Raw genomic sequence first — 115,780 nt, 5'->3', positions numbered from 1 at the left:
GATCAACATAGGAAAAACCTGGGTGCTGATGTGATGTGGACTTTTCTGACTACTATTTCTTCATGAGTTTGCCTGCCCATTCAGTCTTAATAGTTAATGGTAAATGAACTTGGCTTGCTGTCCTCCCCAAGTGAAAAGAAAATGTACACTTCCATAATGTATATACTAAAAATTCTTCTTTAGTATCTAAGTGTACTCAACTGTGTACTTTGTGGACTACAAGTGGTAACTAAATACATTTTTTAAAAACAGAGATAGTATGTTAAAACCACATTTTAGTTCATATTCATGGTGTCACAAAATAGCACAGTTGAATACTCTTAGATGTTCTTAGAGATGGGGAAGAGGAGGGATGCCAGAAGAATTGATGCTGGCACAGTGCAATAACTGCTGCTTATCTTGTAATGATGATTGACAGGAATGAATGATTAAGCTTCTCCAAAACCTACATCTGGAACTTCATCGAATGATTTGTTGGGTAACACTTCATAAGTGTTATTAAAGGTGCAGTAAGCAATTTCTGAGAAACACTATTTTGATATTTAAAAATCAACTCAAACAAACACCCCTTCCTTCATTGCTCTTCCCCCAAATGCTGAAGCGAAGCAAAATAATGCTTCTTGAAAAATAAAGCGAAGATGAAGAACAAACGTCAAGGAAGAAGAAAAAATGAACATACAATACACAAGAGTATACAAGCACGAGTTTGTTGTTATAGCAGCACACCAGCTCTAGACAATGACACTCAAAACTTTTAAGTCCTTTTAGTATAGCTAACATTACAACAACAGCATATTTTGGCAACCTCCCACTTAGGTCTCTCCAGCGCTGGAAAGCTTTTCTAATATTAACGCAGGTCCTAAAGCTCTTGCCTAATCATAACCCTTTTTTCCCAGTGATCTTCTCTCAAAAAAATGAACTTTCACTGTTGTTAGTTTCACTCAAACCACTCTTGTTCACATTACTTAAAAAACTCATGTAACTACATGAACTTAATTTAACTGCGTTGTTTCTACTAAAATTGAGTATTGTCAGCTTTACTTAGTGTTTGTTCAGTCAATTTAACATTGCTGTGTGAAATGCACACATTATTGTTGACATAACTAACTGTGCAGTGGATCCGTAGTTCCCAGCATGCTTTGCAAGGGACTGCATTAGGAGAGTAAATTTAGGGATTAAAGTGTTATTTTATGTGTTTTTCAGTAAAGGGAAAGATGTTGTTAGTTTATGTTAGTGTTTAATGTTCAATTATGTTGGACATTTAGAGTAGTTTCTGTAATGTTTTTGAATTTCATGCAGAAGAGTGTCGCATGTGTTGCGCACTCATATACGCATGTTTATAGGATGAAATTCCTGCTCTCAGTTCAATTGAGTTTGTTCAATTAGTTATTTTTTGAGTGCATTTTGGGGTGAGGGGCTGCATTCTGATATGTTGTATCCTTTTTATTTAAATGACTATTCAAAAAAAAATGTGTTCACCTTATGTAATCAACATAACATTAAGTAAACTGCACATATAAATATTATGTAACAGTGACATTCAAATGATTTGTATTTACTCAAAGAAATTTTGTCAGCGTTACTTAAATTTCTTTTGTTCATTCAACTAAATATTTTTTTTGTACAAATTACTCAATATTGTTACGTGGAACCACTTGACACTTATTTTTTAAGTAAATCCAACAATTCATTTTTTTGAGTGTTCCTCTGACCTTTTCTCCTTTGTAATGTCTCTCAGCCATCACTTTCTACAGTCTTTCTTCAAATCTCACTCTTGCTCACTGTCTCTTCTCCCGCATCATGTGTGTTTACACCCTTTACTGCTGATTGATTACAAGTGTGTTGTGGCGGTCCGATCGTCAAGGTCCCAACCTGTGTTCCCCTGTCTTGTAATGGACTCTGTTTTTCTGTTCCTATTGTTTCTATGTTCAGTTCCTTCTTGCCTTGTTACACTAGCTGCATCTCATTTTGAAGGCTGCGTACATTGTCGAGGTGGATTCATTTAAGAAAAGTAACTGTTAGATTGCAAAGTAAGAAAGAAATTATACTATTTTACACCTCACAAGGAATAACAGTCAATTTTATTGCGGTTACTTTTCTTAAATAAGATATCCTTTATGACGTATACAGCCTTCAAATGCAACCTCCGGAGGACGCAGCCTCCGAAATGAGACTCAGCTCCTGGGTGCTTCTCATTTCTTATTTGTGCATCCTTATTTGCTTTCCTCGTTTCCTTTCCTTGTGTCTTAGCTCCAACCCCTTAGGATATGAGGGAAGGATATACCTATTTATCCTCGCTCATGACTCCCCAGGAAGCTTCCTCGTTTCTCATTTCTTGCCCCCTCGTGGTGCAGTTAGAGATTGAGATGTCCTTCAAGATGGCTTGTGTATAAAGACAGGTGTATAAACCATAGGTGACAGTCAACCTGTATAGGGTTTGTTTTGTGATAGTGATTGGTTGACAGTGCATTATCCCTTATATTGAAAATATTTGATTTATTGTGATCAAAAGTCACTCCTAAATACCATTTATACTTGTTCATTTGAAACATCATTCTTATTCACATACAGACTTAAATATGAGGTGCCTGTTTTTGTGTGATTAGGAATAATGGCCTTATGGTAAATCTATTGCACACCAAATTGCCGAAATTTGTAGCTTAGTTGTGCTGTTGATAAAACTCAACTGTCATCAGTCTCTTGAATGTGAGATCGATGTTGTGAGTAATTATTGGCTGGCTCAGTTGAAAGAATTTATTTATTTATTTATTTATTTATTTTTCTTGAAGCTAGCCTCTGACACCATATTTTCTAGAAGATAGATTGTTTTAAAACTATCATAAACACCATCCAAATTTAAGAACTATACGTATAGTTATGAAAAATATGCCTTGTGATTTCAGTTTGCTGTTATTCTGTGCACAGTAGGCTTATCATATTCTCTAAACTCAAAGGGGCATTTTCCCGGCCAAAGATTAAGCCTAGTCCTAGAATAAAATGGCCCTTTAAACCAGATTAACAGAAATCTGCTTTCTCTGACATGGTTTAAAATAGTCCTAGACTTAGTCTAGTCCAGAGTTTAATAAGATGATTTCCTGGAGGAAGACTAGAGCTACTCCAGGACTAAACTGAGGCTTAAATTAAACCTACCATGAGGCAGGTTTAACTTCAGATTAACACTGTGTTTCAAAGAAGACACATGTATGACTTGGATATATATCAATATTGGTATACACTGTGTGTATGTGTAATGTGTATATATATATATATATATATATATATATATATATATATTTTTTTTTTTGTAAACAATTTATTTTGATTTAACACCATTGTTTCTTGTTCAAATGTGATTGCTTCATGTTAAATTGACTTGAAATGGTTACTAGAACTCACTTGATTTCATTTTGAAATAACATGTTTCTGTCAAGTACCCAATCAAATAGGACTTTCACTTCCCATCATGCTTTGCACCGGGCTGAAGTGGAGAGTAAATTATATATAAGTAAATTATATATCTATTATATATATAGAAGCAACCACTGTAATAGTGCTTTGATCAAACCAGCCCATTTCTACCAAATCAATTTCTATCAAACCAAGCCATTTCTAGACGGCCAACACCGATTATCACATGTGTAAATAGTTAGGTTTAGTTTGTTGCTATGTAAATGACAAAACAAAAGCATTAATAATAGGATTATTATATATCTGTTTAAAAAGAATTGATTACAAACAGATTTCCAGGCATTTCTCTTTTTTCCCCACCAGTTGATATATTTTGCTTGCTTTAAAAGAACTGTCTCTTGTTTAGTAAAGTTTTTTTATTATTATTGCAGTCTTCTTTTGCTGCCATTGTTTTCCTTGGATTTGCTTCTCAGTTCCATGCAATTTTAAACTTTTCTTGGTTCATTCCATGTTTTATAGGCAACTTCTCTCATGCTAATTCAGATTAGCACAGTTGGTTTTAAATTAATCTAGTTTATTTTAATTCAGGACTCCATAGTTTTAGTAATCTTTACTTAATCTGTGTTTCAGAAAGCCATTTTTTAAGCAACGATTAACTATTCTGGATTAAGGCCTATTCTGGCTTAATCACAAGTCCTATTCTCCATTTCTGTCTACATTCTATATAGAACCCTGCTCTTACTATATAGAACCCTACTCTTTTAAGCCAAAAAGGTTCTAAAGAAATGGTTGCATAATACTTTCATGTTTAATGTGTTTTTCCAAGTATGTTCACGAACCATTTAATTAATACAATCTAATTAAAATTAAAATTGAGTTAAAATTCATTCATTCAACTAAATTCATAAAATCATCCCATGATGGGAACCCATAAAAGGTTCTATATTGTATGAACAGAACCTTTTAAGGTATAGAACCTTTTACCAATTTACAATTTAATCCCAAACAGTATTAAAATAGTACACTTACAAGTTTACTACTACATTGATACTAGTATACTTACTACATAAAGTATACTTAAAAAAATGATTTGAGTGTTTAGAAAAAAAACTTATGAGACAGTTGTTGTCAGATTTCATTGGTGATTACAAATATGAAATTTAATCGAAAGCTTGGCAAACAGCTTTGGAGAATTTGATGTTCCCCCATTCAAAGAGATAGGAGCTGCACTTGCATGCCTGAGAGGCGTTTCAAAGATGGCCGCTGAGTGAAATTACTTAAGATCTAAGACTTTTTCTATGTACATAAAAGGCCTATTTCTCTCAAATATTGTTCATAAATCTGTCTAAATCTGTGTTAGTGAGCACTTCTCCTTTGCCGAGATAATCCATCCAAAACAGGTGTGGCATATCAAGATGCTGATTAGACAGCATGATTATTGCACAGGTGTGCCTTAGGCTGGCCACAATAAAATGTCACTCTAAAATGTGCAGTTTTATCACATAGCACAATGCCACAGATGTCGCAAGTTTTGAGGGACCGTGCAATTGGCATGCTGACTGCAGGAATGTCCACCAGAGCTGTTGCCCATGAACTGAATCTTCATTTCTCTACCATAAGCCGTCTCCAAAGGGGTTTCAGAGAATTTGGCAGTACATCCAACCGGCCTCACAAGCGCAGACCACGTGCAACCACACCAGCCAAGGACCTCCACATCCAGCATCTTCACCTCCAAGATCGTCTGAGACCAGCCACCCGGACAGCTGCTGCAACAATCAGTTTGCATAACCAAAGAATTTCTGCACAGACTGTCAGAAACCATCTCAGGGAAGCTCATCTGCATGCTCGTCATCTTCATCGGGGTCTCGACCTGACTGCAGTTCATCGGCAAAAACAAAAGTGTTGCGTACTGGGCCTAATTAATATAGCAAAAAGAAAAGTTTAAGAATCTAAAAGGATATTAAGAGATCTTTAGTACTTTCTTGAGTTACAGGCATATGATACAACAAAAATTGCTTAAGTGAGCAAAATTTTAATAATAGACCTACACAGTAAAATCCCCAGAGTTAAATCAACTCTGCTCAGAGTACATATGGTCCCTCTCTAAATAGTGTTAAAATAACACTAAAGTAGAGTAAAAGTTAATGAGATAATTAAGCAATTAATAAGGCTGTGACTGAAGTCAGTTGTAGTTCTTGTGTTTCTCTTTTCTTCGGTGATTCTGCTTGTTAACAGCAGGTGTTCATCACTAATGCACAATCATTACTTAATTAATTGCTTAATTATCTCATTAACTTTAACTCTGCTTCAGTGTGATTTTAACACTATTTAGAGAGGGACCATATGTACTCTGAACAGAGTTGATTTAACTGGAGATTTTGCTGTATACCAATCTCTGTGTAAAAATACAATAATGATGCAGCCATCTTTCTAAAGTCATTTTACCCCCTTGTAATGTGGCTCCACATGAAAATTGTCATTCTGACCCCCCTCTTCAAAATAGAATTACTCAATAAATATACATCCATGACTTTTAATATTTTGGCTTTATTTGTCATTTATTTCTTTCAACACAAATACATACAAATCAAAATCAAATTTTTTAGCCAGGGACCTCTGGTTAGAAAGGAATCTTTTCTTATTTGCACTTTATATATTAGAATAGCCACCAAATTGAATTTTAAGTTGGTTTTTCAGCTGTCATAACAAAATTTAAAGAAACTAAGCAAGATGGAAAAAAAATAAATCTGCATCTTATTTACAGTACTTAAAAGTAACAACTCTAAATGACAACAAGTAGTCACGCAAAGTGATTGCTCAACATCTGCAACAGTCATTGGCATGAAGATGGCAAGAAGTCTACATCTTCTGCAGCCTCTGATGATTATAGGAAAAATGTATTACAAGCAGTGTACCAAAGTAATTACACTTTGATTTAAAAATCACGGCAAAAACATTCACTTTAGGCTTAAAGGTGGGGTAAGCCATATTTCAAAAACACTGCGTGGAAGTTAGTCAGACTGACACCAACAAACATGTAGCCAATCAGCATTAGGGGGCTTATGATGGTCAAGGAGACAGAACAAGCTAGAGGGACCAGCGTTAATATTAGAAAAGATTTCCACTGGAGAGAGCTAAGCGGGAAAACCTGAAAACAGACGCGGAGGCTGCTTTGATTCCTCTCCACACGTGAGTAACACTGGGTTTGAATGTCAGTGATTGTCTGGGGCTGCTGTGTTGTTGGCAACTAACAACAAACTCGTTTGTTTGTATTTTCTCTTGTGTACTGTACGTTCATTTCTTGTGCTTCCTTGTCGTTCATTCATCATCTGAGCTTTATTTGTCGTGAAACATTATTTTGTTGCACATCAGCTGTGATAAACAGACATTCACTCTCGCATTACGTGTGTAACAGTGGCAGCTAGTGAGAGTTGTGTCGGTAAACAACTGCGCAATGATGACCGCTAGAGAATGCGGTGTTTAGTGTTATTGTTAGTGCATTTGCCTCGCCTGCCAGCAGTGATTTGGGTTGGAGACCAACTCGGAGCAGGGTGGTGTCAGGGTTCTGTCACTTCGGTCTAGTTTATTTCTTGGTTTTGTGACAGAGCTCTGACACTGCCGTTCTTGTCGTGTTTTTGTGTGAGCGTACAGTTTCGAGTGTTCTCGGGGCCGTGCGCTCTCTTGTCTGCGTGCCTTGTTTCATGTTGGGAGCGTGGCGTTCGGATCCCGGCACTCGTGTCTAGTTTGGTTTCGGTTTCGTGTCGGGATTCGGACACTCGCGCTCCCAGTCCTGTCTTTATTGTGAGCGCACGGGTTGTGTGTACTTTCACTTGCCGTGCGCTCTTGTCTCATGTTTTGTGTAGCACGAGGTTAATCCACCTGCCACATGCTTTCATGTTGTGTTTTTGTCTTGTGTTGTGTCTCTCATGTTGTCTTGTTTTGTGTGAACACGTGGCCTATGAGTTTTCATAGTCACGTGTTCATGTCTCATCTTGTGTAAGCACATGGCTTGTGTCTTTGGCTACGTTCACACTGCAGGGCTTAATGCTCAATTCCGATTTTTTGAAAAAATTCGATTTTTTTGCAAGGCCGTTCACATTTTCAATTAAATGCGACCTTTTGTGATCTCCTGTGTGAACGTGAAATGACCCAAAAGTGATGCGCAGAAGAGTACGCAATGGGCAACGACGTCACTCGTTGTTTGCGGAAGTAGACGGCCACCTCGTTTGTTCCAGGCTTTAACCTCCTGTATTTGGCTCGGAGGCTTTTTATTTTTCGCTGGCATTGGAGCCAGGATCGTCTGTAACCACGCTCGGCCATTTTGCTGGAAATGTTTTCGTAAACCGCCCGGTTCCGATAAGAGCCCTCGAGTTTGGCCTGAGTAGAGCTGTCACCCCAAATATTAATTAAATCTGTGACCTCACTTCCCTTCCATTGACTGGTCTCAGCAGCATCGTCCGCCATGGTTGTTGTTTATCTTCTCGTTCCCGCCTACTTCAACGCACAATTATGACATTTGTAGCGTATCAATGACGTACGGGTCGGATACATGTGGTCTGGCCGTTCAGACGGAGGTCGCATTTCAAAAGATCGGATACGTATCGGATTCAGGACCACATACCCAAGTGGCCTGGGTCACATTTGAAAAGATCGGATCTGTGTCGTTCAGACTGTCATGAAAAGATCAGATACAGGTCGCATAGGGGCAAAAAAATCGGAATTGGGTCGTTTCAGCCTGCAGTTAGAACGTAGCCTTTGTTTTGTTTGGTGTGAGCACATGGCTTGTCACGTGTTTCTTGTGCCATGTGCTCTCATGTCTATTGTCTTGACCCCGCCCACCTTGTTACCTCATTATTGGTTGATTTGCCCCCCCTGTCCTCCCTCATTACCTGCCTTGTTTGCTCTCCTATTTATTCTCCTTGTGTTTGCAGTCCTGTGCTGGTTCGTTGTCACTGAATGTCGTATTTCTCCTTGTGTGTCGTCAAGTCTAGTCACGTCACGTCAAGTCAGTCAAGTTTAAGTTCTAGTCTGTTTGCCCCCTCGGGGTTGTTTTTGTTGTGTTTTTGTTTTATTTCATTATTAATAAAAGCCCTCTTTCTTCCTGCAATTGAGTCCTCGCTCCTTCCACCACCCACCCAACCTGACAGGTGGTTAGCATTGGAAGGTGAGTTTTGGAGGCAGAGCAATGAAGAGAGGGGTGCGTTTATTTGTGTTGATTTCAAATACAATGTCCAACAGCGTTTTTAAAATATCGCTTACCAAACCTTTAAGAGATATAGGAAAGGATCATGACTAGCTGAAGACATTACTGTAGCTATACCAATTAATAGACTACTACTTTGAAAACCAAATTTCCGCAGAGCGCTACAACAACCACAATGAAATGACTCCGTAACACTTTACAATAAGGTTTCATTAGTTAAAGGTGCTAAAGAGGATGTTTTGTTTTATACATTTTTGCAATATTACTTAAAACTGTCTTTACTAACTGATAAAAGACTATTTATTAGGTGCACTGAAAGGAATAATATCATCTGTAGGGCCTTAAAAACATCAGCCAATCGTTTACGCGATCATCGCGTAAATGATTGGCCCGCTGGCTTGTCAATCACTGCCGTGACGTTCCTTGTGAGAGACGTGCGCGACTGCGTGCTCCAGTAACTTTCCACACTCCACAGGCGCCGCATGCAATGTTTTTGTCCAGAGACAGGAGTAACAACTGCAGATTATGAGTTACCTGCGGTGAGTCCGACATAATGAATCCACGAACACAACACAGCGAATGCCGGTGGTAAACACTCGTGTTCCAATACGAGTGTTTACGAGTTTTGGGAGGCGTTCCTTCGAAGTAGGGGGGCTGTTCTTACGCATGCGCTCATTTCAAAAACTCAGTAACAGTCTTTGGTTTCTCAGTCGACGAAAAGATCCTCTCTATCACCTTTAACATTAACTAAGAATGAACAATACTTCTACAGCATTTACTAATATTTGTTAAATTTGTCAACATTTATTATTATATTATTAAAATCAAAAGTTGCATTTGTTATTAGTTAATGCACTGTGAACATGAACAAATGAACAGCTGGATTTTTATTAACTAACATTAACAAAGATTAACAAATACTGTAACAAATGTATTGCTCATAGTTAGATCATGTTAGTTAATACAAACAAATTAAGCCTTATTGTATAAAGGCACACTGCCCAAATAAACAATTCTAAACATTTTTTTTTAGACACTTTAGACAGTGCTATAAATTAAAACCACATTAACCCAAAAGTCTGATGAGGTTAAGAAAGCTTTTCTGCAGATTTCTCTATGATGCACCTGAAGGCACCTGAAGACACTTGAATGCCAAACTGATGACTACTTAAAGAGCAAAGAGAGCGAGAGCAAGTGTGCTGCTAAGAAATGTTGAATGGTGATAATTACACACCCCCATACATGCACACACAAACATGACTTGATTTATTACGCCAACAACAGTCTACTGGGACCAACGCTGCTGTTGCCGTGGTTTCAAAGCTATTTAGTGAATAAAGCTGTAGGTGCTTGGTGTTGCCTACTGGAAAGCTGCGATACACACTTAGATAGTTGTATGACTACATACAGTGTGTGTATGTGTAATTGCATGCGTGTTTAACAGCCTTTATTTTGTGTGCAGATTTATTCACCTGCTAACACTCATCATGCTTGAAACAATCATGCTTGCTATATCGATCATCTGTAGGTCTAGGAGGGCAGCTAGATTGACTTTTGATAGAGCCTGTTGTGACCGAGTGATTGAGTTACTTGTTCTCTCAGACAGCCACATAATGATGAGTCTCAATAGAGAAAGGATCATTAAGGTTGTTGAAATGACCTAGTATTAACACAGAGTGGCACGCCTCTGGATCTAGTGCACATATGTCCCAAGGATAATGTGAAAAAGTCTCAGCATGACACACTACCATATCAAGTTTAGTTTCAGAACAAAAAGCTTGAGCTTTTCAGAGCAAAACCTGTTTTGCAGGCATCATCGTGATCACACAGAGGCTTTTTCGAATTTAACACACACAGGGTTTCGAAATTTAACAAAACCTGTTTTGCAGGCATCATCGTGATCACACAGAGGCTTTTTCGAATTTAACACACACAGGGTTTCGAAATTTAACATTGCAGTTCCTGCGCCATAGTTAGACTACAATTTCAAATGAAATGATAGAGAATTCCGCACTTGATGTGTTGCAGAGAATGTAAGGAATAACCTTGAATGAATTCTGTATTAATCCCTTGGGAAATATTTTTTAGACTTTCTGCTTTTACCCCTTTATGTGCCTTAGTAAATAAAGCTGAAGCCCTGCTATAAGATATTATAGAAAATTACACTTGGAATAACACATCTTTTATTCGTGAATATTTCAATATTAAAAACAGATTTTGTATGACACGTAATGCAGTGCAGGCCTATTCATTACTTCATGAAAGCCTATATATCTTTGCTGGACTGATATTTCTTTGTATTTTTAACCAGACTACTTCTTTTCCACTTCACTTCAAATTAAAAATAGCAATGGTGAGGTTTAACAGTTTCATTCATTCTATATTGAAGAAAAAAATGCTGTAGATTTCAACACTGTTTTTGTTTTGTCATGTGTCTTGAGGGTTTTGACCTTGAACTGTCAGTTTGATTCAACCACATGGACACATTGATTAAATGTTGAAAAGCCCTTATGATCAAGCAACCCCTACATCCAGTTTTGCTGTAACACTTCCAGCAGTGTAATATGTTAAAATTACATGTGGAACAATTTTCTCACAGTGTGTATTTAGATAATAACAACTCTACTGGCCAATTGGCTATGCTTGCTCCATTGAATGCAGACACCCCCTCAAAGTTTCAATAATAGCATGCATTATCCTGAAAGTGTAGGAGGCAAACTTGAATTGAAAGCCAATCAGTTCAGGTGCAAGAATTGATAAAGCGGTTTCTCAATTAGTAGAACATAGACTTCAATGCAACACATGCACACAAAACCCGGTTTCCAGGTGAAAGGTATACAAAATGGACCCTTTTGATGACACATCTGTGGCTAAGTTAACATCTTAAATCCAGAATTTTACTGACTAGCCAACTAGCCAGCACTGCTGCAACTGCTTCGAGAGTGACTATCATCTCTTACTGTTCTTTTCTTCCTCTTTTTGAAAATGCAAGAGGTTTTTATTTTTTATTTTGTTGGAGCAAATGGAAAGGCAAAAATATCTAAAGGCTCCTCAAAAGACATTTATTCTGCTCTTACTTCTGTATTACAAAACTAGAACTGTGAATAGGTCTATATGTAATAAAGCGCACATGCAATGTGGTGGTGGTGGTGCACCTGTAACAGAACCGAGCAAGTGATCGCAAAAAAACATAGCTGACTAGTAGATCACCATTTCAAGTTATTTAAAGTGCACTTACATTTGAATGTAAGTGTTGAAGTCAGATTGGGTGAGTTGTTTACTTTGTTTTTAGTCTGTCCATTTGTCCTGTTCATTGTGATTGTGGATTAATTGGACTTTGGATTTTTTTCCCAAACTAGTTGCACACAAACCCTGCTCTGCAGAAGATTCTAAAGATTTAATTGGTCATTTAATTCATCATGTCAATCACAGTGCTGATTGTCAAATCCTAACCCCTATAGGGTTGATCGCACACTCTGATAGATAGCATTACTTTTTGTTATGATTGAATCCAACCATAATTTCCCTAAACTCTGAACTTAATAGGCAGCCATTATTCAATTGACAGGATATCAGCCATTCAGCGCTCAGAGGCAACACCTACTTTTACATGACTTCACCTGAATTTTGCCTTATATGAACTGAGTGTAATGACTTTAAAGGGTTAGTTCACCCATAAATGAAAATTCTCTCATATTTTTCATACCCTCATGCCGTTCCACACCCGTAAGACCTTCGTTAATCTTCAGAACACAAATTAAGATATTTTAGTTGAAATCCAATGGCTCAGAGAGGCTTCCATAGCCAGACATTTCCTCTCTCAAGATCCATTAATGTACTAAAAACATATTTAAATCAGTTCATGTGAGTACAGTGGTTCAATATTAATATTGTAAAGTGACAAAAATATTTTTGGTGTGCCAAAAAAACCCAATAACGACTTATTTAGTGATGGATGATTTCAAAACACTGCTTCAGGAAGATTCGGAGCATTATGAATCAGCGTATTGAATCATGATTTGGATCATGTCAAATAGCCAAACTGCTGAAATCAAGTGACTTTGGCGCTCCGAACCGCTGATTTGACACGCTGATTCATAGTGCTCCGATGCTTCCTTAAGCAGTGTTTTGAAATCGACCATCACTATATAAGTCGTTATTTTGTTTTTGGAGCACCAAAAATATTCTTGTCGCTTTATAATATTAATATTGAACCACTGTACTCACATGAACTGATTTAAATATGTCTTTAGTACCTTTTATAGATCTTGAGAGAGGAAATGTCATTGCTCCCTATGCAGGCCTCACGGAGCCATCGGATTTCAACTAAAATATCTTAATTTGTGTTCCGAAGATTAACGAAGGTCTTATGGGTGTGGAACAGCTTGAGGTAAGTAATAAATTACAGAATTTTCATTTTTGGGTGAACTAACCCTTTAAGGAAAGATAAGAGCTCACAAATCTTTTTCCGTTGTTGTGGGTATTTTTAGGTAAAAGAGTGCTTTTATGTCTTTTTTTTTAATTCTCAATGAAAATGCACTAGCTCACCTTTGGATAAGGCACCCCTACTTGCATGCTCTCACTGGATCATTGTTCTAGGACCTACAAATTTAAAAGCCTTGGAAAAAATGTGATGGTTATTTTAATAAAGCCATTTCAATTGAACTAAATGGAACTGAGGTGGGGATGGAATTAAGGGAGGAGAGATGGGGTGGAAGATACTGATAAAAAGAAACAAATTTTCCTCTAAATTTCTGATCTACACCCTGATGAAAAGACAGAGACAGCTGAATGATTGGAATTTTGATGAGGCTTTTGAGGAGAGCAGACCCAGATGACTAAAAGCCCCTCAGCTAATTTAAGCTTTCTCCTCAACCCCTCGCTTCCCCTTTTTTACATCTCAATAACATAACCCATACTGTATCTGGCCTGAATTGCTATCTTGAACTCAACAGAACTTTTATGAGGTTAGATATATTGGACTGTCTAATATCAAAGTGTTGAAAATGTTCTTTTGTAACTGATTATATTACATCATCCATTAATGAAAATAAAATTGGTTTTTACTCTTTTGATCAATTGTTCAGTTCAAAATTTGACTGAAATGCTCTCTGCATTACAAAAATATTTTAGAAATGGGATTTTCACCTCCTCAAAGAAGTATGTATTGTTATTGAATTTTTTTCTAGAATAAAATATTCATAGTATAAGCACTTGTTTTCAAAGATATGAAAGAGATAGTTTCAAAAAAAGCTAAATGTTGTTTATACATTAGATTAATAAGTTCCTTCTAACTATAAGGTTAAATGAGTTTGCTGTTTCTTACAACATGTTACTAAATGGTGCAAAAACTGTACTGCCTTTAATGCTAAAATTACTAATCCTGCACTTTAAAATGTTCTGTCAGGTAAACCAAAAATGTGCATCACAAAGAAACATCTAAATTATACGATTTCATTATATTCAACATTATTATTTAACATGAATTTAAATGAGGTTGCCCCACCAAAAGTCAGAATTCAACTGCAATTTTTACAGTGTACAAATAATGTTGTTACTACTAAAATACACATTTTCTTTCATTGTAATAATATATTGAAGAAACAGTGTTAATGTAATAAAACACTACAACCATTATTGCATTTCCATCAGTTGTTTGTCATAAAATAACTTTGCATATTTGTGCTTGCCATCTGTTCATCGCTGTGCTCAGTCCAATGCAGTTTAGAATTTTATTCACAAATATTTGTTTATATACAGGGGTTGGACAATGAAACTGAAACACTTGCCAATATACATAGTGTTGGAGCATTCACGCTTATATATGCGCAGCCTGGTGGTCAATCTTCACTGATTTTACGCTCCATCAGTAAGAGCAGAGTGTGAAGTTTGAATTAGCAGAGCAATAGCACAGCTGTACATAAAATATTGCAATCCACACAACATAATGGAAGAAAGATCTGAGTTCAGAAGAGGACAATATGTTGGTGCATGTCTCACTGGCACATCTTTTACAGAACAGCAAGTCATTGTGGTGTATCTAGAGCTATGCTATCAAGGGTAATGTCGGCATACCACCATGTAGGACAAACCACATCCAACAGGAGTAACTGTCCATGCAAGAGGAAGCTGTCTGAAAGGGACTGATGTCCAGTACTAACCCTGATTGTATCCAAAAACCATTAAAACCACATCTGCCCAACTCACTGCAGAATTAATTGGGCACCTCAACTCTACTTTTTCCATCAAAATTGTTTGTTAAGAGCTCCACAGAATCAATATACATGGTTGGCCTGCTATTTCCAAACCTTTGGTTATTCGTGCCACTGCCAAATGTCGATGTCATTGGTGCCAACAGTGCAAATCCTGGGCTGTGGACAATGTGAAGCATTGTTCTGATGAGTCCACCTTCACTGTCTTTCCCACATTTGTGGGAGTTACCATGTGGAGAATCCCCAAAGGGGCTTAAAGGGTTAGGTCACCTAAAAATGAAAATTCTGTCATTAATTACACACCCTCATGTCGTTCCACACCCGTAAGACCTTTTTTCATCTTCGGAACACACATTAAAGGGATAGTTCACCCAAAAATGAAAATTTGATGTTTATCTGCTTACCCCCGGCACATCCAAGATGTAGGTGACTTTGTTTCTTCAGTAGAACACAAATGATGATTTTTAACTCCAACCGTTGCCGTCTGTCAGTCAAATAATGCTATTGGATGGGAACTTCTTCTATAAGAGTAAATAAAACTTGCATAGACAAGTCCAAATTAAACCGTGCGGCTTGTGATGACACATTGATGTCCTAAGACACGAAACAATCGGTTTGTGCGAGAAACCGAACAGTGTTTATATCATTTTTTACCTCTAATACACCACTATGTCCAACTGCATTCATCACTCGATTCGTTTGGTCTGAAAGCGGCAGTGATGTCTCGCTCTTATTGAAGTATATGCGCGAGACATCACTGCCGCTGTCAGAGCGCGATCAGACCAAACGAATCGTGTGATGAACGCGGTTGGACATAGTGGTGTATTAGAGTTAAAAAATGATATAAATACTGTTTGGTTTATCGCACAAACTGATCGTTTCGTGTCTTAGGACATCAATGTGTCATCACAAGCCGCAGGGTTTAATTTGGATTTGTCTAAGCAAGTTTTATTTACTCTTATAGAAGAAGTTCCCATCCACTAGCATTATTTGACTGACAGACGGCAACGGTTGGAGTTAAAAATCATCATTTGTGTTCTACTGAAGAAACAAAGTCACCTACATCTTGGATGCGCTGGGGATAAGCAGATAAACATCAAATTTTCATTTTTGGTTGAACTATCCCTTTAATATATTTTTGATAGAATCCAATGACTCTGTGAGGCCTGCATAAAAAGCAAGTTAATTTACACTTTCAAATGCCCAGAAAGCTACTAAAGACGTATTTAAAACAGTGACTACATGTGACTACAGTGGTTCAACCTTAAAGGTGCCCTAGAATCAAAAATTGAATTTACCTCAGCATAGTTGAATAACAAGAGTTCAGTACATGGAAATGACATACAGTGAGTCTCAAACTCCATTGTTTCCTCCTTCTTATATAAATCTCATTTGTTTAAAAGACCTCCGAAGAACAGGCGAATCTCAACATAACACCGACTGTTACGTAACATTCGGGGTGTACACCCCAATATTTGCATATGCCAGTCCATGTTCAAGGCATTAGACAAGGGTAGCCAGTATTAACGTCTGGATCTGTGCACAGCTGAATCATCAGACTAGGTAAGCAAGCAAGAACAACAGTGAAAAATGGCAGATGGAGCAATAATAACTGACATGATCCATGATAACATGATATTTTTAGTGATATTTGTAAATTGTCTTTCTAAATGTTTTGTTAGCATGTTGCTAATGTACTGTTAAATGTGGTTAAAGTTACCATCGTTTCTTACTGTATTCACGGAGAGAGCTGTCGCTTTTTTCATTTTTAAACATTTGCAGTCTGTATAATTCATAAACACAACTTCATTCTTTATAAATCTCTCCAACAGTGTGTAATGTTAGCTTTAGCCACGGAGCACAGCCTCAAACTCATTCAGAATCAAATGTAAACATCCAAATAAATACAATACTCACATGATCCAACGCATGCATGCAGTATGCATGACGAACATCTTGTAAAGATCCATTTGAGGGTTATATTAGCTGTGTGAACTTTGTAAATGCACTGTATTATAGTAAAAAGGGGTATAAAGGGGCCGCGCAGCCTGAATCGGTGCATAGTTAATGATGCCCCAAAATGGGCAGTTAAAAAAATGAATTATAAAAAATCTATGGGGTATTTTGAGCTGAAACTTCACAGACACATTCAGGGGACACCTTAGACTTATATTACATCTTTTAAAAACTGGTTCTAGGGCACCTTTAATGTTATGAAGTGACGAGAATACTTTTTGTGTGCCAAAAAAACAAAATAATGACTTTTCAACAATATCTAGTGATGGGCGATTTCAAAACACTGCTTTATGGAGCTTTGAAGCTTTACAAATCTTCGAATCAGTGGTTTGGAGCACATATCAAACTGCCAAAGACATGTGAACCACTGAAATTTCAAACCACTGATTCAAAAAAAAAAAAAAAAAGATTTGTAAAGCTTCGAAGCTACATGAAGCAGTGTCTTGAAATCGCCCATCTCTAGATCTTGTTCATTAAAGTCGTTATTTAGTTTTTTTGGCGCACAAAAAAGTATACTTGTTGCTTCATAACATTAAGGTTGAACCACTGTAGTCACATGAACTGTTTTAAATATAACTTTAGTACCTATATGGGCATTGAAAGTGTAAATTAACTCACTGAGCCATTGGATTTTATGAAAAATATCTTAATTTGTGTTCCGAAGATGAATGGTTTTACGGGTGTGGAATGATTGAATTTTCATTTTTGGATGAACTAACCCTTTAACACCCTGACTGTTGCTGCCCAGAGTGGATCAGTGATGGTTTTGGCTGCAATATCATTGCATTCCCAAGGCCTACCGAACCATTCCTTAGGACCATTAGGTGGTTCAAACATTGTACCCAGAAAGAGGTGCCATGTCAGCATGATAATGCACCAATACACACATGTAGCAAGACTTGTGACAGAATGGTTTGATTAACATGATTGATGAAGTTGAACATCTCCCATGGCCTGCACAGTCACCATATCTGAATATTTTGAGCCACTTTGGGGTATTTTGGTGGAAAATACCCCAAAAGTCAGAAAACATTTTCCTCCACCTGACCATTGTTCTGGATTGGCTCAAAATCCCTCTGGCCACTGTGAAGGACTTGTATCTGTCATTCCCAAGATGAATTGGTGCTGTGTTGGCTGCAAAAGGAGGCCCTACACCATACTAATAAATTATTGTGGTCTAAAACCAGGTGTTTCCGTTTCATTGTCCAACCACTGTAGTTTCCATTTTAGAGAAATCATTTGCTACAGTGAATGAGATTTCTTTCTTCACTGTTTCAAAGGCACTTTTAACATGTTACTCTCTGTGAGAATGAATACAATTTTGTGCAGAACCTAAAGCACTCTGACCCTATGCAGACATTCTGCGCATTTCACGCCTCCAAAAACTACAGATGCATTGTTTGTATCCTCAACAAACACTGCAGAATTCATAGACAATGAACCAGGAATGTGTCTCTTTTTGACAACTTGATTAAAAAATGCCTTGAGACAATAGCATGTGGTTTTACTTTGCTCAATCATACATAAGCTCTCTGGGAAAAGGTGGTTTAAGAGAGATGTTTGTTCATGCGCACTGCATTTCGAGTTAAATAAACAGCAAGGCTGTGTGTCTTTATCATAGGGAAAAGGTCAGCTTTTATTTAACACATGGAGCAGGAATATTGCTGTTTTGTTTCAGAATGATGATTACAATAAAAAGTGGATTATTTCAATGTTTGTTTCTTTTTTCAAGAATCTCTCTCATTTAATTCTCTGTTTGTCCTAATGATCTGCAGCAGATGCTGTGTAGTGGCCTCTTGCAGAGAAACTGACTGAAATGGGGCATGATATTGACTTTTAAATCAAACTCTTCTATTTGCAGCAAAACACAGTGGGTGGTTTGACTATCTGTGCCACTCATCTTTCATTCATAAAGTCACATCCAGTTTTAATAACAAAGGTGAAATCCTTTTCCACCTTTGTGTTGGTCTAAATCGATTTCAGAACATTTCAGGTCAATAAGGCACGACTCAAGTCTGTGGGTGAGTGTTTGAAGTATTTCAACATGACTTCACTGGCTGCATAAATACATTTATATTTTATAGGTCAGTGGTATCAGGTTATGTTTTAGTGACCCTGGATTTCCCCTTTACAACGACTCCCTCAGAGCAACCCTTGTCATTCATCTTTTATTTTTATAGATTGCCTAAGGTCGTTCAAATATTGATATGTGACATTATTTCTCTCAAGAATTGACAAAAGCTGTTTGAAATATTGACTCTACAGTACATAAGAATCCTTGGTGAGTGGGGCTGTCGTCTTTAGGCAGATTTCTTTTCTGTCTCCATTTTAAGAAGAGTCTCTCACATGGAATTGCTAGTACAGATTCTGCCTCTTTCCTCTTTTTCTTGATTTGAAAGCACATCTTCATTGGTAATGAGTGTCTTGGGACCACAGCTGCAGAAAGAAATCACATTGCCACTATATCTTTATTTTTGTGGCATTCATTATATTTATTTTCATGTTTTGTGAAGAAACGTGACAAGCAAATCACATTTAATGAAAGTATATTAGGATTCTGTCTCTATCTCTTGCACTATATTTCCTTTCTCTGGCCTGCGAACTCTATTTTCATAGCCTGTCTATGATTCATGTGGCATTTTAGCTTCTAATTATTCAACTGTCTCCTCTCTTTTCTTTCCTTATTCATTTCATCTGTTGCTCCTGCATGTCCGAGCACTCTGTGCATGAGAGCTGGAAATTGTACAAGCTAATTAGAAACTACAGTGTACTGTAATGACAGATCAGAACTGAAATATCATCTTTGTTTCAGTAAGATCATAACATTTTCATAAAATCTTTCTTAGAACAGGTGTTCGTTTCTTTGCATCAAAGCAGATGTTTGCCAGTCCTTAGATGGATGTCGGATGTCACGAGGAGCGTTTTCAGTAAAGTCAAAAAATAGGTCGAATGTCAATTCTGTCAGGACCACTATCGTCAAATATGATAGATAAAGCAAAGAGTTTGTATTGGCGGTATGGTTCTGTTCTGGGCAAGAACTCCCTGCGCATCCATGCACGGAGAGCAGCAATAACCCCCCTAGGGTAAACAGAACAGGACCAACATATGCAGATATCATTAAATGTCATAATTTAACGAACAAATATTTCGAGAATTAGTCTGATTAGGAGAATAATATAAGGCCAATCCTGACTGAAGAGAGGAGGAGCTGGGGATGGAGGAGGGTCTAGCTAGCCTCTGTTTTGTTTGACAACACTTCGAACGTCAACAGGCTGTTACTCCGCCCAGGATCGCTTAGAGCACCTTTAAATGGTCAGATATGGAGTTTGAGCTCGCCCAAACAAAATCTTACTGAAAGCTCATTTTTTAAATATTTCAACCTAAAATTTGAAATGTTGACATTTTTGGCTTTTATTTTATTGCAGTTTAAGAGTAAAAAATGCTTTTTTAACATATTATTATAGAATATAAACAATTATATTTTTACATTTTCATAAATTTAAACTTCTATAACTTTTTTTTTTATTTCACTTTCATAATTTATTTCACTTCTACAATAATCTGACTAGTTTCTTGTTTAAAACAAGACCAACCTTAGGTCTATATTCCAAAGAATTGAATTACAACCATTTATGTTTGGATAGTGCATTTACATGTCTGTGTGAAAAAAGGGGCAGACAGTTATTTAAACCTGTTTTTCTCAGAATTCTGTTCCTGAAAATCAGAGCAATCAGCCAACTTCAGATAACCATAACTTTTGTTACAGACAAGCTATGAAAGAAGTAAACAGAAACAGATTTGGAAAGGGCTCGAATCCAGCTTTCATATCTGTGATAGGTAAAATTTCACCATGTGATGGGTTTTCTCAGATCACATCACATTTATCTATAGGGACATTCCATAGATTTGCTATTATATACGGCTAAATATAAATACTATGACCTAACCTTGATGCATCTTTCTGCATTTTTATAATGGTAACCTAATTTGCTTAATTTTTGTATTTTCAAATGCAGACAAATTTGGGATGTTTTGTCTGATTTAGCTTACTTCTGGGTACAAATTTGGTATGGTTACACACACATAGTCACATACAGTACACACACAAAAGGGATTTAATTAATAAAAAAATATATGTATAAATATAGCTGCAAGCAGCAATTACGGGGCCAAGCACAAAAACAGCACAAGAAGCAAGCCAACACGACTGGGAGCATCAGGCTAACTGCAGCAGTGAGCAATTAAAGACCTATTAAGATCATTTTAGGTAAAAGAGCTGAAAAATAATCAAAAATGAGGATTTACCGGTTCATCACTTTCGACCAATAGGTGGCGCTGTGTCAAAATTGTTGTGGTATGGTCAGAGTGAGGTGACAATGACACTTGCAAAGTTTGGTGTCAATATATCAAAGCATTGCAGAGATATAGCTTCAAGAGTGTGTTTTGCATCATGCCTCAAATTCATTGTTCCGGTATACGAAAACGGTTTGACTTATCAACTTGAAATCCATAACTTTTTGTCGGCATGGTCTGAAGATGATATGGTTAAATTTTGGTGAAAATCAGAGCAACAGTCTAGGAGGAGTTCAAAAAAGTAGGTTTTTGAAGTAAAACAATATGGCGGACAGGAAGTTCAGCCTACTATGGCAAATTTGATATCTATGTTCTCAGCATGACCCAAGGAATCTACTGAGACCAGTTTCATTACAATCGGTTAATATACTCAAAGGTTATTAGCATTTTTGTAAATTTTGTTATAACTTTTGACCACAAGGTGGCGCTGTGCCGAAACTTCTCAGGCTCCTTCAGGGCATTGTCCTGATGACCCATACCGAGTTTGGGTATTTGCATTGTCCTGATGACAACTAATGCGTCATCAGGACAATGCATTGTCCTGATGACAACTAATGCGTTCGTAAAATACAGCATTTTAGCACAAAATTCAAAATGGCCGACGGCCTAAATGGCCAATATGGGAAAATTGGATATCAATCGACTCGACATGATGCCCCGAAGACCAACTTTATGATTTTTGGACAAACCCATCAGAAGTTATAAGCAAAAATGACCATTTTTCATATCTCTGCACCAGTAGGTGCTGCTGCGCCGAAACACTGCATGGTACCTCAGGTCATGCTTGTGATGCCATGTACCAAGTTTGGACTGAATACGATAAAGCAGTGCAGAGATACAGCTTCAAAAGTGTGTTTTGCATCATGCCTCAAATTTGTTACTCCGCTATATCAAAACGATTTGACATATCGACTTGAAATCCATAAATTTTTGTCGGCATGGTCTGAAGATGATACATTTCGATTTTGGTGAAAATTGGAGCAACGGTCTAGGAGGAGTTCGAAAAAGTAAGTTTTTAAAGAAAAACAATACGGTGGACAGGAAGTTCGGCCGACTATGGCAAATTTGATATCTGTGTTCTCAGCATGACCCAAGGAATCTACTGACACCAGTTTCATTACAATTGGTTAATATAGTCAAAAGTTATTAGCATTTTAGTACATTTTGTTATAACTTTTGACCACAAGGTGGCGCTTTGACACAACTTTTTGAGTATTGTAAGGGCATGGTGCCAAAGACCCATACCAAGTTTCGTAACAATCCGTTCATGCGTTCTTAAAATACAGCATTTTAGCACAAAATTCAAAATGGCCGACAGTCAAAATGGCCGATATGGTAAAATTGGATATCAGTCGACTCAGCATGATGCCCCGAATATAACAAGTCCAAATTGAATGCCCCGAAAATGTTTCAAATTGAAACATGATGCCCCGAAGACCAACTTAATGATTTTTGGACAAACCCATCGGAAATTATAATCAAAAACAGCAATTTTTCATATTTCCAGACCAGTATGTGGCGCTGCGTCATGCTTGTGATGACATGTTCGAAGTATGGTCTGAATACAATAAAGCGTTGCAGATATACAGCCTCATGTCTATTTTTGCAAGCACTAAGTACAATTCGTTCGCGTGTTTTATGAAAACGGTTTGAGGAATCAACTTGAATTCCATAACTCTTAGTCGGCATGGTGATGATTTGTTTAAATTTTCATGAAAATCGGAGCAACAGCCTAGGAGGAGTTCGAAAAAGTAGTTTTTTCAGAAAATTCTAAATGGCGGAAAAATTTTCATGACGGAAAATGACGTCATATGGTGCATTCGAATCGGCTTGTCCCAAGAAATCAGAGGAAAAAAGAATTTCGTTTCTATCCCTTACGGTTCAAAAGTTATTAGCATAAACATAAGTGCAACTTTGGACAGCTGGTGGCGCTAGAGGGATTGAATTAAAGACTCCAAATTTGCTATGGACAAAGGTCAGACTGTCCTCTAACTGCGTGCCAAATTTCACAACTTTCCCGCAAGCGGTTCTATGGGCTGCCATAGACTTCAAGAGCGGAAGAAGAAGAGGAAGAAGAAGAAGAATCGAAAATAAAAAGAACACCAACAGATACAATACCTTCGGTGCTTGGCCCCTAATTACTATAATAATAATTAATAATCCTCAGTAACTATACTTTTTAAATCAGTTGGTTTACTGAATCCAACATGTCTTATTTACTATTTAGCCAATAAATTCTTATCAATCCAACTTTAAAGACTTTTTTTGCAGAAAGTTATCAGTTAGTAACACTAAAAATGTTCATTTTCTATCTTTTCACTTAAAGGATTAGTTCACTTTCAAATATAATTTTCCTGATAACTTACTCACTCCCATGTCATCCAAGATGTTCATTTCTTTCTTTCTTCAGTCGAAAAGAAATTAAGGTTTTTGATGAAAACATTCCAGAATTATTCTCCTTATACTGGACTTCAATGGCCTCCAAACGGTTGAAGGTCAAAATTACAGTTTCAGTGCAGCTTCAAAGTGCTTTAAACGATACCAGACGAGGAATAAGGGTCTTATCTAGCGAAACGATCGGTCATTTTTGAAAAAAATTTAAATGTATATGCTTTATATAAACAAATGATCGCCTTGCACGTGCTTCCACCAAAAAAAGTAGAATAGGGAAGGCTTAGGACATACAGCGTAAGCTTTTTGAAGAATATGGAAAGTGCTGTTTCAGCAGAAGCACGTGCAAAGCGATCATTTTTTTATATAAAGTATATACAGTTATATTTTTTTCGAAAATGACCGATCGCTTCACTATAAGACCCTTATTCCTCATCTGGTATTGTTTAAAGCCCTTTGAAGCTGCACTGAAACTATAATTTTGACCTTCACCCGTTTGGAGGCCATTGAAGTCCACTATATGGAGAATAATCCTGGAATGTTTTCATCATAAACCTTAATTTCTTTTCGACTGAAGAAAGAAGGACATGGACATCTTGGATGCCATGGGGATGAGTAAATTATCAGGAAAATTTTATTTGAAAGTGAACTAATTGTTTAAGCATAGGCATCGATTTTGGTTTCTGAAAAAAAAAAAAAAAAGTCATTAAAGAGTCAAAAATGATTAAAGTCAGCAAAACAATCCTATAGCGTTAATGGAACAATTTATTCATGCATGCATGCTGGGAACTTGCTTTGCTTAACAAATCAGCAACATTCAATACGAACAGTTCACTCAGAAAACTCTGGCTAGTCTATTGTTGGTCTGACGTTTTAATGAAGATTCACAGATTCTTTTATAGTGCCTGTGAGAAGCAAGCTATATGCTGGATAAATTGTAATTGCTGTCTGTCATGTCTACTCACAGCTGTGTGTTCTGGCCAGTTGGTAGGGCCATTGGAGTTTTTAGGGGTCTCAGTGGGTCAGCCCAGATTGAGGTTGCAGTGTGAGTCAAAGGCTTTGTTGTGAGAAGATGAAACACTTCCTAAGCCAGGTGAGGCTCAGAGCACTATCTTTTTATCAATATTTTCTTTCTCTTTTCAGTTTGTTTTGAAGAGCTTTTGAATACTCTCACAAGACTGAAGAATTTTTGAGAGAAAGCAGGATAACAGTGAAAATGAGTCTGCTATCTTCCATCAGTTCTCTTCATGTGATTCTTGAGATTTAATTTTCTATAATAAAACATGTTATTGACTGTACTGATAATTAAGAGAGAGAGAGACAGTGGGCCAAATAAATATTCATCATTATAGATTTTATGATTTATTGATATGCTGATGTTGTTTGTTCATTTTTTATTTAATTTCTGAGCTGTCGTACATTTCATGATCATGTCTGTGCTGAATAGACCAACTCTGCAAAAACTATAAACTTAATAACCCCATGCAAATGTTTATACAACATGATCAGATTTACAGAACATGATCTAAGGATGAGATTTCCACCGCTACTGTCTTAATACCCATTCCTGTTTGTGGTAATGTGCATTTTACCATGAGAAACCCCATGCCTATTCATCACCATAATGCAATCTGGCATGAAGTAGGTTAAAAACAGGGAGGAGTTGACACATTAATCACTCTACCTCTGGAAGGAATGACCTGGTTGTCCTGTTAACAATCACATTCAACCAGTAAAAAATATCTTATTACATGACCTCAAAATATATCACTTCTAAATGTACTTAATGGATGCAAATGATTGCAAGTGATTCAAATGATATTTAAGGAAAAAATTGTCAGTTCAGAAAAGTATTGTAGGAATTTCAGATTAATATTTCCAAGATCTAAAGATCTCTGTGTGATCATTAACCCTAGAATAGGATTAGACATTTGACCAAATTAATGTTCCTGCTTTCTAATGCTTGAGATAATTCTGTAGATACAATTATGGACTGGTGACTGGGGAAGGAAAAGCAAAACAAAAAGTTTCCAGCATGGATCTCAATTTAGTAGGCTATTAAAAGCATTCCAGGTGGCACCTCATCAGTTAGCCAAGAGAATGGCAATAGAGTTCCAGAGCTGTGATGGAGGCTATGACAAATCTAGAATAGGCTATAAGAGACTTGTGTAAAAAGCAGTGGAGGGAAACGTGAAAATGTGCTCATCCCTTCTGCGACGATTATAGCTACATAATCGGCATAAGTTGGCAGCAAATTGCAATTTCTCACAATAAAACACATGTATTACGTAACATAAACATACAACTGGTTATACTGAAATTCATATTTTATATATACATGGCAAGAGAACAAAAAACATTTGTGCGTAATCAGATTACTAAATTACGCTTATGAAACAGGATCTGTATTTTCTTTTAAGAAAGCCACCGTGAGTTTATCATTCCACCAGCGTCAATAGATAGATAGATTTTATTCATCCGCTAGGGAAATTCAAGTTTCCAGTAGCAACAAGAACTAAAACAAACAAAAACAGACAAGCAGCCGATATCTGTGTTTGTTTGTTCAATCAAAGAGTGAATGAAATCACTCGAAAAGCCTTTAGCGTGCTGAATATGTCGTGACTTTCAGGGGATCACTTAAGTCATTCATAACAAGAATTCCTGGGCTAGGTATGTCTCGAGCAAATGTTAACGTCTCCAAGTTTGTTTTATGTTTGTAAAAAATGTGTTATGAAATGATGAACTACGACAGAAGGCTATTTATAGCCTATTTTGTCGATGTACCGTTTAATACTGTAAGCGCTCGAGCAAACGTCTTCTTGTGGCAGGCTAAAATGCTTTTTTGGTTACCGAAAAGCTCTTTGAAATGCTTTTTCCTGTGTGATATGTAATTAAACTTGTTCAATGTACTTTGTAAGACTCCAACAGTTTGTTTTGGCTTTCTTTGGGGCGGCAAAACCCTTGGCAACCTCAACAAAAAAAAAACTCCCTGAGTCATTCAGTGATAATTTGACCTGGGATTCCCTCGCACTCCATGAGTCCCGTGGAGGTGAATGGTGTGATAGTGTCCAGGGAAATCTCCCCGTCGCACTCAAACTGTACGATGTTGGGCAAGTGCATGTTTTTGTGATTCCGAGACACGTTCGAGGTAACCGAATCCTTATCGAACGGGAGACCCGGCTCCTCTCGAGGGTTCGGGATCTGGACGGCCAGCGGCTGCGCTTCCTTCTGAAGTGTCGTGTCGTGGTGATAAGACACCAGCTCGTTACTGAAATTCACCGTCTCCACGTTTGTGCTGGGAAAAATTTTATTGCAACCCAGAATCGAGGAGAACGCCTTCCTGAAGTCCGCGTTAAACGCGTAGATGACGGGATTGAGGGAGGAATTGGCCCATCCGAACCACACGAAGATGGTGAAGGTAGTGTCACTCACGCACTGGCAGAAGGGCACCATGCAGTTGAGTACGAAAAACGGCAGCCAGCAGAACACAAAGACCCCCATAATGATCGAGAGTGTTTTTAGAACTTTGGTCTCTTTCTTGAAAGTGGTTTTCAGTGAGTTCTCGTTGGAACAGTCGTTGGACTGGTGGTGGTTTTGCGCGTGCTCCGCTGCCCTCTCCAAAGAGGAGATCCTGCGGATCTGTGTTTGCGCAATACGGAATATCCTCGTGTACGTGGCGATCATGATGATCACGGGGATGTAGAAACTTATCAGCGAAGACGAGATTGCATACGTCCGGTTTAGGTTGGCTTTGCAGTTGTCGCTGTAGTCGGTGCCGTTACCCGCTGTGCCCTCCTCATCTTCCTCAGCCATGTGCCAGTTGAGCTGAACTGGGATGAAGGAGATGAGGATGGACAAGGTCCACGCTACCCCGATCATCATGAAAGCTACCCGGTGGGTCATCTTGCGCTCGTATCGGAACGGGCTCGCGATGGCCCAGTAGCGGTCCACGCTGATGATGCACAGGTTGAGGATGGACGCGGTGGAGCACATGATGTCAAAGGCGATCCAGATGGCGCAGAACCGGCCGAAGAGCCACGTGCCCGCCACCGCGGATATAGCCTCCCACGGCATCACCAGAACGGCCACGAAGAGATCCGAAACCGCTAGAGAAATAACGAAAAAGTTGGTCACTTTGGAGCGCAGGTGCCTGAATTTGACCACGGCGGCGCACACGAGCGTGTTCCCGAGCAGTGTGGAGACGATGAGGAGGAAGAGCACGAAACCCAGCAGAGCTCGCACGCTGTTCTGCCCGTCTCCATCCTCTCGCTCCTGCGCTTCGTGCGCGCGGTCCTGCGTGTGGTTTGTGCCGTTCTCCATCTCTAAGAACATGTCCGTTAATATCGCATATCACCAAAGCTCTTCATAATGGCCATTTGCCTTGTTTTAGGATATTCTTTGGAAATGACCTGTCCGATATCCGGCTCTGTCCCATGTTGGCAAGTTGGGAAACCTGCGTCCGTTCCCGGTGCTGAGCGCGTGGAATGACCCACATTCATTCGCTGGTGCGCCTCGCTTGAGAAGTTGTCGCTTTGTGATTGGTTTATGTCCACACCGCTGAGTCTGTGTGATCCACACCAACATTCGTTGGCAATTAACCTGAAATCTTATTTCTCGAGGTCTGCAGAAATTACGGACAGAAAATACTGTAAACAATAGCACGTTGCAAACGATAAATGACAAATGGCAACAAATAACAACTGAATTATATTATAATTATTATTAAAGTTGCAAAGTTCTGCCGTTGAATCATCCAAATGACCTCATCGAGTCAGTGACACTTCATATAACTTTTGAGACAAGTCAGTTGTAATGGGTGGTTGAAGCGATTTAAAAGGCACAAGACTGATTGATGGATTGAATTTGTGTTTGCTAAACATTACATATTAAGGTGATAACCACATTTAAATGGTCAAACGTTACATTTGATGAAAATATGATAAATTAATGTTAACTAACTTCCTGAATTATTTTACATATAATGTAGGCCTATTACAAAAGTACAAGACTTTAGGTCTGATAGGTTTTAAAAGTCTGAAAAGCTGCACTATTCTGTCTTGAGAAACATACAGCTATATCTCTGGTTTTGGTTTTAAGTTTATTCTATTTAAGTCTATTCAGGAACTCTTCCTTATTCACCTGTCAAACACATTACTGGATATTGCAGTATTGTTCTGAAGTATAATGCACTGAGTGGCTTCAGGATTGTTTAAAGTATTTCACAAAGAATTTTTGTGCAGTTCTCCACAGTTTTTTCTTCTTCTGGAACCCAGCGATCACATCATCTGTTTTATATGAATTTGAAGAGTGTGGTTAATAACTTACTTTCTTCCCCAAACATGTTCCTTTTCATTACATTGGGAGAATTTAGCTCATTATTGTTAATGCAATGGCTAAGACTAATACATCTTAGTGAATATCAGGCTTTCATGATATAGCCTATCCAGAAAATGACAGCAGATTTTTTAATTTATGAATGCTCAGACATGAAAAGCCAGGAGTCTACATTCTCTAAAGATTATATATATATATATATATATATATATATATATATATATATATATATATATATATATATATATATATATATATATATATATATATATATATATTCATAGTGTGAAATGCATCCTTTTTTAAACAAAAGAAAGCTTACACAAGAGGGCCTCGTATGGAATTTAACAATGCACCATAGTCTATAGTGTCATATTACATTCATTGAGTAAATTTAGGGGAAATCCAGCAACAAAAACAAAACCTGTTTTTTTTTTTTTTTTTTTTTTTTTAATGGGGGAAAAAGCGATGGAATACTGGGAATTTATATCAAATTAGTGAAATCCCAAACATACACTATAAGCGTTTATCAAATTATAAAACTACCAATACTGCAGATAGACATTTTTTATTGATTTATTTATGTTACATACAGTAGTCGTCATCGAATAAATCCCTAAAACACGTAAGGCTTGTGTATTGCCGCCCTCTAGTGGTCATTTATTACTTTTACTTTAGATAGATAGATAGATAGATAGATAGATAGATAGATAGATAGATAGATAGATAGATAGATAGATAGATAGATAGATAGATAGATAGATTGATAGATTGATAGATAGATTGATTGATTGTACAATTTACTACAGTAGTATGGTACATAATATAATACTTATGTAATTCTCTAAGATTTTTCAAATAGGTTATGCTTATTAGGCTGACTCAAATAATATACAACTTCTTGTGTGTGTTGAGTGCTGAATTGTAAAATGCAGAGCGCCTGCAGTTGCTCCAACTGTCCTGTAGATGTCGCGTTAACTCCTGGAAATTCCACTTCCAACCTTTTGCTTGGGAGAGACACGCCGACACCACATTCAAAATGGCCTCTATCAGCAACTGCGCTGGACGTGAATCAAAATGTGCGTAAACAGCACCCAGCCGTGGCTTTCCTCTTCATACTTAACGGTAAAGGCTTCGGAGGCGAGATGTCATGAATGTACTGGGCTGACAGAATCGGTGGGGTACATAAGATGAGAGCTAGTTTTGCAGCAAGCCCAGCCGAACCGGGGCGCCGCCGCTGCAGCAGGGCTTCATCTGCCTTTCTGAACCACCGACACCTCCAGTGAGATGGAAAGAGTGGAGGATGCTGATGAGCCGGGACTCGTACCGTCCATCGATGTCAACGACAACCGGGAGGAGTATAAAGCACGCGTTTGCGTTTCAGACCCCGAGCGAGCACGGGAGGGCTGTGTTTACAGTTCGGCATACACGAATCCGGGCAGTGCTGGACTGCCGACTATATCCTCGGTGGTGGTGGGGTGCAGGGCCGGAGTATTAAACGGGTTTCCCGAAGAGCTGGAGGTGGATATGGTGTGTCCGGATGGAGAAGGAGAGGGCGGGACCCTGTCCAGCCCGGATCGGGTAACAGGGACTTCCGAGCCCGAGTGCGTGGAAAAGCCCGACAAGGGTTATTTAAATTCCCAGCTGAGGTCTGCTGTGTCATTTATGGGTAAAAGCTCGCCGGATATGAAGACGCCTAATGGAGATGTTACCTATGAACACATGGATCGCGATCAGACTCATTTGAAGTGTTTGGATTATACGCATGCAAAAGAATTAAACAGGAAGGTGTCTGCTTTAGACAGGGGTGTAAAAGTGGGCAATGGGGGGTTGTTGATTGTGAACAGTTATGACACCCTGTCTCAAGTCCCCTTTGGAGCCTTGGGTGGCCTTTCTGCTCCAGAAAGCCGTGTCTTTGTTCATCAAAGCGACGGTGTCCTCTCCACTGGGAGGTCATGTGAAATCAGTCGAGCCAGCACTGAGAGCTCAGAAGAGGCCCGGCCCTGTGACCCGGATCCTGCGGACACCCTGTCAGAGCTCAGTGCCAAGCTGTCTTTGTCTCCCCTGGCAGAAAACACCAGTGATTACACCGAGACTGACCCGAGCCCAGAAGAGGATTTCAGTGACACAGGCCCGCCGCTCAGGCCCCAGAATCTCCGGACTAACCCCGGTCACACAGTCTCCCTCAGCTGTGATGCCACTCCTCTGAGCCCCGTGGATGATGATGGGTATTTTGGAGCAGAGGGCGGTGTGTATGAGTGTCCCAGCTCTGGCGGCCGGCGACAGAGCGCCCCAGACAGGGTAACTGCTGACCCTGATCCCTCATCTGACCAGACACTTGGCACCAAGAGACACGGCATCGCTGAGTTCTTGACCAGGTAGATGGCAGTTGTGTGTAGACCAGTCTCTTGAGTTGCAGTAAACCTCTTTTTGTCTTTTTTTTTTCATTCAGATTATTACAAACAGTTACAGCTTTCTATTTCTTTAAAGCTTTTATTACAGTTTTTTTGTTTTTGTTTTTTTGCTTTTATTTACAGGGCAGGATCATATCAGTTAATGGTTGATTTTAGTGGGGTTTTTTTTATTGGTATTAGTTGATACACACTGTTGTTCAAAGATTTGTTGTTGGTAAGGTTTTTTCTTTAAAAGAGATCTCTTATGTTTACAAAGGTTGCATTTATTTGAACAAAAATACATTAAAAACAGTAATATTGTGAAATATTATCACAATTTAAAAAAACTTTTCTATTTTAATATTTTTGTGCTAATTTGTTATGGTAAAGCTAAACTTTTTAGCAGTCATTACTCATCTTCAGTGACACATGATAACTTCAGAAATCATTTTGATATAAAATTGGTGCTCAAAAAACATTTATTATCATCAGTGTTGAAAATAGCTGAATAATTTTTTTTTGTAAACTAAACTTATACATTTTGTTTTCAGGATAATTTGATATATCGAAAGTTCAGAAGAACAGGATTTATTAAATATAAATCTTTTGTAACATTATTAATGTCATCACTGTCACTTTTGATCAATTTAATGCATCCTTGATAAATAAAAATACTAATTTCTTAAAAAAAAAGACCTTAAATGTTTGAACTAGTTTGTTAATTGTCTGATATAGGATGTTTTCAGCTATTTTTAGATTCTAAGTAACTTCATCTAGTAAAATCATGTATTGCAAATCTAGATGCAAATGTTAAGTGATAGTTCTTTAAAAGAGCTAATTTATCATTTTACTGCTAGCTATATTTCATCCTCTTTATTATAATGTTGTGATGCTCACTTAAGTATTCCAATATTGATTTTACATTGGCTGAAACTATATATTTTTCTGCATTTATTTATATATTTATTTTAGACAAAAAATGCTATATTTTAAAAAAAAATATTGTTTATCACTCTCAATAAAATTGTCTACTCTCTCAGCATAAATGCATCTTTACAGAAATATTTTTTATTTAAAGGATTAGTCCACTTTCAAATGTCATCCAAGATGTTCATGTCTTTCTTTCATCAGTCGAAAATAAATTAAGGTTTTTGATGAAAACATTCCAGGATTATTCTCCTTATAGTGGACTTCAATGGCCTTAGGGAACGAATGCAGTGCCAGTTTCTTTTTTCCGTAAGTTGAATAGGGAAGGCGTAGGACATGGAGCGTAAGCTTTTTGAAGTATACGGAAAGCGGAAGCACGTGCAAGGCGATCATTTGTTTGTATAAAGCATATACAGTTGTATTTTTTTTTTTTTGAAAATGACTGATTGTTTCTCTAGATAAGACCCTTATTCCTTGTCTGGTATTGTTTAAAGCACTTTGAAGCTGCACTGAAACAGTAATTTTGACCTTCAACCGTTTGGGCTCCGTTGAAATCCACTATAAGGAGAATAATCCTGGAATGTTTTCATCAAAAACTTTCATTTTTTTTCGACTGACGAAAGAAAGACATGGACATCTTGGATGACATGGGGGTGAGTAAATTGTCAGGAAAATTTTATTTGAAAGTGAACTAATCCTTTAAAGTGTTGATCTGTCCGTGAGGAAGCTCTGTATTGTTTCAGAGCAGAAGTCACGCTGTTGCACATATGATCAGATAATGAGTGACAGGTAACGACTGGTGCTTTACTACCACTCACCTGTGGCTTCTCTCTTCAAAGACATGCTCCACAGAAGGTCTGAAGTGTGCTGTTTACTTTGAACACACTTCTTTTGTTATGTTGTGTTTAGATGTTTGTTCGAGAGAAGATGCTTTGATTTATCGAAGTCAAAAAATAACATTTTGTCATCCTAGTCTAACATGGAGTTGAAATACTGCATCAGCACCGAACCACATGGTGTTGGCCTGCATATCTGACTTGCATCTGCTCCATTTCCATTATGTTTAAGTTTAAAGTGCCTTATTGGCTCAGTAATGCAATACCAGAATTCAGAGGGAGTCCTCTTCCCGTGAGCTTTGGTCTCTACAAAGAACTTCATAGACTTTGCATTTAGTCTGGAAAAACACACTCACCCACATACACACACATGCTCACTGAGGAATGTTAATGTCAGCTTTTATGAGTTGGGCTTCATGGTGTTCTGCTGCCTTGACCTTGTTTCTGCTTGCACTGTGTCTTCAGTTCCCTATTTTGCTGGAACGAACTTCTCCTTTCCCACTGCACCATACTATTTCATCCTTTGTCACACTTTCTCTTTGTCCGTCTCCCTTAGTATTGTGTCTGTCATCCTATCTGTCTCTCTCAGGAGTCCGGACCGTATTGACCTGCTTCAACGGTTTTATTATGTAATTAAGACAGCATTAGGTCGATTGTCCCATCAGAAAGCATGCTCGGAGATTTAATGAGCTCATCTCCACAGCAGGGCCTGCTCATATCTGTGTGTTTGTGTAAAGGGCACCTGTGACTCGAGGCTTTATTTGCAGGATGCTGGTGCCGCTGCATCACCGTGAGCACATTGAAATCCCCCGTATTAAGCTCATTAAAACCTGAGACCTGCTCTGCTGAGCTGTTCGAGATCTTAATTCCCTATAGCCGTAGTCTGAACTTAATGAGTTTGAATATGAATGGCTGTCATATTTGGCCTTTTTATATCACAGACTATGAAGACCTAACTATTTGGTAATCTCTGAGTTCTTATGACAAACTAATGTGGCATGTGTTTTTGAATATTCACTCTTGGTCCCTCTTCCTGTCTGCCTGTCTGTTTTCAAAGGAGTTTGTTTTCCTGGAAGCCCAAGGAGTCAAGGACCACAGCATCCCAAAGTGTTCCAGGATGGAAGCTGTTTGGGAAAATTCCACTGCGGGACAACCCTACAAAAGACTCAAGAGCCATCCAGCAGGTAAGAGAGGTGGTTTAAAGGAATGTCATTCCTAAAAATGAGAATTCTGTCTTCATTTACTCATCCTCATGTTGTTTCAAACCTGTCTGATTTTCTGTTTTGTAGAAAATATTTTTTCTTGAAACTATTTTCACACAGAGATCAGTTTTTCCATCTTCTAATGCTCACTTAAGATAATATTTATAGCACTAATAATTTATTACAACTGTAAAATGCAATATCAAAATTCTAAATTCATATAATTTTCATTATAATGAACATTATAATGTTATGATGCCTAAATTCACTTTTAGAATTTCAAGTGAGAAATTAGATTTTATTTGATCAAAATACAGAGACAGCAATATTGTGAAATATTATTACAAATTAAAATAACGGTTTCCTATTTTAAAATCTGTTTTTAAATTTTAAAATGAATTCATTTATTCCTGTAATGGCAAAACTGCATTTTCAGCAGCCATTACTCCAGTCTTAAAGGATTAGTTCACTTTTAAATAAACTTTTCCTGATAATTTACTCACCCCCATGTCATCCAAGATGTCCATGTCTTTCTTTCTTCAGTTGAAAAGAAATTAAAGTTTTTGATGAAAGCATTCCAGGATTTTTCTCCATATAGTGGACTTCAATGGGCACCAAACAGTTGAAGGTCAAAATTAGTTTCACTGCAGCTTCAAATTGTTCAAAACAATCCCAGATGAGAGATAAGGGTCTTAACTAGTGAAACCATCACTCATTTTCTGAAAAAAATTGAAAATTATATAAGTTTTAACCAGAAATGCTCATCTTGAACTAGCTCTCTTCTTCTTCTCCTCTATTAGAATTCCAGCAGTGTAGACGCTGCTAAGTGTAATACTGCACTCCACAGGTCAAAGTATGAACTAATTTTTATATGCAATATGCTAGTGCAAGTATATAACAATTGGCTCAAACTTTGACCTGTGGAGTGCAGTATTACACTTAGCAGCGTCTACACTGCTGGAATTCTAATAGAGGAGAAGAAGAAGAGAGCTAGTTCAAGATGAGCATTTCTGGTTAAAACTTATATAATTGTCAATTTTTTTCAGAAAATGAGTGATGGTTTCTCTAGATAAGACCCTTATCTCTCATCTGGGATCGTGTTGAACAATTTGAAGCTGCAGTGAAACTAATTATGACCTTCAACTGTTTGGTGCCCATTGAAGTCCACTGTATGGAGAAAAATCCTGGAATGTTTTCATCAAAAACTTTAATTTCTTTTCGACTGAAGAAAGAAAGACATGGACATCTTGGATGACATGGGGGTGAGTAAATTATCAGGAAAAGTTTATTTAAAAGTGGACTAATCCTTTAAAGTGATAGTTCACTCAAAAATGAAAATTCTGTCATCATTTACTCACCCTCAAGTTGTTCCAAACCTGTATAAATTCCTCCTTCTGCTGAACACAAAAGAACATATTATGAAGAAAGAAGAATGTTGGTAACTGGACAGTTTATGGGCCCGATTGACTTCCATAATATTTTTCTTTCCATACTATGGAAGTCAATGGGGCCCATCAACTGTTTGGTTACCCATATTCTTCAAAATATCTTCTTTTGTGTTCAGCAAAAGAAAGAAATTCACTCAGTTTTGGATCAACAAAAGGGCAAATAGGTTCATTTTGGGTGAACTAGGTGTCACATCTTTCAGAAATCATTGTAATATGCTGATTTGAAAATGTATATTTGAAATAGAAAGTTTAAAAAAAGGTGTAAATTTTAATTTTTTCTAACATTTTTACTGTCACTTTACTTTATTGATCATTTTATTACATCCTTGCTGAGTAAAAGTATTATTTTCCTTCAGAATAAATCTTACTGACCCCAAGCTCATTTCTAAATTTTATATATATATATATATATATATATATATATATATATATATATATATATATATATATATATATATATATATTATATATGACATAATATTTCATTTTGGGTGGACTATTCCTTGAAGAGTGTACAACTCAAGAAACAGTGCCTCCATTTCTGTGACTCAAAACGCAGAAGTTAATAATCTTATTTGTGCAGAGAAAAGGTAGCAAGGGACAGCGATATTAGCAGATGAGAGAGCGGGAGAGAGAAGGCAAAAGCGATAGAAAGAGAAACCTAGAAAGACAGAATCTGTGAAATAAAGGATTGAAAATGCTGCTGGAAATTGTGCGTCATCTTGTGGGTCAGCCAGGAGAGACAAGTGTGTGTGGGGTAGGCTTGAGCTTTATGTGTGAGTGTGTGTATGTGCGAGTGCATGGGCCTGTGTGTGTGTGTGTTTGCGTGTGCGTATGCAGCTGTCTTTACTCTTCCCCTTCAGTAAATGATGACTGAGCCTGTGTTGTTCTCAACTCTGGATTTGTGCTCAGTTCACCCTCCACACTCTGCAGGTGTCTCTCTGTATTCCAGTGAGAGAGAGACATCCAATTAAACTCACACACTGAGGCTTGTGTCTTACAAACCTTAAAAATCCTATCTTTTGTTTCAGATCCTTCTCTTCTTACAGGAATGTTGGTTACACTTAATGGTTTTAAAAGTAGAGCTAAACATTTTATGTTAACAGAATTATGTAATGTACTGACCTTAAAATCTTGGCCATGTAATGTCTTCCAACATCATGGCTACATAAAGCTGTTAATCTTTCGCATAAAATGTGAATGCCTTTTTTTATTAATTCATTTTATTTTATGTAAAGTCTGACTAACAGACCGAGATAATGTGTATTTAACACTTCAAATATTAAATTGTGCATTGTATCATGTATACTTGGACAGTAGCTTGACCATGGCAAAACGTACTGTAACTAGATTATAACTGTGCATGAAATGTGTTAGTTCTCTGGTTGACCTTGTATTGGAGTCATGTTGGTCAGCTGTTGCCTATTTGTTTGAGGCAGAAAACTGTCACACGTCACTGATTCATAAATGCCCGTTTCAGTTATAATATGAGTCTAACATTAAGGCCATTGCTTTTGGGTCTTTTACTCATAGCATGTGGGAATCTCATGACAGAATTCTTCCTCCCTTCACGTCTCCTCCGGATACATGTGGCGGCTGAGAAATTGTAGACACAGATCTACTGTAATCTGATAATGACTGCTCTTCTTTCCTTTTTCTTTTTTTTTTAAAGGAGTATGAGTCCAGGGCGGGACCCGCCACAGGACCACCCCCTTACCCTCAGCCAATGAGACGCAAGAATCTAGAGTTTGAGCCTTTATCCACTACCGCTCTCATTTTGGAAGACAGACCTGCGTAAGTGTGAAACATGAACTACAACTCCCATAATGCACTGCTTCAAGCTTCCATTTAATCAAATATTTACCCAAATTCCCTGGCCACTGCTGGTGAAACACAAGCCGTCACAACAAATGTGTGCATATAAGCCTGAAGAGCAGGATTTTTTTTATTACAAAATTCTTACAGTATGTGCTGTGTGTACTTGTTAATAATTATTTAAAAATTGACTTTATATATAGTGTGAGACTCAGTTAGCCGTAACCAGGGAGATTTCACTCCTGAGTAAGAATGGCCTTTCATCTGGTTAGGAGCTTGTGAACTGAAATTAGCTTGAATGTAGTTACTTTGCATTTCAGATAACATCCTCAAAGAGAGGAAATAATTCTCTGAACCAAAGATGTCACCACATATTCAGGATTGAGAGTAACTGAATGTAAGAATTGAGCAATTAAAAAGGCAACTCGCCACTATTCTGAATATTGAGCAATTGTGTCCCTCTCAATGTGTAAGGCACTGTCCAAAGAACTTCCTCCATAAAGTGAATTCAGTCCTCAGAGTGACCATACTCTTTCCACATAAACCATGTTTTGCTCTTTAAATCATTCCATTGACTTGTGGATTTTGCCTAAATTTAAAACCCCAAAAACAACTGACATACTGGAGTTGTACCAGTAAAAACATGGACAAATCCTTTCTGAAATCATGAAAGTGTTGCAGAAAGTTTTAACTGTTTAGAACAGATGGGCAGTGTAAAGCAGGGATTGTGCCTTTTAGCTTCATGTAGCAGATATGGTTTTGTGATTATGTTGGAGCTGAAGTATGTGATTTTGTTTTTGATTTTTGTTAAAAATAAAAATACTAATATATATAAGCAACATTGGCTCAGCCAATGGAGTGAACTTAGGAATGGGCGATCAATTTGCCCTACCACTGGCAGACAGGAAGTGTTCGAACCTCATTATTACGAATCATTATTTTTTTAATTCCACTTGGTTATGGTAGTGGCACAGAAATTGCAGTTTGTGCAGCTTTAACAACAGGAAGCAATTAACCCTTTAAAATTACTAAGCAACCACTGAATGAAATGACACAAAATTGGTTTTATTTTAAAGCTTAGAAACTTTAATGCATGTAACCATTTTAATCAACTCGTAAGAGTCCTGAGTCGTCCCTCTAAACCGGAGTGTACCGCCAGCAGGCTCCACCTAGCAATGAAAAAATTAATAATCATATTTTTCAAAACTACTGCCTTGATTAACAGAAAAACGGATAGATCATGAAAAATGGCACAGTATTATTATTTAGTTCTTCACTTACATCTGAAGATATTCCTCATGGAGTTGTAACGCACATAAAACCCACACGTGTAGCGAAGTAAAAAACAAAGTTAGTTCTCACGTTGCGTTTTCGCTTGTAACTTCATGAAGCATACATGAATTGTGGTACCTGGCATGGTATCATTTTCAGCAGATTCTCATGATAAAAAAGACCCCAAACTCAACATAATCCATCATTTAGATCCAAATATATTCCTCATGGAGTCATAATAAACATGAGAAGTATATACAAATGTAGCATTTATGTAGTCTTTTTGCTTGTAAATTCAAGGAACATGCACAGATTGTGGAAAATGGCCCATCATTATTTATAGAAGATTCTCACGATTAAAACGAGTAGGGGAACTTCACCAAAAAAGTATTTTCCTCCTAACTTATTTCCTTCTAGAGATATTGCATGTCAAATAAGAAAGATATGTGAAATTTCCCTTGAGCACATTTTTTCTTTCTTTTATCAGCAGTTTCTCAGCATGAGAATGTCCAAATGTAATGCAAATCTATTTTCTAAAAATGTAAAAGGCTTTTCATCAAATCATACCATTTGTCTTTCCTTGCTATAGTTTTGGAGTTATGAGTCTTTACTTTTGTGTACGTCACTCAGGAAAAAAGGCCTTCAGGGCTTAAATAAACAGTTTGTGGGCAGTGAGGATGCATTAAATTGATCAAAATACTTTTACGTTGTTACATAAAGGTCTATTGCATATAAAAGCTGCTCTTTTGAACTTTGTTCATCAAAGAATCTTGACATGTTTTATCTTATTTCCACACAAGTATTAAGCAGCACAACTGTTTTTAACATTAATAATGAGAAATGTTTCTTGATCACCAAATAAACATATTAGAATGATTTCTGAAGGACCATGTGACACTGAAGAGTAAAATAATGGCTGCTGAAAATGAAGCTTTGCTTTTACATTTTAACATATATTCAAATAGAAAACAAGTAATTTAATGTTTTTACTGTGTTTTTGAGCACATAAGTGGAGGCTTTTTGGGTAGAGGATCTATATGTTTATGTAGTTTCTTGTATTTTTAGAAATCTGCCAGCTAAATCGGAAGAGGAGTCTCAGAGACACCGACAGGAATACAGTGAGATGGTTGCAGGGGCCAAGAGAAGGGGTGAGTAACGTGTGTGTCTTTTTGCAGATGCTCATTAGATTGTGTTTGCAATGGTCATGTGCCCCTGTATTTTAGCACTTCACACACTCACACAGCTGCCCCACATGACTGCTACTTACACAAACACAAATTGTTGTTACATTGCTACCTGTTCAACTATCAACCAAACACTTTCTCTTCATTTAGAGATGAAAGAGGCACAGAAGAAAAAACGACAAATGAAGGAGCGATACCGACAGGAGGAGAACATCGCTAATGCCATGGTGATCTGGAACACAGAAGTCCTGCCTAATTGGGAAAGCATGTAAGTGTCTTATCCATACATCTGTCCAGCAAGTGGATTTATTTATACGTCTTTTAATGTCTTGTAATGATGTGCTCTTTTGCCACGAAGGCGTAACACACGGCGTGTACGTGACCTCTGGTGGCAGGGCGTCCCGCCTAGTGTGCGTGGGAAAGTCTGGAGCCTCGCCATCGGGAATGAGCTTAACATCACCCCAGGTAAATATGGAAACTGCTGCACTCCTCACATTTGGATAGTCTTGCTCATCTTTGGCCCTCTGGCTTTGCGTAACATCAATCTGACACACAAAAAAACAGATTGTGTCCAGATGAAATGTGTTTACAAGGAAGCAGCTGTTGCTTTTGTCACAAAAATTGTGCTTGTGTGTGTGTTTTAGAACTGTATGAGATCTTCCTGTCCAGAGCCAAAGAGAAGTGGCGGAGCTTCAGTGAGACAAGTTCAGTTAATGAAAATGAAGGTCTGTGTTTGTTGACACTATCATGTCAAGTCACCTTTATTTATATAGCGCTTTATACAATACAGATTTTTTCAAAGCAGCTTTACAGTGATAAACAGGAAAAGCATAATTTCAATGATGCGAATTAAAGCATTAAAGAATTAAAAGAAGCTCTAAAAAGATATTAAACAGTCATCATTCAGTTGAAATCAGTTTGATTTAGTTCATGGAATGAGTGCAGTTCATCTATAAATCAGCTCTGGAGAAAGTGATGTCATCATCCACCTCAGTTCAGTTCTCATGTCAATGCATTCAAGTCAATAATATTGCTGAATAGTTGACCCAAAAATAAAAATTATCCCATGATTGACTCACACTCAAGCCATCCTAGGTGTAAATGACTTTCTTCTTTCAGATGAACACAATCAGAGTTATATTGAATAATATCCTGGCTCTTTTCAGCTTTGTAATGGCATTGATTACTGTCTGAGTTTTTGGAGCTTCAAAAAGTGCATCATCATTCATCATAAAAGTAAATAAAAGCAATGGGTTTTTGTAAGAAAAATGTGCATATTTCAAACTTTATAAACTATAATCACTGGCTTCCGGCAGTGGCCGTATGCGTGATCACCCAAAAATTCAATTTCGGTCATTAATTACTCACCCTCGTAAGACCTTCGTTCATCTTCAGAACACAAATTAAGATATTTTTGATGAAATCCAAGTTTTTTTTTATCCCCCATAGAAAGCAACGTAATTACCTTCATTCAAGGTCCAGTTTCAGTTTCAGCTCAAAATACCCCATAGATTTTTTTTTTATTTTTTTTTTTTTTAACTGCCTATTTTGGGGCATCATTATAAATGAGCCGATTCAGGGCTACTGGCCCTTTAATTCTCGTGCTCCATGCCCACGGAGCTTGCGCTTGCCTTGAACAGCATAAACAAAGTTTACACAGCTAATATAACCCTCAAATGGATCTTTACAAAGTGTTCGTCATGCATGCGGCGGATTATGTGAGTATTGTATACTGTTATATTGTTTACATTTGATTCTGAATGAATTTGAGGCTGTGCTCTGTGGCTAACGGCTAATGCTACACTGTTGGAGAGATTTATAAAGAATGAAGTTGTGTTTATGAATTATACAGACTGCAAGTGTTTAATAATGAAAATAGCGACGGCTCTTGTCTCTGTGAATACAGTAAGAAACGATGGTAACTTTAACCACATTTAACAGTACATTAGCAACATGCTAACAAAACATTTAGAAAAACAATTTACAAATATCACTAAAAATATCATGATATCATGAATCATGTTACTGGCTGCCCTTGTCTAATGCCCTTCATAATGTTGGGAACATGGGCTGGCATATGCAAATATTGGGGGCGTGCACCCCGACTGTTACGTAACAGACGGTGTTATTTTGAGATTTGCCTGTTCTTCTGAGGTCTTTTAAACAAATGAGATTTATATAAGACGGAGGAAACAATGGAGTTTGAGACTCACTGTATGTCATTTCCATGTACTGAACTCTTGTTATTTGACTATGCCAAGATAAATTCAATTTTTCATTCGAGGGCACCTTTAATATTATGAAGTGATGAGAATACTGCAAAAGCAAAACAAAAATAACGACTTTATTCAACTATTTCTTCTCTGTAGTCACATTGACTAGTTTAACGCTGTCTTTAATACCTTTCTGGACCTTGAATGACGGAAATTAAGTTGCTTTCTATGGGATGAAAAAAAAAACAACCTCGGATTTCATCAAAAACATCTTAATTTGTGTTCCAAAGATAAATGGTCTTACAGGTGTGGAACGACATGAGTGTGAGTAATAAATGACATAATTTTCATTTTTGGGTGAACTAACCCTTTAAGCACCACAACTTTTTTCAACATTGATTAAAGAAATTATTCTTGAGGAACAAATAAACATATTAGAATCATTTTTTCTTCAAGGATAGTGTATCATTAAAGACCCTCACGGGAATACGTTACACTTTAAAATATAGTGAAATTTAAAACGGTTCTTTTAAATCATATTTCACAATATTATTATTATTTTTTTAAAGATCAAATACTATAAATGCAGGCTTGGTGAGCATAGAAGACTTTCAAAAACATTTTTTTAAAAATCTGACCGACTCCATGCGGTAGTGTATGTAGCTAAATATTGCTGTTTTGCTGTAGTTAAATAATACTTTATTACAATCCACAGTGGCTATTTAGTTTGTCTGATTGGGGAAAAACATTTATTCATTACCTTTTGAATTTTTTCTTTTAGCAGGTGGTCCTGTCTAAAGCAATCAAAAACATCCTTTAAGCCATTTCAGAGCAAATCCATAAAGATTAATTTTGTTCAAAGGCTGAAAAATATTGATGTTTTGAATGGATTGAATATTTTGTTTAAGCTCTGTCAACCAGCCCTAGTCTGACTAATGACTTCATCTGGTTTTAATTGATTAGATTGTGGCGTGTCGCTGGCAGACAGAGAGTCAAGTCTGGATTTAATCAAGCTGGATATTTCCAGAACTTTTCCCTCTCTCTACATTTTCCAGAAGGTAAGAACAGGTGTCTAGGCTCTGCATTCTTTTTTTTGGGTTTGTCTAATTTTATTTCCATTATGACTTATTTGTGCCTCTCTCTTCATCAAGGGTGGACCATATCATGATATATTGCACAGTGTGTTGGGGGCGTACACCTGTTATAGACCTGATGTAGGCTATGTAAGTATCTTAACTTGACATGGGTTAACCATCCTAGTTCAGGGATGTCCTTCATTGGGAGTTTGATGTGTATGTGGCATGTTTTAGGTTCAGGGGATGTCCTTCATTGCTGCTGTTCTCATTCTGAATTTGGAGGAAGCTGATGCCTTCATTGCCTTTGCCAACCTCCTTAACAAACCATGCCAGATGGCCTTCTTCAGAGTGGACCATGACCTGGTACACACATGCACTCTCTCTTCATTCAAATTATTTGTGGTAGACCTGCTACAGCACCTAAATTTGCTCTTAAAATAGAGGGAGCTTTGTGTCTGTGTTTGCAGTCAGCATTTATTCCGACCATCTGTTGACCCATTTATAGAGATTTCATTTGCCAGACAAACTCTTGAGTAGAAACTCTGAGCCAAGAACTCCCCAAAGTCGTAATCTGCTGACGAACATTCCTTTTATCTTACACGCTTAATGTTGTGCTTTTAGTCATGCCTATGTTTAAGTTGGAGTAGTGCTTTGTGCTGAATTGATACTTTGTTTTCTTCCCAAGATGCTGAAGTATTTTGCAGCGTTTGAGGTGTTTTTTGAGGAGAACCTTCCCAAACTCTTTCAGCACTTTCAGAACAACAGCTTGACGCCTGACTTTTACCTCATAGACTGGTAAATCTGCTCTTAAAATCTCTCTTCCTGCTGTTCTTGTTCATTCGTCCCTGTGTTTCTTTTCCTTGTTTTGAAATCAGAGTGGAGAAAGAGATTCATGAGTAATGTTTTCCTGCAGTAACTCTTTATCGCCCCCTTTAGGGCTGCTCTAATGTTCCCTTATATCATGGGAAATTCATTGATATTCCCTCATGCAAAGAAAGCCTGTCAACGTGATTTGACAGCAAGTCTATTTAATAGGGTTGGGAACTAAGAACCAGAAACATAACGCAACCAGTGCAGTCTCATTCCTAAATGATTGACTCTTATTCCTAAGTAAATTATTCTTTTTAGCACACCTTACAAATGTTGTACTTACAGTTAGATTTGTCTGTTGTATTTAATTAAAAAAATGAATGATTGAAATGTTACCACATTTTTTTGTTTGCTTAATATTGTTGTTTAGTACACTACCGTTCGAAATTTTTTTGTAAAGAAATTAATACTTCTATTCATCAAAGATGCATTAAATTGATTACAAGTGAAAGTAAACACATTTCTAATGTCTGAAATACTTCTGTTTTGCCATCACAGGAATATATTATATAAATAATTAGGTGTGTGTGTGTATAATATATATATATATATATATATATATATATATATATATAATATATGTGTATATATATTCAAATAGAAAACAATTATTTTGAAATTGTAATAATATTTCACAAAATTATTGTATTTGCTGTATTTTTTTTTTTTTTTTTGTAAATTCTGACCCCAGATTTTTGAACCTTAGAGTAGTTAAGGCCAGTTATTTCATTACATTTAGTCTGTAAAACATAAATCTAAAGGTCTTAATTGCTTTCAAAATATTTTTTCCTCAAAACTGCTGAAAGAATTGTTAATGGAACCTTTTAGGAAATTGTTAAATTCCTTACCATTCCCGTATGCAAAAGTCCAGACTAACTAATCTGAGCTTGGTTTGCACCACTTCTGCAAGCAGAATTCTCTCTTACCATTTTTATCTCCATCATGCTCTCAGGATCTTCACTCTGTACAGCAAGTCATTACCGCTGGACGTGGCATGTCGTGTTTGGGATGTGTTTTGCCGAGATGGTGAGGAGGCGTTATTCCGGACAGGTCTGGGAATTCTGAGGCTGTACCAGGATGTTCTACTGCAGATGGATTTCATCCATAGTGCACAGTTCCTTTCCCGGCTGCCTGAAAACACTCCTGCACACACACTTTTCTCCTGCATTGCAAACACACAGATGATCAGTAACAACCGCAGGTGGAGCCAGGTGAGAAATACACGCAATGGTGGAAGTGGCATTTTGAACATTTTTGGAATAAAATGGCCAACTGTTTTGTCTAGATAAATCTAATTTCAAAGCTAGCATTTTATGTATCCTAAATGCGCACAATTAAATAATATTTCTGCACTTTTTGGATAATTTTAAAAGTAAAAAGTGATATACTTAGATTTTCCTCATATATCGTGTGCAATTTGTTTACATTGTAGTCTACTTTAAAACTTTATTTAACTTTTAAAATTAAATTTAAAGTGCCCCTATTATGCTTTTTCAGATGTTTTTTTTCATGTAGTGTGTCATATTGTTGTTTGTGAATGTAAAAGGTCTGCAAAGTTCTAAAGATCAAAGTGCATGACAAATAAAGTTGTCTTCAAAAAGAAATAATCGATTCTGAACTGCTGAAATGAGTCATCAGTAATTCCAGCCTTAAATCCTGCATGAACCTACGAACAAATCTGCATAATACCAACCTATGGTCCTATGGGCTGCCCGCAAACAACCCGTCTTTGACCCGCCCTAAAACACTGTAGTTTTAGCGGAGTTTGGTTCATGTGTTTTTTACTCTGAAAGCAAATCCACTTTGCATGGACTTCCAAAGGATGAGGCTTGAATTGATATGTTAAAACTGATGCCATCACTGTGTATCAAGTACTGAAGAAGCCTCTAGAGCTAAAATTCAGATATGGTATTAGGTGTTTTGTTTTTAACACACGCTGTAAGCGGTCGACCAATCACAACAGACTGGGCAATCTGACCAATCAGAGCAGGGTAGGCTCTTGGAAAGGAGTGGTTTTGTGAGTGGTGTATCGAACCGTTTCAGAGGTGATCCTGCAAATGTATATTATGAGAAGATCCTTGGATGGATGTAAACCAATTGTAGGAGGCCTCCAAAACAAAATCAGCAACCTTTAAAATAGCATAAGAGGGGCACTTTAACTTAAACTATATGAGGGGAAATGACGCCACAACCGTGAGACAATTTTTCAATACTGCTCATATATTTTATATAAATATTAAGATAATTTTTTTTAATCTTTTGTTTTTATTGTCATAGTTTTAATCACCATCATTCATATTTTTATAAATGACCAGTAAAATCAGATGAAGCCATATTAAAACGTATCCAAGTCATTTGTTATGTGATTTTCATACAACAAAAAGAAATAAAAAAGAATGACAGAAAAGTTAAATGTTGAAGAAACTTCAGCATGCTTCCTCACTTTCTTCCTCCTGCAGGTCTTCTCCGCTCTGATGAAAGATGGACTCAAAGAAACTGACAAAAGCAGCAGCAGCAACAACAGTCCTGCCTTAAGAAGCTAACAACTGACTCTCTCCCAGAGGAAGTGATGATGTTTCTGAGACTCGTCAGAGATGGCGGTCATCACTCTGCACTTTGACCTCTGCAGTGTGCCTGAGGAGGACCCGAACGTCTGAGGGACAGCTCAGGATCAGCTCCGGTGTGCTGACTGTCCTGTTTGAAGAATCTCATAATGGAACCCGTGTCCTGTGGAAGGGAACATTTCTTAACTTGCGCTCGTGAGCGCATTTGTGCATATATGTTTGTGTAAGAATGAGCCTGAGAAATGTGAGTCAGGTGACCATATAATGTGCCAACTCTGTCAATGTTACTTTTGTAATGTTTTGACTATAAACAAACTAATCAGAAGCGTTAAAACACACACAGACAGGTCAGCGCCATATGATTTGAACACTCCCTTTCCAGGAGAAGTGAACCAGCGCTAGGCCCTCTGTCACACACAAACACACAAAAAAACCTGCAGTAGCCTTTCATTAGCACATGCCAAATCTGTCATTAATGTGTTTGTTAGGCTGTTTCTCTCTGTTTATCTGAATTCAGCCTGCCTGTTAACATATTTGCCTGTGACAGCAGGCATAGAGCCTTTGAACTTTTTGAGCATCCTCAGTATTTCCCAAAAACACAGACCTGGAGACCTAAATTGATAGTTCATGTAACAGTATCTACAGGTGCTGTCATATATTAGCACTCCAGATTTTATGCTTTACATATAAAAATATTCAGCTATATTAATTTAAATAAAAGCACACTTATATAACATGTACACACACTAACCAACCAGCAGCAAACAAGATCAGCTTTCAACTTCTGCACCTTCAACTACACTCCAAATTAATGAACCTTGACATTTCCAGATTTTTTTTTTTTTTCAGTTATTTAATGTCTTTTTTTTTTTTTAATTTAAGAATCATTGCTTGTGCTTTTTTTCTCTCGTTTTTAAATCTTCCTCACTGTTGTACAGTTTTCTTATGTAACAGTTGCTAATGTACATTTCTGGTGTGAGGGCTCCAAGTGTAGATGTGGAAAAATCTCAGTATTGAAGACCTGCTGTCTTCCTCTTTTTTTTTTTTTTTTTTACATTTACAGCATCTAAAAAATGTAGTAACATAGAAGTTAACTAGAAGGTACAAACCAAAACATGGGGTCAGAATGTCTTTGAAGAGTGCCATTTTCAAATCATTGAAAAATGTATTTTAAAATTTGCTACTTGAGAGGTTTATGGTTCATTATCCTCAAAATCCTTGTTTTTAAACATTAAATTTAATGAAATACCTGCTAAATAAAGGTGAAATCTCCTGTTAGATTTGTACAGAATAAGGGGGCTGTTCACGCAGAATGCAGTGGATTCCACTGTGCGTAATGTTTTGTGTAAATGTGCTAAATGGAGATCTTTTCACATCTTGCTTCTTTTGCAGTTTCAAAAGTGGTGCTCAAGTTAAGACTTTCAGCTTGAAAAAAAAAAAAAGACCTTGAAACCTTTTTTTCCCTAAACACAAAAATGTTCTGTGTGAATGGCCTATTAAAGAGGATTAAACAGGTCATCTTTCTTTTCAAACCGCAACCATACTTTGATAAATGCATACCAAGGACCTAAACTATATTTAAAATTATAAATGCACATAACAATGACCAAAAGAAAATGAAAGAAAAAACACTGTTCATTGAGTGAATTAACCAAGAAAATATAATAAACTGAAAAAAGGTACAAATTTGTCAACCAGAGTTTAGCATTAGGGTTATAAAACAAAGAAACCACACTGACCACCCACCAATCTCTAACCCAAAAAATATTTATTTCTTTTTCGATCGAGAACCGAGTCTCCAGAACAGGACAGTTGCAGCGTGTTTGCTTTGTGAAATGCTGTTCTTAGAACAATGAGAAATGGGGCCAGGTTGGGCTGGACATACTACCAGAATAACTGAACATTTAGACATTTCTGGCCTTATTTTTAATTTGGTTGTTCACATTTAAATGTAACTGGCTTATGAAGTGTTTCTTCACAAGGGAAGCATTCCTGTACTGTAAATAATGCGAGTGGAGTGTCATCTAGAGGAAACATTACCATATTGACAATCACTTTTAGGCAGTCCAAGACCTTCAACCAGAGAAGACTCATCAAGAATGGCTGATTGAAATCTACCGCAACAACCGAGGCTGAAAAGATCAAAAGCTCAAATGTATAGCTGATGCTCTTAGAAGAAAACCTTGAACATTAAGGTGACTCTTTATTAGCTTCTGCTTTTTTCTTGTCCTTCTTCTTCTTCTTTTCTTTTTTCTTCAATTTCTTCTCCTTCTTTTTTCTTTTCTTCTCACTCTTTGTTGATTGTGCATCATCGTCGTCGTCGTCATTTTTTTCCTTTTTCCCTTTGGATTTGTCTTTACTCTTATCCTTACTGCCTTTGTCCTCAGGCTCGTTTTTGATTTTGATGTCTGTAGGATGAGTGCTTTCATCTCTGTTGCGCTTTCTGTCGGGACTGCGTTCCCTGTGTTCGTGATGAACTCGTGAAGATGTCGCCCTACTGGACGGGCTCTCCTGTCTGTGAGAGGATGTGTGATGCTGGTCTCCGTGTCTCTTAGCATCCCTGTGCTGTTCCTGTGAACTTGTCTGCAAAGATAAAAGAGAAGCTGATGTTTACCAGATGCAGTGTAATGTCATTTAGAGCAAGTGATCCATGGTAAATGGCATTTATAAGGTCACCTTATTCCTGTCGCTGCGGCCGTGACTTGCTACATGTCTCTCTGCGCTGTTCATATCCCCGAAGAACTCTTCACAGCGCTGACAGAAGAAACCCATCACTGGGATCAAATCACCACTACCTACAAAAAAGTTGCATGAAAAAAAATTGTTGAACCCAAAAAGAAACAATATTATAACAAGGTTCATGGTTGGGATAAATAAATAGTAGTATTTAAAAAAACAAAACAAAAACAATATTATATAGTAGCCATTGCCTTTCATAGTATGGGGAATAAAAATACTATGGAAGTCAATGGCTACAGTCAACTGTTCGGTTATGCACAATCTTCTTTTGTGTTCAGTAGAAGAAATAAATTCATAGCGGTTTAGAACAACTTGAGGTTGACTAAATGACAGAATTTTCATTTTTGGGTGAACTATCCCTTTAAAAGTTGTGTGGATCATGATAATTATTTGATACCTTCCTGTTTCATCAGACCCTCCAGTTCCTTCACCAGGTACTCTTTCCTTTTCTTCTGAATCTGTTTCTCTCGTCTCTCTCGCTCCTTCTCACCCATCTTCTAAACAGTCACCGGAGTTCACAGTTAGACTCTTGGGAGGTTGTCATAATACTGAGGTAATACTGTTAACAAAGACCTCTACCTTCTCCTCCCGCTTGGATTCATGAGTAGAATGGCTGCTTCCAGAGCGATTACTCCTACTGTCATCCGTTTTGGATGCTGAAAAAGACAGAAAGAAGTTGAATGCATTACAAGCCCATGGTCGCTTTGAAATCTTCTAGCTCTTTTTTTGTCATTTTTTGAAATGGCTAACAGACTTCAAGAACACAACAACAGCTATGATGCAATGCAACCACTTAAAATATACTTTCAACAACTTCCTGACACAATCCTGCAACTAGTTTACTACAATTGGTTGAAATTAACTCAAACATTGATTTATAGATTAATTCGGCTTTATACAAACTTTTAAGGGTTTTTGAAAAAACCCTTTTGATAATACTTTTTCAAGAGTTTGAAACCCTCCTGCTGACATGAACAGAGTGTTTAGATTTCAAAACCCCAACTCCGGCGATGTCATTGATAATTCACAACGCAAATATTACAAACTTCCTGGTTTCGTTTGGATAAAAGTGTCAACTAAACAAATAAAATTCATAGTGCAAAACATGCTGGCTCTGACCTCGGGACAGTGCTTGCAGCGCCTCCAGGGCTGGTTTGAGCAATGGGAATGAAGCAGCCACTCCTTGTTCTTCCTTTTTCTCCTTTAGTCTGGCAGCCATTTTATAGATGTCAGTCATGCTTGGATTCAGGCCGATGGTCCTCAGGAGGTTTTTCACCTTCTCGCATTCCTCTGGAGTGACTTTCATTGTGCCCAAACCAGTGGGCTGAACGCTAGCAGGCATGCCATGTGCTTTGGGTTCCTGGAGATTGTGAGTCTGCTCCTCTTTAATGAAATGAAGAACCGGAGACCTCGCAGATCTTGTCTGGGCCAACGGAACCGTCACAGCTTGAGGTTTGGATCTCTCCTCTTGCTCTCCATACAGAAATTTCTCTTCATCCTCAACACTCTGGAACGCAGGCTTAGATTCAGGCAGCTGGTTGAGTGTGTTCCAGGATAAGATATTGGAAATGCTGCAGTTGTCTCCACCAGCCCTCTCGTGAGGAAGCAGGGAACCATAACAGAGTTCAGTTGAGCTTTCAGGTTCAAACTTCGGCTCTGGATTCTGGAAGCCTCCAACTGCAGACTGATTTCCCAGAAACATTCCCCTTGTGCCATCAGTACTCTATTTAGAAAACAAGAGAATTGAAATTACTTCTGGTGCAAATTCTGAATTTGAAATGGTCAACACGATAAAATAAGCATCAATGACAAGCATGTCAACAACAAAGAAAATGAAGTCTTTTTAAAAATATAGTAATATGACAATGTTCTTAAAAATGTACTCTTTGCAAGTTGATTTCAGGTTTAAATTTACAGACTGTACTTTTTTTTTCTTTTTTTACATGGAAAACACCTTAAAAATTATATATATTATATTATATATATATATATATATATATATATATATATATATATATATATATATATATATATATATATATATATATAACATGTTGAAGTTTATTTATATGAAAGTAAAAAATGTACATATATTATTTTTTTTTACATCTGTACAATTCATATATATCATTACATTTTTACAAGATTAATGTAAGGTTGTCAAACTGCTTGATTAGTAGTTTCTTTTTTTAGCCTTTTTAATTAGGCCTGTTTCTTTATTCTAAAATAAAGAATTTAAAATATTTTTTTACTTAAAGCCCTCAAATAACTAACAATCAAAATGAATTGTATTCATTTATGTTTTATTAAAAACATGCTAATGTTTATTCAGGTCTTTATAAATTGCATTTTAATGAATTTTTAAAGCTACTTTTACACTTTTTTTTTTTTTTTGGTGATTCCCCAGAGGTTTGCCACTTTGAACGATCTATGGTCACCCACATCTGGAGCTACTTTTCTCTGCATGCAGATTTGATGTGCCAAGCACGGGTGAAGGATTCATGTATGCTTTTTCCCGCAAAATCTGTCCCAGTAGCTCCAAAATATAAATCATTATTATAAGGACTTTAAGGATTTTTTTTTGCACTCTCATTAATACTTTTTTTATTATTTAAAAAAAGTTACATAGCGTAACTTTAATCAACACAAAAAAGTCATATCAATGACCTATATACCAAGAAAAAACAAAACAAAAAAAAGAAGAATATTGGTGTGCACCTGGTCTCTATGGAGGGCATTCTTGACCATAGGCAGGTGCTTCTCCAGATCTTTGTTCTGTAGGATCTGTCTTAGTCCATGAAACAGATCAGGCATGGCGTTAGCGCCCAGACTCACTCCGCTGCTGGTGCTGCTAGAGCTGTGATTGCCTTCTGCGGTCCCTCTGTAAGCCATTTTGGTCTGACTGGGGCTCAGACGTGACTGACTCTTACTGCTCGTTACGCTCTTCCCATGGCTGCGACTACGGCTCCGACTCCTCGCACGACTTTTGGCCCTTGTGCGGCTTTTAGCACGACTGCGACTACGGCTACGTGTTCTGCTACGAGCTCGACTCTTTCCACGACTCCGAGCTCGACTACGACCCCGGCTCCTTCCATGACTCCTGCTGCGACTGCGTGGTCGGCTCTTCCCTCTGCTCCGACTTCGTGCTCGGCTGGGATGCTTGTCTGCAGTGTGATCACTGGTGTCACTTTTATCTGCTGCCAGCTCAATGCGGTCACCTGACTGCAGGATTCGGAGAAATTCCTCTGCCTTTTTCCTTTATTGAGACACAATGAAATGGATTTAGGGTTAATTAACAGTTTATATGTACACACATATACACATGGTAATATTATATTATATTATATATATATATATATATATATATATATATATATATATATATATATATATATATATATATATATATATATATATATATATATATATATATATATATATATATAATATAATATAATATTACCATATATATATATATATATATATATATATATATATATATATATATATATATATATATATATATATATATATTTGTGTGTATATACAGTACAGTCCAAAAGTTTGGAACCACTAAGATTTTTAATGTTTTTAAAAGAAGTTTCGTCTGCTCACCAAGGCTACATTTATTTAATTAAAAATACAGTAAAAACAGTAATATTGTGAAATATTATTACAATTTAAAATAACTGTACTATTTAAATATATTTGACAAAGTAATTTATTCCTGTGATGCAAAGCTGAATTTTCAGCATCATTACTCCAGTCTTCAGTGCCACATGATCCTTCAGAAATCATTCTAATATGCTGATTTGCTGCTCAAGAAACATTTATGATTATTTTCAATGTTGAAAACAGTTTTTCAGGATTCCTTGATGAATAGAAAGTTCAAAAGAACAGCATTTATCTAAAATACAAAGCTTCTGTAGCATTATACACTACTGTTCAAAAGTTTGGGGTCAGTAAGAATTTTTATTTTTATTTTTTAAAGAAATTAAAACTTTTATTCAGCAAGGATGCATTAAATGAATCAAAAGGGGCAGTAAAGACATTTATAATGTTACAAAAGATTAGATTTCAGATAAACACTGTTCTTTTCAACTTTCTATTCATCAAATAATCCTGAAAAAAAAATATTGTACACAAATATTTTGTACAATTGTACACATTAAATGTTTCTTGAGCAGCAGATCAGCATATTAGAATGATTTCTGAAGGATCATGTGACGCTGAAGACTGGAGTAATGATGCTGAAAATTCAGCTTTGCCATCACAGGAATAAATTAGTTTGTGAAATATATTCAAATAGAAAACAGTTATTTTAAATTGTAATAATATTTCACAATATTACTGTTTTTATTGTATTTTTAATTAAATAAATGTAGCCTTGGTGAGCAGACGAAACTTCTTTTAAAAATATTAAAAATCTTAGTGGTTCCAAACTTTTGGACTGTACTGTATATAAAAAATGTATATATAATGTATTAATTATTAACATTAAAAAGTTTTGCCATTTTTAATATTATAAAAGATTTCTATATAGAGATTATATATAAATATAATTATAATTATATTATAAATAAGATTATAATAGATGAGAAGCAATTCAGCATTTTAGACTGATTTCAGAAAGATCATGTGACTGAAGAATGGAGTAATTATGCTGAAAATTCAGCTTTGCCATCACTGGAATAAATTAAATTTTAAAGTAGATTGATTCTATTTAAATTGTAATAATATTCAAATTGTAAAAAAAAAAAAAAAAAAAAAAAGTGACAAAGCCAAGGATGGTTCACTCATCCAAGTGCACACACACACACACACACACACACACACACACACACACACACACACACACACACACACACACACACACACACACACACACACACACACACACACACACACACACACACACACACACACACACACACACACACACACACACACACACAGAAAGAGCAGTGAGTACTGAACAAAACGCACAGCATTTGTTTTTTTTGTGCTGCGGTGCCCAGGGAGGATTATGACCACCTTTCTAATATTGTGTTGGTCCAGGGAATACCGTTTCCATGAAAGGGTGTACATGGTATGCAACAATGCTTAGGTAGGTGGTACATGTCAAAGTAATGGTCCAGTTCTGTTGCTCACATATCCACTGTTGGTGCTTTCACCGTTGGACAGGGGTCAGCATGGGCACCCTGACTGGTCTGCAGCCCCATACGTAACAAACTGTGATGCACTGTGTATTCTGACACCTTTCTATCAGAACCAGCATTAACTTATTGAGCAATCTGAGTTACAGTAGCTCATCTGTTGGATCGAACCACACGGACCAGCCTTCGGTCCCCACGTGCATCAATGAGCCTTGGCCGCCCATGACCCTGTTGTCGGTTCACCACTGTTCCTTCGTTGGACCACTTTTGATAGATCTGACCACTGCAGGCCAGGAACACCTCACAAGAGCTGCAGTTTTGGAGATGCTCTGACCTAGTCGTCTAGCCATCACAATTTGGCCTGTCAAACTCGCTCAAATCCTTATGCTTGCCCATTTTTCCTGCTTTTAACACATTGACTTTGAGGACAAAAAGGTCACTTGCTGCCTAATATATCCCACCCGTGATGAAGAGATAATCAGTGTTATTCACTTCACCTCTCAGTGGTCATAATGTTACACCTGATCGGTATATATGCTCCACACACACACACACACACACACACAGGTTGGACAATGAAACTGAAACACCTGGTTTTAGACCACAATAATTTATTAGTATGATGTAGGGCCTCCTTTTCCAGCCAATACAGCATCAATTCATCTTGGGAATGACAGATACAAGTCCTTCACAGTGGCCAGAGGGATTTTGAGCCATTCAAGAACAGTGACCAGGTCATGTGATGCTGGTGGAGGAAAATGTTTTCTGACTTGTTCAACTTCACTTTAATGCTCATCAAACCATTAGGTGCACATGGTCCTCCAGAATGGCTCGGTAGTCCTTGGCATTGACGCACCTATCAAGCACAGTAGGGAATGCCATGATATTGCAGCCCAAACCATCGCTGTCAGCAACAGTTGGGGTGTTAAGTCTCTTTGGGGCTTCTCCACACTGTAACTCCCACGGATGTGTGAAAGACAGTGAAGGTGGACTCATCAGAACAATGTTTCCCACTGTCCACAGCCCAAGATTTGCACTGTTGGCACCAATGACACAATGTTTTTTGATACAATCCGGGTTAGTACTGGACATCAATCCCTTTCAGACAGTTGCCCTGGATACCATAGCTCTAGATACACCACAATGACTTGCTGTCCTGTCACAAATGAGACAGCGAGACGCCAACCAACAATTTGTCCTCTGACATGTCTTCCATTATGTTGTGTGGATTGCAATATTTTATGTACAGCTGTGCTTCGCTCTGCTAATTCAAACTTCACACTCTGCTCTTAATGATGGAGCGTAAAATCAGCAAAGACGCATATAGTCCACGCATATATGTGAAACCTCCAACACTATATTGGCCAGTGTTTCAGTTTCATTGCCCAACCCCTGTATGTATGTATGTGTGTATATATTATATATTTAGGTTGGACACTGCTTTAATTCTTTCTACATTTCTACATCTTTAAATTTAAATGAATCTGAATCTCTTTGTTCAGTTTCTCATACCTGACTTCTTGGTTTTGCTCATCTAGACTTTTAGTTGACCAGCTTAGTGAAGACTGATTTGAAGGTGTGAGCTGAGAGCTGATGCTCGTGGATCCACTCTGGTCAGCAGTGTGGCTGGTGAAGGGTCGGTTCTGCAGGACAGAGATAGGAATGAAAAGACTAACAGAAATATCACAACATACTGACAAATAACATATTAATATAAAGATGTGAAAGATTCATATAATATCTAGTACAAAGGTCTTGAGACCACAATGAAAATCTGGGATTTGTGTCATATAAACCTAGAATAGATTTTTATATCCAAAATGTTTAATCAAAGAGAAGCATGAAATTGTATTCAAATATCTGCAGGTCACCAATCAAGCAATCAAATTTGTGACGTTGTTAACGCATGCAAGTAGATTTAAATTAAGTATGACATACTGCAGGATATTCCTTATAACTGCATGCCAACTACCCACATAAAATCAATCCAGAGAGCATTCAAAAAGAAAATGCATCACTTTACATGGAATCCAAAGATATATTGTTAATTAAAAAAAAAAACTATTCCATCAGGTGGATCTAGACACAAGAAAATGCTGACTGGTTTTATGGTTGCCGGTAAAAAACACGCACCTCGTAGAATGATTCTCTGTTGTAGTTTTCATTCCCTGCTCCGTACGGGCGTCCCGGAGGAGGACCCTGCTGTGGAGCGCAGTACTGAGGCCCCGGAGGAACCCCAAAAGGAGGACAGAACGGCGGAGGTCCAAATGATGCCGCGGGGTGTCCGAAACCTGACGGGGGGACCGGTGCTCGATGGTAGTCTGGGTTCGACGGACCTCGATACATCTTTGTGCATAAAAATCTGATCAATACATGTGTAGCTGCAACGAGTTTATTTTTCCATTCACTCTTGAGCTCCTGTGTGTCTACATGAATCTAAGCACAGCCACAGCGCCGCCTGCAGGACTGGAACCACAGCGCAGATCGCAAACGCGACTCTGAACCATAGCTCTGAACCGATGCCTGTTCAAAACTCTTTAAAGGACTTTTAAAAGTACTAAAAACACACAAATACAAAGGAAAATTCTAAATTAATTACAAAATTTAAATAAATGTTTGGTACGTTTTTTAAAAAAAAAAATCAAATCCTCCAGAACACATAGACCACAAACTTTTGTCCATGTAAATATGCATATGGAATTTAGCCAATATTAAATAAATTATGAAATTAAATGAATGATTAATTTCATAATTTAATTAATAATATTTTTAATTTAATTTTTAATTTTCTTTGAGATAATTTGAGAAGCCAAAAAAGTACATTTAGGACAGACTTTTGGAAATATAATCCGGCATATTTATGGTCGGCTAAAAGAAGGAGGACCCCAAATGCCAACCTAGCATTGCAGTCATTACGGCTGCTAGAGCGAGTGATTTACAATGGAGTTTACCGATGTACTTGATTCCTTGGAGGACCTGGGGTAGGTGAATCAAACCTCCCGTTATAAACTTTGTTTGTTTTTTCGTTTTATCAGCCGGTTTGATTTTCGGTGTAACGCCATAAATCTGAGCTCGTGCTCGCATGTCGCTGCACGCCGGTGCTCTGCATGATCTGAGAAACAGAAACGCTTCGCCTTTTATGAACTGCTGTTGATTGAATCTGCTTTAAGTTGTTCATTTCAAATGTTTTGTACTCCGTGACCTGTAGTCTGTCATATATCAGAGCTGGGGTTTTGGCACATGCATTTGACAGCATGATTTCTATAATCAATGCTTTGATTGGGCCGGGCCGTGCAGCGTCAGCAGTGCTCAAATATCTCAAATCTCCAGTGCCATAAATAGCCTGAATCATCATAGCCTAAATGAACACACCTCTGTCAGCCACCACATCCCCAGCTCCCAAAGTGTCAGACGAGTTTACAACAACATCAAGTCTAGACTGTTCTAGAATCAGTGCAGAATTGGCAGGAATGGGTGGGTTTTTTAATAGGTAAATTATTGTTAATGCCATTTGAGCACCAGAAATAACTGTTGTATAATGTTCTATATTGTTTTCATTTAAAGCATTTAGCTCATTAAATAAATAAGAGCTAAGATCTGTTGCAACATCATCGGGCTAGCAGAGAAAGTGCAGAATGACCTAGGACCGTCTTGAAATGCAAACATAGTGCTCAGAGTATGTGTGTATGTGTGTTTGCAGATACCAGGGGCCACTCCTAGAGGACGGAGCGCTTGAGACAGCGGTGACTGGTGGTGCTGCATCTCCAGAGTACACTAAACTGTGTGCGTGGCTTGTGTCTGAGCTGAAGCTCTATTGCAAACTAGAGGAGAATGTGCACGCCACTAACTGTAAGTGTGATCCCGCACACATAATCAAACTGGGCTCCAGGGGGCCTCAAGTGGGTGCTAGGGGATCTGTGAAAAAGAATGATTTATTAATATATAATAGATTGAATGTAATGTAATTAATTTGACATTACTGTTGTATATTTTCCAATGACTTATCTGTAATAATAATGACAGTTACTTTATGTATATATAATTATTATTAAGGAAAGGGGTCTCTCACAAAGGGGAATATAATATATAGGCGTCCTTCCTTGGCATCAAAATATTCTAAACCCTGATCTATGGGACAAATGAAATATCGATCAGAATGTGAATTCTGGGTTTTCACTCTCCAGAAGTGTTCCTGCAAAACAAAAGGCTAAATTCTTAGGATTATTCTGATGTTGGTTTGGGTGTGGCATGCGCAGGTCCAAGTGAGGGTGAGGGGTTTCAGCTGGAGATGAGTGGTCTTTTATCTGAGATGTGCTGTCCATATCCTGCTCTCACTACTGGAGAGGTCACCAAACGTCTGCTGAATGCAAACAACTGCCTGTTACTGCTAGGTATGTAAACAAAATCATCTGCTCATTCTTGTGCCTCTTTATAAACCTTTTTAAAATGGTGCTGTTGGAGAATTGAATTACTTGAGATATATATATATATATATATATATATATATATATATATATATATATATATATATATATATATATATATATATATATAAAAATATAATATTTATTAATACATATATATATAATCTAAAATATTATATTTTATATATATATATATAAAATATAATATTTTAGTTAAGTTAAACTAGTATTTTTTAATGTCTAGTTTTTATTTCAGTTAGTTGTAGTACATCAAGTTAAAATATAATAAATATATATATATATTTTTTTTAACTTGATGTACTACAACTAACTGAAATAAAAATTAATAAAAAACTATATAGACATTAAAAAAAATACTAGTTTAACTTAAATGAAAATGGAAAATATAAACATAACTAATTCAAAAAATTAACAGAAACTATAGTATCTCAATAGGTATGATTCCATCCACCTATTTTTATGTGCATTTTGGGATATCGCATCTTAAACTGCTAGATGGAAATGCCAAAATGCGCATAAATTCTAAAAATGTGCATAAAAAAACTTGCGCTCGTTTGAGTCTGATACATTTTTTTTTATCCAATAAGAAAACATGCGCATAAACTACGATAGAAACACATTTACAGAAATGAAATTCCTTGATGCGCATCAAAAAAATCATTTGACTTTGCATGATGGGACGGCATAACTGGACCAATCAGCAGAAAAATCTCGTTTCAAAGCATCTGAAATGCTGTCGTGGTCATCGTCATCAATGTGGTTTGGTATAATTCCTCCCAGAACTGTCTTACAAACATTTTGTTCTCTTTGACTGACTGGATGGAAACTGTGCTTTATTCGCAAAAGCTTTATTGCAATTTTGTGCATAAGTTAAATTCGCCACTTTGGATGGAAACGTAGCTAGTGACATCCATGTTTTTTCATACTCGTATAATTCTTCCAGGCTTCTTGATCTCTGAGCTCGAGTCGTCCAGGATGACCCTGGTGAACCATCCCCAGAAGAAGGTGCAGGAGAGTAGTGTTTTCATAGAGCTGAAGGGCATCTGTATGGCTTTGGGCATGTCCAAACCTCCTGCCAACATCACCATGTTCCAATTCTTCAGTGGGATTGAGAAAAAGGTGAGGTTTATTCACTGGTGATTTTATATTATTTTATACATCTAATGCATGCCCACACATTGGGTCACTATTGTATTTGTGCATGGAACCTAAGCGTGGACACTTTCGCATCAGTGTTATTTTGGTATTATTTTATAGTATCTATTCATATTTTGAATTAACTTTTTTTTTCAGTTTTTCATGTGAGTCATTGTTTATTTGTACATTGAGCGAGTATGTTGATTTTCCCTCAGCTGAAAGAAGCTTTGTCCAAGGTCCCTCCATCTCATATAGGAGAACCACTACTGAAGAAACCACTGGGTCCTGTACATTGGGTAAGCTCTGATTTTGATTTTATCTTCTAAAATTACTAAATTAATGTTTAAATTTGAACATTGTGTTAAATGTTTTTATTGAAATGCATTTTTTTTTTAACCTCCAGGAGAAAATTGAAGCAATAAACCAAGCACTTGTGAATGAGTATGAAGTCAGAAGAAAGATGTTGCTGAAGCGACTGGATGTGACCGTGCAATCTTTTGGCTGGTCAGAAAGAGCCAAGGTACCAGAATCTACCTTTTACTTGATGTATAACTTAAAACTAAGGCTGACCGATATATCGCATGAGAATGTCACACGCATTTCGTCAGTAAAGCCAGTTCTCTGATTACCGCTAAATCGCCATCACCTGCTTTCAAATGGAGCGGCATTTAATAGACAGAGCCGTAGTTCACTGACAAGCCACGCAATATCGTGTTCATTATCGAAAGCGATTCATCTGCGATATGAACGCGATATTGCGTAGCTTGTCAGTGAACTACGGCTCTGTCTGTTAAATGCCGCTTCATTTGAAAGCAGGTGATGGAGATTTAGCGGTAATCAGGGAACCGGCTTTACTGACGAAATGCACGTGACAATCGCATGCGATATATCGGTCAGCCTTACTTAAAACAAGTTTACACTAATTAAGCTTTAAGAATGAACAAAAATGCGGTGTAAGTGAAATTGAAAATCACTTTGCTTTGTAATTCTGTTCAGACACGCGCTGATAAACTTTCAAAAGTGTACCAGCCTCTTCGTGTGGCGCTGGCCACTAAAACCAGAGTATCTGTGGCTCACCTGTTTGCTGCTAGAGAAGATTTATCAAAGATCCTGAGAACCAGCAGTGGTCACATCAGGGAGAAATCGGCCTGTGCCATTAACAAGGTGGGTTAGTTTTGAACGCATTTTCACTTTCACTTCTTGATCCTTCAGAAATCATTCTAATATGTTGATTTGGTGCTCAAGAAACATTTCTTTTTACCAATGTTGAAAACTACGGTTGCTGAGAGAGCTCAACGCACTGCAACTGAAGAAAACATATGCAAATAGAAAAAACACCAGCAAATCAAGGTCTTCATCAGTGTGACAACACATGCTGCAAATACTACGACCACAACCAAATACAGAAATGCGCTGCAAATACTCACAACGCAATCAAACCAAAGAAACTAGGGATGCACCGATGTATCGGATGTTGATATTAACCAGTCGATTTTTACTCAATTTACAACCATCGGCGTATCGGCTTTAGCAGGAAAAAGGCTGCTATAACAAACCGATGGTTTATTAACTGCGTGAAGGCACTGAGCTGTTTAATGACATTTGTGTAATCCTAGCGCTGCTGTCTGTTCTTTAATGCTAATAAAATAACAAAAGATCGCACACTATTCTTGACTAAGCAACTTTTGTAACTTTCATAAGTGTAGCAGACCCCATTCAAATGATGACCAAACCTTTACTGATGTTTTATTAAGTTTATTGCGTCTATTTTCACTCCAAAAGAATCACCATAAGAGCTAAACAAGAACTGCACATTAAAATCTCTCCACTGCATTATCAACACACAGCGAATTACACAAAACACTTATTACAACTAACAGTCAACAAATACATGCAGATCTTTTCTGGGGGTGCTAAATAAACTTTAAATCTGCAAAATATCTCTGAAGAACTGCGTGCACTCCTTGTCATTACCATAGAACACCCGTCAAAATAAGAGTCCTGCCTTAGTAAAGGAGATAATGCAGATATTTAAAGGGATACTCCACCGTTTTTTCATATTAAACTGTTATTCCCTTAACTAAGACGAGTTGATACATACCTCTCTCGTCTCAGTGCGTGCACTAAATCGCTCTGTCTTGCGGCGAAACTTTGTTAGCACTTAGCTTAGCCCAGTTCATTCAATAGGGGCCAAGCAGAGAAGCTACCAAACACCTCCACGTTTTCCCTATTTAAATACAGTTACTCGAGTAGTGTAACTCGACCTAGGACTGTGACACAAAACAAAACGTTGCGCTTTTCTAAGCGTGTAAAATGGATAACTATATTGTATGGCGGAATACCACAGCAAGTGCTCGGGAGCACTTTGACTTGGCGCAGTAATATCTTCACTCCGCTCCCTCTCCTGTAAATGTCACGTTGGTTCTATTGACGGAAATGAGCGGGAGGAGGAGAGAGAGCGGGGGCCGGTGAGAGGACTTTTCACGAGTGAAGATATTACTGCGCCAAGTCAAAGTGCTCCCGAGCACTTGCTGTGGTATTCCGCCATACAATATAGTTATCCATTTTACACGCTTAGAAAAGCGCAACGTTTTGTTTTGTGTCACCGTCCTAGGCCGAGTTACACTACTCGAGTAACTGTATTTAAATAGGGAAAACGTGGAGGTGTTTGGTAGCTTCTCTGCTTGGCCCCTATTGAATGAACTGGGCTAAGCTAAGTGCTAATAAAGTTTCGCGCAAGACAGAGTGATTTAGTGCACGCACTGAGACAAGAGAGGTATGTATCAACTCGTCTTAGTTAAGGGAATAACATAGTTTAATATGAAGAAACGGTGGAGTATCCCTTTAAACTTACAAAAAATATTAAAATGTATACAAAAACTAATTAGAAGATTAATGTAATTTTATACAGTGAAGAATATGCAGTGCTATTTTACATTTGTTTACTTTATTTCTGTACCTGAAAACTATTAAACCTAAAAAACACTGTTTATATCTTTGTTCAGTTGTATTTATGTAGGCCTGCTGAATGTTAAATGGATCCAATCCACGTTCTTTAGAAATTATTTAATGATGCAGCAATAAACCTGCTAGTATATTTTAATGCAGGTGTTTTTGAACTTTGCTGATTTAAAACATGATCAAAATACTATCTATTTTGATGACAAAATTTCAAAACACAGGAAGTGACAAATATCGGTATCGGACAATAATTGTTTGTTAAAATCGGTATCAGCCCAAAAAAATCCTATCGGTGCATCCCTAACAGAAACGGTGCAAATAATCACAATGCAACCAAATACAGAAACGTTTGAAATACTCACAACGCATCCAAATACAGAAACGTGCTGCAAATACTCACAACACGTTCAAATACAGAAACGCACTGCAAATGGTATCATAATATTTCAAAGGGACCCCAACAAGTGATGAACCTGGCTGAGACATGCTTGTTGTTCAATGTCTGTTTGTCAGTGGTGATGTCAATGACCTGAAAGTTTATTTTAACATCTTGATTGTATGTGCATTGTTAGTATTTGCAGCGCATTTCAGTATATGGTTGTGTTTTGAGTATTTGAAGCACATGTTGTCAAACTGATTAATATGTTTTTGTAATTTGCTGGTGTTTTCTTCAATTGCAGCACATTGAACTCTCTTGGCCACCGTAGAAAACCGTTGTGCTGCTTAATATTTTTGTGGAAACCTTGATACATTTTGTTTCAGGATTGTTTGATGAATAGAAAGTTCAAAAGAACAGCATTTATTTGAAATAGAAATGTTTTGCAACATTATACTGTCATTTTTGATCAATTTAATTCAAGCTTCCTGAACTTTTGAATGGTAGTGTACATACCAGTGAATTTAATATTCTTACATTTATTAGGTCCTGATGGGTCGTGTGCCGGATCGAGGAGGGAGACCTAATGAGATCGAACCCCCACCTCCGGAGATGCCTACGTGGCAGAAACGGCAAGATGGTCCACAAGGGGGCGGCGGAGGACAGTACTACTCCAGTGGTGGAGGAGGAAGAGGTGGTGGACGAGGTGGTTATGACCAGCAGCAGGGCAGCCGCGGCGGTCATGACAGAGGAGGTGGAGGCGGCAGAGGTGGGAGAGGAGACCACCGTGGTGATAAAGCTCAGGGGAACTGGCAGGATGGCTCTGGCGGAGGTGGATACCAAGGTCATAACCAGGATCGCGGATATCGAAGCGGTTATGGAGGAGGGGGTGGCTACCATGGAGGCCAGCAGGGGTCGGGATATCAAGGAGGAGGCTACCAAGGAGGCCAGCAGGGGTCGGGATACCAAGGCGGAGGCTACCAAGGCGGAGGTGGGAGTTTCCAGCACGAGGGCTACTATCAGGATGGAGGACGACCCCAGGAGAGAGGTGGAAGGGGTGGTCGTGGGGGTAGAGGGCGGGGAAGAGGAAGTGGGCAGGGAGGAGGATGGGGTGGAAGAGGAGGGCAGAATTTTAACCAAGGTGGGCAGTTTGAGCAATTCTTTCAGCAAGGTGGGCACCAGTATAACCAGGCCGGCTTTGGCCAGGGAAGACAGTTTACTAGCTGAAAAAAGACGGTTACTGCGATCTACAGCTTCGAAGAAGACACACAATACTCTGACGGTGGGAGACTGAGAGAGACGCAGTCCTCTGAATGAGCAGATAGGCATTACATCTCATCATTTCCATGGTGCCTCTGGAGTCTGCTTTACCGAGATCTCTGATTGAACAATGTGCTTCTGCATGTGTACGGTTGGTCTAAACGGTTCTGCTTCCACCAGACAATTCAGACTACTTCACTTATTTAGAAGTGCGTGGTTGGGTTGCCAAAAAACCCCAGGATGAACTTTGTGTTGCTGGGTTTGTTTTCATCTTCCTTCTTCATTGATGATTGACATCGGTCGAGTCTACTGCCTGATCTACGCTGCCTGACTCTGAATCTGAAGAAGCCTTATCTTAGAGAAGCTATGAAACTTTTTGTTATTCTAGTTTTATTTATGGAATTGTTACTTTGACTTCATTAGTTCTCAATGTCCATCCTGTAATTTCAATGATCAGCACTTAAATTTTCTTTTTGGTCTCCCCCAATGAGGTTTTGTTTAACTTGTGAGTAAAAAGGTCAGCTGATTTCTTGATGCCCACATGAGAATGTTCATTTTCTGACTGTGTGGAAATCCTGAGCTTGATTGATTGAGATGAATTGAGCTTTCTGCTGTTTGGGGAAACAACGTTTGAAGGTTTTTGAATGATTAAATAAACTGTAAAGAAATAGTGTCTTGGTGTCAAATATTTTTATTGCCAAAAAACTGACACGTTTTAAATGAAGAGGACAAGTTCTTTAATTTTTTTTTTTTTTTGCATTCTTATTGTCATTTATTATGGCAGTAAATATCAGCAGTTACAATGACGAAAACAACTTAAATACAAGAATTCTACAGAAATTATGCATATTCCCATGATGCTGTGTGACTGTGACATGCTTAGAAATACAGTGGCCACATGGGGGTGATAGACATCAATTTATTTTTTTTATTTTATTTTTTATTTTTTTATCACTTGCAAAATGGGGCAAATTCTAAACATGTCAGTCACATAATCACAGTTTTAAAACCAGTCATTAGGAAATATTAAATACAAACTAGAATTTTTTTAAAGACAAAGTTTTGAATGGTCCATGCTAGGGTAGTGTTTATTAAAGTTTTCCCATTCACAGCAATGAATTTCAACAGTGCGATAAAGGACTCATGAAACATTTCTACACATTATGTATTGTTATTAATCTCATTCCAGTTAAAGCAGACTGTTCAAATCTAATTCCAGTTTTAGCTTCAAAACTATAAATATTTACTTGTCATAGTTTTCCAGCTAACATTACATAAATGTTTTCCAAATATTCCAGTCAAGATGGTAAAAATCCCTTGATGTTTAATATTCAGTTTTATAGGGCAAGCTTATGTTCACTGGCAACCCTGAGATGACCTGCTCACTGCACGCACCTGATTTCAGCAAAAACTTACATGAATTAGATTGCTTACAATTTTTTATACATACTGTTCAGAAATTTAACAAGACCCTGTGGAAGAAACATATGTCTGTTCATGTTTACTGTTCAATATGTAGTTGAAATGACTAAAATAAGAACTTTGTGAAAATAGGCTTACAGTATAAATGCACACCTTTTCCTCAAGTAGACCTGGCTGGCATCAACCATAAGCATGACTAGGAACATTCATATCACTACAGTAATGACAGGGTTGATCATTTTACAGCAGTAATTATTGGCTATAACCTCTCTGATGGCCCAGAGATGGCAAGAGTTTTTCAATGCACGTCTCTTGATTTCGCAAAGCTTATATTACATAAAGATGTTTGCACAAGAAATTGTGCTGATATGGGTGCTGCTTGCTCATAAGTCAAATAATGAGTGCCCATGCGCAATGATTTGGTCAAATGATATTTAAAACACCTAAGCAGTAATACTCACCTATCAATAAGTGAAAGACAACATCTCCCACAGGAGGTTCCTGTAATCTTAGGCTCTGAAAGTCATGCTTACATTTTTAACATAAAAAAAAAGAAAGATATTTTGAAGGATGTTGATTTTGGTACCTGTTGACTTGCATTGCATTTCTCAAAATACCATCTTTTATTTTCCACAGAAAAAATAAAGTCATACAGGTTTGGAACAACATGAGGGTGAGTAAATGACAGAATTGTCATTTTTGGGTAAACTTCCCCTTTAAGCTGTACACTTTATATGCTGCATCGGAGGTGTTCAGTCCTGCTCCTGGAGGGCCACTGTCCTGCAGAGTTTAGCTTACTAGGCATAATAGAAATGTCCAGGCAGGTTTGAGGCAAGTTGGAGCTGAACTCTGCAGGACAGTGGCCCTCCAGGACCAAGATTGGACACCCCTGTGCTAGATCAAATGATAATTAATTAAATTTTGCACATACGTTTAACACCTCCCTTCTGATCTCTGACAAAATTAAAATACTGAGAAGCACTACAGATGTGCGCGCATCATATTATCAGACGAACAGATGAGAGCAGAATCAATAGCACAGTATTAGAATACTGTAAGGAGAATGACAACAGGTAAGCGCTCACAGTACTACATATGAAGGCTTCAGGATATCATTATGAGCCACTAGCATCTAAACATTCATTCTGTAATCATTTATTTCCTCTTTTGTGATGTTTTTGAGCTGCTATCTTCTATACAATGAAAGTCAGTGGTGGTTCAAGCTCCAAAAAAAAAAAATAGACAAAAAAAGGGATAGCTCACCCTAAAATGAAAATTCTGTCATGATTTACTCCTCAAGATGTTCCAAACCTGGATAAATTTCTTTGTTCTGCTGTACACAAAGGAAGATATTTGGAAGAATGTCAGGAACCAAACAGATCTCGCCCCCCATTGACTACCATAGTATTTATTTGCCTGTTATGCTAGTAAATGGGGGGCGAGATCTGTTTGGTTACTGACATTCTTCCAAATATCTTCCTTTGTGTTCAGCAGAACAAAGAAATTCATACACATTTGGAACTACTTGAGGGTGAGTAAATCATGACAGAGTTTTCATTTTGGGGTGAACTATCCCTTTAAGACTGTTATGTATTTTTTGAGAGCAAAAAAAATGAAATTAAGTTGAAAGTCTTGTCTCATGGTAACAATTCACTTTCACTGTATGAAAAAGAGCACACATGCTAAAATTCCTTGTTTTCCACAAAAGAAAAAACTTATTTGAGTTTCGAAAGCTATGCGGGTGAGTAAATATTGACAGAATGTTCATTTTTGGGGCCTTTTAAATCTATAATTGTGGTGCCAGAAGAACATCTAATCCTATAGGCTCAAAGACTCACTATAATCACTATTTGATCTGTTGATCCACCTGTGTGGTTTCTGACTCTCTCTCCCTCACACACACACACACACACACACACAGTCTGCAAAAATGACTGTATGTGGCCTGTCCCATCTCTATCTGGGCTGCACTATCTGAGTGTCAAACTTATTTCACAACATATTGCGCTGAAGGACATTGTGTTGCCTTGGTGATGGACTATCGATGGACTCATCTGGCGCTTAGCAACAGAGGCCATACAAACACCAGGCCGATGGCACACCTGTATCTGCAGAATCTAAGTCTCTGAATTTATGTATATATGAAGATAATTTCAACCTTATATTAGATATCAATGTTCTCATCAATGGACTCTTGTCTGGCTTTTCTCAAGCACAGGAGACACAACTTTTGGTGCAAACCATGTTAGAAACAATCTTTATAAGAGTGTAGATGTTTTTGTTTGAATTATATTTGGGGTAAAGCGTGTTAAAACTCGACGTACCTTCCACTTCAGATTATAATGTGTTGCTGGGTAACACATAAATGAAGTTAGTGTTTTAAAATTCTATCATACATAAGTTCATCTTTCCCTCTGTAACATCACGTGCCAGTTCCACCTTCATCTTCAGACAACCTGAATATAACCATCCATTGTGTCCTTTCCGTGTAGTGTTTTTGGAGCGTGCGTTGAAAACACGTCAACGGCATACCTTAAATACTCTTTCTCACACATCTATTATTGTGCTGATGCATCCGTCACATCAGCTTCCAGTGATTCTCAGTTAAGTTTCCAACCTGCCTGTTACAGTCTGATACACAGGACAGCACTTCACAGTCACTCTCTGTTTATTCCGAGACCTTTCCTTTGATGCAGCCCTTCCCCCAGTTCAGTCAGCGGGTTGCTTGCCGCCTCTCTGTTGCTGCGGCTGTAGAAATAGTGGCCCTATTCCTGATCCACTGGAGGCATGAGGCACCCCAGCACGCCCCCTAGAGAGTAGAGCCCTCTGGGCCGCGGTCCTGACAGGCTCCAGGGTGTCCGGCATGGGCCCACAGGGCGGTCAAGTCAGCTGATCTGAAAACACACAGTGGAAGATCATGAAGATGCATGACTGATTTGTTTAGAGAAAAATAATTAGTGCTACGTGCTAGAGATTCAAACACCCATGTGATCTCATTCCTAAATGACAACAAACCACTCCTGAACATTCAAATCTGTCACTGAGTCAGACAGAGCAGTTATCGTCTGAAACAGTCTTTTCAATCACACAGTATCATTATTTCTGTGTTCACATTATCAAGTACTGGTTAATAGTTCGGATATAAACTGATGTCTACGGAAGTGATTAAAATACAGCACATCACCTTTTGTAAGTAACTTGTCACTTCAAATAATGATTGTATCAATTATATCGTTACGCCATTAGGTGGCGACAAGTGACAGTTAAAAAATGTATTTGACATTGAATCATTCATTCAAAAGGTTAATTAAAGGTTGATTCATCCAGCAATGAAACAAGTCTTTATGAGTGGGACATTGAATCATTCATTCAAACTGATATATATATATATATATATATATATATATATATATATATATATATATATATATATATATATATATATATATATATATATTCATTAAACATGTAAATAGGCTGCAGCAATTGACATTGTCAAGTAAATTAGTAAAATTACATGTTGTTTTGTTTAGTTGCCTGTTCAAAATCATGGAAATCTCGGTTTGAAAAAAAAAAAAAAAATGTGATTCTCAATTTATCCAGAATCATCCAGCTCTACTACTTGCTGAGGACAATTTCAATACGGATTTGGGATTTCTGTGACTTGGGGAAGCAAGCAAACATCCTGAACACCCTAGCGACTGCATAGCAATGCACTGGCAACACCCTAGAATCACGGAGGCAACTTCTGCAAAGGTTCTGCAATCATTTTTTCTTAAGAAGAAACTCTCAAGGAATATGGGCGAGTCAACTGTTTTTATATATAGGCCTTCAATAATGCTGATTGGGTAGAAATGTTACTGATTGTTGATAGCTGGCAGAAATGACGTGATGATTAGTCAGATTATTTGAACGTTGCTCCTCCCGAATTTTGTTAATAAAACATCCTTTTAAAGAAAAATTTGTTAGTTTTTATTTTAAATAAATCCATATCTGTCACATAAAGTTATTAAAAATATATATATATATTATTATCCTTAAAATTAGATTGTAGTATTGTGGGTTTTATATTTCCACCTAAAAAGGTTAAAAACAAAACATAGTTAAACATGTGTAATCAAACTGCTCACCTAAAAAATAAATTCTGCATTGTAACACTGACAGGTGCGTCAATGGTTTAATCCCTGTGTGTCAACTGACCCTGGCTTTTTTAAAGCCGGTTCTATAAATAACACAGAGAAGATCTGAATTTAACAAACATGGGAACACAATCCTGGTCAGACATTTGCTCTGCATTTGAACCCAAAACAAGGTGTCTGCCACGTCCTAAAATAACAGCCTAGAGCCCTGCTCAGGTTAGGGAGATTTCTCCTGTGCCTGCGGCCGCTGATCAAGATTATCTCTAAAGCGACACGAGAAGCCACGGAACCTTGGCATTTCCATGACAATGGCCGGGCAAAGTTTCAAGATGTTCCAGGGCCTTGAGAAAAGCAAGAAAAGATGGAGGAAATAAAAAGCAATGAAACAAGAAGCTGGTTTGCGGGATTCACAAGGTCTTCCTGCTCAAAGTCATCTCAGTCATCTCATAGAACATGATTTTGAGAAGTGTTTTTCCAGCACACTGAAGTTTTAACTATTCTAAATAGTTACTGGATAATTTCTCCATAATTGAAATGAGATTGCGTTCAATTGTACCTCAGAGGTCCTGGTTTTGTTCATATGTTGTTCTGCGAGTCCATTCTGCTGCGACTCTTCGCTGTGCTCCTGTGAGTTCCTGCTGTTCCTCGTCCCTGTCGAACTCTGTGAGTCATTCTCCCAGCGAGCAAAGCCTTTGTTCTTGGACGCTTTGCGGTGTGGCCTGTACCTCATTTTGGGGAAGGTGTGCGACCCACTGTCAGCAACGGCAGCCCAGCCGTTCTCGGGCCACAGGGGTTCTGTCTGCGTGGCCTGACTGGTGGTGGCTCTCTGGAGCCGCACTGAGATGCGCTGGGCTGAACCGGTCATCAGGGTGATGGACTTCCCCTCCAGGTCAGAGCCTGACGATGGCGACACAGCAGGGAATGTAAACACCTCATCATCATCTGTGCAATGACAAGACAAGAGGATGTTTTTCAATATTTTCAGAATAGTCAAAAATATAATCAACAGAATGTTTTGTCTTGTTTTCCATTAAAACATTCCAAAGACAAGATAAATTTACTTGCGAAAATGTGTAGGAAAAAAGGTAGGAAAACTTCAACACCCATAATGCACTGAGCATGCTGCCGTCCAAAGCCACTCCTACCAGTCTGCTATGGATACGCTTGACGCTTGAGTCAAATACTGCCTTTCTTTAGTAGGAAATACTTCTTAGCAAACTTTTAGTCATAATGGTGTCGACTCGGTGTATTGGTCCCGGTGCAGGAATTCAAAGAGTGCAAAGAATCATAAATATGGAGAAAACGCTGTGATGGTAAATCTGAAAAACCTCAGTGTTTCTAATATATCACTTGCATCATATCTAGATTTAAAATGTATAGCTTGGAGTTGTCATCCTGGGTCACATGACCATAAATGATTAAACCACTGCATGTAAAGGGATTCGTAAAGGGATTCAGTTGTTAGTTTTACTTTGGAACGCCCCTACAAATGGCATTCCCTTTCCGAAGTGCCCTTCAAGGATGCAAAAATGCTGTTTGGAAAAAAACTGAAAGAAACCTGGAGCTGTCAAAATGTTTGCTAAGAAATTAACATAAATTTTTGTATTAACCTTTTCAATGTTAAAGGTGCCCTAGATTCAAAAATTGAATTTACCTCGGAAAAGTTAAATAACAAGAGTTCAGTACATGGAAAAGACATACAGTGAGTCTCAAACTCCATTGTTTCCTCCTTCTTATATAAATCTCATTTGTTTAAAAGACCTCCGAAGAACAGGTGAATCTCAACATAACACCGACTGTTACGTAAAAGTCGGGGTGTACGCCCCCAATATTTGCATATGCCAGCCCATGTTCCCAACATTATGAAAGGCATTACACAAGGGCAGCCAGTATTGACGTCTGGTTAAATGTGGTTAGAGTTACCATCGTTTCTTACTGTATTCACGAAGACAAGAGAGCCGTCGCTATTTTCATTATTAAACACTTGCAGCCTGTATAATTCATAAACAACTTTTTTTATAAATCTCTCCAACAGTGTAGCATTAGCCGTTAGCCACGGAGCACAGCCTCAAACTCATACAGAATCAAATGTAAACATCAAAATAAACACTATACTTACACGATTAGACATGCTGCATGACGAACACTTTGTAAAGATCCATTTTGAGGGTTATATTAGCTGTTTGAACTTTTTTTATGTTGTTTAAGGCAAGCGCAAGCTCTTGGGGCGTGTGGAGCACCAGATTTAAAGGGGCCGCGTACCCTGAATCGGCTCGTTTATAATGATGCCCCAAAATAGGCAGTTAAAAGAATTAATTTAAAAAAATCTATGGGGTATTTTTAGCTGAAACTTCACAGACACATTCAGGGGACACCTTAGACTTATATTACATCTTTTAAAAAAAAGTTCTAGGGCACCTTTAAGTTGGTGTATGTTTGTGTGTCAGCCTGAAGGTAGTACACCCTCATCTATGAATTTTTTCTCTGAGATAAGCAGTGGTGATGTACTGTACAGGTGTGTTTTCACCTTTGCAGGTGGGCAGGTTGGGGCTGCTGGGTAAAGAGCTGTGTGTAAGCACTCCAGGAGACACGCTGCCCAGCGATGTGGACCGAGGAAGACGTCGGCATGCCAAAACCAGCAGCTCACGACACTGTTTATGGCAGTTCACTCCACAGTCTGAAAACAATTTTTCAAAGATTCAGTTTTAACAAAAGTGTGCATTTACTTAGATATATAAATGAGAACTGTATAGTAAAAAAAAAACTTGTATTGAAAATGTTATACACATGCATGGGACAGATTTAAATAGGACATTTAACAAGCCACTAATATCAACTAACTAAATAGAAAAAAGAAACTAGAAGTGAATTTTCAAGGTTAGTGGCATGTTTAAACTTCAACATCTATTGTGATCTGCTCTATTTATTTATTTATTTTTTACCTTTGCACTTGTATCCTTGTTTAATAATTCCCCAGAGCTGAAAACATGGACCACAGGGTGAAGAGGAAGGACATGAAGAGGACAAAACGGAGAGAGAAGCATATGAGTAAATATGAATTGGGGAAAGAAACAGCAGGTTTATGCTGTATTTGAGTTCAGGGTTTCTGTACACAGACACATGTGTAATAAACAGGCTACTTCCACACGTTGCACCCTTCCTGTGCAATATAGTGTGAGATAAGTTCTGTGTGTGTGTGTCTGAAAATCTGTTTAAAAGAATGTGTGTGTTAAATCAGCGAATTCCTGTCTAACCATCTGTGTAAATAGAGAACAATCCGAGCAGCAGTGACTATGACTAAACACTCACTGTAGTGTATACACTCCCTCTAAAGTTCATCAGCCCACAATATTCAGCAACATGCCAACAGGAAATCTGATGCATTTACTAGGAAAGAATTTGTACAAATCTTATCTGTGTGTAGGGTCAGTTGTCACCTTGGTAAAGAGAATTTTTTATGTTTATAGAATGACCCACAAAAGTATGTGGACACTTAAAATGTCTAAATGCCATTGCATTATATTAGTAATATATATGTTGTTTTTTAAAGGGTTGGCTCACCCAAAAAATAAAATAATGTACATTTATTACTCACCCTCATGTCGTTCTACACCCGTAAGACCTTCGTTCATCTTCGGAACACAAACTAAGATATTGTTGATGAAATCCGATGGCTCAGTGAGGCCTCTATTGAAAGCAAAGCCATTCAAACTCTCAAGGTCCATAAAGGTACTGAAAACATATTTGAAACAGTTCATGTGAGTTCAGTGGTTCTATCTTAATATTAAAACAAATATAAAGCAATACTTTTTGTGCGCCAAAAAAGCCCAACAAAATAACGACTTTTCATCAATATCTATATGGGCCGCTTTCAAAACACTGCTTCAGAGCTTTACGAATCTTTTGTTTCGAATTAGTGATTCGGATCTCCTATCAAATGGCTAAACTGCTGAAATCATGTGACTTTGGTGCTCCGATTCACTGATTCGATTCGTAAAGCTCTGAAGCAGTGTTTTGAAATCGGCCCATGTAGATATTGTTGAAAAGTCTTTATTTTGTTTTTTTGGCACACAAAAAGTATTCTTGTCGCTTTATAATATTAAGATAGAACCACTGAACTCACATGAACTGTTTCAAATATGTTTTTAGTACCTTTATGGACCTTGAGAGTTTGAATGGCTTTGCTCTCAATAGAGGCCTCACTGAGCCATCGGATTTCATCAACAATATCTTAATTTGTGTTCCGAAGATGAACGAAGGTCTTATGGGTGTGGAACGACATGAGGGTGAGTAATAAATGACATTACCCTTTAACTGTGTTTGCATGCTATTTTTTTTTTTTTTTTTTTAAACAAATTCCAATTTGTTTGATATTTTGTTATATAATCCAAAAGCATCCACCGTATCTCATTTCAGAGTAAATTTACTACTATTCAAATTTTTGGAGTTGGTAAAATGTTTTCTTATGCTCAACAAGGCTGCATTTATTTGAAAAATACAGAAAAAAACAGTAATATTGTGAAATATTATTACAATTTAAACTACGTGCCTTCTATTTTAATAGATTCTAAACGTAATTTATTCCAGTGATGGCGAAGCTGAAATTTCAGCATCATTACTCCAAGTCTTCAGTGTCACATGATCCTTCAGAAATCATTTTAATTTGCTGATTTGGTGCTAAAGAAACATTTAGTCTTATTATCAATTTTGAAAACAGTTGTACTGCTTATTATCGTTCAGGAAACCAAGACACATTTCTTTGATTAATAGAAAGAAAACGAAGAAAAAGAAGAAACGCTTCCTTGTTAAATAAATATGTTACTGACCCCAAACTTCTGAACAGTAGTGTTTCATTATTCATTTATTTATACAGTCAGCCACTTGGTCTGTAATGATCAAAACGGCAACAAAATGTACTTAATGTGACTTAACCAATCAGAAATCTTGGGAGTGAGAAACAGCTAAACACTGTGGTTGAGGTTGGATTTAACCTTTAAACACTGTCTGCATGATTCATTGATGTTGTGGTAAACTTGTTTGCACACACTCACAGAGCTGACAACTTCTACTGCACTTAAGTCACAAAGAGTATCTTTGCATAAGTGTTGCACAGGAGACATCTCTCAAAATACATGTGCTGATGTGAAAGGAAAGTGGTAAATTTAGTAGTTCTATCAGCTCTTACAAATCCAGCGCAGTGTTCACAGAATGTTGGCTTCAGGTAGGTCATCTCCTGGAAGTTGTGAATAAATCCAGGACCCATCTTACACTGCAGCAGCGGGTTTGCACGCAGGAAATACGCCATCATCTCATCCTTACTGATCAATCCATCCCTGAAAACAAACACAGAAAGGGATCATCATGATATCCTCCATGCAGCTCATAGAGCAGTCAACATAACTCTTTCTTTGCTAGTGCTCTTCCTGTGTCACAACAGGTACAGTATCTGAATAGAAGTGTGAATGCAGGGGTCAGGACAAATGCGTGCAGTCACGCGCAGTAATGCGGTTTGAGCGCTGTACTGCTAATATGAACCACAGAAGACGCCTGGGGAATTTCTGAGTGTGTGTGAGAGTCTTTCTGTGCCTGATTCTGTGCGTCCCACACCAGGAGGCATGACCTTCAGCCTTTTAACAATGCGGCAGGTAAGCCACACTAAGCAACAGCATGTCCTGAAGTGACTAAACCGTACACATGCTGAATTTTTAACCTTTGACCATTAAAAATAAATACGCTTTAAATGCTATATGCATTCATCCAGTTGTACAGAAAGTATCAGGCTCAAAAAAAATGCTGTATTTTCACAAAATTCATAAAAACACGGCACTTTAGTGCTCTTTAAAAATGTATTATTGTTGTTTAAATATTACATCATGGTGTTGTGTAGTCTGCACGCCATGCTCTGCTCCATTTGCAGCAATAAAACATACTTACAAATTTAGCACGGTTGAGAAGAACCCTTTAAGGAATTGCCAGACGCATTACATTGACCCTGTCGGAAAGGAGACGATGTACTGAAAATGTGTCTCCTCCAATATCATTGAATCTCTGCCCAGGCTTATAAACGATCATCGACACAGACTATGATCTGCTCTCGCCAAGAAACGCTATTAGCAGTTTGGCACTGCAGGGGTCTGTTACACATTTTGTGTGTGTGTGTTTCCTACTTACTGGTCTTTATCAAGCACGCAGAAGGAATCGAGGAAAGGGAAATTTGCAGCGATACTCTCAAAGTCTTCCTGAGATATGTATCCGTCATGGTCGTGGTCATAGTTTCGAAAGACAGACTTTACATGCAAAAAAACAACACATGAATACCCAAGTTTAGTGACTTGGTTGTAATCAGCAAAAGCTAATTACGTACATACATCTTCTGTTAAATGACTGGACTGTTCTTTGTACATTGATATGATCTACCATATAACCAGATTCTTCTGAATAAACCACTCAGGAAGTTTGGAGTCACTGAAATATGCTTGACATAATCAGCCCCTTATATTCAAAGCTGATTTGAATTTATATAGAACACGAAAAGGTTTTTAGTATCATAAATGTCTGTGAGTGTTGTTGTTGACAATATCTTACATCTACGACCTTCCTGATGTGTTTGTTGACCACTGAAGGATCCGGTTTGGTTGTGACCCCAGAGGCCCAGTCCAGTGGAGCCAGAGGTTTGTTCGGTGTTGTGGGTGATGTTGGCTGCGGAAAGACATAGATGTTATCAAATCGATTATGTTCAGTGCAAAATTTTTACAAAAGCTCTTTGAGAGAGCCAGTCAATATGTTGTGACCACAATATCAAATGGATTTCAGTGGAAGATAGAAAATTATGAAAATTAAAAGACCCAAACGTGTTGATTAAGTAGCTTTGAGTCATACCTCACTGATAAAAACTTTAGGGTTTTAATTAAAAAAAAAATATATCATATGTTCATAAAGGATGCATTTATTTGATCAAGTAATATTATTACAATTTTCTATTCTAATATATCTTAAAATGTAATTTATTTCAGTTATGGCAAAGCTGCATTTTCAGCATCATTACTCCAGTCTTCAGTGTCACATGATCCTTCAGAAATCATTCTGATATGCTGATTTGCTGCTCTAGAATGAATGTTATTGAAAAACAGCTTTGTGGAAAAACAGCTTTGTGGAAACTGATACATTTTTCTTCAGGATTCTTTGCTAAATAAAAAAAACATTTATTTTTAAATACAAATCTTTTTTACTTTTGATCAATTTAATGCATTCTCAATGAAAATATTAATTTCTTTTGAACAGTAGTGTAGTGTATTAGCAAAGCAAGCATGGGCCGTAGTCATCTTACCTGAGATTTGGGGTTACGGGGTTCTCTGAGCAGGGACAGCTCATAAATTTCATCCTCTGTGTAGTACAGATCTAAGGACAGCTTTACACAAACAGACATAAAATTGAATTAAAATCACTAATTTCCTTTGAGGATAAAACCACTGTAATTCAGTGCTGCTGTCAGACTTGAACTGTGTATGCAGATTTATGACCACAGATGTGTAAGCTGAACTCACATTGAGCAGGTAGATCAGATCCATGTTGGGCTCCACCTGAGCCACAGCGCTCTGCAGGGACACCAGCTCATTAAAGGTGAGATACAGCTGCTGCATCTTCACGATGTTCACTTTCCCATCCTCCACCCAGTCTGGGAAGACCACGTGCACGGCAATCAGGTCCTTCAGGTGAACGCCTAGGATTGGGATCTTAAACCCTTCGCTTTCACTGAAGGCTTTGCGGTAAGCACAGTAATTACCGTTTGACGAAACCAGTTCTGTCATTTCATTCCAGATCTGTCAATAGCAAGAGAAAATGACAGTTCCTGAAATGAATCAACTCTTTCTGTTATATGTTCTTGATATCACATGTCTGACCATTTGTTTTTTTCTTATTAGTGGATTTCTACGAAACATCAAACCAACATCTGCAAAACATTTTTGTACAACCAGCTTCAATTCCCTGAGCCATTTTATAAATATGTTTCTGGTATTTTTCATATGATTATATCTAAAATGTTTCCCAAAGGTGACATCAACTCCCTCACAAGTGGGAGTTGTCCTTCAATGACAAGTTGACTTAACGGACAAGGGCGTGAATAGTTTCTCAATTCTTGCACCTTTGTGACCTCTGGGCTGAGGTGAGAATGAGTTTCCTTCAAGCGGGAAATCGAGCTGTGACTCAGACCCCCGACCACAGCCATCAGTGTGTTAAAGTTCTGCAGGTGGAGCAGTTTCTGAAGGAGAGAAAAAGAGACAGACAGACGAACGGATAGATACAAAAGACATGCATTAGGCAAGGCAAGGCAATGCTTGTTTATTTATATAGCGCATTTCATACATAATAGTAAATTTCAAAGTGTTTACATAAAAAGTAATTAAAATAATCATAAAATAATCACAACAGATGCATAAGAAATAAAAAAATAACAATAAAAACATAGATTAAAACTGATTAAAATTATTACTAAATTCTGGGTGTCCCTATCTGAATGAAAGAGTCTGAGAGTATCGATTTGTTATTTTACACTAGTAGCAACACCGAATTTCCGACTGTCTCTTCATCCCTAATAAAGTGTGTAAATTTTACTATGTCTGCTTGTGATGGCTTCCAGCATATCTTCACCACCCAGTGCAACATTAGACAGACAGACGATAAATAGACAGACAGACAGACGATAGATAGATAGACAGACAGTCAGATAGATAGACAGTTGGACAGACAGACAGACAGACAGACAAATAGCCAGATAGACAGACAGACAGACAGACAGACAGATAGATAGATAGATAGATAGATAGATAGATAGATAGATAGATAGATAGATAGATAGATAGATAGATAGATAGATAGATAGATAGATAGATAGATAGATAGATAGATAGATAGACAGTTGGACAGACAGACAGACAGACAGACAGATAGACAGACAGATAGGTAGACAGTTGGACAGACAGACAGTTGGACAGATAGACAGACAGTCAGATAGATAGACAGTTGGACAGACAGACAGACAGATAGAGAGACAGTCAGATAGGTAGACAGTTGGACAGACAGACAGATAGACAGACAGTCAGATAGGTAGACAGTTGGACAGACAGACAGACAGACAGATAGACAGACAGTCAGATAGGTAGACAGTTGGACAGACAGACAGACAGACAGACAGACAGACAGACAGATAGAGAGACAGTCAGATAGGTAGACAGTTGGACAGACAGACAGACAGACAGATAGAGAGACAGTCAGATAGGTAGACAGTTGGACAGACAGACAGATAGATAGATAGATAGATAGATAGATAGATAGATAGATAGATAGATAGATAGATAGATAGATAGATAGATAGATAGATAGATAGACAGACAGACAGACAGACAGACAGACAGATAGATAGATAGATAGATAGATAGATAGATAGATAGATAGATAGATAGATAGATAGATAGATAGATAGATAGATAGATAGATAGATAGATAGATAGATAGATAGATCCATTAGTTCACATATGATCTAGGCCTTTTCATTTACAGCATAATTGCACAAGTGCTGGCTGATCTCATAAAAGCACAGCTCTCCTTTATTACTGGAGCTCCAGCAACTCGACAGCTCGACACTTAACATCTATTAGCTGACATGGATCATGCCCAGCAGGCCTTAAAACAGATACTAAAAGCACAGGCTTTGTACTGAAGGGATGCCTGGGTGCTCTTCACAATAGAGGCGTTTTATACACCCCCGGCGGCGTGAGAGCAGGCAGGCGGCTTCCTCGCACTCTTTCGCTGGCAGACATTAACATATCAAAGCGCCTGGAAATGTCATCTAGCTGCTTTCAGAATGCACTAACAGAACCTGGTTTGCTGGGTGAAGGGTCTCGCATTTGCGTGAATCAACGTACAGTTAGACAGCGTCTCGCATCAGTGCGTTACTCAGTATTATTTTTATAATGAGCTATTCAATCATTTCATGGGCTTCATCACCTTACATTACGTTACATTTAGTTGCATTTCCTGCACTTTGATTTACTTTCATATGTTTTATTTATTTCTTGCTCCGGTGTTATTATAAATTATATTAATGATTTAGGAATATTACAATCCTTTTTAGACAGGCTAATAAACTTTTATCAACTTAGATAATAGTTTTGAAAATCTCTGGTCTGCTTCTATTACTAATTTTGAATTACTTAAATGTGCCTTTGTCAGACATGAAGATAAATGTATGTTCTTACCTGTGCGACATGGATGTATTTGTTGATGACCTCTGCTCTGTGCTGAGGGGTGAGTTTACTAAGAACCATCAGCTGAACCCACTGAGAGATCCCATTAAACAGAGCGATGGAGCGCTCTAATGTGGGGTTATCTACTAGACAGCCATGAATCACGTAACTCTGGTAATCTGTGAACTGAGGACAAAAACATATTGAGACATATTCATACTTATTTATTTATTTTATTTTATTTATTTATTTATTTATTTTTGTTTTTGTTTTGTTTTTTTGGGGGGGAGGGGAGATTTCTGTCATTAAAGGTGTCCTAGATTCAAAAATTTAATTTACCTCGGAAAAGTTAAATAACAAGAGTTCAGTACATGGAAATGACATACAGTGAGTCTCAAACTCCATTGTTTCCTCCTTCTTATATAAATCTTATTTGTTTAAAAGACCTCAGAAGAACAGGCGAATCTCAACATAACACCGACTGTTACATAACGCCCCAATATTTGCATATGCCAGCCCATTTTCCCAACATTATGAAAGGCATTAGACAAGGGCAGCCAGTAATGTCTGGATCTGCACAGGTGAATCAACAGACTAGGTAAGCAAGCAAGGACAATAGCAAAAAATTGCAGATGGAGCAATAATAACTGAAATGATTCATGATAACATGATATTTTTAGTGATATTTATAAATTGTCTTTCTAAATGTTTCGTTAGCATGTTGCTAATGTACTGTTAAATGTGGTTAAAGTTTCCATTGTTTCTTACTGTATTCACGGAGCTGTCGCTATTTTCATTTTTAAACACTTGCAGTCTGTATAATTCATAAACACAACTTCATTCTTTATAAATCTCTCCAACAGTAGCATTAGCCGTTAGCCACAGAGCATAGCCTCAAACTCATTCAGAATCAATGTAAACATCAAAATAAATACCGTACTTGCGCAATTAGACATGCTGCATGACGAACACTTTGTAAAGATCCATTTTGAGGGTTATATTAGATGTTTGAACTTTTTTTATGTTGTTTAAGGCAAGCGCAAACTCTTGGGGCGTGTGGAGCACCAGATTTAAAGGGCCACACACCCTGAATCGGCTCATTTCTAATTATGCCCCAAAATTGGCAGTTAAAAAAATGAATTAAAAAGAAAATTTATTTTGAGCTGAAACTTCAACAGACATATTCAGGGGACACCTTAGACTTATATTACATATTTAAAAAAAAAGTTCTAGGGCACCTTTAATTAACCTTATATCGTTCTAAACCCATAAGACCTTTATACATCTCAGAACACAAATTAAGATATTTTTGATTAAATATCTGTCCTTTTGAGGTCCAGAAAGGTAAAGACATTGTTAAAATAGTTGTTAATGTTATGAAGCGACTGGAATACTTTTTGTGAACAAAAACAAAACAAAAATAATAATACCTTTTTTCAACAATTTCTTTTCTTTCCTGTCAGTCTCCTATGCCGTTGACGGAGTGAATGCAGTGCAGCGCTTCCATGTTTATGTCCGAACGCCAACTCAGTATTGGCTGACAGTGAGCATCATGACGCATGCCTGTGATGCTGATGCAGGAACACGGAAATGCTGCACTGCGTTCACTACGACAACAGCGTAGGAGACTGACAGGGAAGTGAAGAAATTGTTATTGTTTTTGTTTTGTTTTTGCACACTAAAAGTATTCTCATCGCTTCATAACATTGAGCCACAGTTACTGTAGTCACGTTGACTTTTTGGACCTCAAAAATGTGGAATGACATTGCTGCCTATGTGTGGTTTAGAAACCATTGAATTTCATCCAAAATATCTTAATTTGTGTTCTGAAGATGAACAAAGGTCTTACAGGTTTGGGACGACATGAGGGTGATTAATAAATTACACAGAAAATTAATTTTTGTGTGAACTAACCCTTTAAATGTAGGTCCTTAAAGCCAGTACAAATGTCTGAATACCCCCCATTTTTTCAGTCACATGAGAGCAGTTTAGCTTTTTTCAAAGAAGCACAACTTTTCCAGCAACAAGCTACCTTTTGCAACTAGTATGACCAAGTTACAACATTTTACTGAGTGAATAAATATATTTAATTAAATAGTCAGTCCATTGCTTTTTTAAGAGTTTCTATCATATTATTTTTCCAAAGCTTAACACTGATTTAGAAGGGAGCAATGGATAAAGGAAGGATGTTTGTTAACTAAAAAAAAAACTTGAGTGTTAGGTGCTAAGAATAACAATGCAGGACGATGGAAAAAATCAGCAGAGCTGACAAGAGAACTAAAGTACATTCTCATATGCATAGTCTTTTTCTTTCTATATCACAAAAACAAACACGCACACATTATCTTTACTGACGCAAGTCCTCTACAGCTGCTGGCTTTCCCAGGTGAAATACACACTCTATTTTTCCATTTCCACTGTGCACACTAACCGATATCCTCCTGATGGACTTGTACTCTAAGAAGGTGAGGTGTTCGGCCAACTCAATGGGTTCCAGGTGATCAAACAGCAGTGACGCTTTGCCCTTCTTCACCTGCTTCTTTCGCTGAGTCAGTTTACGCATCCAGTCATACGAAGGACTGAAGAGACAAACATGTTTTCACTGTTCATTCATTGTGTATCACTACACAATTCATTAAATCTGTTTTATTTCAGGATTATTATCTACTTTTCTCTAAAAATAACAATAACCATGTTAATTGAATATAATATTAAGAAAATGGAACTTCTTCTATATAAAGTCACACTGTAGGCTACAAAAAAAAACAAAAAAACAGCTTAAGCTCATTACCCAAATACAACAAGACATCTGTCATAATCACAGAAGATAATCATGAAATAATTTCATGAATTAGAATGTGTGAAATTTAAGATGCCATTCAGTGTTAATTAGTGACAAAGGACAAGTGACAGGTGCCTAATGCTCTATGCAATCATTTCCACATAATCTGAATCAGTGATTAAAACACACGCTCATTAGTGTCAAGTTATTATTCCATAAAAGGGCAACATTTGATTTTACAGCACTGTATTTTCATTTCAATCAAAACGGTAGTCATGATTAAAGCCAAATAGGTCAATAGTGATGACAGTCGATGATCGGCATGCTGTGAGTGTTTGTGTGTTGCAACGGCACTCACATTGTAGAAATGTCAAGTAGTTTAATGTGCTCGTCACCACCCAGCTGAGCGGCTGCATCTCGAAATTCTTCTGTAAGGCGGATCAAACCTAGATCCAGATCAAACTCTGCAGGGAATTCAGCTATCCAGTACCTACACACACAAGTTTGAAAACTGTAAATTACATTGAACTTTCATTGCAGTGGATATACACATAGTGTTTATTAAAATGAACAAATGGTTCTCCGTATTTAAAGGGTTAGTTCACCCTCATGTCGTTCCAAACCCGTAAGACCTCTGTTCATTTTCGGAACACAGTTTAAGATATTTTAGATTTAGTCCGAGAGCTTTCTGTCCCTCCATTGAAAATGTTTGTACGGTATACTGTCCATGTCCAGAAAGGTAATAAAAACATCATCAAAGTAGTCCATGTGACATCAATGGGTTAGTTAGAATTTTTTTAATCGAAAATACATTTTGGTCCAAAAATAACAAAAGCTACGACTTTATTCAGCATTGTCTTCTCTTCCGGGTCTGTTGTCAATCCGGGTTCACGACTCCGCAGTGACGCTGCTGATGTAAGGCGCTGCTGACGTGTTATCTAGTGCGCCTGAGCTTCGTTTACAGTCTGAGGGAGACGCACGCTGTATTCAAGCATTGAATTGTTTGTATTTTGGTATTGCTATATTTTTTAAAATGGTGCGTAAGTGTGCATGTCCTAATTGCCAAAAACAACAACGTAAAGTGCATTACCAACGCCGACAGATGAAAGGATTCAATGGAATCAATTCAATGGAAAGGATCCCGGAAGAGAAGACAATGCTGAATAAAGTTTTTGTTATTTTTGGACCAAAATTTATTTTCGATGCTTCAACAAATTCTAACTAACCCACTGATGTCACATGGACTACTTTGATGATGTTTTTATTACCTTTCTGGACATGGACAGTATACCGTACAGACATTTTCAATGGAGGGACAGAAAGCTCTCGGACTAAATCTAAAATATCTTAAACTGTGTTCCGAAGATGAACGGAGGTCTTACGGGTTTGGAACGACATGAGGGTGAGTCATTAATGACATCATTTTCATTTTTGGGTGAACTAACCCTTTAAGAGAAACTTTATATATTTTTGTCTACTCCAGTTGATTCTGTTGTCATTTCACAAACTCATTAACATTTCAGCCAAAAAAAAATCCAACCTGCTGTTGTAACGGCAGATTGATGTATTGCTTGTCCAATCACATCGTTTTTAAAACAGAAGCTACTATCAGTGCTGTTCTAGCTGCCGTGTTTAATTCCGTTTGTTGTCAGGTAACATCTAAAACTGCAGCCTTGAGAAAATGTTCAAACACATCATCACCATGCTTACTTGTGGGGAAATGTGACCTTGAAGCACAGTTTGTCTAGACCACAAACGCAAAACATAGAAACAGCTCACGACTCTGCAAACATTTTTCTTGGTTTGCTGTCTGTGTTAAACACATCTTACCCTTACAAAAAAAGGTACTGAGGTGGCACCATAGTACAGTGGTGGCATAATACTTTTGATGTAAGGGTTACCATATTTATATGCAGCAATGTTCATTTTCCCGCCACTCCTTGGTTATTATAGTTCCTGTCATTATGAGTTTGTTGATTTTAGCTGTGGTGGTAATTACTGTGTTGATCCTCCCTGTTTACCTGTTTTGTGGAATATTATTAAACTTGTTGTTGGAACTTTATTCATTGTCTGTTTACCTGCAACCACCCGTGACAAATGACTTTGTTGCTTTCAGTGCATATGTGCATACGCAGTGAGGTTTGCTGCAGTGGCTCATGAGAGCCACTAATTCTCTTACACGGAGGAGTTTTGCCGTCTTGCTGTCACCAGTCCCCTTTGATTATGAATTATTGAATTATTGATTATTGAATTATTACCATCCCATTGACCTCCCAGATACCTCTGGACTTAACTGGAGGGAGGCCATCATTAGGTGTCTGGAGAGCATCTTGCACCATTCCAGAGCACAGCCAGACCCAGAACCCGAATCACGACCATCGACCATGGAGAATTTGTGTGAGCCCCCCGCAGATTGAGAGGGACAACCCGCCGCGATGAGTGAGCCAGAACCCAAGGAGAAGACAGCACTTACACCATCGCCCCAGAAGAGGAGCTCCACAGTTATCGGTTATCACTGTTAGTTCTGAGGTGTAAAAGTTGCTCTCATTGGTCTCACGAATATGCACCGAGCCCTTGACATCAGCGGCTGAAGGAGTAGTGAATGTGGACAGTGAGGACTGGCTGATTGACTGGGAAACAGAGATATTGTCTCCCACCCTATCCCGGTACTTCATCATCGCTGTTTCTAAACAGCACAAAAATCTGTATGGATTATGACTTTTCTGTTGAGCCTTCATCATCGCTGCTTCTAGAAAGCAGTAAGATCGATATGGTCTAATGTTTAATGACAGCATTGAGAATTTTATGGATGGTGTCTTACCTACAATAATCAAGGCCACATCCACACAAAGCCAGAGCTTTCCCTATCAGACCTTTTTTTTCCCTCATCTCAAGAAATATCTGCGTACTCACGAATCCACTGAAATTGACTCAAAACGATGTAGTATACATACCAGATCAGTATGTGGCACCGTAATTCTCCCACAGAGATACACTAAAAACGGAGAATAAGACTTGGAGCATGCGCATAAACTTTGCGCACAGTATACAAGCTTTAGTTAAACTTAGTAATAAAGCTTTACTTTAGTAAAGCTAATAGGCTCAGTAGCTTCTGCGGCACGAACACAAGCACGTCGCTATTGTTGCTGTTGTTGGTGTTACGTTATGTAGCGGTGTGTGACTAGAGTCGAGATGTGGGGTGATGACATCATTGTTTCACAAAATACATAGATTGGCTGTACACACAAAAACTCAAGGGTGTCGTTTTCAGATTTATCCACTCTGGGACCCGGTTTCATAAAATAGCAGTTTTAGGCTCATTTTTACATATACATCTAAATGTGTTTCTCCTGTGCAAGAGGCACTGCCTCCAGCCTCCGATCTCTTCGCTCCACCTTGACCCGTCGGCCTATCGGCTCTGCCTTGGCTCCTCCCACCTTCGGCTCCACCGGAGACCCTTGGCCTTGTGGCTCCAACGGGTTCCTTCATCCCACTGGCTCCTCCTTGGTCACTTTACTTCCATCACAGACTAATAGGCCTTCCGCTGCGCTCCGTCCCTCCACCCCTATGGCTACAGTGGGTTCCTCCTTCCTTTCAGGTGCACCTTGGTCCTCGGTCACACAGGCATTGCCTCAGTCCTCGGGAACTCAGGCTCTGCCTTCAACGCTCATCGCCGCAGCATCACCTAGGTCTCCAGTGCCAGCGATTTCACTCAGTTCCATTGGCCCTCTGTCTGCGCCTATGGATCCATCGGCCTAGTCTCCCTTAGTCGTTCCCCAGCTGTCATCAGCCACAACATTATCTTGACTCCTCCCTCCCATCAACTCTGCAGTGGGCTGTCGTCACTGCTGGGCTTTGGTCTGCACCATCTGGCTTTTTCCATCATCGCTGCCCAGGGAATCGTTGTCGTCCACTTGCCACCGTTCCTCTGTCACTGCCTCCTTTTACGATCGCTTCGCCACATCCTCGTTCGCCTCCAAATGCCCTCAATCCCTCCCTCTGTTCTTTTCAGGTACGGCACGAGGTCACGCCTTGCCGGAGGGGGTTGTAATGTCTCAGTTATGTTCAGTTTGTTTTACCATTCATGGACTTTTAGTTTGTATTCACTAGTTGTCTATTTTCCTTTGTTAATTTTCCCACCACTCCTTGGTTACTATGGTTTCTGTGATTATGACTTTGTTGGTTTCAGCTGTGCTTGATTAATTACCTTGTTTTGTCTATGTGAGTTGTATCCTTGCCTGCACTCATTGTCCGGTCACATCTACATTTAGTGTGTTGCTCCTGCCTGTTTGCCTGCTTTGTGGAATATTATTATTAAACTTGGTGTTGGAACTTTATTCATTGTCTTTTTTTGTTTACCTGCAACCTCCCCTGCAACCACAACTATATAATCCTACAGGATTATATAGGATATTTTACAAAATGACGTTTAAACAGGAGGAGAAAATTCTTCTTGTTTTTTTTTTTTCTTTTCCTTTTTTGTTGTTGATATTAAAGGCTGTGCATCCAATGGGCTACAATATTTTGGCAAATTAGGCCAAAATTGACAGATTGTTTACATGCCCAAAGTATTAAACAAAATACTAATGTATCTTCAGCACCAAAACAGAATATTAAAATGATTTCTGAAGGATCATGTGACACTGAAGACTGATAATGTCTTCTGAAATGCCATCAAAGGAATAAATTGAAAAACATTTTAAAATATATTCATATAGAAAACAATATTACATTGTAATATTTCTCAACATTATGGTTTATATACTGTTTTTACGGTACTAATCAAAGAAATGCAGCCTTGGTGAGCACAAGAGATGTCTTTCAAAACCTGTTTAAAAAATATTATTAACATTAAACAAACAATGGTATTACTATTGTACTACTATGCACAGATCTTGTTTATGTGGGGAAGAAGTTGATTTCCTTTAGACCTTCTGAAACACAGCAACTCCAGCCCGGATGGATATATCCAGTAAATATCAAAGCTACATTTAAAATCAAGTAAGGTTACTTTTCCCCCAACAGGATGCAGTTTTACAAAACACTGACCTCCTTCATTTTGTGATGTTTTTGTTTTGGTGACTCTCACCGAGTCCCCGGAGAAAGGAACGGATGAAGCGTATTTATGTCAGATGCATGCCATTTATCATTAATTATGTAGATGTTTTTGACTGCCGGTCTCTCTAAGGGCACTGAGACATAAAAACACATTCCTTTTCTTGCTTTTCCGTTTTTGTTAAACATAAACATCAACTGGAATGTGTGTCCAGCATGAGTCAGAGTGACATCATGCAGTAACAACCAAAGGGTGTTTGTATTGTGGATCAGTGCATATTCGTGAGACCAATGAGAGCAGCGGTCAACTTTTACACAACACCTAAAAACTAACACTGATAAGTTACACTAACCACAGGTGTGTGCGCATTGGAAACAGAGCAAAGTTTTTTTGTTTTTTTTTTACTTTTGCAACTTTCATATCAGATCAGAGAAAAACCTGTCTATTCACATTTTTTTATAATTTAATACAATGATTTAAATTGCTAATTACATTAATAATATATGTAAACATAATAAACATGTATTGAAGTATACATGTTTGAAACTCAAAACTAAAAGTTAGCATGATGAGCTAAAAGTCGAACTGATATATTAACATGCATTTCAAAATGCTTTTTTGCTTTAACGACAAGCTCCACAAGTTGCATAAAACCTGACGATCATGTTCTCTAGCATGATCCATAGAACATTTTGTTCAAAGAATATCACAAAAGAGTTCACATGGTGACCTAGAAATCCTTAATATCTTTATTAATTTTGCATTTCTTTGTCTAAAAGTTTTTAAAATTATAAAACCCATTTAAAAACCCTGTTTATTTCCAGTTTTAAATAATATTTTGATTCCCAGATTATTATATAGCCTTAAATAGTCTATTCTAAAAACAAATCCTAAAAAATCCTGAATGAAAACTTGTGGTTTTGTTGGAGGCTGAACAGATCTGAAAAGATCTGAAAACTGGCAGGCAGATGTGAATAGAGAAGAAAGGAAAGGTGGCCTGAGGAGATGTGCTCTGTGAATAATGGATGGACAAAACGCTGATTCATTCTTTGCTGTGCACTAAAAGACAAAATGTCCACTGTGGACAAACGTCCGTCTGAAGGAGCGATGCCTGTCCTTGTGACATCATCACTCTACACGCTGAGCGCAGGCGACAGTCACGCAGCCTCCGGAGAAATAGAGGAAGAACAGAAGGGAAATAAAAAAAACGAAAACACTAAATAATAGCCTCCTCACGATATGTTCTGCCACGGGTTGTTGCCTAGCAATGCAAATAAACACCTTAAATTCTTCTGAAGGGGAAGCTAATGGGGAATAAAGGGGTTGTTTATCATGTTTAACGGAAGCTGTTTTTATTTACCTCATTAAATAACAGATCTTCAGTCGTGTCCGCTGGCAGTCATCTCCCCGACAGTCACGATACGTGATAGAGAGTCAAGGAGAATTAAACATGCTAGAGAATAAATAGATATGCACATACAGTATGCACACAGAGCTATACAGCTATGCAATGAATGAATGAATGAACATGAATTCAAGTGACATTTACTTACTTACGTAAAACAGTGAAAGTTAAAAGAGTTTTTACATGAAAGTAGCTGATGCACACTTTTACGTAAAAACTCACAAAAAGAGGTTTCTTGGGTTTAAACTGATTGCAATTATGACTAAGAAATGCTTGGACTAGCATCATTTCCTTAGAGATGCCACTTGGTATCTACTGAGCGATCTAACACCACACAGCCTTATAAACAAATATCTACTGAAACATCACACACAAACCACACACACGCTCATACTGGATTGCCACAGGATATATAATCAGAAGTTTCCCAGCGAGCTCGGTGGAGGACACATACCAGCGATGCATCAGCAGAAGGGTTCGAGGGAGCTGATTTTCATGCAGCTCTCCTTCATCATCTATAACAGAGAGAGACAGTCAGGAAGAGGGATAAATATTATATTATAAGAAATATAGATATATTATATACCAAATTCAATAATAATATACTTTGAGAAAAAACACAATGTGAATAATGGAGAAAGAGAAACACTTTTTTTGTATATAGCAGATTTAAGAATAGCAGCTTAAAAATATACGTATGATATGAGATACAGTATGATATAGATATGAGAAAAATTTGATATAAAGATAATCAGTAAACAATCAATGATATGGATTAATAACAAGATCAGTAATTATTATGAGGAGTAATGGGAATTATAAAAGACTATGACAATGATCAATTTCAGTCATTAAAGGATTAGTTCACTTTAAACTGAAAATTCCCCCAAGCTTTACTCACCCTCAAGCCATTCTAGGTGTACATGACTTTCTTCTTACTGATGAACACAATCAGAGTTATATTAAAGGGGTGGTTCAATGCTATTTCACATATTTTTTTGTTAGAGCGCGTTGGATAGAAACTGCGCCTCTGGGCGCGTCGACTTTGCTTATTACACACAGGGATGCGCATCACACAAACATGCCAAATATTAAAAACAAAAGGATTACAGTGTAAAAGAATATTATTGTGTAGGCTACATAAATATAAAAATGTAACTTCGTTTACCTTCTAACTAAACGTCGCGCACGAGCAGATCGGTTTCTTCGCTTGAAAAGCGTTCAGCTTTTCCGCCAACAAATTCCACCATGTAAATAGCAATCCGCCATGGCGCGAGCGCATCTCGCTCTTAAAGGGAATGGGAGATGACACTCTGATTGGTTTATTGAACGTTACACCCATTACTCATTAAGAGAATAGGGACAACCCATTTCAAAAATGGGCCCCGGCGCACGGACCGTTTTTCCGTCGTTAAAATAGCAAAAGTGGATTTGGACACGCCCTGAGTACACCTGCGCCATGCGCTTTACACTTTGCGTTTAGATCGTTAAAATAGGGCCCATTGTCTTTTAAAGTTATGGCAGTTTAATGCCTACAAAAACGACCAGTTTGGACTACACCGAGCTTCTTCCCGGGTTGGTGACATCATAAACCCTGCAAAACACGCCCCGGGAACACACAACAAAGTGGATGAGGTCATCTGGCGTGGCATAATGATAGAGTTGTGTACACCGTCAAAAGATAATAGAACCCATTATAATCTGATATTTTCTACACTGGATGTGCCATTAAAGACAGCTTCCAGAATCTACACGAGTTCAATGCTGGATTAGCACAAAGGCTATTACTGAAAGATGAAGCAGTTCCCACTTTAAAAGCTGAAGCTGATGTTTATTGGCTTCAAACTGTTAGTAAGTTTTATTGTTTGTACATGTCTTTTAAACGTATAATGTTAGTTCTGTTGCTATTTTTTGGTTGCATCAGGGATGTAAACAAAGACCAACGTGTTTTTGCTTTGCTAGCCAGTTAGCTAAATTCTACAAACACCAACAAACTTCTCTGTTCATAGACAAACAGTTATTCATGCTATAAATTAAACGATACCTTTACAAAAATGCGACTACTCAGTCATGTATTCGGCTACAGTAAAGCTTTAATCAGCATGAAACTGTATATTGAAAGCTAATAAACAGTAGTGACAGCACATCTAAACACTTTGACACAAATACTAAATGAAATACCATTCATAAATGTCTTTAACGTCCCTGCTTTACCCTCTTCACCTGGGTCTGATTCAGGCTCAATTTGATACAGCAATATAGACGCCATTATTTACATTTTTACCGAAGCCCACATAACAGGTAACAACTAAAATGGTAAGGGGTGTGGCGTTTCCGGATGCTTCAGCGAATCACGATGGCTCTGGATACACTGGGCCAGCTAACCAATCTGAGCACATTGCGTATTTCAGAGGGACTGGCTTCATAGAAGCAGGAAGTCAAACGAGCCGTTCATATGACATTGGATACAGAGGTGTAGAATAAAGGTAAAATATATAAAACTACGGCTTTTTTAAAAAAAACAAAGCATTAAGACATGTTAAATGGTGCCCCAAAAACACAATCAAGCCTAGAAAAAAACCACTGAACCACCCCTGATGCAAAATATCCTGACGTATCCAAGCTTTATAATGGCAGTGAATGGGACCAACAAGTATGAAGCTGAAGAAAGGGGCCGGGGGGTTGGGGGGCTTTAATAAGGGCCTTCTGAATCGTTTGTGTAAGAAAAATATTAATATTTAACAAGTTATGAAGTAAAATATCTAGCTTTCGCCAGACCGCCTTCCATATTCAGCTTATGAAGAAAGTGTAATGCCTCTTGCAGTTCAAAACACTTACGTTACATCCTACGCCTTCCGTGTTAAACTTACGAAGAAAGCGCAACTGACGCAACGACAATTACACTTTTTCCGTTTTTTATATTTTCTTTTTTTTTTTTTTTAAATGTATGTACATTTATAACACTATAATTAGTATTGTATTACCTTTTCATCAAATTACAAAAAAAAAAAAAAAAAACAGTAAACACTGCTGTGAGGGTGTTTCTAATGCAGCGACTATGGGAGTGATGGTAAAGTTTACATCTTTCTCTCTCCTACCTGCCATTATCAATCTCTCGCTGTTTTTTTTTTTCATCTTTTTGATGAAAATTGTGAAAACACTGTTGTTGAGTTTTTCTTTTGCTATTTGAGAACATGTGAACACAAAAAATATATTTAATGTATTCTCTCATTCACTGCCATAGAATTTTACCCAACTATGACGACTTCCACTTCTGAGAAACCCAGAAATGTGAAAAGGGTCTATTGAATAAGGAAGGTGATTTTGTGGAAGCTAGATATTTTACTTTATAACTTGTTAAATATGGATATTTTTCTTGAGCTTCAAACTCGTTGCCCCCGTTCACTGCCATTATAAAGCTTGGATGCGTCAGGATTTTTATTAATATTTCTCTGATTGTGTTCATCAGAAAGAAGAAAGTCATACACCTAGGATGGCTTGAAGGTGAATAAAGCTTGGGGTAATTTTCATTTTAAAGTGAACTAATCCTTTAATATGTTCATTCATTTTAAGGATAGTTATCAGCAACTGTCTGTGATTAAGCAAACAGTGGTCAATAATCACACACAAAGTAAGCCACAATGCCATCAACTGTGACCAATAACAGTGGTGATTTATGGAGATTAATATGATAAATTAATGAATAAATGTAAGATCTAGCAACAGAGCAAATCTATTGGTATTTGATGCACTAGCAGATAGTTTGTATACAATAATGTACAAAATGATAGTTTTGCCATTTTAGTATTCACTCACCAAATGCATGAATGCAGGCATCCAGCAGTAGCTCCAGGGAAGCAGCCTTCCCCAGCGTAAACGACCCCATGACCTCCCGTCCGACCTGACCTCACTGGGACATCCAGCTCTCTGCCATTAGGCAGGCCACTGTCTCTCTCTCTCTCTTCTTTCCTCCTCTCTTCCACGTCTCCTCTCCTTTAAATGTGCTCAATGTGCTCAGCAGAAGAATGGTTGACTCTGTGCCTCACTGCAGAAACAAACAAAACACTGTCAATAATTTGAGAAAGAAAAAAAAAGTTACAGAAATATTTTATGAAGCCTTTCACATGCTTACACCGAGGGGCTTGATAGTGAATGAACCTCTTGCTATGAAGATTGTAAGACCAATCTTAGTCTTTTTCACACTTTCTATGAATGCAGTACAAAACAGGTCATAAAACTCTGACGTGGAGTTTTTTTAAAAAAATCTTTTTCAACAAATCATCATCAAATCATAGTCAAGTGCGTAACCCTTAGAAAATGTTGATCATCAACCTCAGGTGGTCAAACTTAGTATGATACATTTAGTTTTACATTCATTTTATATGAGATATGTTATTTTTTCAAAAAACAAAATAATTAAAATGAAAACATAAAAAATGTATTTATATTTAAAAAATGATATTAAATATAATAAATAATTACATTATAGAAATACATAATAATATAAATATATATATAAATATATAATTCAGAATTTATTCTAAATTAATATATCACTTAGTAAGAGAAAGATAGTTTTTATTTATACACTGCCCTCCAAAGGTTTGGAAACACCTCTGGCAAAGTGTGGTTTTGGATGATATCAGCATAAATCCTTATAATTTTTTGGTGCAAATACATTAAAGTAACTTGACATTATCATTGAAGACCAGCATTAATAATTTTCATTTTGATTACATAATAATGCAATATATACATTGCCCTCCACAAATATTGGCACCCTTAGTAAATATGAGCAAAGTCGGCTGTGAAAAAAAATCTGCATTGTTTATCTTTTTGATCTTTCATTCAAAAAATTCACAAAATTCTAACCTTTTATTGAAGGAAAAGAATTGAAAATGGGGGGGAAAAGCTCATTATGAAATAAATGTTTTTCTCCAATACATGTTTGCCACAATTATTGGCATCCCTAGAAATTCTTCTGAGTAAAATATCTCTGAAGTATATTCCCATTCACATTTACATTTTTTAGCACACCAGTGTGACTAGGAGCATGAAATTGTGCACCAATGACTTCCTGTTCCGCAGGAGTACAAATATGTGTAAACCATTTCCACCATCAGGGAAATAATTAAGAACTTTCAATCAACTAAAGATGTTACAAATCTGCCTGGAAGAGGACATGTGTCTAAATCGTCCTAATGTGCGGTGAGGAGGAAATTTTGAGTGGCCAAAGACTCTTCAAGGATCATAGCTGGAGAATTGCAGAAATTAGTTGAGTCTCAGAAAGCCTAAAAAAATTACCAAACAGCACCTACATCCCCACAAGTTGTTTGGCAGGGTTTCAAGAAAAATCCTTCTTTGCTCATCCAAAAACAAACTCCAGCATATTCAGTTGTCAGACAAGACTGGAACTTCAAATGGGACCGGCTTCTGTGGTAAGATGAAACTAAAAAAAAATAGCTTTTTGGCAGCAAACCCACCAGATGGGTTTGGTGCACACATGGATAAAAAGTACCCCATGTCCACGGTTAAATATGCTGCTGGATCTTTAATGCTGTGAGCCTATTTTTCTGCTGGAGGTCCTGGACATCTTGTTCAGATACATGGTATCATGGATTCTAGCAAATACCAGCAGATAAAAAATCACAACCTGACCACTTCTGCTAGAAATCCAATAATGGGCAGTGGTTGGATCGTCCATCAGGACAATGATCCAAAACAAACATCAAAACCAACACAAAAATGTGTCACTGAGCACGAAATGAAGTTTCTGCCATGGCCATCCCAGTTCCCTGACCTGAAACCTAAAGAAAATGAGTGGAGTGAACTGAAGAGAAGCACCACCAACATGCAGCTGGGAATCTGAAGGATCTATAGAGATTATGTATGAAGGAATGGTCTCTGATCTCTCCTCAGGTGTCATCAGGCATTATAGAAGAAGACTCAGAGCTGTTATCTTGGGAAAAGGACATTGCAATAATTGGGTGCCAATTATTGTGGCCAACATGAACTAGAATAAAAACATTTATTTCATAATGAGTTTTTCCACCCATTATCAATTCTTTTCCTTCAATGAAAGGTTAGAATTCTGTGATTTTTTTTAATGAAAGATCAAAAAGATAAACATTTATTTTCACAGCCGCCTTTGCTCATATTTACTAAGGGTGCCAATATTTGCGGAGGACACTGTACATGTCAAAGTCAGACATGCCCTTTGTGATGCCTGGTTCCTGGTTTAAACTTGGCCCAGGTTTGTAAAAGATATTTTGGGGTCAGCACACTTTAATAGCTTCAACAATTGATTGTCAATTAAGTTTAGAATACAATGAACCAATCAGAACCCAGTTTAGGTCAGAGAGCTGCTAATTTTGATGAATCGAAAATTTAAGCTTTTTCTATGTATAAACCATTTATAGTTTATAGTTTCGTAGTTTGTGTTGTCCCTTATCAGTGCAAAATTATCACAAATTAAAAAGGATTCATGCCAATATTGTCCAAACCTCACTCACTTTTGGAGGGCAGCGTATATTTATTTATTTATTTGCATCAACAAGGTTGTGCTTAAAAACAATAGTTGAATATTAGGTATTTAGTCATTAAAATTATTCGGTTAGCTGCTAGCTACTACCCTTGCTAGGTTCATGTTAGTAAATAGTTTATCTAACATGTTTAATAAAGCCCACAAAAAAACAAACACACAATCAAACAAACACAACATGGGATTTGTAGCAATGACACCATAAAGTGTCATCTGTATTTCTTTCCTTTGACTCTAACCCTTCTCTTCACATGACAGCAGGAGACGGGCCTGTGTTAAGGTTGAATTGTTTGACTGCTTTATTCTTCTATGAACTCCCCGTGGCAGCTATCAATATTTCATCTCTCTCGCGGGAGCACTGTTTGCATGACGCTACATCACAGATCACGATTGCACACAGATGGCATGACATCATTCTGGCCCACAGAGCTGGACGTACACTACCTGATTTGAGCTTACATAACTTAATAGAGTCTTAACTCATTAGTGCTTATGAACTGCCCTTGTCCACACGTAAAGGATAACTAGCCCTTCACACTGCCACTAAACCTGTCTCCTCTCTTGGGTTGTTTTGTTTTTTTTTTGTCTTATGTTGTGATGTGTACATCACTTTTCCGGATGACGTGTGTTTTTTTTCCTGTGTCATTTATCTGTGCAATCAAAACAGGCAGGGAAAGTGTGTGTTCCTGTGTTAATTTTAGATTTGGGTTTATTTTTATTGCAGTGAAGATCAGAAAAGCTGCTATCTAAAAGATCATCAACAAACTAACCTTCAAAATACAAACACTGGAAATCAGCTCCAGCCATAACAACAACAACAACAAATGTTCACAGAGGTTAAGCAGCTGCTTGTGATGGGAGAAGGGTCAGATAAATCTTGTGGGACCTTTAGTTGGCATCCTAATCTTTGAAGTAAAACAGTCATGTGACAAACCATGTGTGAGATTCAATGGCAAGTGAGGTACTTGCGCCACTGTCAATAACTCATTGCCGTTGTCTTGGAGATGGCCACTCATGATGTCATAAATGACCCCCTTTAAGTGTGGGGGTGACAGAGAGTATGACTTCAGATGATGGAATCTACATGAAACGTGCAAAATAGCTGTGGAAACATCAGATATTTCCACCCTGATCCACATGAAATGCATTTTAAAGTACACCTGCACCCAAAAGAGATCCCTGACCGCAGAGATGAAGGGACCAGAGCTGTGGTTATAAATATCTCAATCTAATTTTCACCCCTCTCATCTGTGAGTTTGAGTGCTGACGGCTGGAACCTGTCCTGACTCGCCTCATCCAGACCAGCACATACAGAGACATCAGTTACACAACCATTACATGAAGCCAAATATGAGATATTTATGACTCAAGCTCTATGCAATAATAAACTACATTGCTACATTATATGTTATTAATTATTTAGTAGTGAATTACTATTACTGTCAGCAAATTTAGTTTCTACACACTAAGTTTCAGTTCATAAATTTTGATGCACATAACAGATTAAGAAATTACACTCTCAAATTTCTGCAAAGAGAACTGCATCTCTCTGTGTTCCTCTTTTTCATATCCTTCTTCAGCATTATTTTTGCACAAGTATCCCTTAAGCTCCCAACCTGAGTCAATATTTGATTAAATTAGACTTTTTCCCTATATTTCTTATATTAAATGCCTTTAAAACAGATTTTGACCCTTTTAGGTTTGTGGTAACTATAGGCAAATGCAGACTTTTAAGCAGCTTTTTTTTCTTTCTAACAATGACAATAAACAAATTGGTCACTTTCAGTTGAGGCAAAATAAAGACAACACATTCAAAATCGATGGCTTTTGTTCATTTACAATACTGTTCAAAAGTTGGGAGTCCATACATTTTAATACTTGTATTCACTAAGGATGCATTAAAAAGTACAGTTGTTTTGAACTTTCTATTTATTAAGGAATCCTGAGAAAAATGTATCACGGTTTTCACAAAAATATTAAGCAGCATAATTGTTTTCAACATTCATTGGTTTCATTTTCTCTGTGTTCTGTTCCTGTTTTGCCTGTGTTTCCATGGTAATTCATTGAGTTTGAAAGTGTTCCTAAGTTACTTTAATCATCATGTGTCTATTTAAGCCCTGAGTTTTCCTTAGTTCTTTGTCTGGTATTGCTTATGTTATGTGGTTGTGTTGCCTGTTCCCTGAGTTCTCCTGTGCCATTTGGATTTATTTATTAAAGGACTATTCACTGTGAAAATGTTGGTCATCATATACTTTATACCAGCCATCCACGTTACAGAATACAGGACCCTCAAACTGAGTATAATTAAAATATGGTCTCACCAGCAGCGCACCATCTCCTCCTTCCTGAAAATGCTGGAGTATTTGGGCTGGATGCTCCAGAACGGAGGACTTTCCTTTATAGCCCATGACCCAGAGAACAGCCAGCCACCATCCCGCTCCACGGATGTGATGCCAGAGCCCACTGCAGACGGAGGAAATGAGCCTGCTACGATGAATGAGCCAGAGCCTACTACAAGTACTTAGTCACACATCGCCCCTGATCCTGAGCCTTGACTACAGTCTGACCAGGTGTGTGAGCCGGCAACACAACGAGTCGCCCAGGGAATCCTTGTGGAGTTTGAGGGTATGGATTGGAGCCCACACTCCCGCTACTGAGGGCGAGCTGCTGCTGCCAGTTCCTCTGCCCAGTCTCAGCTGTCTCCCGTTGGTCCTTGTGTACTCCTCCTCTGCCTCCCGTCTGTGGCATGGATTCACTTCTGGTTTTCATTCATCCAGCTCCTACCAGGCAAGTGGACCCCTCGGCTCAGTCTCAAGCCACTGTTCCGATCACTCCTACTCAGCCCATCACCCTGACTCCTCCAACTTGGCTTCTCCCTCCCTTGGCTCCACCTGGGCCCATCAGACTTAAGTTACCTCACCTGTTCCATGGAATTGCGAGACATTTTTTTTTGCTCCATCTGGATCCGCCCTCCCTCCGGCTCCACCTTGGCCCTCAGTCACTCCTGCTGCACCTGGTTCCACCTCGGGGGGTTGTCACTACGGCTCTGCTGCGGCCTCCGAAGACTGTGGTGTCATTGTGGGCCATCTGCTCTCCGTCTGCAGTCTGGACTCCCTTCCCCTCGGCTCTGTATCCATCCGTCCACCCCATGGCTTCGTAGAGGAGATCTCGACCATGACTCGTCCCTCCCTCGACCCCGCCGTGGGGAATCGTCCTGGCTGGACCCTGGGTTTCTGCCAGACTCCCTGGCATCGCCTACCATTTTCGCTACGCTGGACTTTCCCTTTGTCATCATCTCTGGCTCCCTATCCTCTGCCAGCTCTGCACCCTCCTCCAGAGCCATCCTCATCCTCATCCTCAGTTGGACTGTTACACCATGAGGGCAAGCCTTCCGGGAGGGGGGTGTAATGTCATATGTAGTTCTGTTTTAGTTTAATTTTCTCTGTGTTCTGTTTTGCCTGTGTTCCCTTTGCTAGTTTGTTTCCATGATAATTCATTGAGATTGCGCGTAAGTTACTTTAATCATCACCTGTCTATTTAAGTCCTAAATTTCCTAAGTTCTTTGTCCTGTATTATTTATGTTACGTGGTTGTGTTACCTGTTCCCTTTTTCTGTGTTTTCCTGTGCCGTTTAGATTTATTAAAGGACTGCTTGCTCTGATAATCTCGGCCGTAGTGCGCTTTGTACCAGCCATCTGCGTTACATCCTGCACTACACATATTTTTGTCCATTTAAATGCTTTCTAGAAAGAGAATGCCCTGCCCCATATTACCACCTGCCTTTGTAACAAATTATGTTTATGACCATGAAGAAACTAAAGCCTACTAACCTTTAAAAAAAAAAAAAAGGGCACAAAATACCCAATATGTCCCACCCAAATTTTTGATTTCAATAGGAAACACATCAACACAGGAAAGAATAATGTGGTCATCAAGTTATTTAATGCTCTCTTTAAATGTAAAAAAAAGCTGTAATGCTATTTTTAATAGCACAAGACTGGAATAAACTGCCACAGATGAAGACCCAAAAACCATTTAATACTCTCATAAATGCAGAAGCACTGAAGAAGCTCTCAAATATCAGAGCAAAACAGAGAGCGAGAGAATTACTCATTGAGAAAACACAAGGACTCAGAAGTTGAATGTGATGAATATGATGATGTCAACGGCATACAGAGTGAGCACAGATCAGAGATGCTTTTTAGAAATCTCACGTAAGAACCAAAGAGCCAAAGACTCACGTTTCCTTTATTCACTTACCCTAAATCTTCACACTAAGGACAGCGGTGCAAATCTGAAGGGTCAAGCATAACTTCCAAAAGCTGCTGTGGTTTATAAGGAATGGAGGACTCCTCTCTAGCAGGAACAGACTGCGATCAGCTGACTGACACTATCCCACTGTCCTCCACGCCTGTTTGTAAACACCAACGCACATCAGACAGCCATATGACAGAACATCACAGCCAATCAGAGTGACAGAAGGGCTCAGAACATTAACAGGGGACAAGATGAATACAAATGCGAAAGAGTGAGAAAGAGATAATGAGAAAGAGAGAGTGAAGATGAGATCTGAGAACTCAGATAGAAGAGACAAAATGAATAAAAAGTGAAAAGAGAACAAGAAAACGAAAAACAAAAAAATACAGTGTTAGTGCTTTAATATTACAGCACTGGGACAATTTGGATGGCTCTTTTTGTCACTACGATACATAGAAAACAGAACTTCGAGTGAAAAAAATTATAAATATGATGTGAAAAGAGGTAGGACAAGGAGGACTGAATGTCTGGGTAAAAAGCAGATACAGCAGATGTCTGTGTCTCTGGCAGCCAGAGAGAAACAGCTGCCCTCTACATCTGTGTGTGTATAGAGATGAAGTCATTGGGTTCTCAGTGAAATGGACTGCAGCTGTTCAAAGCACAGACTCCTCCCACTGACCTTCAAGGTCACAGAAGTCAAGCATATCAATATTTCTATGGGACTTATTATGCCCCTATTATGCTATTTTAAAGGGGTGATCTAATGCTATTTCATGTATTCTGACTTATTTACACTGTTAAAGAGTCTCATGCTAAACATGGCCAAAGTTTCAAAGTGCACGCGCGCACACATCGACCAGAGCGAGAGAGCAAGAGCACGCCCATCAACACGCTTCGTTCGGCAGCGCTGCACAGGACTTGCTCGAGAAAGATTTGTCACTTTGTATTTAGACCACGAAATCAACAATATTACCAAAGAAGTGTGTTTTTGGTTGTGAGGGAAAGATAACCTTGCTTCCCAAAGAACCCAGCGTTAAGTGGAGCTGAGAGATTTGTGCTCACGCATTACATTGATGCGCTCTCAATATTTGTCATAAAAATAACCATAGAAACCACCTTAAATTAATAAGGATAAAGTGGTGTCTGATAGTTGCAATCACTTTTTTATTGGTTAAAATTAATATCTCGTGTTTTTCTGTGGCTTCTCAAGCCCTCAGGATCGGCGCTTATGGTTTTATAAACAAGGCCCAGTTCTACGCTGGATTTACAGATCGTTTGAAACTGAAAGATGGAGCATTCAGAATAACCTGATATTGCGGAGTTCAACATGTTCCTGGGTCAACATTTTTGTTGATCCTGGAACAACATTCTAATCAACCAATCAGATTTGAGGGACAAGTTTACAGATTATCTCAAGTTTAGGCTTAAAATCATGAATTGGTGCTTCTACATTAGTGTTATTCATCTATCATTTCCATCTGATCTTTGGGATAACTTATGGGTAGGGTTAAGTTTAGAGGTAGGAATAGGGTTAAGACTAAATTTTCAGACTAGAATGTTGTTCCAGGATCAACAAAATATGTTGACCCAGGAACGCATCTAACTCAGCAATATCAGGACGTTCGAGCGTTCATAGCAAAAATGATCCCAGTCATGAGTCGGAACCACAGGTGGTGAGTAAAACTGCTTCAGATGTCTGTTTTGTTGGAAACAGGCGCCTAAGTGCATATAATCTAAACAAAACACGAATGTAGTGAATTCATAAATTCATTATTCATCATTCACTATAGACCAGTGGTTCTCAACTCCAGTCCTTGGGACCCACTGCTCTGCACATTTTGTATGTCTCTCTTATCTGACACACTCAATTCAGTTCATGCAGACTCTCCTAGTGAGCTGATGATCTAAATCAGGTGTGTTAAATAAGGGATACATACAAAATGTGCAGAGCAGTGGGTCCCAAGGACTGGAGTTGAGAAACACTGCTATAGACTATATTCATTATAGTGATTCAAAAGTTATCCATGTATAATACGATGGTGTATTGTGTGTTTAAATACATTTGTTTAGCTGACCATTGATATCTTGCAGATGATCGCTACGCAAAAGCTGCGCATCCTCGTCACTCTTTAGCTCCGCTCACACGGCACGCCTCCAGGAGCTCGTCTGTTTTCGGAAAGACTCAGTACAGCTTATGTATCTTTTATAAATATGATAAAACGAAAGACTTTTCGGAGATATGAAGGATGCACTACTATAGGAAGTCAAGATTAACATGAGGCTGTCAGAAACTGTGTGTGATACCCCCCTTTAAAGGTTCTTAATTTTGTTTTGGAGGTCTCCTACAATAGGTTTACATGCATCCAAGGTCAAAACACCTTTTACTTCTCAAAGAGTCTGAAAACGGTTAGTTCAAAGATTCAGTCTCTCTAAAGCCCTCCTTTCCACGAGTCTACTCTTCTCTGATTGGTCAGATGGCAAAGTCTGTTGTAGGGATGCAACAAAATTGTGGCCGCCGAAAATTATTGGCCGAAAATGGCATTACTGCACGGTGATGCTCCCTTCAATATTCCACTCTATGCGTGTGTGGAGCTCAGTTGCTCACAAGCCCATGCAAACGCTCCACTCATGTATCGGTCATTCTCATCGGAAAAGCAAAGTCTGCTCAAATAATAGGAAATTTCATGAAATTTCTATATAGTAGCCTAGTATGGTAATAACATGATAATAGCTTTATAGGACTATACATTCTTTGCATAATTGGTCAAAAAAAAAAATCTGTTAAATCTGATTAGTCGCAATAAAGGATAATATATTGATATTTAGCCTAATATTTTCTGTCCAATTTTAGTGTTACTTTCAATAAAAGTGTGGCTATTTTATGGGCTTGTATTTTTTTTTATTCAATATCATTCAAATGATTCAATTTCATTAAAAAGTCTAATATTAATACAATTATACAAAAAAAAAAGCTAATTTAAAATAAGAAATAATTTTTCAAAAGCATTTTTGGTTTTGGTTTTTGGCCAATTGCGTCCACAATTTTCTGTTTTGGTTTTGGCCCAGAATTTTCATTTTGGTGCATCCCTAGTCTGTTGTGATTGGAAAACAAAACGCATATTACCATATCTTAATTTCAGCTCCAGAGGCTTCTTAAGCATTTGATACACCGTGATATGAAAAGGGACTATGGCGTCAGTTTTTCCGTATCAATTTCAGCGTGTGTCCTCATCCTTTTGAAGTGCAAGCAAAGTGAATTTGCAGTGCTAAAAATAGTTCGACATGTCAACAACACAAACCAAACTCTTCAAGGCCTCGGCTTCAGCAGTGTTTGAGGGAGGGTCAAAGTTACAAAGTTACGTATGTATGTAACAGAAAAGTAAGATGGAATTGCTGACTTTTTTGGCATTTCAGAATCATTTCTTTCTTTTTGGATACAATACGTTTACATGTGTACCAATAATGCGATTATTTCTCATAATCAGAGTAAGGTCTTAATTGCAGTAAAATATTCACATGACACGAGCAGAACTCTAGTTTACATGCAATTATCATTGCTATTAGTATTGCTATACCACACTCAGATACAGTATGCATGTTACCAGCTATTGTTTTAATCTACTCATCAAATTCAAAATACATTTTTATGGATGTACTGGATATTATTTGACGCCCTGATGAACAATGAAATCTTTTTGCTGTTGCATCATTGTTCTTCGTGCCGTCTAGATGAAGATATGGATCAAAAGAGTTGTGTTGACAGAGTTTAGCGATTTAGAGAAAAGAAAACTTCAGAATAATGTCATGGAGTTTATTCATGAAGTTGTATGAACAACATTACTATGATTATGAGCTTAATCGCATCCATTTGATCGAAGTATTGCATTTACATGAGGTAAAGTTTAATCGCAATAGTGCCAAAATCCCATTATAGTCACATTATGAGGATGCATTTAAACGCAATCAACATCTTTATTTGTCAAGAACTTTGATCTAAAACTAAAACAGACCTTATACATACACACAAACAGCAATATATTACAAACTACATGAAAGGTAATATTTGAAAAAGGCATAATAGGATTAGTTCACTTTAAAATGACACAATGTCAGTTACGATTTTTTTGTAAGTTGAATACAGAAGGCGGTATTTTACTTTGTAACTTGTTAAATATGAGTATTTTATTATTTATTATACCCCCGGAGCCGTGTGGAGTATATGTTTATGATGGATGGATGCACTTTCTTGAGCTTCATACTCATTGGTTCCATTCACTGCCATTATAAAGCTTGGATGCATCTGGATATTTATTAATATAACTCCCACCATGGTGTTCATCAGAAAGAAGAAAGTCATATACACCTGGATGGCTTGAGGGGGAATAAAGCTTGGGATAATTTTCATTTTAAAGTGAACTAATCCTTTAAGACTGATGGAGGCCATTTAACCTCAACGCAGGCATTTCTTTTACAAATAGCATTAATTCTGTATTTTTGTCCTTTTTACCATTTATTTTTAAAGTACAGGAGAAAAATATCAAGTAATCATAGAGAGAAAGTTACAAAAAGTTGAGCAATCATAACATACTTGTACATTATTCAATATGTTGTATGGCTATCAATTGCCAGGAATATTCATTGTAAATTTTCAAGGTGGCAACTATACCATGTTTTACAATAAGGCTGAAAGTATACCCAAGACTACTGCTTTGTCTCATATATAATCACAAATAACAAAAAGATACAAAAACCAATCATTAAAAACAGATGCAGCATTTGATTACAATGAGTACCTCAATTGAATATTAACAATCACTGGCTGAGTTACAGTAAGTAAACCTGGTTGAATGGACCAAATGAAATCTTTGAAATGATTACTTTCCTGTGATTGCGACTCCTGTTTAAATATATTTAAGCCAGTTCTGTGTTGCATTGAAATGCACCTTTTAGTGGTATAATGCTGCTTTTGGGTCTCCAGTTTTCTGTGGAGAAAAATGCAATCAAAAGTTTGTGATTTTATAATGTTTTTTAAAGAAGTCACTTACGCTCATCAAGGCTGTATTTATTTGATTAAAACAGAAGATACAGAATACAGAAAAACAGTGATATATTTTAAATAGAGTATATTTAAATGTATTCCTGTTAAATTTATTCAGCATCATTACTCTAGTCTACAGTGACAAATGATCCTTCAGAAAAGATTCTAATATGCTGATTTGCTGCTCAAGTCACATTTCTTATTTTCTTCAAACATTTAAAAGTAAAGAGTATATTACGAGAATTAAAAAAATAATAATTTGGATTTAATCCGGGTCTAGACCTCTGTCCGTAATTTGGTTAATTTGGTTAAGAAATGGACATGGACTAATAATCATGTGAACTCCTTCTACAGTATGTAACAATTACATTTTGAATTGCTTTAAAACTGATGTAGAGTGCCCTTACAAAACCTTTACTGACCTGACCAACACAAAAAGAATTTGATTGGTCTCTCTTCTCTGACATCAGTGTGATCAGTAATATTCAGAAAGACATTTTGATGTTCCAGAACAGAACTGTCACACATTATACTCACACATTTAGTGCTTTCTCAGAGTTTCCACTGCTAATACAGAAAACAAAGACCGAACACGCATAGATGCACGCAAACAAGCACATTCACACACGCAGAAAGAAAGCTCTCATGCACACAAACACATACACAAAGACACACACCCATCTTGCTCAAATGAACCATTCACACAATGCCAGAGACCTGCAATCAGTAAATGAGTTACCTCTCCACAACCTCATTATCAAACGGTCATCTAAAGCTTCAGCCCACAGAGACAACAGCCGATTATCTCTGACAGTCGCTCTATAAAGCCTGATTTACTACAGATAAACCCAGTAAACCCAAAACACAACACCACCAGCAGCTCCAAATCAAATCAGGGTCCCAACCTGTGTACTATTGAGATTTACATCTTTCAGTCAAATTTTGAACCACAAATCATCCTGTCAGTACATTAATTATAGGGTTTTGAATAGATGAAGATAAGAAGGTAGCAGTGTTTGCAAAGCTACTTTGAAACTCGACTTCCCAAACTACAAGCTACTCATAATTTAAAGTAGTTAAAAGGACAGTTCACCCAAAAATGATAATTCTGTCATCATTTACACTTGAGTCTTGAATGTCGATAACAAAACACTTTTGGTTACCACTGACTGAAACATTTCTGATAATATTTTATGTTCCACAGAGAAAATAAAGTCATACTGGCTTAGAACAACATGAGGGTGAGTAAATAATAAACAGAACTATCCCTTCAAACAACAGTACAAAAAATTAGCCTTTTAGCTACACATGCTACAAACAAAATGTCCGCTATGCAGAAACCACAGCAGTATTTATTTGACAAAAAGAGTGGGAATTTCAATTAGAGTGACAGCATTAAACTGTGAACAAGTAAAACTAACAAAATGTAGGATATAGCATACTTGATTATTGCCTCAGCTTGTTCATTTTCAATGTGATATTTAAACATGCTCCACTGCAACTTGTTGGAAAAAGTAGCTTGTTACTGGAAAAGCTAGACATTTATTTTTACATCAATGAATTTGAAAGATGCTTTTATTCAAAGAGGCATATACATTCATCTGAACTCAATCATAACCATGACCTTGGTGTTGCTAGCGCAGCGCTCTATTGTTTGAGCTACAGGAACACTACAAATAGACTAGTCTGAAACCAGTGTAACTACTTTCACGCTACTAAAAAAGGTAGTATCATACTTTTAGTCAGGTACTCTCCAGCACTGGAAGGTATAGCATTCATGCTTACAACTTAAAAAGGAACAAGTCTCTTTCTGAAACAGAGCTGCTAACATCCTGCCACACGCTGCAAAGGGACCATGCAGGAACTAGAGTCTGTGTGAAATTGTCATATGAAAATGCTAAAACAAAGTAATTATCCAGAGGAACAAAAGATGTGTATAATTCATAAAGCAGTGCGTGTCACTTGTTCCGCACACTGAGCTGAAACTTCCCCAACACCATCCATTTTTAAAGAGCCATGCTGATGTTAACCCACTTAAAAGTTAATGTAAAATCAGAACATGACTGGTCCATTTTGACATCTCTTTAAGATAGGAGGACGATCTGACCTGATGAGGAACTAGACAAACTCAGATATTTCATGATGACACATTTGAAAAGTACCAAAATTATAACTAAGTCTAAAGTCTGGAATGCATCTGGCCTTCGCAACTGCTTTCCCTCACAATCCAAAATCTGGATAAAAGGGAGGAATATGTTACTGAATATATGAAGACTTTAGATGCAAAAGCCTCTAAGTGCCATGAAAACATTTCTTCTAAAAAGAGGATTTTTATTAAGCTTGTGTGTTTATGTTCAGTAATTTCGCTTTAATGGCAATTAATAGGTCCTTTTCATTGCCATTAAAGAGAAATAACTGAAAATAAACATACGAGCTTGATAAAAATGATAATTTTAGAAGAAAATTTGAAATGGCACATCCGAAGTCTTCATATAGCTTTTGGTAACTGCAGCACATGACAGATGGGTTATGAAATACAGTAATACAATGCAACTAAAATTTAAGATTGATAAGATCAATGATGGCAAATATAGTGTTTTCTTGTTTGTCTTATGAACCAGGGGTTTATATTTATATATATAATATATATATAAATGTATTTCTAGGGCTCTCAAAGTTTACTGTGCAATATTTTGAACAATATTTATTATTATTTAAAAAAGCACTACAAATAAATTTGAATTGAATTGTTTCTCTGGCTTATACATTTGGAATGCAATGAAAAGATGAACTGTTTACAACTAAAACTTTTTACTAACATTATATATGCAGAGAGAAAGGGGAAGTGAATAATTTCTGTAATAATGAGACAGCGAATATCATGAGTTAGATCTCTGGACCCCAACATTGTGAAATTCTGCGAGAAGGTCTGCGAACACCATGTGGCACTAGAGAATGTGAGAAATATTCATTCTCTCTGCCTCTCTCTCTCTCTCTCCCACAGTTCACTGATGCAGATGAAGGGATTGTTTGTCTAAAAGGCGAATGGACTTCCTTCTATTCTGGCCTTTTTCCTGTCTGTGTAGCAGGCGTCCCTGTGCCAGGCTAAAAATACTCCCAAACACACCGTAAACTGAAGCCCGGCACACAGGAACCCCGTCACAATACACTCACGGGAGGGGTGGTGGTGACCACCAATCTGTCCTTTTGTGTGCGAAAGGGGGTGCGAGGGAAAGAAAAAGATTATGAGCGAGAGACAATAGTCAGGAGTGTTATCATTACTGTCTTTCTTTCTCCTCGCTACTGAGGGTTAAATAAAGGCAGGTTGTTTTTTCCAGTCAGTGGCTTTTGAACAGGATGTCATAGACACACAGTGGATCTGCGTCACGTGGTTTCCGCCTCCCCAAAAATAATCAAACCCAAGTAACTATAGCTTTAATAAACAGCCTGACCTTGATCTGATCTCAATTGAGAGTGACAAAACAATTGGGAATACATCAAACTCTCAGCCTGAACAAAAGCGAGGGACATTAACGGTGTGGTCAAACAATAGACCATCCCAATTCTCTACTCTCTCTTTTGTTTCAAAGGCCCACTTTTCAAATGAGTGCCAGATATAGTTAATATGACTACCACGTACAAAAATTCAGAGCCTATTTTTCCAGCTTCCATTCTTTGAGGGGACGAGCCCCTCTGGTTACCATAGCGAGGAGAATTTATTCAAAGACAATAGGACTTCCCACCCAGCAGGCTGTCATTCAATTGCCGATATTTACGGGCAGGAATTACTCACAGTTAAGATCACCCACCCTGAAGCCCGTCAAGTATGCCCTGCGAATGCTTACACTTTCCCATCTCCCCGTTTGGACTGTTTTAGTGGGTCTGGGTGAGGTACGAGCTCTTCGATCTGTCTGTGGTTTGTGTACGCAACAGTACAGGGGTGAAGACAAGTTTCAGAACGGAAGAGCTTTGCACAAGTAATGGCTTGGTAACACTAAACATGCAACTGAATTTAACTCGAGTTTCAGGTGAGTCTTGCAGAACCACTGAATGATCAAATCTCTTACCTCAAGACTAAATTACAGTGAGATACATTTATAACTCTCAGCTGTGTTCAGGACCAGAGTGGATCATTAAATGAAATTAAACATTATGATGAAAGAATTTAAGAACCCCTTCTCCGCTCATGTGGATTTACAATTTAGGCACTTTTACAAAACGTAAGATAGTGGTATCAGATCATAGCATGGTGCTTTGACATAGATACAAAGGTACTGAAAGGTTATTTATATAGTACTTCAAATAATATGTCCAAAAACACAATTTTACACTGGAGCATGTCTTTCTCACACAGAATTTTCTCCTGAGAAATAGATATATCAAATTACTGGAGGTTTAGAAAAGTGCTTTATCAACACTGTCTCAACACCTGCAAGTTTTGCCAAGATTTCTCATCAAATTCATCCAAAACCACATGATTTGATTTTATAAATCACATACATTTTACCACTCAATACTCATTTGTTGCTGTTTTTATTTTACCTAAGGAACAGGAGAAACATTTGGGACAAAGTTGATACATATCTGAGAACTTCAGTATTTTATTAATGCTAAATTTGGCAGTACAATAGAAGGCCGAGCTTTTTTTTATTTTTATAACTGAATTCCAGCCTTAATATCAATATTCTGGCAGAACACAACCCTGATTTCACGTCATCAACGAATCTTCATCATCATATGACAAAGTGGGCCATAGCTACATTGAAGGACCCTTGTCCTTCCTCTTTCTCTTTCTTTCTAAGCGTGCATGTGCATTGTGTGTGTGAGTGTGACACTAGCAGCTGTTTTTCTGTCCTCCTTCCTGTTCATTCAAAGGGGATGCAGACCATCTTGTTTCGTCTCCTCAAGCCTAAAAAAGAACCGGCTAAACACAAATAATGAGCACATATCCTGCTCCGCCAACACAGTTTGTTTCACACTCTCTCAGTGTTTGTTTTAAACTACATGAACGTTAGCATTAGGCTATTGTTACTGATGTGTGCTGTGTCAGTACACAAAACGACTGAAATCTCTTCATGAAGTACTGACATTCCATCACCCTGAAAAGACTGAATTATTTAAGTTTATAGCCTCTTTTGATGATTGGTATGTGGCTGAGGTTTGTGTCACATGAAAATCAGTGGACGATTTCAGGTCATATCTCTGATGAAACCATGACGCTCTTGTCTAAGAATCCCATTTACCAAACATTTACTTGGATTTCAAAGAAACATTCTTAGAAATTCTTTGAAACGTCCAAGTGAAATGTTCACAGTAGGACTGTTTTGTTCTGTAATCATGACTAACACATTTATCCAGGCTTCACACTTACAAAACACTTCCATGTAACTTTTCTCAAATGCTATGAAAGTCTTGGGTAATATTACACGGTGCAAAGACTTTTGATAAAAACTTCACTTGCGTCTTTACGATGAGGTAGCTCGTGTTTAGACCGTGTGACATTTTGAGACCCTCATGAAAGCAATAGCTAATGTGTGATTGAGTGAATTCATGCATGCTGTTTGAATATGAGGAAATGTTACAGTTGCACTTTGCATAAATAAAGCACTGCATTATGCTTGTACAACATGACATAGGCAGTAACGTTTGACCGAATCGAGGACAGCTGAAATAGAGCTACTGAAAGACTGATCCAGGATAAGTCGAATCAAACGGTTTCTGATGTGAGGTCAGCAGGACAGAAAAGACTTTTGATGGGAGTTAAGTGCTTTTAGCTGTAACTCACTGCCATCCGGTTCAATTGTAGAAAGTGTGTGAATTTAGGTACCTCATTTCTAGTTAGAAAGAGGAAGCCTATAGAGTGGAATATTGAGGAAATCAAAATTGACCCTATTTCCTTGTATTGTGAATGTTCACTGGTGCATGTTGTTCCAGATAAATAAAAAAAGTTCTCTTTTCAATCGCTTTAATCAAAAATATAACCTACCCCTTCATAGAAACTATTTTTCTTTTTTCCGCTGACGTAATGCAGGCCGTGTGGGCTATTGGATAATGTTAACTAATAGCTAAATAGCAATTAAAGCACTGCTTTAGCAAGTGAGCATATGGTTTTGTTCTATTCTGGTACATAAAGTAACATTTAAACAGAAAAATGTTTTGCAAACAGCAATTTGCACTGACTTAAACCAATAAAAAAAGAATTTCTCTAAACGGACTAAAATGTGTGTTTACATTTAGTAGAAAACAGCCACTATCATGTCACTCTAAAAAAACACACATATTGGTTGTATCAGCAAATGAAAAACTTTGAATGTCAATATATTTTGCAAAGCAAGTCCAGAATCACTCTGATATGGACAGAACGCAGACATGCGAGCACATACGCAGCAGGGCACAAACACACATCAACACTCTTGCTCTATAAATAGCCTGCCATTTTACTGGAAACAGGAGCTATGGCTCACAATCACACTGCAAATAATACTGATAAGTGCGACGGTATAGAGATAGACAGAGTCCATTGGCAGTGTGAGAAAAAAAAAATGAGACAGCATATGAGAGACAGTAAGGTAGTGGGGTGAGACAATGAGCAAGGACCATCCATGTTACAGACACCTTCCTGCACTTGCTGTCAGAGACTCTGTGTAACTGCAGAAACAACAGTTCTGTCAATGAGTGTGTGTGTTCAGCGCTTGTGTGTTAACAGAGCTTAAATATTACTATTGGCTGATCCAACCCACAGATTATCAGCACACTGAGCAAAGGGATGAAAAAAACAAAAATAAGATTCCTTTATTACCTTCATTACCAAGCATCTAAATATTGACGAACATGAGATTTCTATTGTTTTTATATAAAATAATTATAATAACTTTTTATTATTTACTGTATTTAATGACATAAAAAAATGATTTAGACCTTTGAGTCCCTAGATGTCACCAAAGAGAGGTTTTGTCAGATTTAGTGGAGTTCGGCTCATTTTGTCCCCAAACAAGTTTTGTTTATTTGTGACCCTAGACCACAAAACCAGTCATAAGGGTCAATTTTTTGAAATTGAGATTTATATGTAATCTGAAAGCTGAATAAATAATCTTTCCATTGATGTATGATTTGAAAATCTGGAATCTGAGGGTGCCAAAAAATCAAATTTTTTAGAAAATCACCTATAAAGTTGTCCAAATGAAGTCCTAAGCAATGCATATCCACTCACAAAAATACATTTTTAGCATATTTACAGTAGGAAATTTACAAAATATCTTAATGGAACATGATTTTTACTTAATATCCTAATGATTTTTGGCATAAAAGAAAAATCGATAATTTTGACCCATACAGTGTATTGTTGTCTATTTCTGCAAATATACCTGTGCGACTTATGGCTGGTTTTGTGGTCCAGGGTCACATTTGTCAAATATAGTAATTTACAGAGACACTAGACCTGTAGCCAACTCTAAATTGGGCCTCTACAAGCAACAGGTTAAAAACCACAGGTTAATGCTGGGATATACATGACCTATTCTCAGCAGTTAGCTTCATGGAAAACTTGATGAAACGATGACTGTGATTTTTCCATTAATGCATTAGCGGGAAACACGGACATGGTTAATAAAACCAGTGAGAATGAGCTACTGAGATCAACCGAAAGAGAGAAAGCATGTGTGTATGTGTTCGAAAGAAAGAGTCAGTGTGTGCGAGTGAGATTCAGAGGGAACGTAGATGTCCTTGGGCCACGATCGTCCCTGTGACTTATGAACAAAAGTTGAAACTACTACAACATTTGCAATACAACATCTAAGCAGACTGCAATGTGAAGTTGTGAACTGACTAAAGTCAGCATTATGTTAATTCTCTCTCACACATACACAGGCACACATACATATTGTACAATGACAAAAATGACTTAATTATAATAATTTTAAGTCCAGGTCAATGCAGGAAATTGTGTGTATAGGTTATTACACATCCATAAATTCAAATAAATATGTTTTAAGGAGATACACAACACGACTAACACAAACTGTAATAACCCTAAAAGAAATTACAAAACCCTAAAAGTACAAAATTATATATATATATATATATATATATATATATATATATATAAATTTTAGATTATAGAAAAATATTTCCTCATCCCCAAAGCTAAAACAAAACAACATACACACAATCTAACCATTTTATACGCATTCACAAAATCACACCAGTGTACTCTATGCAAAACATGATGATCAGACTGACCTACTATCTTACTACACTGACCATCAGGACTGACCAATGAATATTAATGTTTCGCTCACTGCCTCGTATACTATTATCACACAAACACACTGCACAAGAGACAACACAACACGATACAGCACAAGAAAAGTTTGCGACCTTGGAATTCCTCTGTCAAATCTCTCCGACTGCAACATGTTTGCGCTGAGAGTGTAAAGTGTCCTTCTGTAACTCTTCAGATGATCACAATAACACCATCTGACTACAGACCACACACATTTCAGTGTGTAAACTGCACAATTAAACCAACATGTCAAAGTTTATCTTTAGTTTGTGTATAACCACTGAACCACTGGCTTTAAATACGAATGACAGTCTGTAATGTGATGAAAAGAAAGAGATCTTACCTGCCAGTGGAAATCACTGGAGCTCTTTTGACTCAGCATAGGTGTGAATCATGCAGCATAGGTCTCTGCAAGTCCATGCCTCCCTTAAGAAGAAAGAAAGACAGAAAGAGCACACTGCATGTCAGATGCACTGTTCAGTGAGATCAAAGCGCACACAATCAACAACAGTGTGGTGTGCAAGAGCCAAGCATGTGATACTGACCCCACACAGATGCATGCTGCCTCTCTCCTCCCTTCGCTTTCTCTGGCCCTCCCCTTCACTTCCACTCCTCTTTCACTCAGTCCCACCCCTCACTTCCCTTCGCTCTCTCTCTCTTTTCGCTCCATCAAACAATCATTCTGTACCTTTCTTCCCGCTCCACTTCTCTCTCTCTCTCTCACACACACACACACACACACACACACACACAATTACAAGCAGCAGAAAGCATCCTTGCTGGATTGCCCTTCATCTTATCTTGGCAAATAATAATCAGCAGTTTAAAAAGAAGTACTATACACTGTAAAATGTGTATACATTTATTCACAATACAATGGTAGAAATACCAATACCAATACACCTATAATATGTATAAATTTCATACATACTATATGCATTGGTACTGGTATTTGTACCTTCATATTTATGTGGTACATCAGATGGTATTACTATGTACGAAATGAATAAAGGTTGGTTTATTTATATCAGGGTCATAATCACCACAACTCATCAAATAAAATAAATCTGTGGATACTTATTGTATGATCCATTACAATGTAAGCCTAGCAACAAAACAAACATCACAATATCACAGTAATATAAAAGCTTAAGTATGTAACATTTTTGGTGGTAAAATACTTACTTAATAATATCCTATCGCAGATTAATATACAGTGACAATTGTAAGTGAGCTGTTCAGAAGTTAACTTTCTCGAAAACTATAGCTAAACATGTCTCTTTTGCAAGGCAAAATTGTCCCTTTATTTTAGCGACCTGTCTTAGTTGACAGACCAATGGCATGGATTGGGGGCGTGGTTATATGTTTGTTCGACCAATGGCAGACGGAGGGGCGTATTCTAAGAAATAGTGTTTATATTTCCAGTTCCTAATCACGCAGAAATCACATAGCCTACTTGGAATACACATACGCATTCCAAATTCCTAAACCAAATTCCTAAACGACACCGATTCGCCTCTGACAAAATCTTTGACAAAATCACACAGGAACATTGAAATTTTGGTTTGCGCTGCTGCAGACCCAGAGAAAGCAGTTCGGCTATCTAAATATGAAACCGTTACACAGTCTTTTCAACAACACACCGCATCCTTATTTCTGTACAAACAGTGAAGGATGAGGAAATTTGATGATGGGTGGGCATCTAAAAGTGTGGGTGGGGCCTGAATAATCAGCATAATCAGCTTAATTTGGAAGAAAAAAAAATGGACTGGTCCCCGCGCGGCACTATAAACATCACCCTGCACTCATTCAGAAAGAAATGTTC

General features: G+C 37.7%; 5 protein-coding genes across 6 annotated transcripts; 2 read left to right on the top strand and 3 right to left on the bottom strand.

The window, feature by feature from the left end:
- Window positions 1-26,577: 26,577 nt before the first annotated feature.
- LOC137006817 (D(1C) dopamine receptor) lies at window positions 26,578-27,903 on the bottom strand. The gene has a single exon (XM_067367896.1). It carries the CDS (start codon window positions 27,901-27,903, stop codon window positions 26,578-26,580), a length of 1,326 nt encoding a protein of 441 aa, XP_067223997.1.
- Window positions 27,904-29,955: 2,052 nt separating this feature from the next.
- Window positions 29,956-48,216, top strand: tbc1d12a (TBC1 domain family, member 12a). The gene is made up of 13 exons (XM_067366978.1): window positions 29,956-31,295; window positions 34,131-34,257; window positions 37,396-37,517; window positions 39,876-39,958; window positions 40,145-40,262; window positions 40,353-40,459; window positions 40,639-40,719; window positions 43,171-43,265; window positions 43,359-43,430; window positions 43,518-43,646; window positions 43,969-44,078; window positions 45,106-45,364; window positions 46,613-48,216. The coding sequence occupies exons 1-13, from the start codon at window positions 30,205-30,207 to the stop codon at window positions 46,694-46,696; spliced, it is 2,478 nt and encodes an 825-aa protein (XP_067223079.1). The 5' UTR covers window positions 29,956-30,204; the 3' UTR covers window positions 46,697-48,216.
- A 264-nt stretch (window positions 48,217-48,480) lies between these two features.
- Window positions 48,481-57,047, bottom strand: si:ch211-195b21.5 (uncharacterized). Of its 2 annotated transcripts, none has more exons than XM_067367588.1 (8): window positions 56,746-57,047; window positions 56,125-56,255; window positions 52,175-52,712; window positions 50,576-51,179; window positions 50,036-50,112; window positions 49,854-49,953; window positions 49,394-49,512; window positions 48,481-49,300 (listed from the first exon to the last, which is right to left on the bottom strand). In XM_067367588.1, exons 1-8 carry the CDS (start codon window positions 56,956-56,958, stop codon window positions 48,908-48,910), a joined length of 2,175 nt encoding a protein of 724 aa, XP_067223689.1. In that variant the 5' UTR covers window positions 56,959-57,047; the 3' UTR covers window positions 48,481-48,907. The 2 variants fall into 2 exon arrangements, with proteins under 2 accessions (XP_067223689.1, XP_067223690.1); XM_067367589.1 differs by having other exon boundaries at window positions 49,854-49,950.
- A 417-nt stretch (window positions 57,048-57,464) lies between these two features.
- Window positions 57,465-65,481, top strand: fam98a (family with sequence similarity 98 member A). Its single transcript, XM_067366806.1, has 8 exons — window positions 57,465-57,593; window positions 58,313-58,461; window positions 58,869-59,003; window positions 60,001-60,176; window positions 60,410-60,490; window positions 60,598-60,714; window positions 61,191-61,358; window positions 64,078-65,481. Exons 1-8 carry the CDS (start codon window positions 57,553-57,555, stop codon window positions 64,756-64,758), a joined length of 1,548 nt encoding a protein of 515 aa, XP_067222907.1. The 5' UTR covers window positions 57,465-57,552; the 3' UTR covers window positions 64,759-65,481.
- A 2,251-nt stretch (window positions 65,482-67,732) lies between these two features.
- Window positions 67,733-114,480, bottom strand: rasgrp3 (RAS guanyl releasing protein 3 (calcium and DAG-regulated)). The gene is made up of 17 exons (XM_067366689.1): window positions 114,299-114,480; window positions 93,656-93,884; window positions 90,252-90,354; window positions 89,795-89,857; window positions 83,737-83,868; window positions 83,028-83,175; window positions 80,609-80,782; window positions 78,496-78,612; window positions 77,897-78,172; window positions 77,680-77,760; window positions 76,938-77,051; window positions 76,524-76,639; window positions 75,538-75,685; window positions 73,295-73,331; window positions 72,880-73,029; window positions 70,909-71,294; window positions 67,733-69,107 (listed from the first exon to the last, which is right to left on the bottom strand). The coding sequence occupies exons 2-17, from the start codon at window positions 93,723-93,725 to the stop codon at window positions 69,099-69,101; spliced, it is 2,124 nt and encodes a 707-aa protein (XP_067222790.1). The 5' UTR covers window positions 93,726-93,884; window positions 114,299-114,480; the 3' UTR covers window positions 67,733-69,098.
- Between the last annotated feature and the right edge of the window lie 1,300 nt (window positions 114,481-115,780).

The sequence above is a fragment of the Chanodichthys erythropterus genome, chromosome 18 (genome assembly GCF_024489055.1).
Source record: "Chanodichthys erythropterus isolate Z2021 chromosome 18, ASM2448905v1, whole genome shotgun sequence".
NCBI lineage: Eukaryota > Metazoa > Chordata > Actinopteri > Cypriniformes > Xenocyprididae > Chanodichthys > Chanodichthys erythropterus.
Note: the sequence above shows the minus strand (reverse complement) of the source record. Positions and strands in the feature narration are given on the sequence as shown.

Coding starts and splice junctions, on each gene's coding strand:
- LOC137006817 (XM_067367896.1), bottom strand. CDS start 27,903: ATGGAGAACGGCACAAACCACACGCAGGACCGCGCGCACGAAGCGCAG.
- tbc1d12a (XM_067366978.1), top strand. CDS start 30,205: ATGGAAAGAGTGGAGGATGCTGATGAGCCGGGACTCGTACCGTCCATC. Junction 31,296..34,130: donor ATCGCTGAGTTCTTGACCAG/GTAGATGGCAGT, acceptor CTGTTTTCAAAG/GAGTTTGTTTTCCTGGAAGC. Junction 43,647..43,968: donor TCAGAGTGGACCATGACCTG/GTACACACATGC, acceptor TTTCTTCCCAAG/ATGCTGAAGTATTTTGCAGC.
- si:ch211-195b21.5 (XM_067367588.1), bottom strand. CDS start 56,958: ATGTATCGAGGTCCGTCGAACCCAGACTACCATCGAGCACCGGTCCCC. Junction 52,713..56,124: donor GAGCAAAACCAAGAAGTCAG/GTATGAGAAACT, acceptor GTCTCAATAAAG/GAAAAAGGCAGAGGAATTTC. Junction 49,954..50,035: donor AATCCAAGCGGGAGGAGAAG/GTAGAGGTCTTT, acceptor GTGACTGTTTAG/AAGATGGGTGAGAAGGAGCG.
- fam98a (XM_067366806.1), top strand. CDS start 57,553: ATGGAGTTTACCGATGTACTTGATTCCTTGGAGGACCTGGG. Junction 58,462..58,868: donor GAATGTGCACGCCACTAACT/GTAAGTGTGATC, acceptor TGGCATGCGCAG/GTCCAAGTGAGGGTGAGGGG. Junction 60,177..60,409: donor TCAGTGGGATTGAGAAAAAG/GTGAGGTTTATT, acceptor ATTTTCCCTCAG/CTGAAAGAAGCTTTGTCCAA.
- rasgrp3 (XM_067366689.1), bottom strand. CDS start 93,725: ATGGGGTCGTTTACGCTGGGGAAGGCTGCTTCCCTGGAGCTACTGCTG. Junction 78,173..78,495: donor TCAGCCCAGAGGTCACAAAG/GTGCAAGAATTG, acceptor TGCTATTGACAG/ATCTGGAATGAAATGACAGA. Junction 73,332..75,537: donor GTGAACACTGCGCTGGATTT/GTAAGAGCTGAT, acceptor CCATGTTTTCAG/CTCTGGGGAATTATTAAACA.